The sequence below is a fragment of the Loxodonta africana genome, chromosome 15 (assembly GCF_030014295.1).
Source record: "Loxodonta africana isolate mLoxAfr1 chromosome 15, mLoxAfr1.hap2, whole genome shotgun sequence".
NCBI classification, from domain to species: domain Eukaryota; kingdom Metazoa; phylum Chordata; class Mammalia; order Proboscidea; family Elephantidae; genus Loxodonta; species Loxodonta africana.
This window is the reverse complement of record NC_087356.1, coordinates 7311799-7451663: the sequence shown is the minus strand read 5'-3', so window position 1 is coordinate 7451663 and position 139865 is coordinate 7311799. Positions and strand designations below refer to the sequence as shown.

Here is a 139865-nt window from a genome sequence, read left to right as displayed (position 1 = left end):
AACCAACATCCAACATAATAATTAAATGCAAAACTATAGAGACATGTCCATTTATACCTCTATTATTGAACAAACTTCTAGACAACCTAACAATATATAATTAGACAAGAAAAAAAAACACATTGTAAATAAAGGAAAGAAAAGACAAATTTATTATTATTATGAATTACGATTATGTAGAAAAACTAATATAATGTGCAAAAATACTATTAAAAGTATTAGCAGTTGGACAGTTATAAAATAAAAAAAACAAAAATCAATAGTTCTTCATTAGCCAGGAATAACCTGTTTGAAAAAATTGGAAAAAAAAATCCCAATAACAGAATAGCACAATAACAACAACAAAATATAATTTCTGAGAAGAAACACTTTAAGAAGCTTAGGCCAGGATCTATATTAAAAAAAAAAAAAAACCTATAAAAACTTATTAAGAAATATTAAATTAATTAAGAGACATAACATTTTCCTAGTGAGGCAGACATAATATTGTAAATGAATGTATAAAACGGAGCCCTAGTGGCACAATGGTTAAGAACTCGGCTGCTAACCAAAGGTTGGCGGTTCGAATCTACCAGCCACTCCTTGGAAACTCTTTGGGGCAGTTCTACTCTGTCATGTAGGGTCGCTATGAGTCGGTATCGACTTGGCGGCAATGGGTTTGGCTTTGGTTTAATGTATAAAACAATTCAAATCAGAATACCACTAGAAATTTGTTGAAACTGAAGAATTTAATGAATAAACAGTGAAGTGTTGAAAAAGGTGTAATCATGAGGAGCGACTTGTACTACTAGATGTTAAAACATATTATAAAACAAAAAAATGTGTCTGGATTCTGCAATTGTGGATGATTTTTTTTTTCTTGTGCTTTTTTGCATTTTCAAAAATTTTTGCAAGTATTTATCATCAGAAAAAGATGAAGAAATGTAATCAAAACCAAAAAAACCAAACCCAGCGGAGTCGAGTCGATTCCGACTCATAGCGACCCTATAGGACAGAGTAGAACTGCCCCATAGAGTTTCCGAGGAGCGCCTGGCGGATTCAAACTGCCCACGGTTTGGTTAGTAGCCGTAGCACTTAACCACTATGCCACCAAGGTTTCCGAAGAAATGTAATTTAAAAAAAAAAAAAATTCCAAAGTCTTCCTCCATCTGTCCTCTGCTCAGCTCTCAGACACAGCTCTACCCTCTCCTGGGTCCCTGCACACCCAGCCCAGCGCTCCGACCACGCCTCTGTTCTGTACTCCGGCAAAGCTGCTTTTCCAACAAAATCGACTCATTTCTGGACTCCAGACACTTCATATTTTTGTGCCCCTTTGCTCATGCTCCTGCCACTTGCTTCATTCTTGACCCTCATTCACCTTCATCTAACTCTGCTTGCTGAGGAGTCCTATTTTCCAGAAAGTTCTCCCTGACCTCCTATGCCCCCTCTGCATTGCCCTTCCTGGATCACATTACAAGTAGATGTCAGCAAGAACATCGGTGGTAGAGAACATACTTGCGTTGAAGGTCGTATTTCATGAAGGGAGGGGAGCAGATTTTACTACCATCTGTTAAAATTAAATCTATGTATTTCTTAATCGGATTATTTTCAAGATTTGCATCTTAGTCATGTTTTAATTCTTAGATTTCAAATCAGTTTATTGATCTCAATTTGAAGTATCCTTTAAACACAAACTGATTCTATCTTAGGGAGGTTCGTAGCCTTATTCTTCTGTCAGATTATATTTGTTTGAAAATTGACATAAAGAAATTTAAAATAGGTTTCTTACAGTCTTTTTAAGTGGAGCCTCTCTTGAGATTTCCAAGGCAGGGGGTGCCCCTTAGTGGCCCTCAGTAAATTTTGCTGGTTTCATTGTTCGAAATGCTTTATATTGAAGGTGTGATGTCACCCTGCTCGCCCTGCTTATTTCTAGCATCAGTGGCCCAAACCTTTTTCTCACCCTCCTGATCTTCGAAAGTTGCCCCTTGAACTCCCTCAATGGCTACCTCACGATTCTCCCTTCTCTTCTATAATATCTGCTTGTTGATTTTACTTTTGTTTTCCTTTTTTAAAAAGAAGCATGTTATTAGTGAACTAACAGGTATAAGCCAAGGGAGTGAAACAGTCAACTCTACAGTTTAGGAACAACTAGGAGTAAACAAGTTTGTCTTTTTACTTGTGAATTCACATGCGGTCATGGTGGTCAGGTGGTAAGCAAATTAGGGCTTCCTGGCTAAAAGGAACAAATGCATATTAGCAGCAGAAATTTTTTATATTTCTGCGGTCTATCACAGCATTAGGCAGCTCAGGTCAAACAAAGTAAAAAGAAAGAAAAGCTCACCATTCTCTGATAATTCTAAGCTATGGTTCCAGGTAAAGGAAAAGGCACAACTCTTGCAGCTGTTGGAATCCTTTCAACAGCAACGGGTTTGGTTTTGGGTTTTTTTTTTTTTTTTTTTTTGGTGCCCACAATAAGGTCACTCTCATAAGCTCCCATCCTTTGAAAAACAACAAGAGGAAAACCTGATACACCAAGTCACAACTGTAAGCCCAATCTGATTCAGTATGGGGAGACACTGTCACATAATAAAAAAAAAAAAAATGGTTTATCTAAATCCATCAATGTTTCAAAGACGCTATAGGAGAACCCTCAGCAAAAGGAGGAGAAACGTGGAAAAGAATTTCAAATTCTCATAGAATCCACACTTTCTGGAGCCTTCCAGGCTGGATGCCTGAAACTATTGCCCTGAGATGATCTTTAAAACTTGAACCAAAAATATCCCCTGAAGTCTTCTTTAAATCAAACGATAGTTTAGCTTAAGTAGTAAAGAATGTGGAAACCCTGGTGGTGTAGTGGTTAAGTGCTACGGCTGCTAACCAAAGGGTTGACAGTTCAAATCCGCCAGGCGCTCCTTGAAAACTCTATGGGGCAGTTCTTCTCTGTCCTACAGGGTCGCTATGAGTCAGAATTGACTTGACGGCACTGGATTTGGTTTTTCTTTTTTTTTTTGGAGTAAAGAATGTCTGCCTTGAGCATTGTGCTCTTTTAGGAACTATCTATATGGGAACAAATTGACAACAGCAACTTAAAAGTTTAGATAGAAAGCCTAAGGGGCAGTGAGTTTATGTTAATGGAGAAGAACAACTCAGAAAAGGAGGGTGAGAACGGTTGCATAACTTGAAAAATGTAATCAGTGTCACTGAATTGTACATGTACAAATTGTTGAATCAGTGTAGTTCTGCTGTGTATATTTTCAACAACAACAAAAAGTAAATTATTTTTTAAAATAAATAAATCCATCAACGAGAAATGGATTAAGTGGCCTTTAATCCAAAAAAACCATCCCGTTTCCATCAAGTCAATTCCGACTCATACTGACCCTATAAGACAGAGTAGAATGGCCCCCTATGGTTTCCAAGGAGCAGCTGATGGGTTCCAACAGCCGACCTTTTGGTCAGCAGCCAAGCTCTTAACCACTGCACCACCATTGCTTCAGCCTTTAATCAGGCATTGGGAAAAACCAGAAAAAGAAAGAGACCTCATCTCTTTGTCTGGGTGTGTCAGATAAAAAATCGAAAAGATATAAATGTCCCAGCCACCCCAGTTAGTGCCAAGATGAACCATCCTGAAATCTGGGCATTCCTCTTCAGTGTGAGTAGATAAAAGGTGGAGAGGTATGTGATATGAGTTCTCTCTCATGAACCAAAACCTGACTTGCTGGGCCTCCATTTTGTGGTTCCTTGGCTTACTTCTAAGAGGGAAATGTTGTATCTTGACGCATCACCCAAACAAACCGAATGTTCAGGAGGCAGCCCCATTCCCTGCCTGGGTGTGATGTCCCTCACTAGCTCCCACCTGGGCCAGCAGAGGAGACCTGTTGATGACTAGCCCAGCGTGTCAAGCTGCTGCGTTAGAAGCTGGGATGAGCCCTCACTCCTTCATTTTTATCCCAGGATTGTTGTGCATGGAGGGGAAGGAGCATTAAGGCAGGGGTAGTGTCTGGAGTAAATTTCAATAATAGTCCTATTAACTGGTCTTCCTCGTAGGCGTATGGATATTATTCTATCACTGACAGCATTGTACTTCAGGATAGATCTTGAAACATTCTTTTTGACGATGAACGCAACACCATTCCTCTTTGAGTTGTCATTCCCAGCATAGTAGACTATATGACTGTCCGATTCAAAATGGCCAATACCAGTCCATTTCAGCTCACTAATGCCTAGGATATCGATGTTTATGAGTTCCATTTCATTTTCGACGATTTCCAATTTTCCTAGATTCATACTTCTTACATTCCAGGTTCCGATTATTAATGGATGTGTGCAGCTGTTTCTTCTCATTCGTCTTACATACTTTGGACATGTTGTCAGGAGGGATCGGTCTCTGGAGAAGGACATCATGCTTGGCAGAGTACAGGGTCAGTGGAAAAGAGGAAGACCCTCAACGAGGTGGATTGACACAGTGGCTGCAACAATGTGCTCAAGCATAACAAAGATTGTAAGGATGGCGCAGGACTGGGCAGTGTTTCGTTCTGTTGTGCATAGGGTTGCTATGAGTCGGAACCAACTGGACAGCACCTAACAACAACAACAAGCGTCTGGAGGATTTATCTTACCAATAAATGAAGAAATACTCAGATTTTTCATGCATAGACTCATTTAGTTTATTGCAAGGTAGTCAAGGAACAGCACACAGGTAAGACCTCAAGATATTCATTTAACATTGGAGAGTTAGAACTGACAATTCCAATGTTAGTTTAAATGTTATCATCCAAATCTTTAAACTTCAGGCATTACCTTTAACAAGTAGTCTTGGGGAGGAGAATTGACCACCCTCAAACTCGGAGGAGGTCCCCCATATCTATGGTCTGAGATCACTTATGGCAACAGGGAGCCAGAGACAACTTTGGCTTCTGTCTTCTCCAAAAATGAACAGAAATCCAGAGGTTTATATACCGTGTGTGCTGTCATGGTCAACTGGAATTGGTAGGCTTTATTGGCAATTAAAGGCATTGTTGTCTGACATATTTCTGTTCTGCTAATTTATAGAGATTTCAACTATTGCCAATTAGTGCATGTCATATTTATGTTCTTGTTTACTACATATGTTTCTAGGCCAAGATAATTGATTAAAAACTATGGGAATTATTTAGTGACATATTTATGTTTCTCTAATTTATAGAGATTTGATTCGTGGTACTCTCTGTTATCAGAGTGTAGAAAGTTATTTACAACATGTATTATCCATTTCCAAAGTTAGAATAACTTTCTAACAACTTACAAATGAGAGATTGCATAAATATATGTGTTTATATTTCTAAGTTCAGAAATTCTCTATTTCTAACTTTAAAATATAAGTGACTTATACGTAGGTGTTTAAAAGAATTAAAAACATCATAATGATGCATAAAGCATTATAGAAATATAAATAATAGTGACTTATACACAGGTATTTGAAGCATTATGAAAACATGATAACAAAGTAAAAAGCATTATAGACCCGTGTGTAATAGTGAGGTGATTTGAGAACATTAGAAGAGGCATACAGAACAGGTAGCAAAGTACCTCATTATTAATTCAACTTTAATTTCATTTTACTGACTATAGAAAACATTTATCTAGCCAGATTATGCCAGATAAATACACAAAGCTGGGGTTGATCCATTGCGTAATCTAAACTAAAACCCACTCATCATAGGAGCCTAGTATGATTCTTTCACCTCTTTTCCAAGGGGAGAAACATACATTACCCTGTACAAAAAAATTTCATGGTTGCAATCAATCAGACTTCAAGAAAGTCTGAAGGGAAAGACTAAAATATTCAGAAGACTTATATTTAGAATTCTTTCAATTGCAAAAAACAGAAACCCAACTTAAGCAGATTTAATCTGTGAACTTGAGAATGCCAAGGGAATTCAGGCATGGCAAGATCCAGGGACTCAAACAACATCACAGATCTCTCCCTCTCTCTGTCTTCCTCCCTCTCTCCCTGATTCTGTTTATTGTCATTGGTTTTCATTTTTGCATCATTCTTTCTTGATAGAGAGAAGCAGAAGACTCACCTCACTTATGCCAACTGCATGGACCATAAAATATTATGGGTAACATTGCAAAGAATGGGAACTCCAGAACACTTAATTGTGCCCATGAGGAACCTGCATGGTTTAAAATCAGGACAGGTGTGCATCAGGGTTGTATCCTTTCACCCTTCTAATTCAATCCGTATGCCGAGCAAATAATCCGAGAAGCTGGACTGTATGAAGAAGAACAGGGCATCAGGATTCAAGGAAGACTCATTAACAACCTGCGTTATGCAGATGACCCAACATTGCTTGCTGAAAGCGAAGAGGACTTAAAGCACTTACTGATGAAGATCAAAGACTACAGCTTTCAGCATGGATTATACTTTAACATAAAGAAAACGAAAATCCTCACGAGTGGGCCAATAAGCAACATCATGATAAACAGAGCAAAGATGGGGTTGGCAAGGATTTCATTTTACTTGAATCCACAATCAACACCCATGAAAGCAGCAGTCAAGAAATCAAAAGACACATTACGTTGGGCAAATCTGATGACAAAGTCCCCTATAAAGTGTTAAAAAGCAAAGATGTCACCTTGAAGACTAAGGTGTACCTGACCCAAGCCATGGTGTTTTCAATCACCTCATATGCATGTAAAAGCTGGATGATAAATAAGGAAGACCAAAGAAGAATCAATGCCTTTGAATTATGGTGTTGGCGAAGAATGTTGAATATACCATGGACTGCCAAAAGAACGAACAAATCTGTTTTGGAAGAAGTACATCCAGAATGCTCCTTAAAAGCAAGGATGACGAGACTACATCTCATATACTTTGGACATGTTATCAGGAGGGATCAGTCCCTGGAGAAGGACATCATGCTTGGTAAGGCACAGCGTCAGCAAAAAAGAGGAAGACCCTCAATGAGATGGATTCACACAGTGACTGCAACAGTGGGCTGAAGCATAATGATAGTGAGGATGACACAGGACCGAGCAGTGTTTTATTCTGTAGTGCATGAGGTTGCTATGGGTTGGAACCAACTAGATAGCATCTAACAACAACAACATCCCAATTGAAAATAATCTTGGAGGATTCCAGTTCATGCATTGGGGTAATGTGGCTATTTTGAACTGCAGACAGGACATACTGTATTATGACTGACCTAGCCTGGGTTATGGACCCACAGGAATCATTTAAAGGTAATGAGTTTCTTAAAGAATGAGTAGGAAATGTACTGGGCAGACCCAAACTCTAGCCCATCACAAGCCTGTATAGGAATAAGCTGCAGTAGGAAGAAAACTATCGCTTAGGGACAGTGTAGCATATTGAATTCTGGAGTCAACTACCCCGAAGTTCAAATAATATCATGCATTTGGGGAAAGTTATTTAAACTCCCTGAAACTCAATTTATACATCTGCAAAATATATCTCACCAGGTCACTGCGAAGATCTGTATGGTATCAGGCAGTTCCAATCAACACAGAGGCACCTCGGGAGTAAGGCCCGGAGACATGAAAATCTGTTGTTGATTGCCCTCTGTCTAATCTTGACAAAATTGTAATGTAAGGGACTTACCCCCGTTTTGCAGGTAGGGAAACCAGTGCCCAAAACCAAACCCACTGCCCTTGAGTCAAATTCTGACTCTTAGTGACTTTACAGGACAGAGTAGAACTATCTCGCAGGGTTTCAAAGGTTATAATCTTTATGCAAGCAGACTGCCACGTTCTCCTCCTGTGGAGCAGCTGATGGGTTCAAACTGCTGACCTCTTGGTTACCAGATGAGTGCTTAACCATCGCACCACTAAGACTGCTTACGAGGGCCCGGCTAGGCAACAGTCTTATGGGTTGTTGTAAGGATAACGGGAGATTTCATTTTACGGTTTTCCTACCTTGATGGCATGTCTCTAGAAAAGTCTACAGCAAAAGCTAACTCATCCAATCATATAAGAAACCTAAGGCTGTGTGTTGCGTCTTTCACGGATCATTTTCGTGTTTCTGAGGCAAGAAAGAGGAACGCAGAGCAAGTGTGCCAGTCATTTCTCGTCTGCATGTTCATCAGCATATGTTTTCATTGCTTTCTGTGAAATCAAGGTTACATTTTCTCTTTTTGAGTCCTTTTAGAAATAGCGAAGTCCCTGGGTGGTGCTAACGGTTCACTCACTCAGCTGCTGATGAAAAGGTCGGAGGTTTGAGCCCACACAGAGGCACCTTGGAAGAAAGACCTGATCTACTTTCAGAAAACTCAGCCATCGAAAACCCTGTGGAACACAGTTCTGCTCTGACACCCATGGAGTCACCATGAGTCATGGAGTCACCATGAGTCACAGTCAACTCGATAGTCACACATGTGGTTTTTTCTTTTTCCTTGGGGGCAGGGCGGTGGAGGGGGGAATAGAAGAAAAAAAATACCAGGGCGCCCCTTGCAGGACATTAGGAGTAGTGGAGGTGACGCTTGGTCTGCATCCAGCCTCAGCTGGTTTGTGGATTTGGGAAATCCCCACCTGCTGACCCAGGGCCAGCTCTGCAACAAGAGACCACTGGGGCTTTTAAAGTCTAGCTGTTGTTATTGAGGTTAGACTGAAGACTACTCGATAAAAATATGAGAAGCCAGAGTAGGCCTGACTAAGGAGATGAATTCGATCCCAGTCATCTTGGCCTCCCAGGGTAGTCAGCAGAGGTCATGCAGGATCAGCAGAACCCCGGGAGGCTCAGTTCTGGGCTGGGAGGTGATGCGGGGCAGACAGCAGCCTGGAGGACAAGCCAGTCTTCCAGATCCCTCCAACACCAGGCAAGCAGGTCTCTTCCCCACCCCTTGTGACACCACCACCCCTCCCCAACACGCAACCCAGGGGACCCATCCCCCAAACATGCTTTCTGTGTTCGTTTGATGCTGATTTCCGAGTAACAATGTCCTTGAGTACTGAGGGAAAGCCACACTAAATTCTTTATTCTGCACACTCCAAAATGACCCCCAAAATAGACACTCTGGGTGCAGAGTTTGGCCTTGGATTTAATTTAAACCAACCAACTTGGCAGAGAGCAAAACTCTGTTCCAAACTCCGAAGTGGTCCCCGTTGGCAGCTGGTCCCCACACTCTGAGCTGATCACAGTGGGGGCCGTGATCTGGGGCCTGGAGGTTTGCTGCAGCCTCTTCATTTCTGGAGGTCACGCTCAGGAAAGGGATAGGAATTGGTAGCTCATCCCTGTGTGACTACTGTTACCTTAAAATATAAAATATATCTACTACCAGCTGCCATGGAGTCGTTTCTGACTCATGGAGACCCCATGTGGGTCAGCATGTGTGTCAGGGGAGAACCGTGCTCCACAGGGTTTTCAATGCAACACCAGGCCTTTCTTCCAAGGTGCCTCTGGATGGACTCGAACAGTCAGCATTTCAGTTTGCAATGGAGTGCATTATCCATTTGCAACACCCATAGATCATCTATCTCTATCTCTGTCCATCCATCCGTCCGTCCGTCCGTCCGTCCGTCCGTCCGTCCACCTGTCTGTCCATCCACCCATCTATCTATCTCAAATCAAATTATTTTCTCTTCAGTTATTTTCTGTTGTCTGAATTCTCCCTGCTCTGCATTTCCTCTGCCCCCTTCATTGCATCCCTCCCTTTCCTTGTGGCTACGTCATCCCTCCCTGGATTGTGTGAGCTATGGGGACTGAGACGATACTGTTTTGCTCATTCTTGTATCCACACGGGAGGCTCATTTGCTCATTTGCTGAATGAATGAGAGGTAGAAGACAACAATGAACTAGGACAGGCCAGTTCGAGGCATCTGTCACAGCATCGCTAACTGACCACACGGTGCTCTCTCAACACCTGCTGAAATGCCTCCAGTACAAGACTTCCACCTTCGGTTGGAAGGTGAGGACTGGAGGGGGTGTGGAGGGTGCAGGATTGGTTCTGTGAGATCCCTGGCCACTGTTTCAGAGAGGTGAGGTTTCCAGGAACCCAAGTACAGCATGCCTTTTGGGGTCCCTTGCTCAGGCCATATCCTAGAGAGGCAGGACAGGCACAGCCCCAGGAGTGACATTTGCTCGATGCCGGGCCACCCACACAACTCGGGGGGCTGCATTGGGCAAAGGGCTGAAAGGAGATGAGGCATTGCAGCACCTGAACGGAAACTCCCCCACCTGTTTGCTACTCGTCCTTCAAACCCCAAGCTCCAATTACAGAGAGAAATAAAATCAAGTAAGAATGTCTTTGCCTTGCTTGGAAGCCATGATGCAATTTACGAATAAACTTGGACAGATGAGAGACTGCGAGCCAATCACACTGTCACCCCTGCGTTCACACTCTTCGTTCACTCAGCAAATCTCTGCTGAGGGCCTCATAGGTGCCAGCACTGGGCAGGGGCTCCTCTGCTCAGGAGCAAGAAGATGCTGGGGACACACATACTGGCTATCGTCAGAGCTGAGAGAAACGGACACTTTCTTTTCACAAAGAATAAGATAGAGAGAACCTATCTATCCTTTGTTCATTTGTTCAAAAAAGATTTGTGGGGCAGTGATTAAGCATTTGGCTGCTAATCAAAAAGGTCAGCAGTTCCAGTCTACCAGCTGCTCCTTGGAAACCCTATGGGGCAGTTCTACCCTGTCGTGTAGGGTCTCTATGAGTCTGAATTGGCTCGATGGCAAAGAGCTAGTTTTCTGGTTGCCTTGGTTAGCCTGGAGAAAGCCCTGAGGCTTGTATTGTTGCCTTAAGTAACTTGCTGTACCAGAGCGGTTACTGGGAAAAGGTAGATGTTTCTTTCTTTTTATTTGGAGCCCTGGGCTTTTCCTCACCCCCATGTTATGGCCAATAAAGTTTTTAGGATGCACCCAAATGGATGAAGGCAGCAGCGCAGCCCTAATCTACAGGAGTGTCCCTAGGACCATGACTAAGCGCTGGCTGAGAACACACCTTGTGATGAGTCAGCAGCAGCAGAGCCAGTGAAAGCTGATAAATGCGCGAGACAGCGAAGCCGCCCTGGGCATTTTGTCACCTCATCCCAATCTGAGAACTGCGTTACTGGGTCCTTCGGGACAAAAGCATCCCACTTTCTTACACTCCATCGTCTTGATCATTTTTGAAACTTACATGATTATATAAAACAAGTCATTTCTCATTTTCATTACCAAAACAGGAACTCAAACAAGGACCTGAAATTCTTCGTTGGGCATCTTAGAAAACTGCACTTCCTGGAATCTCCAGTCAAAACTGCTGAGGGTCATGACTGGCACAAGCTTTCTCTGGGGGAAATTTGGAAGTAAGCATCAAATCTCTTAACCTGGAAATGCTATTTCCGGTAAGTTACCCAAGGTGAAGCATTAGATGAGTGCACTTTTTGCCACAGTAACAAGTTGGAAACAACCTAACTGTCCAGACATCCGGATTGGCTAAAGAAATGATCACATACCTCTCCAAAGGAATGTATGCAACCGTTCAAAATGATGTGGGCCTATGTTTACTGTTTTGTAACGATGACCATGATACATTGGTATGTTGATAGGGGGCCACTTTTTGTATTGCAAGATAAAATCTGTATGAATATTACCATATACACCAAAAGGTTAATGCATTTTTTTTTTTTCAATTTTCTGATTTTGTGAATTTTTGCAATGAGAAAACAAGGAAAAAGATGTTCATATTTTGGGGGACAAAAGCATCCTTCCCTAGCTTCATCCTGCTCTTCAGAACACCACATCCTTCTTTTTCGCAGGCAAACCTGCTCAAGTGTTTTGTCTGAAGGTATTTTTAAAATCTTCTTTTAAGCTACTTTATTCATTAACCTCTTTTAGAGAAAATTTCAAATCTATACAAAAATAGAGAAAATAGTACAATGAACCCCCTTGAACCTTGTTCATGGCCAATCTTATTTCATCCTGGGCTCCACCTCTCCCTGCACTGGATTATAAGGAGGTAAATCTTAGACATCACAGTACTTCGCTGGTAGATGTCTCAGTGCATAACCTCTAAGTATACAGGCTCTTCTGGGAACATTCCAATGCTAACATTACCCTACCTACAAATTTAACAGTAATGCTATTACACCCGAACAAAAACCAAACCCATTGCCATCGAGTCAATCTTGACTCATAGCAACCCTACAGGACAGAGTAGAACTGCCCCATAGGGTTTCCAAGGAGTGGCTGGTAGATTTCAACTGCCAACCTTTTAGTTAGCAGCCAAACTCTTAACCACTGGGCCACCAGGGCTCCATGAACTAGCCAGTCAGTGGTAAATTTCCCTATGACTGCTGCTTACAGCTGTGTAACCCTGGGTAGGTTACCTAATCTCTTACATCATTAATTTTTTTGTTTTTAAAATGGAATAAAATATAGGATAATTGAGAGTATTAAATGAGATAATATATGTAAAGAGCCTGACACATTGAAGCATCCTTGACTAGTAGCATTCCTAGATGACATGTAATGTCCATTTGTTCACTCATTAGGCATTTGTATGAGTTAGCCACAGTTTTAGAAATTTCCTGTTCAGGTCCTTTGGCCCTTTTTCTACTGGGCATTAAGGGTATCAACCCTTTATTTGTCATATTTACTGCCCCTATTTTTTCCATTCTGTGTGTTTTAATTTTGTGTATGATTTTTTATGTACGGCCTATGATTTTTATGTAGTAAAATACATCCATCTTTCTTCCCCTATGCTGTGATTCAATATAATATTCATCTACGTTTTCTAGTGTTTTAGTGGTTTCGTTTTATTTAGCTCATGTGAAATTTATTTGACAGTCACTCTTTAAGTGGACTCTGTAATATATTCTTTTGTTACAAAGGCATAAATGTAATCCTTTCTAAATTCATGAGTTTCTATTTTTTCACACTATCAGGTTTTTCTTAAAGTGAAATGATGCTATAATTTAGTTTGTCATATTCATAGTAATACCAAGAATCAGGTTTTGTCTAAAACTTGAAGTGTTTTTCACACACAGCATCTCATCCTTATAATCACCAAGTCTTATTATCACCTGTACTTTAAAGATAGACCGCTATGCCCAGAGGGATTACATACCTTGAACCCAAGTTCTCCGACTCAAAAGCCTCCTCAGACATGATACCATCCTCTCTTTCCTCACCTGCAAAGTAGAAAGCCTTCGACAGCCTGCCTCATACAGCTGTTAATGAACGAGTCCGTGCAAAGCACGTAGAAGACTATCTAGCAAGTTATAAATGCTCCGTTAACATTAGCGTCATTATCGTTAATGCAGTGATAAAAAGAATATGTGCAAAATTATCATTATAGTAACAATTGTAAAAAAATAAAAGCAAAAAACCAAACCCAGTGCCGTCGAGTCGATTCCGACTCGTAGCGGCCTTATAGGACAGAGTAGAACTGCCCCATAGAGTTTCCAAAGAGCACCTGGCAGATTCGAACTGCCTACCCTTTGGTTAGCAGCCGTAGCACTTAACCTCTATGCCACCAGGGTTTCCAATAATTGTAAGGATTATACTTATTATTATAATAATTTTTATATAATAATAATAGGAGCAAATGTTTATTGAGGTCTTAGTAGGTACCAACAAGTATTTTGCTTATGAGTTACCCTACGATGTAGGTACTTTTATTCTCCTGTTTTTACCGTTGAAGACACTGAAGCGCAGAGTTCAAGAGACCGGCCTGAGGGATTAAATACCAAGCAGTTTAGCTCACGTACTCAGTAAGTGGTGGAGTCGTGATTTAAGTTCAGGCAGTCTGACTCCACAGCCAGCTTGGTTGGAACCACTATCCGAGAGTCCTCTCTTGTGGCGACATAAGAAGTGGTGCCTGCTGGTCCCAACTCACACCTCTTGGGCTGCTATCTACAGTCTTAGAAGCCTAAGTGTTAGGAGCACGGTGACAAACTCAGACCATGGCACTAACTCAACCTTCCCTATAGACCAAGAAGCCCTAAATTGGAGACCACTACAGGCACACTGCAAGACTGATGTGTGTGCCTCTGCCTGCCTGCCTGCCTGCCTGCAAAGATCCATCCTCCTTGCCCGCCTGCCCGCCTGCCCGCCTGCCCGCCTGGCCGCCTGCCTGCCTGCCTGCAAAGATCCATCCTCCTTGCCTTGGTGGGTCCCAGCCTCTGGGCTCAGCTGGTGGAGAACCAGCATTGCGAGCACGTCAGGTGAAGAGCATTCCCACAGTCTCCACAAGGGGGCGCAAGGGCACCATGGGGCGGCTTCTGAGATGTTTGCCAAGTGAAGGCGTGATGTTTGGTTTCTCCTGTCTCAGGAGAGGAAATACTTTCCTCTTTCTCAAGCCTCTTTGCCCACGGGGTTGCTTCCTTTTCCTCTTAATGTCCTCCTTTTACACAGGCAAGATATTATGTTCATTTCAAACCTCAATGCCGGGGAGTCTTTGGTCCAGAATTTAGGTAATTGACAGAAGACCTGTAAGTTCATGATAAAGCCTTGTTGATTGAAAAAAGCAGAACACCACGTTTGACTAGGTGACTATCAGGCTGGGAAGCGGGAGCTGTGTTTTCCAAACTGCATTGGAAATCTTGAAGTTTGTCATTAAGACAAGCTAATGGGCTGTGACCAGCATTTTGAAAAACCGAAATAAAACAGAACAAAATGAAATAGAATGAATAAAATAAAAGTTTTTGTTTTTTTCATTTTCTGTACGTGTATATATTTTTTTAAAAAAGGGGTTGTCATCGAGTTGATTCCGACTCATGGCAACCACATGTGTTAAGGAGTAGAACTGCTCCATGGGGTTTTCTTGGCTGTAGTCTTTACGGAAGCAGATCACCAAATCTTTCTCCCAAGGCTCCCACTGGGTGGGTTTGAACTGCCAACCTTTAGGTTAGTACTCGAGTGCAAAGCCTTCGTGCCTCCCAGGGCCCTGTATGTGTGTACGCTGAGCTGCAGTGTAAATGGCATTTCTTCCTGTAGGTTGCAGTTTAAAAAGCATGAATGTACTGGTGGTGGGTGCTAGCACTTCAGCTAAACCTGGGAACCTACGTTCTTCCCTCTGGGCTCCGTCAGGCCGGTGGCTCAGTCTGGGATGGGGAGAGGATGATACCCTGGGCTTGCAGACTGGCCACGCTTTATTGAAAAAGGATTCAGCCCTGCTCAAGCCTCCCTCCTTGTAAATATTTTTATTTTTCGGAATGAGAATAGCTGCAGTGGTAGTGGTGGTTGGTGAGGGGAGGGAGGACAAATAAATCTTGATGATGAAGCAGACAATGGAGGAAAACAGGCAGGAACAAGGGTCAGAGGGGGTGCAAGGTGCACAACACCCATCAGGATGTTCTGCTTTGGTCACCAAGCCTCCCCAAGCTAAGGGGACAACATGCATCAAACAAACAAACCAGCAGATCCAGTGACTTAGGCTGAGAAGAGGCTGTGGCCGTTGAGCGGCAGAGTTCTCACTTTCCATGCAGGAGACCCAGGTTCAACTGACCAGTTCACCTCCTGTGCAGCCACCGGCCGTCTGTCGGTGGGGGCCTACGTGTTGCTATGATGCTGAACAGGTTTCAGGGGGGCTTCAGACTAAGACTAAGAAGAAAGGCTTGGTGAGCTCCTTCCAAAAATCAGCCAGTGAAAACCCTATAGACCTCAACAGTCCAATCTCGTTGTGCATGGAGTTGCCATGAGTTGGGGGCCAACTTGATGGCAGCTAAGAACAGGTGAGAAAAAATATATCTGCCAACTAAGAAAAAAAGCCACCACTCATTATCCCTCTATTTTCATATAACTAGAATCTACAGCTTGTTAAACTCAGGTTTACAGCTGATAACACCAGCAGGGAAGTGGAATTAGGGCTGAAAGTATGATGATAAACTGATTACTTGATTGTGGTGAAAAGACATAGGTTTTTATTTTCTAATTTGCTAAACAATTGTGATTTTCACATGGGCACTGAAAATAAAACTATGATTTATGTTTCTCAATTCAGAATCAAATTTATTTCATGTAATTCCGGTATTTCCAACAGTTGCCATTTAGTTTTTCATTCAGGGAATGTGGGGGAAGGGCATACGTCCCATCAGTCAGCCCCATCCAGGCTCAGGTGTCCATGTAAGGCTCAGCTGACCATTGGGCCATGGTGATCCTCTCCCAGCCTCACTCACCACGGGCCACAGTGACACCCCCCTCCCCGGCCCTCGTCCGCCACGGGCCACGGTGACGACCCCCCCCCCAGCCCTCTCCCGCCATGGGCCACGGTGGTACCCTGGAATCCCATTCTTTGCCCCATCCAGCAGTGGGAAATAGGCTACCTGTAGGAAAAAAAGGAGACATATAGCAAAGAAAGCACGCTCCTGAAATGTGTCATGGTGAAGCAGGTCTCAGCCAAGCAAGAGTTCACACCTGTCTCATTTTGAGTTCAGTCTCTGGAGCCTGAAACAAGGAAAGATGTGTTTTCTGGCCTCCGTGGTGATGGAATATGAGGGTAAATAGGAAGCTCATGATGAGGACACGAAAATCCCCACCCTGTGCTCCAAATCATCTGGTTGTATTTCTCTGTGGGTTGTTTCTATTTTGTTATCCCTTCTGCTTCAATAAAACTGTTTTGGTCTTTGCAGTTGGTTGGAATTAGCCAAGGGTGGTTAGGACGGAGCATCAAAGCCAAGCAATGGCAGCTGCCATTAATAATGGAGCCTTAGACAAAAGGTGAAATTTGGAGAAGAGCCGGGGCTACTGTTCAGATTTTCCCCTCCAAAGTGGACGATCTCTCTTCATGGGCAGACTTGGAGGACTGTTGTGTGGCGTTGAGTCAGTTCCGACTCACAGCTACCCTATAGGACAGAGTAGAACAGCCCCCATAGAGCTTCCTAGGCCAAAATCTTTACAGGAGCAGATCACCAGGTCTTTCTCCCAAGGGGCAGCTGGTGGGTTCAAACTGCTGACCTTTCAGTTAGCTGTTGAGGGTTTAACAATTAGACTCCTTTCTTGAAGGACTAGGGTATAATTTTCTTAAGACAAATGGCAGGATTTCTTGCAAACTATGTGGGCGTGGGAGAGGGGAGGAGGCATGCACAAAGAGCTCCCATTTCTCAGGGGCCCCCGGATAATTCTACTTGACATGCGTGGCTTCCAGCAGCTCTGACCACAGGTTCTACAGCTCCATGAACCAAGGTGACCTCCAGTAGCTTACTCAGACTTTCTGGAATTTGTCATATGCAGAATAGCCTCTATTCTAAGAAGGAAGCCAGAAAGGAATTTTCCATTTTCTTAATTTTCCAAATACAACCCTGGATAAATCAACCAAACAAGCCTGTGTTGGAGGAAAGTTTATAAATCTGAAGCAGGATCTAGAGTTAAGGAAAAGTCAACTGACCATGACACAGCAGGAAGCTCTCTGTGAGTCACTGGGGGTCCTCACAGGACCGGAAGGCACTGAGGAGCTGTGGCCCCTGTTCACCTCCCATATTATTGTTGTGATATTGTAGAGTTTGCCAAGCACTTTCACATATATATCTTCATCTCATTTAATCTTCTGGAAAAAGACCTGACCCTCCTGAGCCCTTTATTTGACATGGCTCAGTCTCCTCAAGGTCTTTTTCAAGGGGAGACCCCCAGTGTTTGAGGGAATAGACCAAAGATTTGTGGCTAACTCAGTTGCTGTAGGAAAGTGAACCAAAAAGTAATCAAGTGGTTTTAGCACCTTTACTTCATCTTCTCTGTAACCGAATCCTTCTCTCACCCCTATTTCCAGGTAGATCAATGTATCTTCAGATTATCCTAGGAGCACTGGGGTCTACTTCCAAGGACTTGAGATAAAATCTCATTACCTCTACTTTGCACCAGGCCAAGCTGGTCAAATATGAGAGAACTAGTGGTGGTTTTCAACTTTCATTTAACATATCATTTTATCCATTGAATATCCATTGAATACCTAAACCTTCTTTCCTTTGCAGATTTGAACATTAGCCCATCAGCTAACAATTGAATATTTTGACGCATTACCTGCCCACCTACACTTCATATGTGGTGCAATGAATTACTCAATATGGCCCTTCTAGTTTTTTTTAGTCATGGTCTTTGTACCTCACACACAATGATTGCGTAAGACTATGCAAATTAAGTATATGGAACCTGTGATGGCTGGGATTATGTGTCAGCTTGGCTAGGCCATGATTCCCAATATTGTATGGTTGTGCTCCATTTTGTGATCTGATGTAATTATCCTAATTACCCTCCATTTTATGTGTTGTAAATCCTAACCTCTATGTGTTAATGAGGCAGGATTGGTATAGGGTGTATCTTGAGTCACAGCCTTGCAGGAGGGCGTGACTCAAGTCCCACCATTACTCAAGTCACTCCCTTCCCTGGGGTGTGGCCTGCATCCAAGGTACATATGTGAGTACTCTTGCGGAGCTCTCTCTCTGCATCTGGATCCTGCATCTGGCTCATCACTGTCTGACCTCCGGGTCTTGGGACTAGAGCCAGTGGCGTGCCATCTGACCTGCCAATTCTGGGATTCACCAGCTTCCTCAGCCCCTTGGGCCAGCGGCCTCTCATGTGACCTGATTCGCCAGCTTCCAAAGCCTTGAGAGCCAACAGCCTGTGGTCTGACCTGCTGATTTGGGTTCGACAGCCTCTGTAGCCACATGGGTCAGGAGAGGCCTATGCCTGATCATGGATTTGGGACTTGCCAGCCTCCACAACCACGTGAGCCATTTATTTAATATGGTTCATGAGTTCTATGAGCTGTTGCAGCAAATTATCAAACCCAAAGACAGGAAGGAGAGTACTGAGGGGTTAGTTGATGTTAGAGATGATGGAGTGGACAGCAGTTTGGAAAAGTTGGACATCTGGGATATCTTTAACCTCTGCCTCGTAGGAACCAGCTTTGTGCTGATCCTTATAAAAGAAATTGTTCATTTACCAGATTAATTCAATTATTTGTATTTTTACTGTGCTATATCTCTATTGGAGCCCTGGTGGCACAGTGGTTAAGAGCTCGGCTGCTAATCAAAAGGTCAACAGTTCAAATCCACCAGCTGCTACTTGGAAACCCTACTAGGCAGCTCTGTGCTGTCCTATAGGGCTGCTATGAGTTGGAATCAACTCGATGGCAATGAGTTTGGTTTTTTGGTTTTAGCATCGCTAATATTTCATTAAACATCCGTTGAAATTAAAGAATGAAAGTATTGAAGCCAGTAATAATAAAATTAGAAAGAAATGGGACTAGTTTTCAAAATGGCAAATATTTAATACGAAGTTCATACTTCTTGAGCTTTAGCAGCTGAGCTAAAAGATTAAAGAACACGTACAAAATGCGGGAAACACACACTTTAAGGAGTGTGCTGTAGATGAACTTGAGGGAGCTCCGTAGCTGGGTGAGAGGAATTTCACCATCCAATAGGGATCTCCCTGTTCTTTGACATGAGTAATTGATGACTTCTAGATCTTAAGGAAAGGGCTACACAAATACTACTTCCACCCTTTCACTCCCACCCCCACCCCAGCAAAGAATGTCCCTGAAGCCCTGCTATAGAAATTTGGGGGCTCCACTAAAAAGGGTTCTGATGGGAACAGTGTTTTGCCAAGTTCCGTTTAAGTAGTCCTGGGATTTAAATAAATGGTAATTAGTGAATGGCCTCCAGTATCTTAATCTTGGTACAACTTGTTTGGAATCATTGTTGCTGAGTGTCTGAGTGAAATTGGATGTGGTCCGATGGGTGGCAGGGCTGGCTCAGGTTGGAGAAGGGATAACATGGCACTGTCTATGCCAGCCCAGTCCTCCAGAGGCTCAAGATAGTGAAAGCATTGTCAATTAGGTCTACACTCTTCAAACACTTCCTTCAAATACTCATGGGAGGAAATAATTCACCTTTGTTTGATACTGGCTGATAGAGTAGGTTCAGCTGAAAGTTATTCCTGGTATCCAGTCATCGTTAGCACACATGTCGCAGGACTGGGATCCGAAAGACATTGACCTCCCCCTTCCCCTCTACAAGCAAGACTAAATAGTAATTAAGGACCACAATGTAAGGGCACATCAGGAGGGGAGCCTTGTGAAAATTCAGGGTGACCGGGAAGGGATCGGATCACTGTGTGAGTGGGAGAGAACACCAGGAAGTAGACAAGACATATGCCCCAAGACAGGATGGCTTGGATAGCCAAGTTTCCACACTATTCGGTCCGTCGCAGACTCTGCAGATGCCAACACGGGACACTCGTGTCCAGAGGCATTCTTTGTGTGACTTGAAAAAGCTACTAGAAAATTTGGGATCCTCTAAAACCATCAGCTGCCTACTACAAAACCTTCAATGTCTATTAAATTTGTCCCCCCAATTAAACCCTTTCCCTAAATATTATGGCCAGAGTTCTTTAAAGAGTGTCCAAGCTGCCCATAAATAACTGTTTATTGTGCCCATACTCTGCTTCACACGTGTCATCTCATGTCTTCTCACCTCACCACTAAGTGAGGAAACAGGCTTGGGGAGGTTGAGTGGCTCTTCAAGCGCCCAATAGTTAGTAGATGGAGGACCTGAGTTTCAACCTCAACTCTCTCTTGCTCTTAAGCACTACACTCACAGCCTCTGGGTCCCCAGACTCTTAAGAGGAGGCACTAAGCAAGAGGTGAAGTTAACTCCAATGCTTCAAGTGGGAGCTGTGTCTCAGAAAAGGTTTTCCTGGGAAAATCTCCAGCAGTTAGGAACCATATACTCAAGAAATGTAAAACTCTTTCAAGAAGTTCTCAATCCTGAATGTTAAATCCCACATGCACTTAAATGCCATTGTTTTGTTCACTGCGGGGCAAAAACGAGACAAAACAAAACAAAAATACGTAAGCTCCTGACAAAGTCTAGAGTTAATCAAGGGTAATCATTCAGAAATCTCAGTTGCTAGATTTTTACAATATTATCCATTTGGTTTCCATCAATGGTTGGTATCACAGGACTAAGAGGGTCAGAATACTTCTTTGTGGGGGAAAGAACCACGGCACAATTGGAAGCCTGGGGTACCTGTCCTGGGTCTGCCACAAATTACTGAGTGTCTAGTCACTTCACTTTTCTGGGCCCCAGTTTCCTCAATGGCAAAGTAGGACAGCTGGAATAGAATCCATGCTTCCCAATCTTTTTCACATCACAGCACACATACAAATAAAGTGCAGTGTGGTGAAAAGACAAGGTCTAAGACTCCAGATGGACCATGAATGAGTATCTCAGGAGTAATTACCTCAGGGATCTGTAACTCACTCATGGCATACCAGCTGGAAAGCTTCAGTCTAGAAGAGTGATGGGTTGGTAAAATACCACTAAAATCCTAAGTCTGTTCTCCCAGATCATTTTTAGGAGAACTCTGAATGACTCACTTACCAATGTGCTTATCTTCGGGCTTCTATGTAGAACCCTGTAAAACCCTGTAAAATTTAGCATTACATCCATAGAAATAGAAACGAAAGGCCGTCTAGGGCAAGAGTCCCTATCCTGGATCTATGTACCTTCTATAGATCCCGTTGATGAGCTTGAAAAGGACTATCCACCTTCACCAAAATTTTGTGAGTGTGTGTATTGCCTAGGAAGATATCCTACACAGTTCATGAAATTATCAAAGGGGCCACAATTAAAAAGGGTAGGACTCAACGGTTGTAAGACAAGCCTAACTAATCTTTTAAAGCACGGCAGCTATATTTTACAAATCCCAAATCAGAACACAAGGTCTGACAACAGGAGAATGTATTCACACCTGAGAACAGAGATACACTGCTCAAATGTATGAAATGGCCTTAGCTTTGAGAAAAGGAGCTCCTTATATATGACATAAAATATATTTTAATTAAACATAAAATAAAATGTACTGAAATAATTTATTAATATTATTGCATTAATAATAAATCTTCACATACTTTTAAACAAAAAGAAACTTAATACACATATTGGAGGGACAGAAGCTTTCTGACTTAAAAAAAAATAATTCAACTAATCAGTTCACCAACAGTGCTCAACCAGTAAACCAGGTGGGGTCAAGCCAATTCCAACTCATGGCGACCCCATGTGTGTCCGAGTAGAACTGTACTCTGTTAGGTTTTCAATGGCTGTGATCTTTCCCAAGTAGATCACCAAGCTTTTCTTCCGTGGCATTGCGGGATGGATTTGGACCATCAATCTTTTGGTTAGTAGCTAAACGCAAACTGAGGACGTCATATGCTTGTGAGAGGTCCTGTTTTTGTTAGTTTGTTTGCTATTTTTCTGACACACATGGGGTTGCCATGAGCCAGAACTGATTTGACACAAGTATATAACACAATCTTCAGGGGCAGACAGCCCAAATGAAATGCATCTTTATACAACTATAAGGCTCCACATGACAGCAAGCTATCCGTCCCTGGGTAATGAACCCCTTGTTGACCTCCCTCTTATACACTGTATAGTTACAGGACATGCATCAGCAGCTGGACTACAGAAAGATGGGGGATACCTTGTGGGTGGCATGTGAAATCGCACTTTTTTCCAAAACTTGGTCTTTGCAGATTGGGATTCCTCCGTGAAGTCCCCACTCCACCGGATGGCCCCGTGCTTCTGTCTGATATACTTAATTGACTCCGGCATGTCTGTGTAGTCCTTGATTTTCTCCAGTTCAATCAGAATGACCTTCATTCCGTCCTGGATGAGGGCATTGTAGACCGTGATTTGTTCTTCTGACATGTTCTTTAACAGGCCAAAGCTCAGAGATTCAGGGACTATAATGATGATCAGCCTCCTGCACAGCTTAATGTTCTCATCAATGACACTGGCCACCGCTGGACATAAAGAAAGAAGAGCCGACGCAGAAGAGCTCATGATTAAAACAGCCCGGGTCTTAATGCTACTAAGAATATTAGAAATGGATGCTGAGGAGAGCATGGGCTTTGCACATGATGTAATCAGGAGTGAATTAGCAACATTCCTAACAAGGCAACCCCTCTGTGGAGGCCTCCTGACTTTCCCCTGCAGAATGACTCTCTTACATTCACAAATCAGGTTTTGTCATAGTTAATTGTTTGCACATCACTTTCCTGGCCTACGCCCTCCACCCACAGACTGTGAGCTGCTCAAAACGAGGATCTTGTTGTGACTAACCTTGCATACCCAGACTAGCCAAAGGTCCTGGCATATATTAGATGATAAACACATTTTAAGAAAACAGATTTAGAAATGATAGGGAAAACGTAGTTGGCGCAAATGTTGTTAATCCTGTATTTTTGTTTTCTACTTATCTTTGTATCTTGTTCAATCACCAGGATTTATAGGACTAAGCATGAAACCATAGAACATACCCTAATGATTCCTTGAGCCCTGGTGGCACAGTGGTTAAGTGTTTGGCTGCTAACCAAAAGGTCGGTGGTTTGAGGCCACCAGCTGCTCTTCAGGAGAAAAATGTGGCAGCCTACTTCCTTAAAGATTACAGCCTTTGAAACCCTATAGGGCAGTTCTCTCTCCGTCCTACAGGGTCTCTATGAGTCAAAATCAACTTGATGGCAATGGGTTTGGTTTTGGTTAATGGTTGCTTGGGGAAGGAAGAGGAGAGTGCTTTAAATGTCCAGCTATGCAGATTTTATTCTGCCTACAGTGATCTCCACAGGGTATAGGACAGACTAACCTCCATGAGAGCAGGGCCCTCTCTGTTTGGCCTATTTTTATATTTCTAGTACCTAAAATGGAGTGCCTGGGTGGTACAAAGGGTTAATGCCCTTGACTGCTAACCGAAGGGGGCCTCAGAAGAAAGCCCTGTTGATCTACCTCTGAAAAATCAGCCACTGAAAACCATATGGAGTACAGTTTTACTCTGACCCACGTGTGGTTGCCATGAGTTGGAATGGACTTGACAGCAACTGGCTTAAGTGGCTAGAACAGTACCCAGCACATAGTAGGTACTCAATAAATATTTGTTGAGTGCGTAAATGAATGTATATCAACATGCTCATGAAACAAGGGCTCTTCCACATGTTTATGACAAGCACTAGATTGACTTCTCACTTCCTCATGGAGGATGATTTCATAACTTGAAAAGGTACGTGTTGTGATACAGCTGCATCACCGCGGACCCGAGCAGCCTAGAAATCCAAAGTACTTACAAACGTTTTAAAGTGACCTCGGAGAGCTACTACCAAATTCTATGAGACAGGCCTGGAAATCTGCTTCTGAAAGGTCACGGCCTCAAAAATCCTATGGAGTAATTCTTCTCTGCACACATGGGATTGGTATAAATCAGAATCGACTCAGCAAACAACAATAACCATAAATGACATAAAGTAGGAATCTCGATTTCCTGGTGACTAGAAAAGGATGTTTATTTCAGATACCAGTCATTTTACTGTGCAGCTTTTGAAGAAAGAGGGCGTGGAGGACACGAGGAAAACTCATTTGTTAGGTGTCTAACATGTGCTAAGCAGCACAAGGGGCCTTTTGCAGGTTTTGCCTCGTTTAAATTGCTCCACCAGATCAGGGAAGCATTCCTACCCCCCATTTCCCAGCGAAGACAACAGTTTCCTATTCAAAGGGTGAAGCAAATAAAGAATCTCTTTTGTATTTAGGTAGGAGGGGGTGGGTGGGATTGAGGTTTATAAAATCAGCTTTAAACATGAGTTGATTTACATATTCAAACCAACTGAAAACTCTCAGCAGTTAGTCTCAGTGACAGGAGGGTAAACAACCACTTGTCTCTTGGCCAAGACTATGCCATTGGCCTCCCATTCACAGGAATGGGTTAGCCTAGTTCTTGCTCCAAAATGAGAGTCACGTTATTTCCACTAGGAATCCCAGACATCATTGTGTTGCAAGAATGAGCCCAAGGAGAGAAGCAGCTTGGCCCTAACCACCTCGGATCAGGGCTGGCCTGGCCAGAAAGGCTATGGTTAAAGACTTCCTGCGGTTTCCAGGTGCAGGCAAACCAAGTTCCCATCATTCGTAAAGTGAAGGATGGGGAGCGCTTTCTTTTCTTTTTATTCAAGTGTTGTTTTTATACCTCCTTAAAACATACCTTGTCCTGGAAGTTCATCTCTCCCGAATATAAATAACTTATATCCACACTGCCTCTCCAGCACCTCTGGCAGGATCTTCAACACCATCATGTCCACTTCCTGCCTCTGGCTTCCACTTTGAGGCTTGGGGTATAAGACATATGCATCATACAGCTTCCCATCTGAAATTGAGACAGACAAGCTCATGGAATTATTCTTACTAAATTCTTATATTGTAACAAAATGAAAACCTGATTTGCTACCATTATGCCCTTTGAGTTCATGACTTTAGCCAGCCCAAGTGGATGACTTGGTGTCAGGCATTTCCACGCTATGGCGTCTCATTCTCACAAACCAACCTGTGAGGGAGCTGACATTATCTTCATTACATAAGAATGAAGCTGAGACTAGAAATATTGACTGATTTCTCCAAGGCCACACAGCCCTAATTCCAACCTGAGTCTCTTGACTCTAAACCCACTGCTCCCTGCAGTATGGCTGAATACAGAATTGAGAGCAGATTTCACCAAAGTTACCTGTCGTAGGTCCTATACAACGAGGACATTCCTAACTGCACCAGGAAAACGGGACCAAATTCCTCCTACTTTGGACCCACCAGTGAATTCTGTCATTGTAATTGTGCAGACTAGCATCACAGAGAGAACAAACATCTGAACAGGCTCCAGAAACCTGGCGTGCAACACTAAGAAGTCAAATGCAACAGCAGATTTCATCATCGGTAGAATGAGCAAGCATTTATTGAGCAATCACAAGGAAAAGTTGCTGTACTTGCCAGTATAAAGATGAACATGACACAAAATCTAATCAGGCAGATCACTCATATCCGTAAAAAAAAAAAAAAAACCAAACCTGTTGCCGGCGAGTCAATTCTGACTCATAGAGACCCCACAGGACAGAGTAAAACTTCCCCACAGGGTTTCCAAGAAGCAGCTGGTGGATTCGAACTGCCAACTTTTTGGTTAACAGCCGTATGCTTAACCACTGAGCCACCAGGACTCCATTCACATATGCAGTAATAAAAAACAACATAAGGCATTATAAAGTCCCTGGGTGACAGAAACTGTGCTCCACTACTAACCTGACGGTTGGTGGTTCAAACCCACCCAAAGGTACTATGAAAAAAGACCTAGTGATTTGCATCCATAAAGATTAAAAAAAAAGATTACAGGCAGGAAAACCCTATGGAGCAGTTCTACTCTGTAACACATTGGGTCACCATGAGTTAGAATCAATTCAACGGCAACAAACAACAACAACAACAAACAATTAAATGAACAGAACAGACAGAAAGGGAGGAAATTCTCTGCAGTCTGAAGTTCTTGGAAAAATTTCAGAAAGGACATGGGTCAGTCCCTGGGTCTTAAAGAGTGAGAAGAGTTTAGAAAAACTGAGTCACTGGGAGTGGAGAGTGAACAGACCGGGAAAGGGCCTGGTGAAAATATGTATCCCCACTCAGAGATCACATGAATGAGTAAGAAACTTAGGTGGGGCCAGAGGATTTGAGTGGGATGGAAGTCTAAGAATGGGTTGAATGGGAAAACAGGGTAACTGTGGGAGTCCCATTTGAAAATATGATTATTAATGGCCAAAGCCATTCAGACAATCAAAGCCAATCTAATGGGAACCTGGAAGGGGAGCTAGCTTTTCTATTTCTTTTCTTAAACTTTTTAGGATAGAAATAAAATTTCCATTTAAGATTTTGTTACTATTTATACTTTTGTTTCTTACTAACAGTGTGGCTGGTGCTTTGTTCGCCTCCTTAATAAATGCGTATGTCCTCACTTCCAAGACCACAGCAAACATCCAGGTCTATCCCCAGCTCTGTTCCAGTCCCAGACATTTATGTCTCTCTTCTCTTGACCTGTTTCTCTTTTTTTCCCACTAGCTCAGATTTATTTGGCTACAAGGTAGAACTTTAAAAAAAAACAAAATTTTTTTTTCTTTTTTTTTTTTTTGCTGAATGTGTTCCAGTCTCCCTATTTTTGTGAGTCATCTGAGGACACAGGTACTCCTTGCTGCCCAAACTCAGGGACAGAAGAGGTGTGGGTGGTAAGAGAGTTCTGCCTTTTAAAAGCTTCAAATACAAAAAATTCCTTGAACTTTTTGGTCATTTTTTGCTTTTTTCCTTACTGACTGAGCATTTAAGAAGGGGCAAAACTTTCTGACTTGTTCTCAAAATGTAGTAGGTTCTCATCACTTTCAAATGACCAATTCATAATTTGTTGTGGTTGCTGTTAGGTGCTGTCAAGTCCATTCTGACTCAGCAACCCTATGCACAAAAGAATGAAACACTGCCTGGTCCTGCGCCATCCTCACAATCCTTGTTATATTGAGGCCATTGTTGCAGCAACTGTGCCAATCCATCTCGTTGACGTTCTTCCTTTTTTTTGCTGACCCTCTACTTTACCAACCATGATGTGCTTCTCCAGGAACTGGTCCTTCCTAATTGCATGTCCAAATTACCTAAGATGAAGTCTCACCATCCTCCCTTCTAAGGAACATTCTGGTTGTACCTCTTCCAAGACGCATTTGTTCATCCTTCTGGCAGTCCACGGTATATCCAATATTATTCGCCAACACCGTAATTCAAAAGTGTCAATTCTTCTTTGGTCTTCCTTGTTCACTGTCCAGCTTTCACATGCATATGAGGCGAGTGAAAACACCATATCTTTGGTCAGGTGCACTTTAGTCCTCAAAGTTACCTCTTTGCTTTTTAATGCTTTAAAGAGGTGTTTTGCAGCAGATTTGCCCAATGCAATGCGTCTTTTGATTTCCTGACTGCTACTTCCATGGGTGTTGATTATGGATCCGATTTAAAATGAAATCCTTGACAACTTCAATATTTTCTCCACTTATCGTGATGTTGCTTGTTGGTCATATTTACTGACCAATAAAGCGGAAGATCAAGCTGGAGGCATTTTGCTTTCTGCTTCAGCTCACTGGTTCTGAAGGGCCCTGTCAGCTAACCACAAGTCAGGTACTTCTGTGTCTCTGCCTCGCACAAAATCAACAATGGAGGACATGGTCATATCCTCAGATTACAGGTAAGGAAGTTGAGAGTGAACAGGGTTGCATGATCTCTCCAAGGTCTCCCAGCTGGTAAGTGCACAGCCTTGACTCAAACCCATGTCTTTTGATTCCAAGTCCACCACTCTCTTCGGTAGTAAAACAAGAACTTAAAACGGGAACTGGGAAGAACAAATCAGAAAGCTTATCCTTGATTGATCCTGTGCAACTGTGGCAGATTGCATTTTCCAAAAATAGCCCCAGCAATACTTCCAGTCACACACACCCTATTTTTATACAAATAAAGTGCCTTCAATATTTTTTTGCCAACTCGCCCCTCCCCCTGCAAGGTATTTTCATACACACTGCTATGCCATTTTTTTTTTGCTGTAAGAAAAAGAAAAAAAAAAGCTTAGCATGCTTAGGAAAATACCTCACAGGGGGAGGACACGATTGGCAAACAATCATAGAAGGCATGCATTATTTGTATAAAAACATAGTACTCTTTTAGAACTTTGCCACTGTACCCCCAGGGAGGTAGAATCTATTTCCCCTCCTCTTAGGTAAGCCTTTGTAGCTGCTTTGACAAATACAATACAGCCTAAACAACACTGGAAATTCAAGGGCTAGGTCATAAAAGTCAATGTGGATTTCACTTGCCTCTCTTGCTCTTGAAACACTCATCCTTGAAAGCCACCACGATGCTGTGAAGTCCAAACTAACACACACGGAGAGTCCACTTGGAGAGGCCCATGCAGAGAGGAGCTGAGGCTACCAGCCATCAGCCAAAATCAACTACCAGTCTTCCAGCTGAGGCTCCAGACATCATGGAGAAGAAACAGGCCATCTCTACCGTACCCTGCCCACATTCCTGACTCACAGAATCACTAAGCAAAATAAATGGTTGTTTTATGCCACTGAGTTTTGGCGTAACTTGTGTCCCAGTCACAGCAACTTAAACAGTAACTGAAGAGAGTACGAACAGCAACAGCTAACAATGGGCTGAACACCTCCTTACTGTTGACTTTGTCAAGCCAATTCCACAAATGTAGAACCACCAGTGAGTGTTCTGAGGAAGTCCTTGGTGCTGGGGGCAGATAGTAATAGCCCGCCTTTATGTAATGCTGAGGTGACGGTTTTCTCAGGTAGTAGTCTGGCTAAACTCCTTTCTTCTCTAAGAAGAGTCAAGCCTACCTTCGATGGTAAAGCCTACACACGTGCCCTTGTTAGCTGTTTGCAAAACATGCTGTCGTTGTTGCCAGGTGCGGTCGAGTTGATTTTGACTCATAGTGACAGCATAGAACACCCCCACAGAGGAGCAGGTCACCGGGTCTCTTTCCCACGGAGCCGCTGGGTCAAGTTTGAACCAACCTTTTGGTTAGCAGCTAAGTGCTTAACCATTGTGCTACCAGGGCTCCTTAGCAAAAATTAGAAAATTTTATTTGCATAAATTCATATTTATGAATGACTGGGTACAGATTACTCATTACTGCCTCTTGAGATTGCTAAATTTTGTCCTGGATCAGTGGAGAACTCAAACAGAATCCATCTCACCCCTGCTTAAGTGCTTTTGCCGAGTTACACGAGGTTTGGTGTGTTGTCCTAACATGAAAAAAGACAGGACGGTGAAGCCTGTGAGAGCTGGAACTCAACAGGACTGCCTTGTGTTTCTGGGACTCCTAAGTTTTCTGCCTTCGACGAGGTGCAGCCTTGGCACTTTTCTGTCACTCTTTATTAGTAGAAAATATCGGAGTTTTCATTCTGACAGGTTTCCACCTTACACAGGTTCCTGCTTTGCAGGTTTTACTGTATAAGCAAAACCGCTTAAAAAACACGCTGCTGCATTTCCCGTGAGAATATTGTTGCGGACAAGATTCATTACGTTACAACCCTTCAAGCAAAGACTCCCAGTTTTCCCTTAGAAATCAGCTCCAGGAAGAGCCATGTTCTCTCATGAGCAATAGAAACCTTTGTGCAGATAGTACACAATGAATCCTCTAATTGCCTTCGCTTTACTGTCTAACGCCAGCTCACCTGTACACAATGAATCCTCTAATTGCCTTCGCTTTAGCTTCTAAAGCCAGCTCACCTGCAAAAACTGTTCCAGATTTGGAATTAACTCTACCCCGCCCCCACCTTTTACCACTCTACCCTTTGCCTTCTTCACTGTACCTGTTGGTTGTTTTTTTCTTTTTTTTATCGTTCTGTTCTGTATGTTTTTTTTTTTGCCAGCCTCCTCACACCTATTTGGAACAAGATGACCAGAAACCACCAGTTACATTAAGTCAGCTCTGACTCGTGGCGCCCCACGTGTATCAGAGTGGAACTGTCCTCCATCGGGTTTTCAACGGCTGATTTTTTGGAAGTAGATTGCCAGGCCTTTCTTCTGAGGTGCCTCTGAGTGGACTGAAACCAACCTTTCAGAGAGCAGCTGAGTGCCTTAACCAACTGCACCATCCAGGCACTCCAGAATAAGGTGAGGCACCTACAAATCTCTTCAGTGGATTTGTAAGCTTATCCTTACATTTTTTATACACATATGCACACCTGGCAGGAGAATTTTTTAAATTTTAAAATAATGTGACTTAATACAGAATAAACAGAACTTGCTGACTTTAGCCAGACCTGTCAGTGACTCAGTAGCCCTTGAGTTATAAACATGTAGCTATTAATAGTGCTATAAAACTTGGCTAATCTAGTTGGAGTAAACAGCTTATCAAAAAGAGAGCACGATACCTCTCTCTGGCTCACTTCTATCTGTCATCTGTTACTCAGTATGTCCACATACAGCTCAGAAAATATCCTGTAGGGAAACAAAGCTGTGAACTGGCCCTGGCACTAAGCTCAGAGTTTCGCTGATCCTCGCCAGCACTCAGCGGGGTATGATAGCATAGTTCTCACAGACTCAGCTGGACAGAGTACAATCCCAAAGTGCACATAGAATTTTCTGAATTTGAGAAGCAAAACAAAACAAAGCGCCAGCTCTAAGTTCTCAACACCACTTCTCAGGCCTCTGCTTCTGCACTGGGGCTGCATCCCATCTGGGAAGAGGACGGGGTTCTCTAAGTTATCTCCTCTGCTCAGCTCCCCTGCTCAGGGTGAGTCACTGTCCTTTTGCTCTTCCTGCCAAATGTGACCTTACTAATAGGCACCTCCAACATACACTATGTGCATAACACCAATAAGTCACGGTTATCGTCACAGGTCCTTGGAGTCACAGTGAGTCAGTGGAGTAAGAAACCCGAAGAAGTTACCAGGAATCCCACTTCTATCGATTCAGCAGTGTGTTAGTCAAAACAGCACGAGTCAGGCCAAGCACATCTTTGTGGCAGAAAAAACAAGTGGTGCTGGACTGAATTTTCTGCTTCTCAAAATCAAAACTAACCCACTGCTGTTGAGTCAATTCTGACTCATGGCGACCCCACGTGATAAGGCAGAACTGCCCCAAGGGCTTTTCTTGGCTATAATATTTATGGAAGCAGATCACCAGGTCTTCCTTCTCCGGCACCACAGGTGCACATGAACTGCCAACCTTTAGGTTAGTAGTTGAGCACAAAGGGTTTGCGACACCCAAGGGCCTTTTCTTCTCAAAACCAGCTGGAATCAAGCAGGCACACCCTGTTTGCACAGACACAAATAAGTCTCAGAATTATACAGAGCCGCCTCTGTAGTGACTGGTGCCAGCGTCGCTCAGGACACAAAAAATAAAACACTCTAATTTGACTATTTTCCACACTAGAAATGCTTCATCTGGAGGCTGCATAGGACATGCAAGGCAAGGTTTCTGCAACTGAATTTTTTGCAACAAAAATGAGTTCACTTCTTTCTATGTAGCTCAAGTATTGCCCGTTCTAAATTCTGAAATTTAACTTAGAAAAAGGTCCAAGTTTGGACATCTATGTTTTACAAAACATGTGAACAACAACTTACACCATGTTTTTATATGCAAAGAAGGCATTTAGGGTAAATAATGGTGTTCTATGCATTAAGCACTCATAAAACTTGCTTGGACAGGCAGTCCCCCCAGGTTCCTGCCCCTGTCAGCAGTGCAAGTCTCTGGACTTGAATGTCATAAATTTATGAGTCTTGACACATGTTAGTTAAAGAGCCCTGGTAGAGAAGAAGCTAAGTGCTTAGGTGCTAACTGAAAGGTGGCTGTTCAAATCCACCCAGTGGCACCATGAGAGAAAACCCTGGTAATCTGCTTCCATAAACATTACAGCCTAGAAAACCCTAAAGGGCTGTTCTACCCTGTCACATGGATCGCTAAGAACAGGAATTGAGTCAACAGCACCTAACAAAAACAACAACACATATCAGCTACACAGACTTCTCACCATCTTGTATTAATTTTTCCATTTAATTGGGGAAATTAAAACAGATTTATTACATTTTTAAGGTCTTAATCAGTTATATCCATTCTCAGAGGAAAAAAAAAATCACAAAGAGTTAATCCACCATGGCAGCAAAACACAAGTGCCACAGAGCAAGCTACGCTCCAGAGCAAAGCAACTTGGTTCAGACCTCCGGAAAAGCGCAGGGTCCCTCCTGCACCACTGGGTCCTGCTCCCTGCCTCCCACATTTTAGCTCACTTACTTCCCAGAGCGCACTGTGAGGCAGGCTTCCATCACCTCTATTCCTTTCATCCCAGCTAAGAAGTAGACGAAGATTAAACACCTTCCCGACATCACACAGTCAGTAAGCGGAGAAACCAAACTCCAACTCAAGTCAGTCTCTCTCCAAGACGTGAATGTTTCAGACTGTAATCTTGTCAGGCACCAAGTGCAGTGCCTGGAAAAGCTGCAGCCCCAGATAGCTCCTCCTCCTCTCCAAAACACAAATTCTGCCCAAGCACCTACTGCTTTGAAAACGTATCATGGGTAGAGAGCACTTGGCTCCAGGAGAAATGTTCTTCTTTTGCCAACATCAGTGGACGTGGGAAACTTTCTAAAAGGCTGCGGTGGGTCCCAGAAGATGATTACCTGCTGCTTAGCAAGTATCCACATGGTCACTAGTACCACCCATCTGTCAGTGCTGTAGCTGTTGTCCTACTGTGGTGGATTGTCCTACTGTGGTGGTTTGCTTGTTGCTATGATGCTGGAAGCTATATTACTGGTATTCCAAATACCAGCAGCATCACCCTCGATGGACAGGTTTCAACAGGGCTTTCCAACTAAAACAGACTAGGAAGAAAGACCTGGTGATCAGCTTCTGAAAAATCTGTCAGTGAAAACTTTATGGATCACAACAGAACGCTGCCCAATTCAGTTGCTTTGGACACGCCATCAGGAAGGATGAATCACTGGAGAAGGACATCATGTTTGGTGACGTGGAGAATCAGCGAGGGTGAGGGAGACTCTCAGAGAGGTTGGATTGAATGGATTGACACAACAGCCACAACAACGAATTGTGAGGAAGATACAGGACCAGGTAATGTTTTGTTCTATTGTAGATAAGGTCACTATGAGTCGCAGTAGACTTGATGGCAGCTAACAATGACAATTTGCAAGTCTTATTTGAGGGAACAAGGCTGAGGAGCATGGATAAATAATTTATCTAAGTGTAAGAAGTTGCTCTAAATTTGCCAGGAACATGAAAAGCAAGCCAGTAAGACATGGCAATGTGTATTTTAAATGGGTATATGAATGAGCGAACACCAATGATGAGGCATTTTTCATGATCACCCACACTTACCATCTATGGCCCCAGTAGAACGGAAGGTGCTTCGATACCAAAGCACAATGTCAATCTTAAAAACGTTGTAGATGCACATGACAGACACAGCCACACCTGTCAAGGCTATGAACCCTCCTATCAAGTAAGCTCGGGAATCTGGAACTAAAATGGCAGCAAAAAAAAAAAAAAAAAAAGAGAGACAGAGTCAATTACATCCTTTACTAATACAGATCGCATTATTAATGCCAAATGGAAATGTGCTGCATGTCAAAGTGCTAAGAAAATCAAACTCATTGCCGCCGAGTCGATTCCAACCCATAGCGACCCTATAGGACTGAGTAGAGCCACCCCATGGAGTTTCCAAGGGGTGGCTGGTGGATTCAAACTGATTAGCAGCTGAGCTCTTAACCACTGTGCCGCCATGGCTTCCAAAGTGCTAAGGACAATGCTTAAATTTTTCTTTAAGAAATACGTAGAACAGTCTGCTCTTGACAAAGAATTTTGGGCAACAAATTCTGAGCCCTTAGGCACCTGGAAGAGGAAAATTGGGAGTCCTAGCTACCCATCCCCATACTCTATCGGTTTGTCGTAATGTGATGGCTTGTGCGTTGCTGTGATGCTAGAAGCTATGCCACTGGTGTTTCAAATACCAGCAGGGTGATCCATGGTGGACAGGTTTTAGCAGAGCTTCCAGAGTAAGACAGAGAAAGAAGGACTTGGAGGTGTACTTCTGAAAAAATTAGCCAGTGAAAACCTGATGGATAGCAATGGAACATCACCCAAAGAATATTGAATATACCATGGACTGCCAGAAGAACAAACAAATGTGTCTTGGAAGAAGTACAGCCAGAATGCTCATCAGAAACAAGGATGTCCAGACTGCGTCTCACATACTTTGGATATGTTATCAGGAGAAACCAGTCCCTGGAGAAGGATATCATGCTTGGGAAAGTAGAGAGTCACCAAAAAAGAGGAAGACCCTCAGCGAGATGGATTGACACAGTGGCTGCAGCAATGGGCTCAAGGATAATAACTATTGTGAGGATGGCGCAGGACTGGGTAGTGTCTCGTTCTGTTGCACATATGGTCGCTAAGAGTCAGAATTGACTCATGGCACCTAACAACAACAAGCTACTGATGGTCCCTGCAGCACTGCTCACAATCACACCAGCACTGCTTTCAAAATACTCATGGCTAGGGCCTCCTTCATCATCAACACTACAATCTCCAGAGGTGGGACCCGAGCACCTTTAATTTGAAAAGTTCCTCCACTGATCCTGCTGCAGGCTCTTGATTAATAACCACTGTTGTAATTTCTGTCTCAGTTACTCAAAGTGGAGTGTCAGGACTGCTGTCAGGAATAAGGAGGATCAGTTGCCTGCCCTAAGGGCCATCTCTGCTGGCTCCATGAGATGGGCCAGGAGCCAGACTCCTGTGTAGTTTTCTCTGTGCCATCAGAGTCCTGGCTTGGTGCCTATCAGAGAGGCATGCTCTTAGAAAGGGTGTTTACATCCCATCCTGCTCCATGAGCACATTACAGAGCAATTACAAGCAGAAGTGGTGGGGCAGGAGACGACCGAGGAGCAAAACCAGTTGGTCTAGAACCAAGTCCCTGAAAACATGCTTCTACACATTTGAGAAGAGGAACACAGCTTTCGGCCTTACCACAACTCCAAACCCCAAAGAATCAGAAAAGAGGAAGAAGGAGAAAGGAATAGAAATCTCTCCCACTCTTCACAACGCACTTCTTACCCCACTTCCTTCTTCAGCTACTTCCTGATTCCTAGTCCCAACTAGACAGTGGAGGGTGTGTGGAGGTATGGGGGCACTTTAATTTTTTTTTTAACATTCATTAAAGAGTTTATTATACGCTTCTCTCCACCACAGCATGTTGTGAACACATGGATGCCAAAGACATGTCCTCATTCACTATTTTGTCCCATTAAGTACACGACACGATAAAGCGTAATACCTAAAAACACATTTGGTGGTCTAAAAATATCAATCCATTAATTAAGTCCCAGCATAGCCAAGTTTCCCTGCTTTGCACACTGGTGCCCAGTCTAATCTGGGACTACTTGTTAGGACCTCTAGCTTCTAACCGTTACACTCATTTGTCCTTCTCTTCCATTCTCTGCTTCTCTCTGCCATTCCCCTGCTCTTGTTAACATTTCTCCTTGCAGTAACGATGCCACCTCTTGCTTTGGGTGTCACCATGACTGGGAGCCTTTAGTGCATACTTTAGGGATCTTAGTACTGTCAACTGTCATGATGGGAAGACCCTTCCCATGATATTTAAGAGATTCAAAAAGCCCCTGGTAAGTAGACAGGAGGGATGGCTTGAAAATTTGTGGGTTGATCATTCATTGTATTCTGGAGTGTTGATACCCTCCGCTCTGCAAAAGAGCTAAAATTGGAAACAGGAAAGTGATACATAAGTTCAAAGGGAGTACAGGCTTTGAGAAGTCACTAGGTGGTGCAAACGCTTAATGCACTCGGCTGCTAACCGAAAGGTTGGAGTTTCGAGTCCACCCAGAGGTATCTCAGAAGAAAGGCCCGATGATCTATTTCTGAAAAATGAGCCACTAAAACCCCAAAGGAGCACAACTCTACTCTGAGACACATGAGGTCGCCATGAGTAGGAGCCAACTCGATAGCAACTGGGCTGGGATATGGACTTTGAAATAGAAATAAATGGGAACATTTCTGTTGGATACACCAGATGCCGTGATGAAGGTCCTTTTAAAGGTGGAATTTGCCATTTGAGGCCATAAGGTTTCCACCAGCCTTAAACTGAGACACTAACTGAGAACAAGTGATTAATAGAAAGTCACAGAATGGTAAGCCAGTCTAAACAACTAGCTAGTGACTCTGCTTCAGACTCATCAAATAAGATCCAAATCTGAAAGTGTCTTCAACAAAAATAACAAAGTCAAGCAGAGAAGCTATAACCTTAGCTCTGCTCCTAATAAACCAACGAGAGGCTTGGAGTCAAGAGGATAATGTGCCTAAGAACTCAGGGCAAACAAAACAAAGTGTGCACGTACAAAAATAAGTTGCATGTGAGCTGTGAGGTAAGTGTTGATGAATTTAGAAAGTGCAGGTTTCTTAACCCCCCTAAAACAAAGGAAAAATATGACCCCTCCCTCCTGGAGGATGAAAAAAAAAAAACAAGAAACCCATTGCGGTCCAGTCAATTCCAACTCACAGCAACCCTACAGGACAGAGTAGAACTGCTCTGTAGGGTTTCCAAGTAGCACCTGGTGGATTCGAACTGCCGACCTTTTGGTTAGCAGCCAAGCTCTTAACCACTGCACCACGAGGGTTTCCATGATTGGCAGGTGTTAACTGATAGCAGCAGCAGTTCCTCTGAGCCTGGAATTTACTTCAGAATCCTTCGGAACAAGGTGTTCCAAGTAGTCAGTACCGATAAGTTAGTACAGGTAGACCCTGACTTAATACTATATGACTGCACTTACGACCGTCTGCTGTTTTGGGGAGTTTTTGGTCCATCTTATCATTAGTAACACATTCCACGTATGATGTTGCAGCGTGTAATTTGCTGCACCTATATTCACAAAGAGACGAAGTCAATGCCTGGCTTCAAGGTATTTAAAGAAAGAATCATGCTGTTGCTTGGAGGAAATGCTGCTGGATTTAAAACCTTTTCTTGTTTACTATTCTGCAAACCCCTGAGCCCTGAGATACAGGTCTACTAAGGGGTAACTCCAAGGCCTGGCTGACGAATGTGTTATCTGAAGACTGGTTTTAAAATGGTTTCATCCCAGAAAGGCATACCAACTGCCTTGAAAAAAGCGTTCCTTTCCAGATTCTGCCGTTACTTGATAATGCCCCAGGACATCTTCCTCACGTACGTGGTCTGACTGCAGATGTGAGAGTGCTCTATCTACTTCCCGACACGACAGCAGTGATTCGGTCTATGGAGCAAGGTGCAATCGCCACCTTCAAGGCATGCTACCTATGGAATTCGTTTGCTCAGGCAATAGCTGCAACAGATGGAGCTATGGTTAACATAACGCAATTTCTGGGAGAATTATAACGTTCTTCGGTGTATCCGGAGCACTGGATCTTCCTGGGAGGAAGTTATGGGAAAATGTATGCAGGGGGTATGGTAAAAATTGCCGAATTATGTGAAGACGCTGCAGGCATTTGACTGGGATAATGTGATGGAAGAGATTGGCGGAAAAAATCGTCCATACGGCAAGAACGCTGAATTTAGAACTTGATATTGCAGATGTGAAACAACTCAGATAGTGAAGAAGGAGAACTGACAGATCGGGACTTAATGGATTTTGAAGACAAAAGACATGCTGAAAAAGAATGAAATACAGAGGAAAAGGAAGGAGAGAAGTTGTCAAAAAATTTCACAGTGAAAGGATTAGCTGAAGTTTTTTCTAAACTAAACCAGGGGCATCAGTTGCTTGAAAACGTGAACCCAAATGCTAAAGTAGATATGCAGACTCAGGAAGCAATGAGATGTTACCACAAAATGTATGAAGAAAAAAAAAAAAGACCACACAGACAACTCAACTAGTTTTCTGACTAGAAACTCCATTCCCATTCCCAGGATAATCTACATGATCCAGAACCTTGCACAAGTGGAGTTATTATTGCACATGACAAAATGCCAATGTCATCCAACTCTTCTTCATCATGGAAGTAAGTTTTTATGGTTTGTATATTTTTATGTATATACATATTAAAATATACCTCTAAGTTTCCATGAAAGTTTTCCAACCCCTAAAGACAAATGGAGATCAAATTGTAAAGTTACTGAGGTACAACCATTTTGGAAAAGGATATGGTGTTTTCTCAGAAAGCTAGAAATAGAAATACCATATGATCCAGCAATCTCACTTCTAGAAATATATCCTAGAGAAATAAGAGATGTCACACGAACAGACATATAGACATCCATGATCATTACAGCATTGTTCACGATAGCAAAAAGATGGAAACAACCTAGATGCCCATCAACAGATGAATGGATAAATAAACCGTGGTACATACACACAATGGAGTACTACAAAATGATAAAGAACAATGATGAATCTGTGAAGCATCTCACAACTTGGATGAATCTTGAGGGCAATATGCTGAGTGAAATAAGTCAATCACAAAAGGACAAATACTGTATGAGACCAGTACTATAAAAACTCATGAAAAGGTTTACACACAAAAAGAAACAATCTTTGATGGTTATGAGGGAGGGAAGTGGTGGGAATGGAAAAACACTAGACAATAGATGAGTGGTAACTTTGGTGAAGGGTAAGACAGTATACAATATTGGGGGCAACAGCACAACTTGTACAAGGGAAGGTCATATAAGCTCCTTTTTATGGAGCTTATATGACCTTCCCTTGTAACATCCAAACTCCCTGAGGGACCGAATTGCTAGGCTGAGGGCTGTGGGGACCATGGTCTCGGGGAACATCTAGCTCAATTGGCATAACAGAGTTTATAAAGAAAATGCTCTACATTCTACTTTGGTGAGTAACATCTGGGGTCTTAAAAGCCTGTGAGTGGCCATCCAAGATACTCCACTGGTCTCATCTCATCGGGAGTAGAGTAGAACGAAGAAAACTAAAGACACAAGGGAAAGATTAGTCCAAAGGATTAATGGACCGAAACTACCACAGCCTCTACCAGACTGAGACCAGGACAACTAGATGGTGCCCAGCTACCACCAGTGACTGCTCTGACAGGTCTCACAATAGAAGGTCCTGGACAGGGCAGGAGAAAAATGTAGAACAAAGTTCTAACTTACAAAAAAGACCAGACTTACTGGCCCGACAGAGGCTGGAGAAACCTTGAGAGTATGGCTTCTGAACACACTTTTAGCTCAGTAATGAAGCCACTTCTGAGGTTCACCTTTCAGCCAAAGATTAGACAGGCCCATAAAACAAAACCAGACTATAACAGGCATACCAGCACAGGGGCAAGGACTAGAAGGCAGGAGGAGACAGGGAAGCTGGTAATAAGGGACCCAAGGTTGAGAAAGAAGAGTGTTGACATGTCATAGGGTTGGTAACCAATGTCGTCAAACAATATGTGTACTATTTAATCAGAAGCTAGTTTGTTCTGTAAACCTTCATCTAAATTACAAGAATAAAAAAAATAAAAAATATAGAGATACTGATAAGAAAAGACAGTAATAATGAAAACTAAAAAAAAAAATGAGGTATTTGATTATGTCAGAACTGACTTACAGTGGAGTTGTCGGAACAGAACCCTGTCATAAATCGAGGACTACCTGTATTGGCAAGGAAATCTATAATGGCTATCTTTAGTTGACAGTTTCTAAACAAAGACCTCAAACTTGTAGCTTGAGGATGATTTAAATTGTAACCACAACTCATGGAATCTCCAAGGCCTCCTACAATCAGCATCCCCTCTTTTCTCAGCGGTCGACTCAGTCACTTCCTCTGGCCTGGACTAAACTGAATTTCTGCTGGAGAGCTATGGGGGATGGGGGAGAGAGGAGAAAGTGCCACTACATGTACGTATAGTGCTGGAAGGTTCTGACCGGCTCTGAGTGGAAAACAATCCTTTCCTCACTGGCCTAGTGAGGTCCTTCCTCTCCTGGGTGTGGCACAATCCTGCATTGGCCTCCTCCAAGTCACCTCCTTGATGAGAATATGGATCTCTTGATTTCTGGCCCATGGAAGACCCACCTCTGTCCCTGATCTGGCTCTCTGTCCTGCATGGCAGGTAAGAGAGACTACTAGGAAATGAGTGTGAAAAGCTAGATCAGGGAGGGCCTTGAATGCCAAGCAAAGAGTTTCTACTTCATTCCAGAGGTGAGGAAGTGGCACTGGATGCCCAGTCAGGGCGTGGCAGAGTTACAGCCTACCTTGGGGAAGACAACTCTACCACAGTAAGCAGAATAGATTGGACCATTGAAAATTCTTAAGGCAAGGAAACCACTTAGAAAAATCATGTCATCAGCCAATTAGAATTTAATAATGGCTGGAGCCAAGACAGTCATAATGAAGATAACTACCTTTTTGTAGAACTTACCAAGTGTCATGCTTTATGCTTGCTTTACAAAATTAATCTCATTTGGTCCTCTCATACACTGCTAGTGGGTGGGGAGTATATATTGGTCCAATCACATTAAAGAACAGTTTGACATCATAAGAAAAATTAAAGATGGACCCTTGTCTGGCAATTCTACCCCCAGAGATATACCATTGAAGAATGCCTCTACATGAGTACCAGAATACACATGCAGGAATTTTCATGGCAGCATAACTTGTCAATAGCCCCATGCTGAGAATAAGTCAAATGATCACATGTCTGTAGTAGAATGGATAAACCATGGCCTAGTTATTCAATGGAATACAATTCAACAGTAAAAATGGGTCAACTACAGCTGCATCCTACGTGACTGAGGCGCCAATGAATCGCCCACAAGTAAGAAAAGAAGCAAGTCATAAAAGAAAACATACTGTATAACTCTCTTTATATAAAGTTCAAAAACAGGTAAAACTGAGGTATATTTTTAGGGACAGATACTTACGTGAAAATGCAAGGAAATGATTAGCCTAAAAGTTGGTAGAGTGGTTATCTACAGAGCGGAAAAGAGGTTATGATCAGAAAGGACATGTGGGGGCTTTTCAGGTCTGGTGATATTCTCGTTCTTGATTTACGGTTGCCAAACAAATGTAGAAGACGCACCTTATTTGCCATATAATTATTTGTTATATGATACCTATATTCTGTATGCCCTTTTCTTTCCTTCCTTCCTTCCTTCCTTCCTTCCTTCCTTCCTTCCTTCCTTCCTTCCTTCCTTCCTTCCTTCCTTCCTTCCTTCCTTCCTTCCTTCCTTCCTTCCTTCCTTCCTTCCTTCCTTCCTTCCTTCCTTCCTTCCTTCCTTCTCTCCCTCCCTCCTATCTATCTATCTATCTATCTATCTATCTATCTATCTATCTATCTATCTATCTATCATCTATCTACCTACCTAACTACTTATCTACCTATCTATCTAAAGGTATGTGTGTTTATGTGTTATATTTTACAATACCCATTATACCCATTGCTATCGAGTCGATTCCAACTCATAGTGACCCTACGAGACAGAGTGGAACGGCTCCATAAGGTTTCCAAGGAGCGGCTGGTGGATTCAAAGTGTCAACCTTTTGGTTAGCAGCCAAATGCTTAACCACTGTGCCACCAGGGCTGTGCCATATTTTATAATAAAAAAGTAGAAAAGATAAATCCCAGTTGATTCCCACAACCCTGGAACCAAAACCAAACTCACTGACGTCAATTCCAACTCATAGTGACCCTAAAGGATAGAGTAGAACTCCCCCATAGCATTTCCCAGGAGCAGCTGGTGGATTGGAACTGCCGACCTTTTGGTTGGCAGCCATAGCTCTTAACCACTGCACCACCAGGCCTCCATGGGAGGAAGGTATTATTATTATCCTTATTTTACAGAGAAGGAAACTTAAGCACAGAGAGGTTAAGTAACAGAGCTGTGTTCACACAGCTCATAAATGGTAGGGCCCAGAGCCTGAACCTGGATCCTGACCCTAAAGTCCTTGCTTGTAACCACTACACCGTCTACCTTGCTAGGGGAAGTAGAAGAGGACAGAGGCAGCAGGCCAACCCTGTGCAGGAAGAGTCTACAGAACGTGGCAACCAACTGGATGTTAGGCGTGAGGGAGAAAGTCTGAGGGATCAAGGTGAGCCCCAGATTTTGAGCCCAAAAAACTTGGAAGATGGGAGTACCACTAAAAAAAGTAAGAAAAATGGAAAGAGAATTAGGAGGTCTCAGGGAATTAATCTGCTTTCAATCTTCAGTCCATGTATCTGCAGTCTAGTGTGGGTTTTTTGTGGGCAGTCAGCAATACAGGGCTGCTCCTTGGGGAGAGAGAATCCAGTTGGAGAGTTGGAATTTGTTTCCACCTGCAAGAGGATGGTAGTTGAAGCCATGAGAGTAAGAGACATCATCGTGGATGAGAAGGCCGAAAAAGAAGCACCGACATTGGCACCTCAGGAATCACCCAGATGTACCAGAGAGAGAGAGAGTATGAGCAAGATTGATTGGGGAACCAGTGATCAAAAGTGACTCTATGACAGAAAAAAGCCATGGAGAAGAGAAAAAATGGGCAGAGGTGGAAGATGCACACAAGGTCCCTTCCACCTGATGCAACCAGAAAGGACTCTGCGTGGGTCCAAGGTGAGGAGAGGAGGTGTGGTACGCTCACTTTTGGTTAAGGCAGTTAAGGACTGTCATGGATTGAATTGTGTCTCCCCAAAATGTGCTGAAACAGGGGCCACCTGCACCTGTGGATGTGATCCTCCTTGGAAACAGGGTTTTTCTTTTGATATGTCAAAATTCTTGAGGTGTCAGTATTGATGCTGCTCTTTCTTCATTCTCGTCCATGATGATGAGAATGAGGTCATATCAGAGTAACCACTTCTGAGTTATTAAAAGGCAGAATAGACACAGGGACACACACAGGGGGAAGACAGACACTGAAGAATGCCAAGAAACTCCGAGGATTGTTGTGTACTAGAAGCTGAATAGACAAAGGACCTCCTCCTTGAGCCACGCCCTGAATTCGAACTTCTAGCCTCCAGAACTGTGAGAAGATAAATTTCTGTTCTTTCAAGCCAATCATTTATGGTATTTTTGTTATAGCAGCACTATGTTAACTAAGAAAGGCACAGACTGGCCTTGGCCTTCAGGCAGTGGAGGTGAGGTGCAGAATATGCTTACCTCAAGATTGCAAGCGGCCGTGTTTTCACCCCTTTTCACTGTTCTTCTAAGAGAGGTGAAGGACACTCACAAGGTCAAGAGCTTGGCAGGGGCAAACGCACATTCACTAGTTTCACACAGCAGTCACGGGACTAGTGTTTTATGCCAAATTCTTGGAAAACATTTCTGGCAGGTTTTTAGCTAGGATTGCATACAAATGTGGGTTTAACTACTCACGAAGGGACAGCGGCAAATTTGAGCCCTCTGCTCTTGCATGTGGTTAACAAAAAAAAAAAAAAAAAGATATTAATAGAATCAAAAAAAGCTGCCTTGGTGAACAATACCTCAGCATTTTGTAAGGTACTTCATACTGTGCCCCGGTATGTTATGAATTTAAAGTTGTTCTCTTAATATTATGATTTCACTTTTCATTACCTATTACGACCTCCAGTGGATAATCAATAAGCCCTGTACAGTTTTAAGAGTACTATTTCTGTACGTGAGTAGAGTTTGAAGCCCTCCTACTCTAAATATCAACGGTTTCCATAGATAACTTTACAAAGTTAGCATCATAAAAAATAAATATGCATTTTATCTGCATATAAAATTATAATAAATGATCTGAAAGCTGAAAATCATCAACGAATGGCTATAATACTTGAGCAATCAGGTTTAATAAAGAAAAAATTTCTCTTTTCTAGACTTTTGGTGCACAAAATGTATATTAATATGGTGTTTTCAAGGCATACTCCAAGCACATTGTAAGACACTGCATCAGCTTTTTGCTAGATTCCATATTTAGCTTCTCTATGTAATACTACCCTATTGCCTCACGTCAAACATTTAACGCCACTTCTCTTTCATAGTGGGGCCTGGTGCCACAGTGGCTAAGTGTTTGGCTGCTAACCAAAAGGTCGACAGTTCGAATCCACCAGCCACTCCTTCCTTGGAAACCTTATGGGGGCAGTTCTACTCTGTCCTATAGGGTTGCTATGGGTCGGAATCAACTGGACAGCAACAGGTTTTTTTTCTCTTTCATATGCATTTCTTCATCATCATTTTGAGCATGCTGAGTCCACTGGGACATTACCTGGGAGCTTTAACACAATGTATGCTGCTGATACTCCGGCATGACACACAAAATGGCGGCCATAATCTTCCATTTTCACTTGGAGGAAGGTTATGTTTACTGTGTACCTATTATATTGCTCAAAAGGCACACATGATCTATAAAAGGAAAGAGCCAGTCATTAGTACATGAATCATATTTACTCAACATACTTTATAATGGTTATTCTGGACAATAAAATTACTTTCTAGAGGACACTTTGGACCATTGTTTTACCATAGAATAGTTCACTGAAGAGGCTAACTGAAGTGTGATGACCGAGTAGTTCCAAATGTGTATTTTCTTCTGGGCAGTGACAAGAAAATGTAGTTCTGTTAACTACAGACAACATCCTCAGCCCTACAGGGCTCTTCCCTATTCCTTTCCACTTATCCTAACTTACCTACACTTCAAGGCCCAACACTAGTTCTTCTGTCCTCTTATTTCATTAGTTTTATTGTTTATACCAGGGAATTAATCAGTAAACCAGTTGCCATCGAGTCAACTCCAACTTATGGTAACCCCATGTGTGTCAGGGTAGAACTGGGCTCGACAGGGTTTCCAATGGCTGGTTTTTCAGAAGTATATCAACAGGTCTTTCTTCCAAGATACCTCTGGGTGGACTTGAACTTCCAACCTTTTGATTAGCAGCCAAGTGCTTAACCATTTGAACTACCCCAGACTCCATACCATTTAATTAGTTAATGATTATGCATTATCTCTCTGATAATGTTTAGTTTGCCCTTTAATCCTTGAATGCCTGTGGCTCATGATATAACTAAATAAGAATGAGGCTGGCTTAAATAGTAGCTGAGAGAAATTGATCATGTTGCTTTAACACCATACTTCACATTTTCCATCATCTCCCTAACTAGGCTGTAAACCGGATTGACAGCAGTGAGCACATCACACTTCTTTGACCAGAGGCTTGGCCGTGCACTCACTGTGAACCAGCAATGAGAAGGTCTTTGAAAGACAAAGCCCAAAGGAGTGATGAGAAGGCAGTGAGAACCATGTTAAAAAAGCAGTAAATGCCAAATTAATTTAGATGGAGAAATCCTTGCTAGCTTTTAGAGACGTCAGAAAAACAAAAGACTTACTCATATCCTTCTCTGATTCGCTTGGACTCACGATAGTAAAGATCCACCAGAGTGTTGTTGACTTTCCAGCAGCGTAGATTGGTGTTCTCCCTGACATCTGTGATGTTGCAATCCACAATAAGGGTGGAGCCTGTAAAAACCAAATCCGTAAATATTAAACGAAAATTTTACAAACAGTGGCCTGGTCAACAAATACATTCCTTGTTTTTTTGAGCCTAGAACGTCTTCTGATTACCAGAAATACCTCCTTGTGTCAATGGTAATCTACTTTATCTCCATCCACCTGACAGAGACCATAAGGAACGAGTGGACTTCCAGGATGTCTATTGTGAAAACCAAACACCAAACTCATTGCCACCAGTTGATTCTGACTCATTACGAGTCTACTGTAAAGAGATATGCCCAATATCACCAGCTTCTGAGGAATGTTTTCCACAACATCATGGGATACTATTCCTACTCTTAGCAACATTAGTGAGGAACTTTTCAGTTCACAGAGCGTTTCACACACATTTTTTCATTTGTCTCCCTATCTTCACAACAGTCTTACAAGGCAGAAAGGAGGACGTGTTATCCCCATTTTACAGATAAGACTGGAGCTCACGTACATTGAGTGACTTGCCAAGATCACACATTAGTTTGAAAAAGAAATGAGACATGAACTCTCGTTTTCTAATTCCAATTCCAGTGAGCTTCCTACCTTCCACTTGTGATCTCATGGTCTTGCCCCTCTGTCTCTTACCCTGCCTCCACTCATGTTCACACATTATATGTGATTAATTTACATTTTGCCCCATAAGCCTAATAATTCCCTCAATTTACCACATGTATAAAAACTACCATACTTCTAAAAAGTCTACTTCAACTTTCAATGAGTGTCCTTTATTCTAGGTGGTATTTTAAATTTACTGTGAAATACAGTGCATGTATACAGTGAAAACTATAGAATATAAATGTAAAGTTGATTATTATACATCAAATATCCATACAACTTTCACCTCCTAAGAAAACAGGAACTGCCAGAGCCTCGTTACCCTCCTACATGCCCTTTCCCTACTACTTAATCACCTACATATATGTCCCAAAACTCTGGCTACTATTACTCAACATTTTGCTTGTAAGGCTCATCCATGCTGTTGCATGTAGTTATACTTCATTCAGACAACAGAATCATTAGAATTTATTTTTCTTGTCTACTGTTTCTATAAGGAGCGCTAGTGGCATTGTGATTGAGACCTCGCCTGGTAACCAAAAGTTCAGCGATTGGAACTCACCAGTGACTCTGAGGGAAAAAGATGTGGCAGTCTGCTTTGGTAAAGATTACAGCCTTGGAAATCCTATGGGGCAGATCTACTTTGTCCTACAGGGTCGCTATGAGCCAGACTCAACTCGATGGCAATGGGTTTCATGGGACTGTTGCTATATATACCTTTGCATAGTTCCCAGTATTTCCTAGTGTGTCTAATGCTTGTATGAACTCTCTTATGCATGTTTACTGGGACACTTGTGCACACATTTCTGATGGGTTGCTGAGTCGGAATCAACTCGATGGCAACAGGTTTGGTTATACATGATGGGTACACATACCTATCTACTAATAAAATTGGTAGAGTTTAGATTATGCATATCTTCTGTTTTAAATTATGATGCCAAATTGTTTTCTAAAGTGGTTATACCAATTTACACTCCCACCAGCAGTCTATGGCAGTTTCTGTTACTTTATATATTCAACAATACTTGCTATTGTCAGTGAATTTTATTTTAGCTTTTCTGGTGAGTGTGTAATAGTATCACATTGGGAATTTAATTTGCATTTCCCTGGATTGCAGTTGGTTGAGCATCTTTTATATTTTTATTGCCCATTTGGGTATCCACTTTTATAAACTTTCTTCTCAGGTTATTTGTCTTTCTATTACATTATCTTCTCCGTATTGATTTGTAGCAGTTCTTCATAGATTCCAGACATGTGAACATGACCTTTGTTCACTTATCGCAAGTGACTTCTCTCACTCTGTGGCTTGTCTTTTCATTATTTCAGTGTTGTCTTTTACTAAACCATGATGCTGTAGTAGCTACTAGTTCAGTTGCTAACCAAAAGGTCAGCAGTTTGAATCTACCAGGTGCTCCTTGGAAACTGTATGGGACAGTTCTACTCTATTCCGTAGAGTCGTTGTGAGTTGGAACGGACTGGACAGCAACATTTTTTTTTTGTTTTTACTAAACAGAAGTTCTGATTTTTAATACAATTTTAATAATTGCAGTCCTGCTTTTATCAATGTATTTCTTTATGACTGGTGCATTGTATGTCCTCTTTAAAAAAAATCTTTCCTTACCCCAAATTATGAAGGTATTTTTCTAGAAGCTTTATTGTTTAGCCTTTCATATTTAGCTTTGCAAAACACTTGAAATTATCTTTATAAATGTTGTGAGAAATTCACCAAGTTTTATTCTGTATTACATCCAGTGCCTGGGATCATTCATTGTAATGATGGCACTTCCTCTACTTCTCTGTTGGGACAATTCTGTCAAAATCCAGTACCATATCCTTGTCTGCATCTACCTCTGGGCCCTCAAATCTGCCCCATTGTCTACTCTTATGCTAATGCTAGGCTGTCTTAATTACTATACCAAAAAAAAAAAAAAAAAAAAACCAAGCCTATTGCCTTCCAGTCGATTCTGACTCATAGTCACCCTACTGGACAGAGTAGAACTGCCCCATAGGGTTTCTAAGGAGTGGCTGGTGGATTCGAACTGGTGAGCTTTTGGTAAATCTCGAAATCTGGAAGCACAAGCCCTCTTATTTAACTCTTCATTCAAAGTGCCTTGAGGGACTCAGGCAGACATGGCTCTAGCGACATGCTTGTCCACTGCCCACTTTTGTCTTTTTGAATACATGCCGAACAAAACTTTCTTTTCACTTTACTATTAAAAAAAAAGTACCTTGACTATTATTGAATCTTTACATTTCCATATAAATGTTACAACTTAAAAAGCTGCAAAAACTAGAATCTGTGGAGATTTGGGCCGAGATTTAATTGAGCCTGTGGATAAGCTTGGGAAGAACTGCAAACTTTACTCTCACGTGTTTTTTACTCCATGAACATCACACAGATTTCAATTTATTGAATCTTTTTTCTTTCAATAATGTTTTAAAATTTTCTGTCCAGATATCTACCAGAAGTTTTTTTAGATATTTGATAGCTTATATTATTATAAACATTACATTAAATTTATTTTCATTTTGTTTGTTGCTGGCTCATACATACGTTCCATTGATTATTGTATATTGACCTTGGGTCCAACACACTTGCTTAGCTCATTTATTACTTTGAATAATATGTGGTTTTTTGGGACTAAGTACACAATCGTATCCCATCCAAAAATACTTAGAATTTTATTGTACCATCTCCAATCTTTTTAACTTTTCATTTTCTTGCCTTATTGAACTACTGAGGGCCTCTAGTCCAATGAAGAACAGAAGTGGTCATAGAAAGAATCCTCGTCTCCTTCTTCAACACAAAGGAAAAGCGTTCAAGATTTCAGTATTGGGATGGCTCTGTAGACTTTTGAAAATAGATATTCTGTATCGGATTAAGGAAGTTCCCTTCCATTCCTAGTTTTCTCAATTTTTTAAAAATAATTAATCCATGGTTCAGTTTCCCCAAAAGCTTTTATTCTCTATCTATTGTGGTAAATGGATGAGTTTTCTCCTTTAGTCTGTTAATGTGAAATAAAAGCACAAATTATCTAGCAAAAGTAACTCTGCATTCCTAGAATAAGTCCAACTTAATCACGATGCATTTTTCTTTATGTATGCTGTTGAAATCAGTTTGCTAGTAATTTGTTTAGAATTTGTCCTATATATTCATGAACAAGGCTTACCTGAAATTTTCCTTTCTAATACTGTCCTTGCTGAGTTTTGGTGTCAAAGTTTTTCTAGGCTAATAAAATGAGTTAAGAACGGTTCCTCTTTTTCTCCTTTCTGGAAAAGTTTGTTTAAAATTGGTGGTGTTTCTTTCTTAAATGATCTGTAAAATGTACCCCTAAAGCCAAGCGGATCCAGAGTTTTGTTTGAGGACGATTTTAAATTACAGGATTTATTTAATAGTTATATGACTCTTATGAATTCAGTATCTTCTTGTCTCATGTTCTATATGTTGATTTTTCTAGGAATTTGTCCATTTTCTTGAAATTTTCAAAATTGTTTGGGGTAAAGCTACTCAGAATATTGTTTTATTATCTGTTTAACACCTATATGACCTATGGTGCTGTCCACCTTTTTTTTCAATTTGTGTCTTCCCTCTTTTCTTGATCAATCATGCCAGGCATTTATCAATTTTATTACATTTTCAAAAAACCAACTTGTGGCTTTGTTAATCTCTATCGTACACTGGTTTTCTATTTCATTGTTTTCTGCTACTACCTTTTTAACTTACTTTATTCAGGTTTGTTTGGCTTCTCAACATCATCATTACCGTGGATTTATCAATTTCTCCCTGTAATTCTGAATTCTGTATGTGTATATATAGATATATTTAGGTATTTATATCTACATCTATGTATCTGTATGTATATACATGTATATATATGTATGCACATATATACATACATATTGTTGTTGTCGTTGTTAGGTTCCATCAAAAAACAAAAAAAAACCCATTGCCGTTGAGTTGATTCTGACTCATAGCGACCCTATAGGTCAGAGTAGAACTGCCCCATAGAGTTTCCAAGGAGCACATGGTGGATTTGAACTGCCGACCTTTTTGTTAGCAGCTGTAGCACTTTAGCACTACACCACCACGGTTTCCAGGTGCCATCAAGTAGGCCCCAAATCACAGCGACGCTATGCACAGAAGAACAAAACACCACCCAGTCCTGCCCCATTCTCACAATTGCTTCCATGTTTGGGATCATTGTTGCAGCCACTGCATCAGTCCATCTCATCGAGGGTCCTCCTCTTTTTCACTGACCCTCTACCTTACCAAGCATGATGTCCTTCTCCAGGGACTGGTCCTTCCTGATGACACGTTCAAAGTACATGAGACGAAGTCTCACCATCCGCCCTTCTAAAGAGCATTTTGGCTATACTTCTTCCAAGACAGATTTCTTCATTCTTCTGGCAGTCCATAATATATTCAATACTCTTCAGTAACACCATAATTCAAAGGCATCAATTCTTCTTCAGTCTTCCTTATTCATTGCCCAGCTTTCACATGCATATGAAGTGATTGAAAATACCATGACTTGGGTCAAGCGCACCTTAGTCTTCAAAGTGACATCTTTGCTTTTTAACACTTGAAAGAGATGTTTTGCAGCAGATTTGCCCAATGCAATACGTCTTTTGATTTCTTGACTGCTGCTTCCATGGGCATTGATTGTGGGTCAAAGTAAAATGAAATCCTTGACAACTTCAATCTTTTCTTCATTTATCATAATGTTGCTTATTGGTCTAGTTGTGAGAATTTTTGTTTTCTTTATGTTGAGATGTAATCCATACTGAAGGCTGTAGTCTTTGAACTTTATCAGTAAGTGCTTCAAGCCTTCTTTACTTTCAGCAAGCAAGGTTGTGTCATCTGTATATTGCAGGTTGTTAATGAGTCTTCCTCCAATCCTGATGCTATTTTTCTTCATTCATACAGTCCAGCTTCTCAGCTTATTTGCTCAGCATACAGACTGAATAAGTATGGTGAATGGATACAACCCTGACGCACACTTTTCCTGGTTTAAACCACGCAGTATCCCCTTGTCTGTTCAAACGACTGCCTCTGCTCTATGTACAAGTTCCACGTGAGCACAATTAAGTGTCTGGAATTCCCATTCTTCACAATGTTACCCATAATTTGTTATAATCCGCACAGTTGAATGCCTTTGCATAGTCAATAAAACACAGGTAAGCATCTTTCTAGTATTCTCTGCCCTCAGTCAAGATCCATCTGACATCAGTAATGATATCTCTGTTTCCACGTCCTCTTCTGAATCCAGCTTGAATTTCTGGTAGTTCCCTGTCAATGTACTACTGCAAACGGTTTTGAATTATCTTCAGCAAAATTTTATTTGCCTGTGATATTAATGATATTGTTTGATAATTTCCACATTCTTTGGATCACCTTGCTTTGGAGTGGGCACAAATATTGATCTCTTCCAGGCGGTTGACCAGGTAGCTGTCTTCCAAATATCTTGGCATAGACGAATGAGGGCTTCCACTGTTGCATTCATTTGTTGAGACATCTCAACTGGCATTCAGTCAGTTCCTGGAGCCTTGATTTTCATCAGTGCCTTCAGTGCAGCTTAGTCTTCCTCCTTCAATACCATCAGTTCATGGTCAAAGATCTGGAGTTAGAAAACCAAAAGGGCAGAACATGCTTGACATTTCTCAAGCTGAAAGAACTGAAGAAAAAATTCAAGATTTGAGTAGAAAGTTTGAAGGATTCTGTAGGCAAAATACCGAATGATACAGGAAGTATCAAAACAAGTTGAAAAAAATATACTAAGTCACCGTACCAAAAAAAATTGGTCAGTAGTCAACCATTTCAGGAGGTAGCATATGATCAAGAACCGATGCTATATATATATATATATATATATACATATACATATATATAATATACACATACAAAAAAAAAAAAACACATACAAGCACCTTTTTTTTAGGCCATGTTATTATGCATCTACAAGTTCAGAATTGAACTTTTTATCATTATGAAGTTTCTGTGATTGCTCTTAGGTTTTTTGCCTTAAAATCTACCTTGATATCAGTATAATTATAACAATATTGGAGTCCCTGGGCAGCACAAATGGTTTAGTGCTTGCTACCAACAGAAGGGTTGGTGATTCGAAGTCATCTAGAGGCACTTCAGAAAAAAGAGCTGGTAATCCAATTCTGAGAGATCACAGCCACTGAAAACCCTATGGAGCACAGGTCTACTCTGAATTTTATGGAATCACCGTAATTGGAAACTGGCTTGACGGCAACTGGTTGGTTTGGTTATAACAGCATTATTTTGTTTAGTGTTTATGTAGTATCATTTTTTACCCTTTTGACTTCAAGCACAGAGGTGTTTTGTTTATTTGCTTTGTTTTAATCCATATGGCAATCTTTCTATTTTGTAATTAATGATATATGTGGGTTTATACCAAACTTTCTATTTGTTGCATCTGTCTTAAGTTTGTCTTTTCTTTCTTGCCATCTTTTGGGTTGATCATTTTTTTGTTACTCAATTTAGTTCTGTATTTTTAAAATTATTGGTCTTTTAAGGTTACCCCTAGATATTAAAATATTTACTCTTAGACTCAGCAAAGTCTGAGTAGTGATATTTTTATCCTCTTCCGTGTATAAGCTTTCTCTTCCTAAATTTTCTCTATTTGGGTTTCTCTACATTTTGAGAATTAGGCTTGCTAGAGGTTTATTTATTTATTTGGTCTCCTTCACTTGACCCTTTTTCTAGGAACCCACTCTGGAACCTATCAATTCTATTTTTTTTTTTCTTTTTTTAAAATTCATTATTTTCTACTTTTATCATTGTTATTTTCTTTGTTGGGGCTGCTCACCAAACAAAAAACAAAAAAACAAATCCATCGCCATTTAGTCAATTCCGACTCATAGCGGCCCTATCGGACAGAGTAGAACTGCCCCATAGGGTTTCCAAGGAACAGCTGGTGGATTCAAACTGCCGACCTTTTGGTTAGGAGCCAAGCTCTTAACCACTGTGCCACCTGGGGTTGTTTAGTTGCTTTCTTTTATACAGTTAATTGGTTTATTTATGTGTTTTAGTTATTTCTACACTTATCAATGGAGCCCTCATGGCACAGTGGTTAAGAACTTGGCTGCTAACCAAAAGGCTGGCAGTTTGAATCCGCCAGCTGATCCTTGGAAACCCTATGGGGCAGTTCTACTCCGTCGTATAGGGTCGCTAAAAGTCAGGATCGACTCACAGGCAATGGGTTTAGACTTGGTTTAATTCTTCTTAATAGTGATGGTATTTAAAAAAGTAAATTTGCTTAGAGTGCAGCATCGATCACATTTCTCGAAATTTGATACACTATAGTTATTTTCACAATATTCTGTAATTATGGCTTTAGTTTAATTTCTGAGGAAGAAGGCAAAAAATTAGAAGATGACTTTGTTGACTAATTTTCGAAATGGGTGGGGTTTTTCACTGTTTTAACCCTTGTTATAAATTTCAAATTTTACTGCATTGTGATAGCACCATGTGGTCTGTACAATTTCCTTTTTAAAGATTTTGAGTTTTTCATATATGTTAATGAGAGATATCTGTGAAATATGTTATTTTTATTATATTGTTCAAATTCTTAGATCCTTATTTGCTTAACTAGTCTGTCACAGCCAAAATATGTTAAAATCTCCCACAGCAACAATTTCTGTCCTTGTATTTCTGAGAGTTTTAGCTTTATATGTTTGAAATATAAAAATTGCTATTTTGGCAAGCATAGTTTTTATTACTATAAAATGACTCTATTTACCACTCAATTTTTTTGCCCTAAAAAACATATTAACAGATATCAGTATTCCCAGCCTGATTTATTTTTGTTAATTTTCTCAGATATGGCTTAGTTATGAATTTATTTTTAATCTTCTAGATCATGTACTTTTAGATATATATCTTTTGAGAGGAATATGTGATTAGATTTTAATATTTGACTCAATCTGAGGATTTGTCTTTTAATGGGGACTTATTTTTTTTTTCCTTCAGAAAGTACTCAACATGTTTTTGTTTTACTAACGATTCCCTTTAAATTTATATATATATATAAATATATATATATATATACACGTATATACTGAGCTTATTTTTCTGTACTTTGGTTACACACACACACAAAAAAAATCCAAAGCCAAATATGTTGTTATCAAGTCAATTCCAACTTATAGAGACACTACAGAATGGAGTAGTACTGCTCCATAGGGTTTCCAAGGAGCAGCTGGTGGATTTGTACTGCCGACCTTTTGGTTAATAGCTGAACTCTTAACCAAAACCAAGGCAATATTTCTTGATTCCTTCCCATGTAAACTAAGGAATATAACATAACTTCCCCTACTCTTTTAATATAGTTTTCAGCATTTGATGACATAATACAGAATTCTCAATCAACATTACTGAGTTGTAGGTTTACATTATGGATCTTCTCTTTCAGAAATTATTTTTTTTACCTTTGCATTGCTTTTACATAAACAAATGTACAATAATCATTTAGACCCAGAGTGCTCACTGCCAGACCTTTGATGCCACAACTCCCCCAGGCTTCAGCTCTCCTGATTTTTTTTAGTGCTTCTCCTGATAACCTTGGGTATGTCCAAAGCTGGAACCTGGATGTGTATGGGATTTGTCTTCAACCTTGAGGTTCAAAAAATGCACTAAAGATATCCAGACATTGTTCTCTGGCCTTAGTGATTTCAATGACTTTACTTACCAAGTTCTACTTCAATTGAATTGTTTCTTGGATAAGTAATTTTAGGAATTCTGTCTCCATATTCAATTTTTTCTGTTAAGAAATTATACCCACATAAAGTTGCATTAGAATCACATATAATACATTCTCAACTTCTTCTATAAAATAACATAAAGAAAGCATAGCACAGAGCAGAAGAACTGCAACAGATGTTGGTCAAGAAGAAACAAGACCCATTGTGTGGCAAAAATTGCACTCCATGAAGGTTTATTTATCAGCCAGAAATCAAATTAATTAAACCTAGAAGCTAAGCTAGCGAGATAGTTCAGTTTTATAATTACATATTTTGTGTAAATATGAATTAATGAGTGTAATAAAATCTCATTATCTAATACTCCAAAGTACACTTCTTTAAGTATTGGCTGTAAGCAAAGTTCTGGGCTAAGTCTTGGGTAAAAAAGAAACAATTTCCCTAATATTTTACCTTCAGTTTCATCCTCCACCTTCCAACTCTGCTTTTCCATATTCTTTGAAATCCTTTCCTCTTCTGTTATTCTTCAAGGATTTCATTCCACTACCACTTTATAACTGTCTTTCTTTTATTGACGTACCTCCACCTTTTAGTCTTTCTCCACTTCTCCTCTATCCCATTTGTCCACCAAAATTTATGAATGGTCTACTTAGTCCTATATTCCTCCTATTGGTGGTGAGGTATGGAAAAGTTATAAGAGGAAAGCTAGAAAAAAAGCAAAAATGCATGCCCTATATGATGGCATTAATATTTGGACATTCTACAAACTATTCAAATTCAGTATGTCCAAAACATAAGTTATCACCACCTACTTTTTTTTACTTAAGGTCACACCGTCCACTAGATCACATACATCTAAAATCTGCAAATCGTTCTAAACAGCTTTTCTCTCCCTCTCTATTTCTACTCGATACACTTTTCCTAGGCAAACTCCTCTCCCACTTCTTCAATGACCATCTAAAGTCCATATAGGCTACTGGCTACTCTACCTACATCTCCACATGGGCTTCTCAAAAGCACTTCGCTCTCAACTTATTCATGACCTAACTCATGATTTCACTCCTAAATCCAGTTTTTCTCCAGAGTTATTTTATTTCATCAAAAGAATCATGATCCATTGGGTTGCATAAGCCAAAAGGTCTAGCTTCCTTGGCATCTCCATATCCCTCACTCTTCACACTCAATCCAACACTAAGACGTCTGGGTTTTACCTCCTAAGATGCCTTGAATCTATTCACCTCTTTCCATCTTCAGTGCCTCCATGTTGCCTGTGCCAACATGAGGTCCCACCTGCACTCCTGCACCTGCCTCCTAACTACCACTCTTGTCTCTGTTCAGATCAGCCTGTGCACCACAGCCAGAATGCTTTTTTTTTAAAGTGAATCACACTACACAGCTCTTCAGCTCTCAACTTCTCTGGACAGCTACCTTTGTTCTTAGAATACACCCAAACTTCCCACTTTGGATTACAGGCCCTTATTTGATCTCAGGAGTCCCTGGGTGATACAGTTCACATGCTCAGTGGTTACCTGAAAGGTTGGAGGTTCCAATTCCCTCAGTGGTGCATCAGAAGGCCTGACAATCTACAACTGAACAATCAGCCATCGAAAACCCTATGAAGCACAGTTCTACTCTGACACACACGATGTCATCATGATTCAGAGTTAATGGCAACTGTTTTGTTTTAATTTGGTCTTGGCCCCTGAACACTTCTCCCAGCTCATCCCTTACCATGTTCTCCCTCACCCACATCACTCCAAAACAACCTTCCTGATTTCTGTTCTTCAGATACCCGGTCCCACTCGTTATAGGTCCTTTGCATCTGCTGCTCCCTCAGTCTGGAAAAATCTCATCCATTTCATCATTTAATTAACCCTTCAGCATGACTATTATCAGGGAGTTTTCCCTGATTCAACAGGTCCTTGTCTGTTTGATCTCATATTTTCCTTTCCTTCATTGCATTAATCTCCTTGGTAATTATAAATTTCATCAGTGGACTATCTGGTTAATCTCTGTATCTCCTCCCACCTCAGACTTCATGCTTTGCATGAGCAGTGATCAGGCACTTTTCCTCACCATCACATTCTCTTGGCCTAGCGTAGGACCTGGCCTTGTGAGCTCAATAGTCACTAAATGACTGCCTGAAGGAAGAAATCCCCCACTGCCTATCAGCAAGTGCAGACTATCAGCAACCTTGTGGGTATTGAAGTAGCCTCTTAACATGTCTCTAAGCCTCAAGACCCCCTTCAACTCCTGCTTCATACCATCTCCTGGCTAATCTCTCCCATCACAAATATAGCCTCATCAGTCTGCACTCGCACCCATTCAAGGGCAGCCCCTTGACCTTGCCGTTTAACTCTATGGCCTCAGCTCCCACCATGCCTCACCTCATACTTATGTTCTAACTGGTTTTAGCTCCAACATGAACCACGATGTCCGTCACTTTCACATTTTGCCTTATACTACTGTTCTGCAGTGTGACCCCCTCCTCACTCTTTTTTTACTTGTGTAAATTTTACTCATCCTTCAAAATTCATCTGAGAAGTTATTTCCCCTTGGAAGCCTTGTCAGACCACCTGCCACCACTATGTTGCTGCTTCTTTTCCTGTCCCCCTGGATACTCTATGAATCTCCGCTAATGTATAATGTTGAAATGATCTGTTAATATCTCTAGCTCCACTACCACCAGGCTGAGAGTGTCTGAAGAGAAGGAATAATTTTTTTGTTACTTTTGAATTCTTAGGTCTAACATAATTTTTGGCATAAAAAAAAAAAAAAAAACCTCTTGCTGTCGAGTCCATTCCAACTCATAGTGACCCTATAGGAAAGAGTAGAACTGCCCCATAGGGTTTCCAAAGAGCAGTTGGTGGATTCAAACTGCCAAACTTTTGGTTAGCAGGTGAGCTCTTAACCACTGCACCGCCAGGGCTCCTTTTGGCATATAAAAAACACACAAAAAAAAACAAACCCGTTGCTGTTGAGTCAATTCCCACTCATAGTGACCCTACAGGACAGAGTAGAACTGCCCCATGGAGTTTCCAAGGAGCAGCTGGTGAATTCGAACTGCTAACCTTTTGGTTAGCAGCCATAGCTGACATGAAATATAGACCATTCAACCCAATGATCTGTTGAAGATTTTTTTTTTTTTTACCTTTGAATCTTTGAAGGAAAAAAAAAAAAAACCATTACAGGATCTATGCAAAACTAAAGCATTCTGGTAGTCAACCATTGTGTTAATAAACAGTTCTGTGCTGGTCTAGGTCAGGCACTGGGCTCGGTGCTGGGAATTCAACTGTGAATAACAAGAGGAAGGTGCCTACTTTCAAACAGATATCAGCTATCATAAAATCTAAGAACATGAAAACCATAAAATCCAACATAATTTTCTTACTTAAAGGGCACTTACCAAAGAAAATTAAAACTGAAGACTACCTAAAAACATTTATAGTCAAATAAGCAATCGCAGGAAAGAATCTCAGGAGCGGTGGGAGGAAGGACTGTGCCTGGGAACAACATGGCTGGGATGCAGGGAACCGCTGGACCTCTCTGGAATAAACGGCCCTGGGGAGCCTCTTCAGGCAGGGAACAAGGAGCCACTCACATGGAACATATCACCCAAGGAAGCCTCATCATTAAGAAATAGCTGAACATTCCCCAGTAATTTAGAGTCTTAAAGAAATTAATAAAAAAAATGATGGTCCAAGTCAAAGAAATATCAAACCTTCAATTCTCTCCATTTAGATTGTTGTTGCTGTGTGCTATCAGGTCGATTCCAACTCACAGCGACCCTGCAGGATAGAGTAGAGTTGCCCCATGGGCTTTCCTAGGCTGTAATCTTCACCGGAGCTGATCACCAGGTGTTTCTCCCACGGAGCCCCCTGACCATTCAATTAGCAGCCAAGCACTTAACCAAGTAACTCTCTACTGAAGAAAGCACAAAAGGTGACCTAGCAGGAATTCATTCCCCAGTATGTTCAGAGGGAAAATTGCTTGCCCGGGCATTGGAAGACCTCAGTTCTAGTCCTCCTTTTATCACTAAGCGGCTTTGTCAGCTTAAATAAGTTGCTCCCCTTCTGGGGCTCTGTATAATTAATGGTTTGGCCTGAATTATTTTTACAGTTTCTTCGAGCCCTGAAGATTCTGTTTTCAAATCTTGAAGTCATATGTTCAAATAAACTGGTCACTCCCAAGAATTCAGTTATCCTGGAACTAAGCCCTCCAACCCTGAACTCTGCAAAGACTGAGTGGAGCGGCCCTCCGAAATATTCACAACAGTAACAGCTGAGCAAAATAACAGTAATGTTAATAATATCTCCCATTCTCTGTACACCTACATTCTGCCAGGCACCGTAGCAGCAGCTCCATATACAGGACTTCACTTAATTTTCACAATGAAAATAAGATGAGAAAAATAAGCTGCTCACGCCCTTCTACCCGCACTCTTCCTGTTCTCTGGTTTTAATAATGACAATTTTGAGAGCCTACTAGCCTTCAGAAAAATTGAGAACCACTTCTGCCCAAAGCCAGCAAGCTCGCACAAAGCAAAAGGAAGTCAAGGCGACAGATCTGGGCATACTTACTGACATCTACACTAATGCTATTTAGAACTGTGTGCTCTTTCCCCCCGTGTGTCAGTCTTGCTTGACATGCATATTTCCCTCTGTCTTCTGCTGAGACGTTTTTCACAAAAAGCTTCATTCCCACAGTATTAAACCGCTCTTCTTTAATCTCTTTACAGTCCTAAATACAAAAATAAACAAATAATTTGACGAGGATTTCTGGGTATCAGTAACATCCTTAGTACCATCCTGCGAACTGTGAGAACATTCAAGAAAACAAGATGGTCCCTAGATCTTACAATTTACCTGGAAGACAATATGTCCAGAAGATTTGACAAAGAATGGCTAGAATGAGTGACATAAATATTATAATCTTATTTAGCACCTTCCTATGGACTGTGAGGAGATACAAAAAAACCATGTGGTCCCTAGGCCTTACAGTCTGCCTGGAAGGCAATATATGGATCCAGAAGATTTGACAAAGAATGGCTAAAATGAAAGGTATAAATATTAAGTCTAATAGGAGTCGCGAAGAAAGAGGCTTATGTAGGCTAGAATTCACAGAGGAGGAGGAATTGGGCTGGGCCTTAAAGAATCCTGGTAGGAGGAGCTGAACAGGCAGGAATGTCATTCACCTACAAAACCAATCACCGGATGGACCACAGTCTAATGGCACCAAACCCGTCTGCCAAGGCTGCAAGCCCAGGTGAATGCTGATTGCTTCCTTGTGTTACAGGACTATGACACCTTGTCCATCTATCAGGGGTTGAACTTTTCAGAGGTCCGATACAGCTTTTCACCAACATTTTATTTGGAGGCCTGAGCAATAGTCAAAGAATGCCAGCTAGGTTTACGGGGAGTAGATGTCATCCAGAGAACAAGCCCCACCATTCCTCCCTGTCGTACGTAAGCTCCTATTCTCACTCTAATCACCGCTCCTTCCATCACAGGGGCCCACTTCTGAACTCTTTCTCAAAACTTTTCCCTTCACTTGAGGAAGCCCCATTCCACAGAGTGCTTGGCTAACTGAGTGCATTGGTGGTGCTGACAGTTAAACACACAGCTCCTAATCAAACGGTTGGCGGTTCAAACCCACCCAGAGGTGCTTCAGAAAAAAGGCCTGCGATCTGCTCCAAAAAGGTCAAAGTCATGCAAACTCTATGGAGCAGTTCTACTCTGCATACGTGGGGCCACCATGATTCAGAATCAACTCCATGGTAAGTGGTTCAGTTTATTCATTGAAACATTCAACTTCCTGTTCTCTGCTAGCCCCTTGTCAGGCAGGGATAGGATGCAGCCCCACACCTCAGGACGTCCGTAACCTAATAGATAAGACAAACATATAAACCCTTGATTAAATACAGATTTAATTGTCCAAGCGTTCGGCTCTCTCCTCAGCGTCACTTACGGTTCACCGGAGCCCAGACATCACTCTACGTCACTGGAAAAATGTGAATGGGTCCGACTTGCAGGGAGAATCTCAACAATGCCGGGATGGACATTTGTTAATTTGCAATGTGAACTGCAACTTTCTAGAAGCCTTATACTCTTTCCTGTAAGCATCCCGCATGGGAAACCAAATTACAATTGGATCTTTGCTTACCGAATAGAATTCTAGTTACTAATAAAAGTCAAATGGCCAAAGACATCAGACTCTGACAACATGATGCCTTCTTTAGGGTAGGGATCTAAAAAAGCTTGGGTTCTTGGGCAATGGAAACCCATTCCCTGAATACGCACAGCCTCTGGGTCTGCTTTTCTATGCTTCCCTTGTTGATCATTCCCCTTTCTGATTCACACATGCTTTCTTTAGGGATCTGCATATATTCAACCATATTAAGGTTTAGCCTGGCTACCCTGGGGGCCATTCTGTCCCTTTACAGTAACGTGGACTGCCTCTACTTTGACCCACTGGAACATCACTATAAAGCTAAACTCTCATCAGGACTTGGTTTTTGTTTAAAAACTCTTGGATGATGTGTTGCTAGCAATATTTAAAATTAAAATATTAATAATAATGTCAGCTAACATCTGGATGCTTTTTATATTCCAGGAACCAGGAAGAACTCTCCTGGCCCACCACACGTGATGGTTCAGAGGCATTTAATACTGAAGAGCATTCTGGCTAAGTCAAAATGTATATAGGAGAGTGATGAAAATAAGTCTGATGAGGCAGTAAAAACCAAAAACCCACTGTCGTCGAGTCAATTCCAACTCATAGTGACGTCATAGGACAGAGTAGAACTGCCCCATAGAGTTTCCAAGGACCGCCTGGCAGATTCGAACTGGCAACCTCTTGGTTAGCAGCCGTAGCACTTAACCACTACGCCACCAGCGTTTCCAAAGAGGCAGTAGAAGACCATAAAATGAAGATGAACTTATAAGGCTTTTTGGAAAAGGGAATATGAAGACCATATTTGCTGCAAAGGACCTCTTTAAAGTGTTGAAGAGCAAAGATGTCACCTTGAAGACTAAGGTGTGCCTGACCCAAGCCATGGTATTTTGAATCGCATCATATGCATGTGAAAGCTGGACAATGAGTAAGGAAGACGGAAGAAGAATTGACTCCTTTGAACTGTGGTGTTGGCGAAGAATATTGAATATACCATGGACTGCCAAAAGAAGGAACTAATCTGTCTTAGAAGAAGTACAACCAGAATACTCTTTAGAAGCAAGGATGATGAGACTGCATCTTACATACTTTGGACATGTTGTCAGGAGGGATCAGTCCCTGGAGAAGGACATCATGCTTGGCAGAGTACAGGGTCAGAGAAAAAGAGGAAGACCCTTAACGAGGTGGATTGACACAGTGGCCGCAACAATGAGCTCAAGCATAACGATTGTGAAGATGGCTCAGGACCAGGCAGTGTTTCGTTCTGTTGTGCATAGGGTCGCTATGAGTCAGAATCGACTCGATGGCACCTAACAACAACATTTGCTTTTTAGAATAATCCCTATAATGACTATGTAGAAATGGATTAAAGGTGGGGTAATCCTAAAGATCAGGAAACAATTTAGAAAGTTATTTCAGTAATCTAACACTAAATAGAGTCTGAAGTAAGGGAATACAATGCAGATAGCAAGAAGGGAGCAGAAACAGTTGTAATCCACAGAATTTAGTGGCAAATTTGGGATAATGAGAAGGAAGGGGAATTCTGTGGTTCTAGCCTGGGTATGCAAGGGCGTTGTTAGATAGTAGAGAGAATGCGAAGAAAACACAGAAGAGTAATAATCAGATTTGGGGCAAGATAAAAAAGTGCTTTAAATACGGTGAATTTGATGAGCTGTGGGAATGGGAACATCTAAGTAGAATGTATACTAGGCTTTTAGACAAATGTATCTGAAGGTTAGGAGAGAGGAGTTGGGAGTCATCTGTGTATGAGTGGTTCTACAAGCCATCCGTCTGAATGTATGCAAAAGCAAGAACAGAAGATGATCATGGCTAAAACCATTGTGGACCCCAAAATCTAAGACCTAAGTATAGAAGAAGAGAATCCAGTGAAGATTACTAAGGAAGGGCCAGAAAAATAAACACAGACCAGGAATAAATACATTTCAGAAGGAAAAGAAGAAGGAGTTTCCAGGTGATGGTGGGTCCAGTCGTGCTGAAGCCACAGGGAGATCAAGATCAGAACTGAAAATGAATCCATGATTTGGCAAATAGAGAGCCAGTAGTAACCTCAGCAAGTACAGATTCGCCACGATGGTGGGGGTGGAAGACCATTGTGTTGTGGAATAACATGGAGTCGAAAACAAAAGTAAATGGTGACATTACTATATTCCCAAGTGCGGGTACTTTGCCACCTAGGAGAACAAACTTTTAATGCCTGAAGTGTCTCCTCCATAATCACTTCAGCTTTGGGGACCGCTTCTACCTCGTTCTGTCTTCAACTCTCTCAGCCACACCCTAGAATTTGTCAATTATCCAGAACTAATATGTGTCTAAATTGCTAAAACCAAATATACATCTTTCTGATTATAATTCTCCATTGTTCCAGCTCTCTCAGTCTTTTATTATAACTAAATAATAATTAGCTAATATTTATTTATTAATTACTTAGTGCATAGATTATTTCATTTAACCTCCAAAAAACCTCTACAAGGCTTTATGTCTCACGATTTAGTTGTAGAAACAAAAAACATTCTAACTATTTTAGGCAGGAAAGGATTTAATATGGAAAATTAGATGCTTGCAAAACCTTTAGAAGGGCTTGGGGCTGACATCTTGGCCAGAAGCACACTGCAGAACTAGCGTGCCTTCATAGCTGCTATCCACACCACCGCCATGAGAGTGGAGAATCAAGACTTTAACAAACACCACCTGCAACTCAGAGACCAGGAGCAGACACTTATGTCTCAAGTTATGTCACATCAACAAAAAAAGTGGAAGGCATATGCGCTGCCTCTCAACTCCCCCAAAGCTAGTGACTAGACCCTGGAATGCTGCTGAAGAAAATTACCATGTCCTCATATGTAGGCTTTCCAGTAGAAAAAGTAGGAAGATCCACCATTCCCGTTTTAGTCTTTCAGTACAGCCAGCTACAGAAGCTAAATCACATATAGAACCTTAGCTGCAAGGAGCCCTGGAAAATGTAGGGTGTGTTTGTTGTTTTGGTTTGTTCTTGTTTTTTTGCTTTATAGCCTCTATAGTATAGAGAGGCTCACTAGCAGACTGGGATGGATAACGACTGTCCACCTGTGAGAGCCATCATATGTTTCTACCCGAACTTTCTATTCACCCAACCCACTTTCTCTCAGTTTCAATCAGTCCCCTTGATCACTCTATTTTCTCCCAATTAGCAGTTTACTTAAAACATCATTTCCTTACTATCCAGCCTGGACTCATGCAATTTATCACTCCCCTTTCAATACCTCAATTCTACAGCCTTTTATCTTTCTAGTATATTCACCCTACAAAACTCCAGTCCTGAATCGATCCTGCCATCCCTCTCCTACATTCCTACAACCAGGTGAGCATCATAAGAGATAATCACATATATATGCTGCTTTTTCAAATTTCCCTATAAGCTCACCGTACAATTAACTGAGAAAATAGGAGCACAGTTCCCTTGTCTTACTCTTTTCTTCCCTTTCTCTCATTCTGTTAGTTCTATTTTATACCCTCTCAAATGCTTCCTCATTGCTTTACTGAATTTCTAAAATTGCCAAAATGCATTTCTATGTACTAGTAACTCTCACGTCACTATTTTCACACCCCTCCGATATATTCACTACAGTATCTCCCCAAAGACTTTTCTAAAATGTAAATTTGATCATGTCATTACCCTGAAGGTGTGACCGGCTACACAAGGCAGCAATCATCTCACTGCGTGTGAAGGCCGAAGCCCCCGCGTTGCTCTGGGCAGGGGCTCTGGGGCTGACTTAGACTCACAGGGTTTTCCAGCCGTGACCATTACAGGGGTAGATTGCCAGGTCTTTCGTCTGCTGAGTCACTGGGTGGGTTTGAACCACCAACCTTCCACTTAGCATTCAGAACACTTAATCATTGCGCCACCAGGTCCTTAGGCGGTTTAAATGATTTGGACTCAATTGCTAACCCAAAGATTGGTGGTTTAAACCCACACAGCAGTATCATGGAAGAATCCTAGTGGTCGTCTTCCATAAAGATTATAGCCAAGAAAACCCTATGGAGCAGTTCTACTCTATAACACATGAGGTCACCACGAGTTAGAATCAACTCACCTGCAACTAACAACATAAAGACTGAACTATAAATTCAGCGCAGTTTCAATCAAGGTCCCAGCAGTCTTTTTGTGAAAATTGAAAAGCTGACTATAAAATTGCACAAACTTTCAATGGAATTGGAATAGCCAAGACAATCTTGAGGGAAAAGAAAAATACTAAAGAACTTATACAAAATGTATAAGCCTATGTAAAGTCATAGCAGTGAAGAGAATTCAGTGCTGATGCAATGATAAACAAACACAACAACGGAATGGTCAGAGAATTCACGCATACAACGCAGTTTGATTTAAGTCAAAAGTGGAGTGCAACACAATGTGGAAAGGAGAGATGAGCTATAAGTTCATACGGAAAAAAATAAAATTTGACACTACATAATACTACACACTTAAAAAAAAATCAGTGGAAATAGAAAAAACAACAAACTTCTAAAAGATTATGTAAGAAAATATCTTGTTTCCTTGAAGTAGGAAAAAGTTCTTAAACATATCACAAAAAGCACAGATCAGAAAGTAAAAAGTTAATACATTAGACTACTTCAAAATTAACCAGTTTGTTCATCAAGCTACTCCATTAAGAGAGTTAAAAGGCAAGCCACAGTCTGTAAGAATATATTTGCAATACATGTAACTGACAAAGGACTCATATCCACATATATAAAGAACTCCTACAAATCAATAAGAAATAAACAAGACCAGAGGCTGACAAACTACCCACGGGTCAATTCCAACCAGCCATCTATTTTGTAAATAAAATTTTATTGAACACAACTGCATCTATTCATTTACATATTGTCTATAGCTGCTTTTCCAATACAAAAATAAAGTTGAACAGTTGCAGCAGAGACCATCTGGTCCATAATGCCTAAAATATTTACTGTCTGGACTTTTACAAAGATTTTAAGAAATCCTGGGCAAGACAACCAAAGAGAAAAGTGGAAGAGATACTTGAACAAGCACACTCCGTTTCAAAAAGAAAAAAAAATTTTTAATTCCAACGGCCAATAAACAAATAAAAGATCAACATTATTATCTATCGGGGGATTTTAATTGAAGTTAAAATGAGATACCTTTATTCAGTCATTCAAATGGCTAAAATTTAAAAAACTGATAATATCATGTGTTGTCAGACATGAGGTGCAAAAATTAGTCACGTACGCTGCTACTGGGACTGTAAATTGTCACTACCACTTCGGAAAATGGTTTGGGATTTTCTAGTCACTTTGAACATTTTCTTATGACCCAACATTTTCACTCCTAAGTAAATGTGCCACAGGGCAGGGAAAACTAATTCCAATAGCCTGTGCTCCTTGATGCCAAGGATTATGTCTTCTACTTCATCACATAACAGTACAGTCAAGAAAACAAAACGTTTTAAGGTGGAAAACACAGGTACAAAAAGGCTAGTATCCCATACCAAAAACCCATTGCCATCAAGTTGATTCTGACTCACAGCGACCCTACAGGATAGAGTAGAAATGCCCCCATGGGGTTTTCAAGGCTGTAAATCTTTACAGAAGCAGACTGCCGCATCTTTTCTCCTGCGGAGCGGCTGGTGAATTTGATCCACCCACCTTTGGGCCACCTTTTGGTTAGCAGCTGAGCACTTTACCCCCTGCACCATGTAGGATGCTAATATTTGCATTAAAAAGAAGGGTTAGAATATACATTTCTATTTGCTTGTATAGCATAAAGGTCTCTGGAAGGATAGCACAAGAAACTAGTAACAGCCACTATATACTGTGGAAGGTGTGATAGGCCTGGAACAAATATGGAACAAGAGTGGGAAGGAGACTTTTCACTGAGTCACTTTTTATACTTTGTGACCATTAAATCCTGTGCCTGTAGTACCTATTCAAACAGCTGTTTAATTCGTTAGAACAACAGAACAGCCAAGGAGAGCTTAGAAAAGAAGGGTGATTGGGGTCAAATAGTGGATCCGAGCAATAAAATACTACAAAACTACAATAACCATAAATAAAAATAAACAAATAATGAGCAGGGTAAAATTACCAAAAGCTACTAGCTAACAAATCTATCTTTGGTACACAAATCTCTTGACCAATTCTACCTTAAAAGATACGACTTAAATTGGGCAGAGGGGGAGTAGGCTTTTAAAGGTGAAAACGAAAACTATCAACAGGAAAATCATTCTTTACCTTATACCACTTTATTAAATCCAAAACACAACTCTTTGGGAAATTCAAGTGACACATAAGACTGTCATCTTTTCCAAAATGTAGTGTTTGTAGATACTCGTCTGATAAATTCGGTAGAACATTTCTGGAAGTACCACACCAGTATTTTCTAAAAGCAGTTAGGTTAACGTGTATTCTGTGACAGCTGTTTATATTCCTATATTAAAAAAAAAAAAATAGACTGAATGCTCATAGACGCTTCAACAATCACAAAACAAAATGATTCAGGTCATCTTCAAATATTTCCAAATCCTTTTCAAGGCATTATGCCTACACACTGCCCTCAAACAAAGGAATACACACCCCATGAATCATTAATCACAAAAAGAAAAATAATATTGATAGGGTGGGGAAACTGGACAGCACCTTAAATAAGTGATTAAAATTAACATCATTAGTGATGGGCCAGTGGACTTCCAGTGCCTCCCTAAGTATTACTCTGAGAAGGACACAAATTGCTTTGTTCAGCATTCCATCCATAAACACACAGCCTGAGCCTAATCATGAAGAAACATCTGACAAACCCAAATGGAGGGATATAATACAAAATAACTGGTCCACACTCCTCGAAAATGTCAATGTCTTGAAAAACAAGAAAAAGACTGAGGAACTGTCTAGATTAAGAGATTAAAGACGTATGACGACAAAATGCAATGCATGACCCTGCACTGGATCTTCTACTGAAAAGGAAAAATGTTCTAAGGGTCAGCACTGAGATGACTGAGATAATTAGCATGTGGACTGTAGATTAGGTTCAAGTATTGTACGAGGGCAAAATTTCCTAATAATTGGATAGCTGTCCTGTGATTATGTAAGAGGGTATTCTTGTTGACAGGAAATATACACTGAAATATAAAGGGGTAAAAAGATATGAGGTATATAACATATGGTTTAAAAATATATATACACACAAGAGTAATGAGGTCAATATGGCAAAAAGTTAAAAGATAATGAATCTGTGTGAAGAGTAGATAGGAGCTATTTATACTATTCATTTGAATTTCATGCAAATTTGAAATTATTTCAAAATAAAATGTAAAAATATGCAGTTTACTGAAAGATCTGTTCCAAGTCATGTCCATTTTTTTTTCCATGAAGGGACAGTATTTTTGCCCAATGTGAACATACACCCAACAATATAGTCTTAACTTTGTTTCTATGAAAGATAATTTTTCCCCATTTCACAGCTCCCAGATACAAATATTTTAAGTCCAGTCTGACATCAGATGAATTTACAATCTCCAACTCTAGTTCATGATTTCTAGCCTAGAGAAAACCTGAGAGTGGGCTGCAACAAGACCCCAGAGTTTCACCTACATGGTGAGTGAAGTTGTGGAAATGGGCCAGGCAAACAGGGGCTAAAGACCACTTTCATTTACGTAACACTGAGTAAGTGATTCATACCTGGAGTATGTCTGATACACGAAAAGAAGGAATTTGGCATAATTTAGAGTGGGACATTGGGCCATCCTGGGACAAAAAAAAGGCCAGAAAATACCAGAGAACCAGAACAAGAGAGGGAGAATGCAACTTTACGGTAGTTTATGGAGTACCTACTCCACACATTCTTATTTAATTTTCAGTTGAACCTTACAAAACCAGTAATACTCCCATTTTACAGATAAGAAAACTGAGACTCAGAAAAGTCAAATAATTTGTCAAGGTCATACCAGTTAGTATCGGAGGGTTACAAAATTGTGGCCCTCAGGCCAAATTTGGTCCACAGATGTGTTTTAATTCAGACTGTGCGAAGCTTTACAATTTGAAAAGTTACACACACACACACACAAAATCTGAATTCCAGATTCTCTTGAAAAATTGGAAGACGGGCTTTGTTGGACAGATGCTTTCTAGTTCTCCACACTCCCCACCAACCTCAACTGTCTCACACTACCTGCATCACTCGTTTACATTACTTCCTAGCATGTTGTTGTTGTTGTGTGCCGATGAGTTGATTCCAACACATAGTGACCCCATAAGACAGAGCAGAACTGCCCCATAGGGTTTCCAAGGAGCGGCTGGTGGATTCGAAATGCCGACTTTTGGTTAGCAGCCTGAACTCTTAACCACTGCACTACCAGGGTTCCTGTAGCATAGGGCCTAGCATAAGTTCTGAAACATACTAGATCCTTAGTAACTGCTGAGTCCCTACCTTAGCATGGAGTCTGGAACATATTGGATGCTTAGTAATTAATTTAAACAGAATCCTTAATGAAAAGGTGCTTAAAGGAGGGTTATTCCTATCAGGATGTGCCACATGTTGCAAAAACGTTTGGCATTCCAAGAAAGACGGCAGCAATAATCCTGGGATAAACAAGCTTTATGAACTGGTCTGACCCACAACACCATTTCAATGGGAAAATACGCATTTCAAGCTCTATGCTCCAAGTAAGGGTATAGGGGCCAAAGTTCATTAGTGGTTACCAGGGGCAGGTGGGGAGGGGAAAGGGAGACTCACTGCTTAGGGGACACTGAGCTTCTACAAAGGGTGATGAGAAAATTTGGAAATGGATAATGATAATGGTTGAGCATTGGGATAAACACAACTAATGCCACTGGATGGTACATGTGAAGAATATTTAAAAGGCAAATGCTGTGCTATATATATTTACCACAATAAAAAATTTAATTCAAAGTAATAATAATAATAAATCTTAGACATGCAAAAAAAAATATTCCTAACAGAGTGCTAGAGAGAGAGAGAGAGAGATCTATTTTAAACAAGGAACTTACTTTATGACACATTGATAGATCCCTGCATCCGCCCACGTCATGGGGAGAAACAAAATCCAGCTCTCGTCCTGGTGAATTCTAGACTGTGTGTTTCTGGACACTGGGATTTTGCTGGAAGGTTTATACCAGGTTATATTTACTTGCTCAGAAGTTAGTGGAGGGTATGTGCAATTAAACGCAAAAGGGTGGTCTACTGAAATAATCTCGTTTTTCACACTACTGTCCTTGCATTCAACTGTGGAAAGAAGGGAAAAACAGGAATAATTAACTAGGAAAGAAAACTCTTGTCTTATTTGCTTCTTATTCATTTTAAACAAATGCTTCTTTGATTTTCTAACCAAATTGAACTTTTATTCAGGAATATTCTTTGCTGGGATTTTCCTAAAAAGAGTGTGCTGAAATTCTTCAAATGTGTCCACAGACAGAATTTACTCAGTTCCTTCCCCACAAACCATCTTCCCCATTTGGGATGACTTCCCCTTTTCTCTTCTCTATAAGACCCTTAAGTCTTCCATCCTCCTAGGACAAACTTCCCTGTTCTGAACCCTTCACGTCTCTCTGTAGCCCAGTTATTTCACTCTTATCCCCAAATGGGTTTTAAACAAAAATTCGGCACTCACTGAGGTTGATTTTTACTAAGTTGCTTAATTTGTTGGGAAAATCTGTTTTGTTGACGCCTCCTTTCCCTTCACCGGAGGTCGTGAAGGACCCTTCAGCATGTAAAATAACCATTTAGCCAGTAGCTGTTGAGTTGACTCCCGCTCATGGCATCCTCTGTGTGTCAGAGTAGAACTGTGCTCCACAGGGTTTTAATGGCTGATTTTTCCAAGCAGATCGCCAAGCCTTTCTTCGGAGGTGCCTGTAGGTGGACTGGAACCTCTCACCTTTTCATTAGCAGCCAAGCACATTAATCCTTTGCACCACCCAGGGCCTCCATGATATAAAATCGACAGTATTATATTCCTGTTAACATTTTAACTTAAGTCTTGACTTGAAAATTTGCCTAACCCTCTCCCCAACGTCATCTCAAAGCTCAAAGGTGAGAGTTGGGGCTGAGTATCAGAGCGCTTGTGGCCCATTCCCTAGAATTCTGTGCAGCCATCCGGGAAAGGTGTAACTTGGGTCTGTCTCGTGCCACCCCCAGGAGGTCCTTACAGGGGGGTGGGGAAAGAAGCCTAGGAGGCAAGTGGCTGAGGGAACTTACCTGCTCTGACAAAAAGCGGAAGGGCGAGGGATACACCGCAGAACAGCAGGCATGGCACCCCCATTCTGGGCTACAAGGAACACAGAAGGGGCGGCGTGGGGAACAGAAACAGCGAGAGCGGGAGCGCGTCCTCCCAGGCGCAAGGAGCCGGCTGCTGCCCCCGGGAATCTCAGACTCCAGCTTAGGGAACCGACTTTCCCTTCTGCCTGCGGGCCCTCCAGCCTTTGGCCCCACATTTCCCCACATGTGCTCCCAGAGACTCCTTCCCCTGCTCCGGCTTTTCAGCGCCCTGATCCCCAGTACCCAGGGAGGGGAGCTCCGTGCGCGGGCAAAGGAGGGATCTGAGGGACAGGAAGACGTGCTGGGGGGAGTCGGAGGTAGCTGTCGGCAAGAGTGAGGTTCCCCGCTGTTATCCCCATCTCCCACCTTCAGTGAGGCAGGATCGGGGGGCCCGGCTCCAGACCCCGCGTGTCCTCAAGCAGCCCCGCAGCCCAGAGTCCCCGTGGGGTGGCCCAGGTCCCCGCCCGTGCGTCGCGCGAAGCCTCGCCAGGGCGGGAACCTGCTTCCCCCAGAGACTTGCTTACCTTCGGGATCGGCCTGGGCCTGGCTGTCTAATCCGAAACCCCAAACACCGGCTCCCTGGGGAGAAGCCAGCATAGCCTACCTGGCAAAGTTCGACAGGGAAAGACGGAAGTAGATGGAGCTCCACCGGGCCCTGGGGGCCCCACACCTGCGCTAAGAGGCGGAGTCGGCCCCCCAGCAGGTCAGGGCAGTGCCCTGGGGACCACCTGCCGTGTTTCCTCTGCACCTTTCCTATTGGTAATGGTTGAACATGATAAACACCCCACCCACACTTGGCTCAGCCACAGATTCCCCAGCCCGGTGTCTACCTGCCTGAAGGGGTTGGAGCCTCTGAGGATTTCACGGAGAGCAGACAACCCCATACAGGTGCTGGCGCCCTGTCCTGGTAGAGCGTTTCCATGTCCCGGTATTTCCTCGCTGCCAGTGGGAGCGTAGGAAGGAGCGAGGCATCGCACTAGGACGTGAGTTAAAGTCTTTTTGCCTACCTTCTGACAAGGCCTTCATCCCAGGAATGGCTGCTTAAATCTGTTCACAGTTGTCACTGTAAATGAATTACTCCATCTTTTCAAGCAAAAAAAAAAATTTTTTTATGAGCAGTTACTACGCAGCCTGCACTGGCCTAAATTGGAACGCCCAAAAAGAGGAATGAGATCCCACGTGGCTTCTGAGGGATGCCATTAACCTGGCTGAGTCATCCACCTTCAACTCTGTACTGCAGGGGTCCCCGAGGCCGTCCTCTGCTACCAGGGCTGTGAGAGCTGCTTCTGTCTAAAATTTCGGAATAGGATGATAGCAACAGGGACAGACATCTATCTTCAAAGGAGGTAGTCCACAGAGCACTGAGATTTAGAAACAGGCATAAAAAGCAACCTCCGTTCAACAGATAGATTCCCGGCCACACTTTCTGCTGCTCTTTGTTGGGTAGAGAGTGTGCGGAGCACCCAGGAGAGAAAGAGAGTAATTGACTTACCAGTAAAACTTCCTGTAACAGGCCAGAGGCCAGCTGTTTGCAAATCACTGCACTCTTAAAAATTACCTTCGAGTCCAAAGTGCTTTTGTTTATGTGTGTTACATCTGTTGGTATTTACTAGATTAGAAATCAAACCAGAACATTTTTTGAACTTTTTATTGTAATTATGGTGATGTGGTATCCTTAAGAGAATATTATTTTATCATTATTTTCTTACTTTAAATAACAATAATAAGCCCATTAATTATCAGTGTAGATAACACACATTTTGTGAAAAATAACTGTACTTTCCAAAGAAAATGGATTGAGAATAATGGTATTGTTCTTCATGTTTGGCCATCTCTTTAACATTTGTCTTAATAAAAGACAGCTGGATTGTCACATCTGCTTCTGCATCCAATTGCTTATGATATAATAGGTCATGCAACCTCTGAAAAACAGCACTGTACACTAATGAGAGAACAAGCATAAAAAAGGCAAATAAGGTCTTAATATTATAAGAGGTTGGGGACCCTCAGGGCTTCCACACTTCTAGAACTCTTTCTTAAGCTCTGAGTGTACATTTTTATATGAGTCAAAATTGACTCCACAGCTATGGGTTTGCTTTTGGTAACATCAGCATAGGTCCCTGGATGGCCCAAGCAGTTTGTGATCAACTGCTAACCTAAAGGTCAGCAGTTTGAAGCCACCCACTGGTGCCCTGAAAGAAAGGCCTGAAGATTTGCTTCCATAAAGATTGCAGCCAAGAAAATCCTAAAGAGCAGTTCTACTCAGTAACAGACGGGGTTGCCACGAGTCAGAATCAACTCTATGACAAGGATTTGGTTTTTGGCAACATCAATGTTACAACGAGGTTCCAATGTACATACACCCTTTGCAAGGTTTACATCTGCACCCAAAAGGGGCTGCCATAAAAAATGTCAAGTGATTCCCATACAAGATTCTCATCATTATGGGAACTGTTGAAAGTTATTTATAATCTCTATACTTTTTTTTTTTTCAGTTTCCCCCTTACGTCCTATCTTGTTTCTATGGCTTGAGGATTGGCATGTGTGCCACATCCAATTGGCATAGTTGCCCCAAAGTTTATGAAGTTAACACAGGGCCATCACAATTCCCCTGGCAATTCCTCTTCTTAAGACATGTGCACTGACATTTTATTTTGCTAGTGGGGCGACAGGAATGAACCTTACACTTCCAGGGATTGTTTTCCAGGCCAAATGCGTTTCCTAGTATGTGGAGAATGAACCACTTGGCACTGAAAGCAGAGCTGATTAGGGGTTGTAGAATTTGCGATTAAAAATAACAGGAAACCCTGACAATTTACTGCTAGTTCTTAATTACCTTGAAAAGTGGGTGAAACTGGATAGCATTGTTTGCTAATGAGAAAGAGGAAGGAAGGAATTCAAATAAAATATATTTATGGATCTTCAGATGGGTACACTCAGATTTGCTTTGTCAGTCATGAGACGTACTACTTTATTGCTAAAAACTCCTGAATTCAATCGTTTTTCCTCTCTGGTGGACATTTAGGTTGTTCCAAATTTCTTTCTTTTCTCTCATAAACAGTGCTACTATGAAGATTCTCGTAATATTCTTTTGTGTGGGATTGGAGAAGTTACCTAATGAGTGCAATTCCAAATTTATTTGGTGGGTGCATATTCAACTGTATTAGAAAATCCCGGATTTTCCTCTACACAATTACCCTATCCTGTAAAGTGGAAAAGTTTCGTTCCTTCATGTCCTCACCAACACTTGAGAATGTCAGACTTCTAAATTCTGTCCATTTTGCTGATCTTATGATGCAAAAGCTATCTTACGTTGTTTTACTTTTCTCTAAGTAAGATGGAGCGTCTTTGCCTGTATTCAACGGCCATTCATGTGTCCTTCCACGTGAAATCCCTTCTCATACATCTTGCCTTTTTTTCCCACTTGGTTGTCTTCCTGTCTCTGACATCTCATATGGTTATCTTCAAGTGAAGGCACAGATTTATCTGCCTGCTCTCTCCCTGACATAGTGTTTAAGTCCTAACAGCACTTAGCTATAACATAGGGATGGTTAGACCTGATTTTCAGGTTTGTGGCACATCTTTTGCAGGGTACTTTACTCATAACTGGTGTTTGATAAATTTGCTCTGGCCGCAGTGTGAAGAACTGGTTATGAGGGGTGGGGTGACAAAAGACGAGACAGAGTCCCAGTTAGGAGGCTACTGGAGTGGTCCAAGGAAGAGGTGATGGTGATGGGGCTAAGTCTAGCCAGAGGAAAGTGAAGGGGAACATACAGAGACCCATTTGGGATCCACCTGAGTATCTCTCCATTCTTTACCAATTTGGTCTATCTTAAACCAAATTCTGAGAATCAAACAATCACCAGGTTGAAGTAAAACTTAAGGCTTGGCTGTCTCTCCAGTTGGGTAATGAGTACCATCCTGAGCACTGTGGTTTTTGTAACAGTCACAGGGGATACTGCGTGGTACAATAATCAACACTTTCAAGCCCTCAAGAGTCAATGATTTTTTTGTATTACACATGCACGTAACACACACACATGTGACCACAATAGTATTCCCACAACCACCCCCCCCCAACACTGGTTAGCTTGTCTCCTAATTCCCATGCACAGTAGTGCCAGATCAGTCAACTAATTTCTTCTTTCGCTTTCCCAGCCAAAATCCTCCAGTAGTCTCCATACGTCCTCCATTTGGAGTAGGAGTCCAAATGGTAATGTCCAACTATTTCAGCTAGGGATTTAAGGCCTGTAATATGGTGTCATGTCTCCTCAACAACTTTCTCATAGCACTATTCTCTATGTCTAGTTTTAAGCTTTTTCTTACTTTGTAATTTTCTTAGTGTCTAGTATGTTAGACACATTGTCAGCACTTTAAAAAATCCAAAAGTGAGCTTGAGAGCAAAAATATTCCTCCTTTATTTTAGAATCTGGGGGAGGACATGAGGTCTGGTTTTAAGGAACAGGAGAATTCAGAAGCAAACCAGTAGAGCGGGGAAGACAGGATTATGGAATATCACACAACAATAAAAAGTACACAAACAGATGGCAGCTGTCCACCGCCTCAAAGGTGAAGGAGAAGCTGGAGTCTGTCTCACTCCAGGCAGGATAAGTGATGTAAAATGGTTAAAGAGGAGGAAAGAAGTGGTAGCCAGGACAGGATTCAAAACATGAGCAAAAGCAGAAGTGGTTCCACCAAGGGGCTGGTAAACACGCGATACACTCTTACTAAGGAAGTCTGAGGAGTGTCACTCTTGAGATATGTTTAATAAAAGGAAAATCAGGGAACTTCCTGAAACTGTACCAGTGTAGCTTTTCCCAAATCCAGAAGCGTGAACTAAATGCCCACTTGAGATCACTTCCAGGTCAAAGGTTCTAAGAAAAACAAGCTTTGTCTAAAATAGATGAATGGATAAACCAAATGTGGTGTATAGATATAAATATATAGACGTGGATGATAGAATTTTATTCCACCATAAAAAGGAATGAAGTTCTAGTACATGCTACAACATAGAAGAACCTGGGGAACATTATCCAAGTGAAATAAGCCAGACACAAAAGGACACCTCTTATATGATCCCATTCACATGAAATATCTATACCAGATACATGCATAGAGACAGAGAGTAGATTAGTGATTACCAAGGCCTGAAGGGAAGGCAGAATGGGGAGCTATTGTTTAATAGGTATACAGTTTCTGCTAGAGGTGATGAAAAGCTTTGGAAATAAAGAGTGATGATAATTGTGCAACCTTGTGAATGTGATAAACACCACTGGATTGTACTCTTGAAAATGGTTAAAAGAGCAAATTTCAAGTTGTGTGTATTTTACCCCAATAGAAAGAAAACAAAACAAAACTCAGAGACTTTCACTCTATGAGTCAATTAATCTCCCAATTGTTGAGCAGGGTACTAGGGAAGACGTGAGGATTGGTGGAATCTGGACTCAGGTGTTAACCGGCTCAACTGGTCTAACAGCGACGAAGGTTAGCAATGGGTGTGTTTAATATTTGGGTCCTCAGATCCAAAGTGAACACACAGGACTTCAGTACTTTAACCAGCCAAGCCTTCTTTAGAAGAAACCTGACCATCGCATAAGATGAGTGTGTTTTTCTTTTTGTTTAAAAATATTTATAGTCCTTTTAAATAGTGTTTGCTATTTTCTGTAACATTTGCGTGCACACACACACACACACATGCACAGGCCTTCATACTGCGGTACTGCGGTTGTAAAAGAAATGTTATCAGACCAAACAATTGTCTTTCCCACTAGTCTGTTTCTGTACATTCTTTTCAGGTATACTCTATTTTTTTCTATTTAGGCCACTAAACATCATTTAAAGTTTGGGGCTGCCAGAGGGTCTAGATGAATATCAGTCATTCCCCTTAAAAAAAAAAAAAAAAGAAAAACAAAACCCCATTGCCATCAAGTTGACTCTGATTCATGGTAACCCCCTTCGGCTTCAGAGTAGAACTACTCCATAGGGTTTTCAAGGCTGTGATCTTTTGGAATTGGACCACCACACCTGTCTCCTGAGGCATTGCTAGATGGATTCCAACCACTAACCTTTCAATTAGTCAACCACTTACCATTTGTGCCACCCAGGGACTTCTGTCACTCTTTTAGTGATAAGTAAATGCTGGGCTAGGTTAAGCAGAGCTCTTAGCCTGCTGTTTTGTGCCTTGTCCTTGATTTGCGTTGGGATTGCTTTGCTTTTTCCCTGAGCATCAATTGTCACTTACTCACTTATCATTTATAACTCCTCTCTATCCATTCTATTTGCAGATTCTAACATGACTTGAGGTAACCAAGTCTTTTCATAGAAGTGGTTAAACACTTGACTGCTAACAGAAAAATCAAGGGTTTCAGCCCACCTTGGGCTCCCCTGTAGAAAAGACCTGGCGATCTGCTCCCATAAAGATTACAGCCTAGGAAACACTATGGGGCAGTTCTGACTCTGTCCTATAGAATCAGTATGAATTGAAATCCACTCGATGGCACACAACAGTAACTACTATTTGCTAGGTATTGTCATTGTCATGGAAACCTTGGTGGCATAGTGGTTAAGAGTTTAGCTGCTATCCAAAAGGTTAGCAGTTCGAATCCACCAAGTGCTCTTTGGAAACCCTATGGGGCAGTTCTACTCTATCCTATAGGTTTGCTATGAGGCAGAGTTGACTCAACAGCAGTGGGTTTTTGGTGCTTTTCATAGCATATTTAGTCTTTTTAATCCTCACACACCTCTGCATTGGGTATTATACCCATTTTATAGATAAGGAAGCTGTAGCTCAAATGATTTGTCTGAGTATCACACCAGGTAGATGGTGGATGTGGGACTGAAGTCTCTCAGACTCTAAACCTGCCCCCCACTTCACTCCTCCTCCCCAGTTCCTGACAGAGCCACATGCTTGCTAGAAATGCTACGATGTAAGAATAAAGAGACACTCACTGGTTTTTGGAGTTTTTTTGGCTTGAGTGAGTAGGCCCTGGGGGCTCTCTAATAACTAAGGGTTGTGAACTTTAAAAGAGCTTGCATTTTGCGCACCCAGTTTGCCAATTTTGTTCACCTCCTATATCAAAGAAGAAAATACATGGAAACCTTTTGTGAAATGTAAACCCACTGCCGTCAAGTCGATTCCGACTCACAGCGACCCTGTAGGAGAGAGTAGAGCTCTCCCATAGGGTTTCCAAGGTTCTAAATCTTTACAGAAGCCGACTGCCACATCTTTCTCCTGAGGAGCGGCTGGTGGGTTTGAACTGCTGACTTTTCAGTTAGTAACAGCGTGTTTTAACCACAGCACCACCAGGGCTCCCTGTAAAATGTACAAGTCTATATAAACATTGCCCTTATCAATTTTTGGACAGGCAAAGGGATAATAATAATAAAAGACATTTCAATCCATTTTAGAAGCAAGCAAACCAAGACAGAGTACCCACCCAGCCCAGTGCCAGTTGAGGCTATAAAATGGGAGTTCATTGCCTGGCCAATGGTTTCTGATGTCCCCACAGAAACTGTGTGGAAGCCTGTCCTCAGATGGGTCAGGCCTGGGAGTGGCATGAAAGCCCTGGAGGGAGTCGGGCAAAGAAACAGATTTCGGATGATGCTATTGGTACTAGGTTTTGGCAATTTTATTGGAAAATAAGTACAGTACATTGATCAACGATATATGCTGTACATGAATCTGTTGTTTTGGTATAGAAAAATATTCGGCATTTGCTGCAGAATTATACAAACGAGTTAAAAAATTACCTTCATCATTACCAGTAGAAACATAATTTATCCAAAATGTTATTAAAAATGGCTCAATAACTTCTCTTTATTGCAAAGGCAAAATAACAAAATAAAATAAAGGCAGGAGACAAAATATCAGTCATGCTAAACTAGCTTTAACCACTGGTAATTAATTAATCCATTGTATTGGCAGGCTTTTTTTAGGTGCTTGAAGCTGACTTTAAAAAATTACTGTCAGAAAGTGCAGTAAAGCCTAATTAATGGGGAGGAGGTGAAAGAAAACACTCTTAGAGAGAGATTTTAGGGGAAACAAAAAGTCAAAGGAAGCTGCCATGGAATGGGGAATGTAGTTTTTCCCTCCGGAGTCCTCCCAGTCCTGAGGCAGGACGGTTGTCCCACTTGCTGGGATCCTTCTCCACCCACACCGATCAGGTGATTTTGGTTCCTCCCTAAACTCCAGGTGGAATGCTACTTGTGATCCTTGTTGCTTTCCAGCCTCCTCATTCTCTGGCCAATTCTGTCTCTAATTCTAAACTGCAGAGCTGGCTTTCTGGGTATTACTCATGCCATTCCATCGTATAGATGACTCACTCAAAATCACCTGCAAAATTATCTTTTGAAAGCACTTCGTAGACATTTTTGGAACGTGACACCTCCTGGTTGGCCTTCAGGCTGCCATTGTGGGTGCCACCAAATGGAAACGAGGCACTTTCTTTGAAAAGGGTCGCTCCAACACAACACCATTACTCAATGCTGTCAAACTGGAGCCCAGATAAGATGGAAAGAGTCAAAGTATTTGAGTTTTTGTCTAGCTCTGATTGCTTTTGAGGAAAAAAAAAATATTCTTCCAAATAATATTTTGTGTTCACCCTTCATATTAGATACTTGTTGTTGTTAGGTGTCGTTGAGTCGGTTCCGACTCACAGTGACCCCATGTACAACAGAATGAAATGTTGCCCAGTCCTGCGCCATCCTCACAATCGTTGCTATATTTGAGCCCATTGTTGCGGCCACTCTGTCAATCCATCTCATTGAGGGTCTTTATTAAGTATTAAAAATATGCAAAACAGAAGGGTCATTCTTGTCCACACGGCTTTTTAAACTGTGCATGAGTGTTTCCGAAACAGTGCAGAAACTTAGCTCTGTGGTTCTCCAGGGTCTCTCTCCAGAGGACTAGCAAATTTTTAAAAATATTTTTCTACAACCTCCGATTTTTTTATTTTCATTTTTATTTTAATAAGAGGTATTTACTTTTAGGGACAGAATATATGAAAATGGAAAAGGGGTTTCATAAAATCTAAACATAATTTTTGAAAATTCCGGCATTCAAAATTTGGAATTAGGTTTCTTAAATAAAAGTACTCCTAGAATTAGCCACCGCCTAAGTGAACTATCGTTTCTCCTCACAAAAGCACCCATGCAGGGATGGGGGCATTTATTGACCTGACATCAAGTATTCAAAGCACTGGACTGGGGCTCAAGCCCTCAGAACAACTGTACTGAGTGCATTTAAAAAAAAAAGGACAGGTCACTTTTTCTCTATATAAAATTAGAATAATTGCAAAAACCAATTAAGGTAATCTGAGAACATCTTATGCAAATATGTCATATGTGCAAATTACTTGTGGAAGGCACCAAGGGGCAAGAGACACACACAGAGGGCCTGGCCCTCAGAGGGCACAGCTTCTGGCTGGAGAAAGAACACTCTTCCACAGGAAGTGATAACAAACAGTAAGTACAATCAGATTGAGAGGAAAAAGCATTTCAGGGTAGGCTCTTGGGGAATACGGAGTAAATTTTGAGTTTCAATAAAATGCTGGTCAGCTGGAGAAAATGGGAGAGGGCGTTCTAGGCAAAGAAAACTGGGTGGAAGGCAGAGTAAACAGATGGGAGAGCTTTTCAGGAGCCCTGGTGGCGCAGTGGTTAAGAGCTCCACTGCTAATCAAAAGGTCAGCAGTTCGAATCCACCAGCCACTCCTTGGAAACCCTATGGGGCAGTTCTCCTCTGTCCTATAGGATGACTATGAGTTGGAATCCATTCAACGGCAATTTTTCCCCCCACCCCAGGCACAAAGGGGCCTGCAGCTGACCTGGGGGTTTGCTCAGCAGGACGGCGAAGGGCAAGGTGTGAGGACAAGCCAAAGCCGCACTGCGGGCAGAGTGGGCTGAAATGCACCTGGGAGAAACTGAGCCCATAAGCAAGGAGCCCCAGGGAGGTTTTGTTTTTAGCAGCAGCAGGATGAGATGAAAGCAGTATTATGAAGGGTTAATCTGTGGGCTGCGTATGTGACAGAGATGACAGAGGGCAGGAGGGGGGAAGAAGGACTCAGCAGCTGTCCTTTCAAAGAGGTAATGAGTCAAATAAACTGCAGATGAATAATGAACAACAAAATGTCCGTCCCAGGGAGGAAAACATGAAGAGGTGAAATGGGTCTCTGCTACCATCGCTTTAAAAATTCTCTCTCCTTTCAAAACCTTGGAATCCTGAAGCAGTCCGTTGTTCACTGAAATGTCAGTTTTAAAGGTCTGTGAAATGATACTGCATCTTTGGAAACTGACCTCTGGCTGTAGACGTGCATGGCAAACGCAAGGCAGGTGTGAAGTTCTCCAAGAGTGACTCCGACTTCCTCTGCGAGCCATCAGTCCCACAGGCCGCCGGCTGCGGCACAGCCCAGGACAGCCACTCTAGGGGGGCTCGCTGTCGCCTTCCCAGAACGGCCCCACGTCCACTCCCTCAGGACACAGACAACTTGACGAAGCCATCTCAGATGACAGAAATTTCGCTGGGCTTTTGTCTAGTCTGCTGTCCCAGGGCCTTCTCTGAGCAGTGCTTTAAGAGAGCGCATTTCTTGCCTTTTCAAAGACCTTCCCAAGCCCTCTACTGTACTCTGTCCTGCCCTGCTGTTGTCACCACGTTCTTCTCTGATAACCATCTGATTCCAGGTGACCTCAGGGATAAAGGACTATATGTGTACTCTTTATGACTGGACATAGCAGGAGACACAGCCCAGCCTGGAACACCTTACGACACGAGTCACCCAAGGAACTCTTTGCTCAAGCTTCTCTATCCTACCCAAGAGGCACGTGGACCTCTCTTTGGAATTTCTCCGTAGTGTTTCGGCTAGCAGCTGAGGACAGTAAGTTCCGTGTGGATGAAGGTACTTTTCGCTGAGCTGGCATGTGGTATCTGACGTTCTTCCAGAACCTTGTCTTTGCAGACTGTGACTTCTCCGTAAAGTCCCCTGACCATCGTATGGCCCTGTGTTTCTGCCTAATGAATTTAATTGATTCTGACATTTTCTCATAGTCTTGGATTTTCTCCAGTTCAAGCAGGATAACTTTAATTCCATCTTGAATGAGAGCACTATACATAGCTATCTGCTCTTCTGATGTACTCCCCAGCCAGCTGAACCCCAGTGCATCTTCGACTAAGATGATCATTACTCTTCTGCTTTTCCTTATGTTTTCACCAACGACCTCAACAATGTCTGAAAATGTGAAGCACAATGACGTAAGTAAAATTCAATTTTTAATCATTCTCTATAGAACCAAAATCCCACTTGGTTCTTCCCATTCCCACCCCCTACGTCTCCTAATGGTCTTTTCTCTTCCCTTATATATAAAATTTAAGGAGTTTTCTCTTTTATAGACCAGCTCAAGAATTCATCCACAGAAGGTGAACATTTCGTTTAGAACTAAGAAGAATGTTCAACACAAATTCAAAAACCTTGTTAGTTTATTTATTTTTTTTTTGTACAACCCCTATTTTGTTGGAGTCCCTAGGTGGCGCAAATGGCTAAGTGCTCAATTACTAGCTGAAAGGTTGATGGTTTGAACCCACGCAGATGCACCTTGGAAGACAGGCCTGGCAATCTGCTTCGGAAAAGTCAACCTTGAAAACCCTACTGGATCAGTTCTACTCTGTAATCATAGGGCTGCAGTGAGTTGGAATCAACTCGATAGCAACTAACAACAACAACAAATTTTATTTTATTAGTTGAAAAGTAACTATTGGGTTTAACTAGTTGTTAAGTTTTTCAAAATTAAATATAAATTAATTAATTATTGCTCCAAGAACATACAGGGGAGTACTTTGTATTTAATAACTGTGAAAATCCTCACTACGCACCCCTAAAGAGGTTCTTAAAGTTAACAGACATGTGCACTTATGCCCTGGTGGCTCAGTGGTTAAGACAGTGGCTGCTAACCAGAAAGTCGGCAGTTTGAATCCACCAGCTGCTCCTTGGAAACCCTATGGGGCAGTTCTACTCTGTCCTGTAGGGTTGCTATGAGTCGGAATCAACTCGACAGCAACGGGTTTACGGGTGCACTTATACCTCAGTCTTCCTAGAAAGATGGAACCCAACTTTAGTCATTAAATTAGTTTTAAGAAATAAACCTTTTATTTTTTTCCATTAAATACATACCTTCCCCAACATAGTCATCCCTTCCATAAATGAACAGATTATAGCCACACTGTTTTTCCAAGACCTCAGGTAAGATTTTAAACACAAAAATATCTGAGTTAGTGGTGGCTCCTTCCTCCAGGGTCTTTGGATACAGTATATAGGCATCATAGATCTTTCCATCTGAAGCTAAAGGGAAAATGTAATATATTTAGAACTAAAAGGAAAAATAAAAGATTTAGCAAAGTCAGTAACGAAAACATGCACTTCAGATTTAAATATTAGTTTTTTGTACTGTGTTATGAATGAAGCCGAAATACCAAAAGCATAATACCTTGTTAAAATGTTCACTTGTTATAAAATTTCTATTTATCGTCTGTTGTTCTTATGTTGTATTGGGTGTCTTCACTTCTCAGTATGTGTATCAGTACATATCTTAGTTATTTAGTGCTACTACAACAGAAGACCACAAATGGGTGGTTTTAACAAACAGAAATTTATTTTCTCACAGCTTAGGAGGCTAGAAGTTTGAATTCAGGGTGCCAGCTCTAGGGGAAGGCTTTCTCATTCTGTCAGCTCTGGAGGAAGGTCTTTGTCTCTGAGCTTCCACTCCTGGGCAATCTTCATATGGCTTGGCATCTCTCTTCCTCCATTGCTACTTCTCTCATGTTTGCTTAATCTCTTTTATATCCAACAGAGACTGACTCAAGAGGTACCCTACACTAATCCTGCCTCATTAACATAGCAAAGACAATCCATCCCCAAATGGGATTATAACCACAGGCGTAGAGGTTAGGATTTACAATACATATTTTGGGGGGGCACATTTCAATCTACAGCAGTATGGAACTGTCCTTATCTCTCTGTTATTGTCTCCTTCCCCAAATGTCTCAACCCTGAATTCTATCTTTTCCTCCTTTTCTTAATCATTCTCTCTAGAACCAAAATCCTACCAGGCTCTTCCCACCTCTGCCCCTATGTCTTGTGATGGCCTTTTCTCTTCCCTTATTTAAGATTTCAGGCATTTTCTCTCTTATAGACCAGGCCCAAATTCATCTACAGAAGCTGAACATTTCATTTAGAACTAAGAAGAATATTCTTATCCTTTTATATATTATTGTGGTGTTAGTTTTTTGCATGGCTTCAAAAACTTTACCAGGTTAATATGCACAAAATGTTCCATGAATCATTATTTGTACAAATTCAAAATGAGCAGTTTTGTACTCATTATGAAACTATAATTATGCGTGAGAATAATATCCTTGTATATGCCACATTTCACCTTAACACTTAAGTAAAAACCCTCTTAGTCATCTTCCCATCGCCTCACTATCCCCTACCTCTAACAAGGAAATAGCACACAGAATGCAAAATCATACCTTTTGAGGGGAAAAAATCATAGCAGGAATCCCTGTACCAAAGCACAATGTCAACCTTGAAGATTTTATAAACGAAAATGGAGCACGTGATCACTATTGTCAGTGTGACAAATACCCCAATCACGTGCTTCTGGCAATCACGGACTACAGGGGAAAACAGAAAAAAAAAAAAAAGGAATTAAGATTTTAAGCATAGCTAATCGACTGTTTCTATCTCAGAAAAACCATATCGGAGTTGGCCTGTGTTCAGAGAGTGTGAGCCCATTCATTACTCCCACTTCATAACAGATACTGACGTATCACGCCATCTAGCATGGCTACCGTATGTAATTAAGGTATGTCCTATTACATTTCCATCTAAATGGCATAATGTACAATGCACAGGAAAATACCACAGACTGTGGATAGGGCACTCTATAGGAAAACCAGGAAGAGTCAAATTCACTCAGAAGCCTGCAAAACTTCCCAGTGGTAGGAGACTCAGGTGGGGAAAGCTGAAGGCCAGGGGAAAGGACATAAGGTGAATCTAGGGATGTCCTGGTGGTGTAGAGGTTAAGTGCTATGGCTGCTAACCAAAAAGGCAGCAGTTCAAATCCACCAGGTACTCCTTAGAAACTCTAAGAGGGCAGCTCTACTCTGTCCTATAGGGTCACTATGAGTTGGAATCGACTTGATGGTAATGGGTTTCTTTTTTTTTTTTACAGATGCCACATAGAATGTTTCAAATTTCGCATTTTCCTGGGCTCTCTAATAATACACCCAGTAGGAAGAGGAGGTGGGAGGGATAAAAAAGGAGGAGGAGAAGAAGAAAGAAAATTAAGAAGGAGGGAAGAAAAGTGTCTTCTAATGTCAGGGACCACATAAGCATGTAGATTAGAAACTTTAAAAGCTCAATTATTTTACTTCTCTGATTTATAATTTTTATCTATCTGGAATTGACTTTGGTATGAAGCAGACACCAAGATATGTACAGTTTTCTAGATCAATTTCCAATTGACCCAGTTGATAGTTAACATTTATGCTCTTAAATTCCTGTAGCTTTATACAAACTTGTCATATTTTGTAGCATAAATCCTCCAGATTTATTGTTCTTATTCAAGATCAGCTTGACTATTCTTGGCCCTTTACATTTCCCTAAGACATTTGCAATAAACTTCACAATTTACAGGCATACCTCCAACCACACACGCACATAAACACACATACACACACCCCTGGTGAGATTTTGATTGAAATTGTTTTGAATCTATTGGGTCATTTGGAGAGATCTGACATATTTATAATATTCTTTCCACTTAAAAACATTTTATATCCTGCCAGCCAGTTAAGATTGTCTCTAACAGATCTCAATAATGTTACTTCAGTTTGTATATAAAAGTCTTAAACAGCTTTTACAAGATTTATTCCTAAGTATTTGATGATTTTTTGATACTACTGTAAATGTTATATCTTAAATGTAATCACTATTTGTTGCTGATGTTTAAACATACATTTATATTCAAATGATCTTACTAAATTCATTTACTAATTCTAATAGTATGTCTGTAGAGTTTTTAAGATTTTCTTCCACGTACACATTCATAAACACCTTACAGTTGACCCTGCCCCCTTATCCACGGGGCATACGGTCCTACACCTCCCATGGATGCCTGAAACCATGGATGGTACTGAACCCTATATATACTATGGCCTTTACATACATACCGATAATAAAGTTTAATTTATAAATTAGGCACAGTAAGAGATTAACAACAATAACCAATAATAAGATAGAACAATTATAACGATATACTGCAATCAAAGTTGTGTGAACGACGTAGCTGGATGGCGTGAGAGTTCACCATGCTATGTACTCACTTAACTTTTTCTTACTTGGTTGATCGCGGGTCACCGAATTCGTGGACAGTGAAAGCTCAAATAAGGAGACACTACCGTATTCTTTAATTCATCTATGAATTATCTTGAAATATTTCACAAATACTTTCAAATACTGTGTTTGACTATACCAATATAATGACAACCAGTAACTTCTGACATGCTGTTTGGAAAATGGATATTTAGGCCTCGCCCTATGCAACCACCCAGTCGTTCATGTAGTTACTTACCTAAAAATATTTATTAGGTACCCACAATGGACCTGGAAACCCTAGTGGCGTAGTGCTTAAGAGTTCTAGCTGCTAACCAAAAGATTGGCAGTTCGAATTCACCAGGCCCTCCTTGGAAACTCTATGGGGCAGCTCTGCTCTGTCCTATAGGGTCTCTATGAGTCGGAAACTACTCGACAGCAAGGGGTTGGTTTGTTTGGTACAACCAAACAGACCTAAATGGCTACTAACTCTGACAATAGAATGATGAGTATGATAAACAGTCTCCACCATCACAGAATTTATAGTGCAGTACAGAAAACTAAGATAGATGCAGAACCCCTAGCCTTGACTGTTTGGGCAGTGGGCTAAGTTAAGGGTAGACGGCAGGACAGAAAAGCTTCCTAGAAAGAGAAATAGCTCAGCTGAATAATGAAAGGATAACAGAGGTGATCCAGGTTAAGAGGAAGTAAAGCATGTTCCAAGCATAGAAAAAAGCACTGCCAACTTCAAGGTCACAGTAAAACAAAACCGCATTTCAAACCAACAGCTTGTCATTTACCTGGATGTATTAATCGCACATAGGCTTCACTTTCACCACGGACGTTCACGGCTCTACAGACGAATGGATAGAGATAAAATCGACTTTCCACTTCTGAAATGTTAAGCATTATGATTGTTGTTTGCCTTTTTATGGTTGGATTTTTCACTCTGTTCAAAAGAGAGAAAATAAATAAGTTGAGTAAATTTCATCAATGACATATAAGAACATACACCTGGTTTACCTCTTCATTTGTAAATATAAATTGTCTCTCAGAAATAACTGCTAGTCCTAATCACAGGCATAGAAATCAGACTGCTGGCAACACCTATGTGAGATTTTATAGCCCCAAGACAATTGCCAGCAACACACTAAGTAGCAGAAAAACCAAACTAAAATTACAAGCTTTCAAGAAAATACACACACACACATATATGGAAAACCTGATGGCGTAGTGGTTAAGAGCTATGTCTGCTAACCAAAAGGTCAGCAGTTTGAATCTACCAGGCGCTCCTTGGAAACTCTATGGGGTCACTATGAGTCAGAATCAACTCAATGGCAATAGGTTTTATATATACATTTATATGTGTGTCTATTTTATAAATGTATATACACACACACACATATATGTATGTACATTTGGACATATGCATTCTGGTCTTCATGGTACAGAGAAGAATATGTTAAACAAGAGTAGTTTGGAACAGGTTATAAAAGGCTTTGCAGTTGATGCTCAGGCATCCAGATTTCGCCGTATCGGGAGGTAACAGGTAGTCACTAGAGACGTTTGAGCAATGGAGTGTCTAATTCCTGACCCCATTTAATGAGTCTTTTCTAAACTACTTAGAAAAAGGAATATAAATAAGAATTCAGGATAATTGCTTCACCAGATCACTTCAAGATACGTAAATAAGCTGAAGAGAGAACCTTCCAAGTGGGCTGGAACTTCCACCACAACGACATGTAGTCTTACCTTAAATGTACACAGTCTCAGAGTAAATCCTGCTTAGCTTAGTGAAAGTTAGGGCCAATCAACTGAAGACGAGCTGTTGCTGTTAGACTGAACCACTAAGGTTAGATAAAGTATGCCACGGAATTTAATATCAAAACGTCTCCATTGCATGACTGGCTCTAAGCATACTCACACGTCATATTCTTCTGCCAACACTGGGTCATCTTCGGCAATTACTGACCCATTCCACTTCCAGTAGACAATACCCATTGCCAGGCCAGTGACACTGCAGATCAATTGTGTCTGGGATCCTGCAAGTCAATGATTTTTTTTAATATTTTACCGTGGTAAAATACACACAACAAAATATTTGTCGTTTTAACCCTTTTAAGTGTACACGTCACTGATATGAATGATATTCACCGTGCTGTGCCAACCACCAGTATTTTCGAAAGGTTTCATCACCCCAAAGGAAAGCTCAGTACCCCCTAAGCAGTAACTCCTCCGTGCTCCCTCTTCTCAACCACTGGTAACCATGAATAAACGTTTCTCTAAGCATCTACCTGTTGTAGGCATTTCGTATAATGAGATCATACAGTTCCCATGGTTTTGTATCTGACTTATCTCATTTAGCACGTTTTCAAGGTTTATCCAGGTCATAGTACTATCAGAGCTTCATTTCTCTTTCTGGCTGAATAATATTCCATGGTAAGGATATACCACATTGTGTTCATCCATTCATCTGTTAAAGGGCACTTGGGTTGTTCCCACTTTTTTGTTCTTGTGAATAGTGCTGCAATGAACATTGGTGTACAAGTATCTGTTTGCATCCCAGCTTTTGAGGCTTTTGGGTATATATCTGGAATCACTGGGTCAGGTGGTTAATTTTTCATTATTACGGTTAATATTCCAATGAATATCCTTGTATGTCAGTATTTGTACGTATCTTGAGGGATTACTCTGACTAAAATCTGGAAGCAGAATTGAGTTAAAGGAGATACGTATTTTAAAAGCAAACCCGCTCTCCTAAGCAAGGCTATGCCAGCCTACATTCCCTCCAGAGGTATATTTTGATGCCATTTTCCGCAAACCCTCCACATACCAGCATTTTTGGCCAGTCATTGCCAACTGAGAGATGAAAAAAATTCCATTTAAATTGTCCACTGCGTTTCTTAAATTCGAGGTGAACTAACGTGTTTTACATAAGCTTAACGCTCACTTGTGTTTCTATTAAGAGCTGTTTATCCAGCCTACTGTCCATTACTTCATTATATTCTCCCCTTAACCTTACTGCTGTACAGGAGCTCTGCGTTCACCCGAGATACTAACTCTTTGATCATACATGAAAAATTCTTAAAATAGAGTTTGTTGCCTTTTTTAATCCTTGTTAATACGGAGATTTTTCAATGGGGATTTTTTTTTTTTTATCAAGTTTATAAATTTTTTATTCTATCTGTCTTCACTAGTTTTTTTCTACTAGCCCTCTCTACCGCCAAGTCAGGAAAATATTCACACACGTTTCTTTTTAGGTGTGTAATGTTTTCATTGTAAATTCTTTAATCTGTCTACCATTAAATTGATATGACATAAGGGGGAGCTTTAACTTAATGTTTTTATCCAAATAGGCAATCAATCATTCCACAACTATTTATTGAATAATAATTCTCCTCACAAGTGGGTGATGCCATGTTTAGCATAAAATAAATTCTTACTTTAGGCTTTCTCAGTACATCTGACTGCATCTCCTGATACCAAGGGTGCCACGCTCTCTTAATTCCTGCAGTTTTTGAATAAATAGTAATATAATTTAGAGCTCTTCTTCCCAAATTACCTTAGTAATCTCATCATTTTATTCTTTCAAGTGAATTTTAGAAGCACTTGTCAATTTTAAGTTTGTTCATATTTTTACTGGGATTCCATTAAATCTAGAAACTAATCTTGAGTGTCAGTATCTTTACAATGGCCAGTTTTTCATGTAGGAAAAGCATACATATCTCTGTTACAATTCTCCTTAAGTTGGTGTTTCTGGTGCTTGTTACCATTTTGGCCCTCTTTGAAATAGCCTTTTCAGACACCTTTTTTTTTTTTCCTAATTGTACTCCTTCTCACGAAATTTTAATACCACAGATACACTGTGTATCTCTTGAGAAGATTTTTCCATTCCCCAAGAACCAATTTCTCACCCTTGCAGACAATATTGCTGCCTTGAGAATACATGCTTTAAATCTCTCAGAAAAAAAACTTTTATTTTTTTTTAACTCCCTTATAAGTCCCAGAGCCCTGGTGTGCGGTGGTTAAGAATTCAGCTGCTAACCAAAAGGTTGGCGGTTTGAATCCACTAGCTGCTCCTTGGAAACCCTACGGGGCAGTTCTACTCTGTCTTATAGGGTTGCCGTGAGTCAGAATCGACTCGACAGCAGGTTCTTATAAATCCCACATATTTTTTCTAAGATATTTTATAGACATTTCTAAGACATTCACTGTTGCGTGTGGTATCTCTTTTCCCTTATCACGTTCCCCAGCTGGTCAGTGCTGAATAAGTCTAACATTGCAAAATATTAATTTTATATACTATCAATTAATAAAATATTAATTCTAATTTTCTCCAATAATTCTCTTGGGATTGCTAGGTAAATAATTACATGATCTTCAAATAATAATATAGTTTTCCACCCTTACTTTAAGCATACTTTTATGGATTGAATTGTGGCCCCCCAAAATATGTCAGTCCTGACCCCAAATAGGGTTTTCTTTGTCACGTTAATGAGGCCATGTCAGTGTAGGGTGTTTCTTAACCCTAATTACTTTTGAGATGTCGAAACAGCAGACAGAAGCTGAGAGAAGCAAGGACAAACAGGTAAAGGTGGATGTCACGTGAAGATCACCAAGGAGCTGAGGGACAGAAGCTGAAAGAGACAAGGATCTTCCCCCAGAGCCCACTGAGAGACAGCCTTCCCCTGGAACTTGTGCCCTGAATGTGGACTTCTAGCCCCTAAACTGTGAGAAAATAAGTTTCTGTTCTTTAAAGCAACCCATTTGTGGTATTTCTGTTACAGCAGCACTAAGAAACTAAGACACGTACCTTGGCTCTTTTTTCTTTTACTACATCGGTGGGCACTTCTAGACCATGTTAAGTAATAATAGTTACGTAGGCACACTTGTCTTGCCCTTGACCTCAATGAGATCTCTATTGTGTTTCACCATGAAGAACGTAAGTGACGACTGGGTTCAGACTGATGTTATTTATTATATTAAGGAAGTATCCCTCAACTCCTATTTTTCTACAGTATTTTATTGGTAATTGGTGTCAAATTTTATCAAACGTCTATTTGACATCATTCAGGATAATTATATGGCAGGGTGGCGTGTGCCTCTGATCTACTGCCAATGTGATACATTAAAATAATTCTTTCCTACTACGAAGCTGGGGCCCTGGTGGTGCAGTGGTTAAGAGCTTGGCTGCTAACCAAAAGGTCAGCGGTTTGAACCCACCAGCCACTCCTCGGAAACCCTATGGAGTGGTTCTACTCTGTCCTATAGGGTAGCTAGGAGTCAGAATCTACTCTGTCCTATAGGGTAGCTAGGAGTCAGAATCTACTCTGTCCTATAGGGTAGCTAGGAGTCGGAATCGACTCAACGGCAGTGGGTTTGCAGGTTTTGAAGCTACTTTTAGATTTGGAGATCAATACAACCTGAGTTTCAGAGCTCTAAATTATATACTCAGTGGAAGCTAAGGCCATAGTGGCAAAAAGTGGTTCTTGGGAGAGGGTAAGAAAATTTTAGCTATTACAGTTGTCTGTGGCTCTCCAAAGGGCCACAGTACATTAAGAGATACATATATTATATATGTGGTATGCAAAATCCAGAGCAAGAGAGAGAGGATTAGGAGAAAATGTAAAAAGTCTCTGAAGGGGAGCAAGAATGAAAAAGGAGGGCAGGGTGGGGCACTGAGAAATACTTCTCTAGATTCCATTTACCCAGATTTAATTCTGAATTTCCACATTTTCATTTCTATCTAAGAATGTCTTTCTATCACCTTCCACCGTGACTAACAACAGCTTGGTCAAGTACAGAATTCTCAGGTCACAAACTCTGACTTTCAAATCGCTGTATAGCTGTCCATCATTGGTACACAGTTGCTGTTACAGAAGAGAATGCCAGGTTTTTAAAACTGACATAGAATCTGCTTTTATGTCCTGACCAGTGTTGTCCGGTAGAACTTTCTGACGTGATGGAAATGTTCTGTATCTGTGCTGTCCAATACAGTAACCACTGAGCCAATACAGTAACTACTGAGCCCTGGAAATACGCCTTCTGTGACTGAGGAGCTAATTTTTTTAAACTAAGTTAAATTAATTAATTGAAATTTACATGTACGTACGTAGGCACACATGACTAGTTGGCTACTGTACTGGACAGTGCAGGTTTGGATGCTTGTAGGATTCTTTCTTTTTTCTTGAGATAAAAATTTTTCACTAATTAGGAAAAGTATTTTTACACAATGATGATCATCTTTTTGGACTGCCACCTTTCCGTTCTGCCTAAAAGCTTAGCTCTGCTAATAAGAAATCCATCCGTGTCTGTCAGGTAAATCATATTTCTCGTTTCTAGGCCCGCTGACCTTTGCCTTTTGACTGGTGTTTTCATGGTTAGTAACTGTCCATAGCAAAGTAGAGTGAACAAATCAGGCATGGCTAGACCTTTGCCATAAGAGGTAAAAAAAATCCACAGAAACATTTTAAGACATAATTTGCGCTCCTTTCCCTCTAATTACAGATCTATTTAGGAAATACCTCAGGCTACATGTGTAGTAAGGGGTCCCTGGGGGGTGCAAAAGGTTAACTAACACTGCTCAGCTGGAGGTTTGAGTCCACCTAGAGGCACCTCGGAAGAAAGGCCTGGTGACCTACTTCCAACAAATCAGCCACTGAGAACCTTACGGAACACAGTTCTCTGACACACACGGGGCCACCATGAGTTGAAGTCGACTCCATGGCAACCACTTTGGGTTTTTTTTTTTTTTTTCCCTTCGGTATTTAAGGTACAGTTTTTATGTTAAGCTGGAGTTCAAAATACTGATTTCAACGCATCCTGAATTTTTTTTGATGGTAGACCACTTACCCAATTCCATTTCCATTGTCTCATTAACTGGACTCTCAATCACAGGCCTTCCGACCACACTTTTCCCTAAAAGAAAAACATTCACAGGGACTTCTAAGTCACTTACAAAAAAAAATCACGAGTAATGGCAAATAGATTCAACGGTCTCTTCCAGACATTCCCTCAAGTGCCCAAAGCACCTGTGGCAGAAGGAAGACAGAAGACAAGAGGCAAAGAAAGGAAGTCAATGCAGAGACCATGATGAACCGTGAATCCCTGCCCCAAAGGAGAAGCCATGAACGGCTGGTGCTACCAAAAAACACACACATCCGGGTTGTACTCAAACCACAACCCAAAACTCTGAGTCTTTAGACAAGTGCCTGTCTTAAAACAAATCAGGAGGAGATAGTGGTGGTGAAAAGACACTGTCCTAGAAGAAGTATCATTAACCAGACCAGCCAGCCAGTGCTAGGCCCGCATTTAAGAATTTCAACAATGATCCAATAGTGAAAGCCACACATTTACTGAAGGATGCCAAGTGTTATGGACTGAATTTTGTCCCCCAAACAAGGTATGTGTTGGAATCCTAACCCTTATACCTGTGGATGTCACCCATTTGGGAACATTTGTTATGTTTATGAGGCTTTATCAGTCTTAAACCTAATCACTGTTGAGATATAAAAAGAGCTGATGTGGCACAGAGACAAGCCAGCCCAAACTGGGAAGACCAAAGCACAAATGAGAATCACCAAGGAACAGAGGAAGGCCAAGGTTACAGAAGCCAAGACAAGGATCTTTCCCAGGGCTGACAGAAAGAGAACCTTGCCCTAGAGCTAGTGCCCTAAATTTGCATTTCTACCCTCCTAAACTGTGAGAAAATAAATTTCTGTTCTTTAAAGCCACCCACCTATGGTCTATCTGTTACAGCAGCACTAAGAAACTATGACGCCAAGCAATTTGGCACAGGGAAATTCCAATTTATTAAAACAGGTATAAACATAGTAATAAGTCCCTAAAATTAATCCGACTTTTATTGACAAGATTGACTTTGAGGGTTGATCCATGGCCAAGAAGGCCCTATATTCTGCCACAGCTCATGTCTGTTTCATTAGCAATGCGTTTAAGGCAAGAATGGAAAAACACTGCGTGCTATTTAAAAAAACAAACTAAACTTGCCATGTGAACTTTGGCATGCCGTTAACCTTATTTTGGATCTCTTTCCACCACAGACAACGAAGACAGTATTAAAATCATGGTGTCTGGGCCTTCCCAGACCTAAGCTGCTAGGGTTGGAGCTGTGACTCACCTACAGGAGTAAATTCTATGACGCGGGTAATAGGATATTGCTTTTCCAAGTGTATATAGGACACACGGCAAGAATATTTCCCTCTATGTTCTTCAGTGACATTTATTATGATGAGTTTATTTCTATCTCCAGCAAAGTTTATATTGTCAAGAACTAAAGGTTTGCAATCCTAGATGAAGAGAAGAAGAATTGAAAACCAATTAATAACTTTCCCCAGTCGTCCAGCCAAAGGAATTCCATTTTTCCACATCAGCAAATGTTATATACAATAAAGTGACTAGAAAGTTTCTTTGCATACAATGAATGCTTAAACACTATTTCTTTTTTGTTTGGTGAAAGTTAATTATGTTCCTAGGTTATTAAATTTTGACGCCTATGAACCTCGAGCTATGAAGACAAGTGAGCACAATTTATTTTGTAAGGAAAACATGTTTCGGGAAATTTTCTTAGCAATAATGTACTTTCTTTCTTCACAGCTTTATTTTGTATGTCTTGAATTCTACAAGGTGATTCCCCATTTAAGCTCCAATGGTCTAGCAGCTGAAAGGTACCAAAACATCGATGTGTTCTATAGTTTTTTTTTTTTTTTAATAGAATGCTAGTCAACTACTTTTGCGGTACTTACATAAACCAGCAAGTTATTTGAGGACTACTTAATGTCATTAACAATACACAACATAACATACTTTTAATAAATATCTCTTAAAGGCCTTAAATGTATAATCAACCTTCTCTTTAAATGTCTTTTACAACTGCTACTATTCTCAGTTGTACCTTACTAAATTAAAAGCAACGGTAAGTTTGTTACAAAACAGTGTCTGTTAAGCTTCATATTAAATGAATGCAGTCTTACAAATCTTTTTAAATTTCCCAGTAAGTTCCACCCCTCAAATGGAAAAAAAATATGCACAATGAAAAAGCGTTCTGCAGATTCGTCCTATTGTCCATGACAGAAAACTCTTTTATTTGCTAGAAAAGTAAAATACCACTTAAAATACAATACGTACCTTATACCACTGTATGTTGGAGAGATCGTTATTTTCATCTTTAAACAAATGTAAATTAGGGCACACCAGTGGTCCGTTTTCCCCAATGGGTAGTTTCTGTGGAAATTTAGCTTGTGTGTTGTAACACAAGTTAGGTTCATTCTCCACAAATTTCACAGTTATTTTATTTTTGAGGCAGTAAGTTGAATTTCTAAAATAAAATAAGAATAGGCCAATTTAGCACTATTAAAGGATATTCATTTTTGCCCTCAGTTACTGGGAGTACCTAGCACACATTTCTGTAAGCTATTGATTCCGTTCTTACCTTACCACACAATAATAATCTCCTGAGTCTTCTACCTGAGCAGGGACAAACCAAAGTCTCTCTTTGAACTGATGAATCCTGGAGTCTCGTTCCCAAGAGACAAGTGTCTTGCTGTCATTTTTATACCAAACCGTAGTGTGTTTCTTTTCATTCCACTTAGAAGGACACAAACGAACAGAAATTTCATTTGCAGATGAAACTGAAACTATCTCAGGTTCATGTTCCTGGCATTTATCTTTAAAAGGGAGAAAGGAAAAGCACTTTCCATAAGAATGCGGTCAATGTTTCTTAATGGAATATCTCAATATAAATACATCAATTATAAACGCATCAATTCGTATTACAGATGAATGCTTTATGGCTTCACAATTAAGAGCATTATCTTCAGAGTCTGGAAGATTTATACTCAGTCTACCTGTGTCACTCACAATCTTTTCATGCAAATAACTCGCACCTTCTAGGTTTGTTTGCCAACCATGCCCTCCCCCCTACCTCTCCCCCCGGCATCCTGCAAGGTATTTTTTCAAGCACCCTGTGCTAATTTTTTTTACAGCAACATGTAAAAAAAAATTGGCATAGCCGCACTGACAAAAATAGCTTGGGGGGGGGGGAGTCGTTGTAAAACAAAGGTAGAGGTGCAAGTTATTTGCGTAGAAATACAGTAGTACCTCTGTGCCCTTGGACAAGTTATTTAACCTTTCTCACCTCCTCTATAGTACTCTAAAAGATGACGATAATATAGGAAGAGAAACTTCCGCTCTGGTACAAGATGGAGTAACAGGGACTACATTTACTGAAACAACTAAAAAAAATGGAAACATCTCACAACATGGATGAATTTGAGGACATTATGCTGAGTGAAATAAGTCAATTACAAAAGGACAAATATTGTGCGAGACCACCATGATAAAAAAACAAGAAAAGGTTTACACATAGGAAAAAAAATCTTTGATGGTTACCAGGGATGGTAGGGAAAGGAAGGAAAAATTACTAACTAGCAGAAGACACGTTGGTGAAGGGAAAGGCAACACACAATACGGGGGAAGTCAACACAACCTGACCAAGGCAAAGGAAGACACTGAGACACCGAGAGGAATGCAAGAATAAAGGGGAACTACAGTAATTGAAAATTTTTTTCTTTTTTTTACAGTAATTGCTATAACACAGACAATCCTGCAACAATAGTATTAACAAGCAATTGTTTATGAATGGATTCATAGGTAGATAGATATTCTAAAGAGGGGTGGGAGGGTGTAAGGGAGCACACCCACCTGCAGATATAGGTTTGGCTGTGAATATTTCCACATACATAACTGTAGGTGCTCCATGTATATTAATATAGACCACAGAGCACACAAGGGCCACAGTCGTGGAAACTCCTTAGATGTAACCAAACACCTCAAGGGATGAAGTTCCCAGGCTCGAAGTGGAAGGACCATCGACTCAGGGAACATCTGCGTCAACTGGTACAACGCAGTTCACAAAGACAACGTTCTGTATTCTACTTTGGTGAGTCATGTCTGAGGTCTTAAAAGTTGAGAGCTGTCATCTAAGATACAATTATTGGTCTCCTCCTGTCCAAAGCAAACGAGGGTGAAGAAAGCCAGAAACTCAAGGGACCAATTAGTCCAAAGGACTAATGGACCACGTGAACGACAGACTATATGACCCCAAGACCAGAAGAACTAGATAGTGCCTGGTTACCACTACTGACTGCTCTGACTGGGGTCACAACAGAAAGTCCCAGACAGAATGGGAGAAAAGTGTAGAACAAAAAATCAAATTCACAGAAATTACTGGCCTGACAGGGACTGGAGGAACTCCTGAGATGACAGCCCCCAAACACCCTTCTGACCCGGAACTGAAGCCATCCCCAAAGAACACCTTTCAAATAATAGGCAGGCCCACAAAAGAAGCAATAACACTCGAGACGAACATGTTCCTTAGAACAATAAATTACACGAGATCAAAAAGACAGCATTTGCCCAAAAGCAAAGACGAGAAGGCAACAGCAACAAGAGTAGTGATAAAAATGGTAAACCTTACGTAAGTCCTCAGGTAGACACATACTCTCCTATTTATCTGGGTTTTGCCTCATCACTCCACGAAAATTGTTCTGATCAAGATCGCTCATGACCTCTAAGTTGCAAAATCAAATAAAGTCTTAGGTACCAGGTCTCAGGGCCTTTGCAACATGCTGCCAGAAATGTTTCCCCACCCGCAACCTGTTATATTGATAGCTCCTTTTTTTCAGGTTTAACTCAAAAGTCAACTTCTCAGTGAGACTTTTTCTGGCCAAAAATTTAACCTCTGCCTACCTAACCACAATCTAACTTGATATCTCCCTTTCCTGCTGTTTTTCCTGCCTACGTGTATCACTACAGTGCAAATATACATGTACTTATCTAATGTGTTGTCTATCTCCCCTACTAGACTATAAACTCCATGCAGACAGCCATGTTTATCTGCATTATTCACTGCCGCTGTATCCCCGGAACCTACTGCCTGACACATGGTAGAGGCTCAATATATTTGTCGTAAAGTAGGAAGGGTGGAAAAGGGAAAAGGAAGAAATAGAAAGAGAAAACTAAGAGCTGTCTCTTGATGGTTTCCAACTGTGGTTCATAAAAAGTACACTTCACACCTCTTTCAAACATATGTGAGAATTTCTTATATCATGCTCTTTAATCAGCAACAAATTGGAAAAAAGACTGGACTAGGAATTTGGAAACCTGGATTTTAGCTCTTGCGCAAGACCTTGAACAAAACTATATGACCTTGGCTCTTAACCTTTGTGGGCCTCAGTTTCCCAATATGTAAACAGAGAGAAAGAGAATTGAAATGCTAAAGGAACCCTGGTGGTGCCAGCAGTTAAGTACTTGGCTGCTAAGCAAAGGGTCGGCAGTCCAAGTCCACCAGCCGCTCCTTGGAAACCCTCTGTCCTTTAGGGTCTCTATGAGTCAGAATTGACTCAATGGCAATTTTTTTTTTTTAAAGGAACTTCCAGAAGTACAGTTGTATGACTACGAGGCTCTGTGTCTTGAATTTCAACAGAAACAGGTAATAAAAATGACTCCGTTAGGTAATAATTGATTGCTTCAGCTGACAAGAACACGAAGAAATGGTGAACTTACCAGCCTCGAGAGAAGAAATCAGGAGAGCTATGAAACAAACAAGCCTGAGTAACACTTTCATATTCTCCTAGGAAAACGGAAGAGTGGGATAAAGACAAAAATAAAAACATTACTATTCCAGCAAATCTCTAAAACCAAATACAATGACTCCCTACCTCCCCCCACCCCATTCCCAAGTCACCTTGATAGAACTGTCTCCCTGCATCATTAATGCGGGAGCCCTGGTGGTGCAGTGGTTAAGAGCTCTGCCGCTAACCAAAAAGGCGGCGATTTGAATCCACCGGCCATTCCTTGGAAGCCCTATGGGACAGTTCTACTCTGTACTATAGGGTCACTATGGGTCGGAATTGACTCGACAGCAATTTTTTTTTTTTTTAGTCATTAATGTGGAGCCCTGGTGGCATACTGGTTAAGAGCTCAGGTTGCTAACCAGAAGGTCTGCAGTTCGAATCCACCAGCCACTCCTTGGAAACCCTATGGGGTAGTTCTACTCTGTACTACAGAGTTGCTATGAGTCGGAATCGACTCGTTGCCAGCTGTTTTTTGTTTGTTTGTTTTATCATTAATGTGCCCACGTTCAGCTCTGGTTGAAAATTGGTGACTTAGGGGACGGGGTGGGAGGAAAAAAATTTTAACAGAATTGGAGACAAACTCTGCAACCTAAGATTTAGAAAACCTCCATCATCTATCCCAACATACACTTCCAGCCTGAAATCCCACTTCAGTTTCCCTAAAAGCTTATCCATGCTACACTCAAAGCAGGCTATCCATTAGGCCCTAGATCACCTTGCCTCTGCTCGTGTGGGTTTGTCCCCCACCTAGAATGACTTGGCTCTCAGGACCCACTTGCAAAAGTCTACCCATACTTCCAGGTCCAACTCAAAGATCATGCCTTCATTTTATTGTGTAAGACATACAAACTTTTCTACAATATGACATAGCTACACAGAAATACACTGGAAAAGACAGAAAGGCACTATCATGTTAAAATTGGGTTGGCTCGTATGATTAGGTGATTTTCTCCCTGTCTGGGGTTTTCTGTGCCTTCTAAAATGTCTATAATGGGCATATATAAATCTTATCACAAAGAAAAAAAAAAACAAACTCCACAGCCCTTCTGTGTGATGTGAAACACCACACCAACACAGCATCAGCCACTATCAGCTGTAGGGCTACGTATTAACCGGAGGTCCCTGTATCTTCTCCTTTTGATTAAATAAAGCTTTACTCACATGGAGTCCCTGGGTGGTACAAACAGTTAATGAGCTTAGCTGTTAACCATAAGGCTGGATGTTCAAGTCCAGCCAGAGGAGCCTCAGAAGGAATGCCTAGTGATCTACTTCTGAAATAATTAGCTACTGAAAACCCTACGGAGCACAGTTGTCCTCTGACACACGAGGTCTCCACGAATCAGAGCCGACTTGACGGCAACTGCTTTTGGTTGTTGTTGTTCACATACGGGGTTGGGGTGGTAACCACAACAAGGCACTTGCCCAACACGGGGAATCTGTAAGGTGCACATGCTCATTGCCTAGCCTACAAAACAAAGTCACTACAATAATGTCAGATGAATGTGTAAGAAAACCCTCAGCCACCTCAGTGCCGCCTACCTTTCTAATCTTCATAAACCCAAATGAAGTGAACGTTCAGTGTAGGCTCTTTCCCTTTCTAAACGAAACTGTTACCTGATCCTGAACGGGTCTCCTACAGTAAGGTACACCAAAAAAAAACCCAAACCCATTGGTGTTGAGTCGATTCCGACTCAGAGCAACCCTATGGACAGAGTAGAACCGCCCCATAGGGCTTCCAAGGAGCAGCTGGTGGATTTGAACTACAGGCCTTTTGGTTAGCAGCCAACCTCTTAACCACTGTGCCACCAGGGCTCCAAATTATGTATAATAAACTCTAATCTCATGTATCCAGGCAACTTTTGCATAAATCCAATTGATGGCCAATGACTACCTCAAACTCAACAGGGCCCAAACCAAACTGGTGCTCTCTCCCGCCGAATTAGCACACACCCTCACCTCCCACTCACTCCCGCTCCCCACTAGGCCCCTACTTGAGCCCACCCCCCAGTCTCCCACCGCCACAATGGGAATGGCACTACTGCAAACCTACCATTCACCCACCCAGCAAGAGACCGAGGATCAATTATCCCGTCACCACCACCCCCACAGCCACTCTCTTGCCCAGCCCTAGCCAGTCTGCTTCCTAAGACCATCAAACAGACCCACTTTGCTCAAGCCCCACGATGGATGCTTCATTAGCAGAAGCAATGACCATCTCCTGCCTTGATTAATAACGGCAGCAGGCTCCTTACTGGCTTCTCTGCCTATAGATTTCCTCCTGTCAAACTAAAGAGCTTACAACTATCAGCCCATCAAACAGTAGTTCACAACATCTTTGTTGGCTCCCCCATGCCCCCAAAATAGACCAAACTCTTCAGCAATGGGTACAGGTTCTCTTTGCTTAGCTCTGACTTATGCCGCCCTCACTTCCCTCAGCATACACCATACTTCAGCCATGACCTTGCCATGTTCTCCAGCCTCTGAGTCTTCACCTTTGCTCTTCTCACTGACTAGTTACCATACCCATCAGGCCTCAGCCCCAGGCCACTCCCCTCCAACCATGCCCAGGAGCATCCCACACTCCTTGCCTGGTTAGATATTCCTTCTCTGTGCCACCCAGCAATCTGTGCTTGCGCCCATCAGAGCACTTTGCACACTTGATTGCAGTTAACAAAGAACAGGAAACTTTCAGAAGGGCAGGAACCTCAACGTGCTTTTCACCGCACGCATAGCATCTGGCACTGCGTTTAGAACATGGAAGCTGTTAAGAATTCTTGTGGAGTGAATGAAAACGTGAACCAGAGACATAGTCATCCTTTCCACCTAACCCCAGAGACAATTTTCAGAAGAGACCATGTCATTTTATGCCTCGAAAAAAAAATCTACACTTTAGTTTTTGTTGTTGTCGTCGTTAGGTGCCATCTAGTCGCTTCCGGTTCATAGCGACCCCACGCACAAGAGAACAAAACACTGCGCGATGCTGCGCCATCCTCACAATCGTTGTTATGCTTGAGCCCATTGATGTGGCCACTGTGTCAATCCATCTCATTGAGAGTCTTCCTCTTTTTCACTGACCCTCTACTTTACCAAGCATGATGTCCTTCTCCAAGGACTGATCCCTCCTGACATGTCCAAAGTTTGTGAGACGAAGTCCTGCCATCCTTGCTTCTAAGGAGCATTCTGGTTGTATTTCTACCAAGACAGATTTGTTCATTCTTCTGGCAGTCCATGGTATATTCAATATTCTTCTCCAACGCCATAATTCAAAGGCATCAATTCTTCTTTGGTTTTCTTTATTCCTTGCCCAGCTTTCGCGTACATATGGGGTGACAGAGAACATCAAGGCTTGGGTCAGGCACACCTTAGCCTTCAAGGTAACATCTTTGCTTTTTAGCGCTTTAAAGAGTTCTCCTACAGCAGTTTTGTCCAATGCAATGCACCGTTTGATTTTAATTTTTATAAGAGATTAAATTTGCCCGTATTCTTATCCATAGGTTATAAGTAAATATGCAAACATAAAAATATGCAAACATAAAATATTTTAACTAAGACATCACAAATTCAGACTCTACTAATGAAATGCAATCCTTTAAATATTAACTGGAAAACAATTTAAGAAGCTGTATTAAAGGATATTTTTTAAATTTACAACGCGCTCTCTAAGTCAATGTGAAAGGCGGGGGAGCCCTTCTAGGCATGCAGACACACCCATTCACACTCTCCTCCCAGTAATAGGACCTTGGTTCCTAAACCCGGCTCAGGTCTTGAAACGTGCCTGGAAGTTGTACAACTGCATTCCTTCAGAACCCTGTAATTCTGACATCGTATAAATGTAAACTGGCCTTTTCTTGAATTAGTCCTGTTTAATGGCATTATTAGCATACTTATCTTTAAATTATATTCAGATTGTTAAATAAGAAGGCGTTGAAACTTTGGCTGGCTTATGTTTTTCTGTGATTGTGTGGAAGTGTGTTTTAAGTCTTCAAAATAAAGAGAAAGGGTTTCAGCGTTCTTGATTACAAGTTCCAGGCCAGCCAATGACCTGCATTAGTTTATCAAAAGCAAAATAAGGGTGTTAGGAAATCAACTGAACACCTGCCAGCTGTTACTTCATTTAGTTACAAGATCTGGCTTGTTTGATTATTAAAAGGTAGAGGAAAAAAAGAGACCTATAAAGTGTTTATCTAGAGGTATCAGCCCAAATTAACTGTGGACAAACAAGGTTTAACTCATTGTATGTCCAAGGACGGTGTGGCTAGCTCATCCAGGATAGAATGATCTTGGACATGACACCTCACTGGACCTCAGTTTGTCATCTGTACAAGATGGGCAATGAGTCAGATGACCGAGATACCCTCCTGCTTTAACACCCCATAAAATCAAAAACAAAAAACAAAAGGGACTGCTAAACCCTAGGGGTCCAGGCTTCACTTCACCTGCCACAGAACTGATCTGGGAAAAAGCAGGGGCGTTTGTGACTCCGTATCAGTCCCCAGGATCCTAAGGCAATGGGGTCAGCTCAGAGCAGTGAGTCGGTAGGGTTACTCGTCAAATTATCTAAGGGAATGGGGACACCGGAAGGGAAGGAGGTGAAGAACAGATTCAAGGCTAAACCAAATATGCTCCTTCCTCCAAAAATGAAGGCAAAGCTCATTACATCCTAAAACAAAACAGAAATCCCAAGAGTGTAGCCAAACCTGATGAGTCTTTAGTGTCAGTAGTTGAAAAGCTGTCCAAGTCAGGAGGTCCTTCAACAAACATTTGTATTCTACTCTATGCCAAGCAATACACTTGTGCCAGAGACAAAAAGTAAATTAAAATAAAAAATGAACCTGGTAATGGAGATGGTCACAATATAGGCATTTAGCCACATGTTATCACCAGATGTGTTCCTCATATTCCATCAGTGGCACAACAAATAAAAGCTCGGGCTCTGTGCCTCAGTTCCCCCACTTGACAAAACGGGGATGATAGTAATAGTATTTTGTCACTGAGCGTTGTTGTAAGGATTGAGCTATCACATACTGGGGGCTTGGAACAATGTCTGAAAAATGGTCATCACTCGATGTTGTTAGCTGCCATCCAGTTAGCTCTGACTCATGGCAACCTCATGTATAACAGAACACAACATTGCCTGGTCCTGCGCCATCCTCACAATCGTTGTTGCTTGAGCCCGGTGTTCCAGCTATTGTGTAATCCATCTCACTGAGGGGTTCCCTCCTTTCCACTGGTCCTCTGCTTAACCAATCATGATGTCCTTTCCTAGCGACTGGTCTTTCCTGGTGACTTTTCCAAAGTAAGCAAGACGAAGTCTGGCCATCCTCATATCTAAGGAGCATTCTGTTTGCATTTCTTTTAAAATTGTAACTTTTAAGTTTAACTCAAATGTTACCCAAACCCAAACCCACTGCCATCGAGTCGATTCTGACTCATAGCGACCCTATAGAACAGAGCAGAACTGCCCGATAGAGTTTCCAAGGAACGCCTGGCGGATTCAAACTGCTGACCTCTTGGTTAGCAGCTGTAGCACTTAACCACTACACCACCAGGGTTTCCACTCAAATGTCAGCTATTATTAAATTACCCCATGTTCTGATGACAAATACAAGTTTTGGTAAAATGTTTCCGATAACCATTCATTTCTTTGTACTTACATTTCTGCATTCGATATTTATATACTGAATATCTACTACATGCCCACTGTCTATACTTGGCCCTGGGAATAAAAATACAAATAACGACCCAGTGCCTGGCTCCAGGAGCTCACGTGCTAGCCAGGAAAAGGGGCACATCGACAGGGTTATACTGTCACGTGGGAATGTCCAAAGGGAGAGATCTGCCGAGAGTATGATGGAAGCTCAAAGGCAGGGGTCCTCACTGGGAGGATGTTTCCAAGATGAGGTGTTACCTGAACCTCATGTGGGCCATGGGATGGTGGTACAGGAGAGGACCACGCAACATCTCGCTTGGTGGGGGCTGAGAGATGAGGCTGGAGAGGCTAGAAGTGCCCAGGACATGAAGGGTCTTGCTGAGGAGTTTGGACTGCAATTTGTAGGTGGCAGAGAACCACTTTGCAGGTTTAAGCCACAGGGTGAGGTATGCTCAGACTTTCATTTTTTTACAGGACTTTTGGCATCTGTGTGGAATATAAACTGGAGACAAGCCGGGAGGCAGGAAGTACAGTTAGGAGGCTGCTGCGGAGGTCCAGATGAGAGGGAATGAGGGGGTGAACCAAACCAGCAATAAACAAATTTAGAACAGAGCATATCTAGGACCACCAGAGGCAAGTGAGAGAACTGGGGGCTGACTAGGACTGGGGTGCAGGCCAGAGGGAGGCACCAACCCTGGCTCGCTGAGAATGGCATGGGGGGAGGGGGAGGCAGGTCCAGGTAAAGAAGTTAGGTTCACTTACCCACGGATGGCCAGGAGAGGCCCCGGGCTGCAGCCTCAGCACCACTGGGCTCCAGGTCTCCCGAGACTAGGTGAGGCAGTGAAGTTGCCAACAAACATCGAGATTTTTGTGTGAATTAAAAGTTAAGCAAAAATGGACAGTAAGGGCTGGAATGTGCTGGAGTTGGGGAGAGATAGGACACTGAATTGGGAGCCACCATCATTCGACTCACCTGAGGGCAGGTGAGGTGACTGTGGTGGTCAGCTGTACGTGTCAACTTGGCCAGACTATGGTGCCCAGCCATTCAGCCCATCATCAGTCTAGATGTTGCTAAAAAGGCGTTTACACGTGATTAACATTTAAAGCAGTTGACCTCCACAAGGAGGGTGGGCCTCAGCCAATCAGGTGAAGGTCTTAAGAGCAAAAACTGAGGTTTCCTGGAGGAGGAGGAGTCTGCTTTAACACTATAAATAGATACTCTGCTGCAGCTTTCAGCCCACCGCCTGACTTGCCAGCCTCCACGATCGATCAAGTGAGCCAATTGCTTCAATCAATCAATCCCTCTCTCCCCTTCCCTGTCTCTCTCTCTCTCCTTTTCTCCCTGTCTCCTTTTCTCACTCTTTCTCTGCCTACCTCTCTCTCTATATATATATCTCCATATATATGTTATCTCTATAGATCCATATGTTAAAAAAGTATCTAAATACATATAAAAAAAAAATACATATATTTAATATAAATCTTTTTGGTTCTCTTTCTCTGGAGAACAGTAAGACAGTGACTCGGGGAAACCAGGCTAGCTGTGGCTGTTACTAGGTTCTGTCGTTGTGGTTGTTAGTTACCGTCGAGTCAATGCCCACCCCTGATGGCCCCGTGGGTGCACAGTAGAACTGCTCCATAGGGTTTCCAAGGGTGTGACCTTTCAGAAGCAGATCGCCTGGCCTGTCTTCCAAGGTGCCTCGAGGTGGGTTCGAACCTTCACTTTTTTCAGCTAAAAGTCCTGAGCTTAAGTGTTTGCACCACCCAGGAACTGCTTAATGGGTTGCCCACCCAGTGCCGTCAAGTCGCCTCTTTAAAAAGCTGGTAAAACCATGGAGGTGTCCCAAAGAAAAATGTACAACAAAATTAAAATAGTTTTGCATACAACGGAGGAATACTCAAAGATCACCTGATGCTGAGAACTGTGGACTCCAGCTGTTTGTGAGAAAAGCCAGGCGTGAGGTGGGGTGAGCCAGTCCTGTTACCTCCGAGAAGCTTTCAGGTACTAAGTAGTCCCGTTTCTTGGCAGGGAGTCACCACCTTTCAAGGGCACATCTACCTGGAAAGGAAGAATGCCCATGAGTATGGATCTGAGGAGAGAAGTCTGCAAGTCTCAAACAGACTGCAATGATCTCAAGAGATACCAGAAAGGCTTTAAACTCTTGTGAAAATGAGTCAGGGGTTTAAAAGTGTGTTCCAGAGTATTTTGATACAGAACTCTCAGAAAATCAAATCACAGGGTTTGGCAATACGCCAAGTTTGACAGCCGTGAAACATTTCCAAAGACACAAACGAATCTGACCTTTTGCTAGACACACAAATACAGAAATGAATGGAACAATCCCTGAGGCTCTCACGGCTGAATGAACGCCCTGGGAAAACAAAAGCTCCGCTCCGGCATTGCCTGAGAGAAACCTAGAAGATGCCAAAGAAAACGAACAGGGCCTTTGAACAAAGGGCCTGCTCAGCCTACTTTCTGAGTCCTCATTCCACATTATATCAAGCATATTAATATACCCACATCCCAAGTTACATAACTCATAAATAACTTCAAAAAAGTTGAGTTGTGATTGACATGCTATTACGTTCTATAGATATTTCACCATTTTCAGCTGGTTTTGCAGGTTTTTTTTTTTTTCCAGTATTTTGCAATCTCGTTTTGTTTTGTGTTTTTCAGATCTCAGACATTTCTTAGACCTTGGAAAATCTTCTAAGGCCAAACCATGAGGTCTTTGAATGCCCAGTGAATTAAAACAGCCTGACTAATTCAATGCTAAACATTTTGCTTAGATAAACTTACTGAATACCAGACAAGTATTCACTTTAAACTGATCAGGAAGCACACACACACACACAAACCAGAACTCATTGCCATCGAGTAGATTCTGACTCACTGCGACCCTATGGGACAGAGCAGAACTGCCCTACCCCATAGGGTTTCCAAGGAGCCACTGGTGGATTCAAACTGCCGACCTTTTGGTTAGCAGCTGAGCCACTGGGCAACCAAGGTTCTGAGACAGCACACAGCGCACACTGAGGTATCAGAGGCACGGTAGCTTATCAATACGAATAGCAATGTAGCATAGCATTGAAGGGAAGACTCCCAGATCGTCCTGTCCCCCGGTCCTAGGACAGACCCTCCAACCCCACAAACGTGCTCCAAAAATGACTGCTGCTGAGGGGAATTACAGAGAGAACGGGACAGAGGGAAAAGGAAAGGCGAGAGGGATGAATTCATTTGGAAGGCCCAGGAAACCTTGGGCGTAGAAGTTGCCTCCCCGCCTCCCGCTAACTACTTCACGCTCCCTCATCCTCTTTTCTTCAGAAACTTCCCGTAAGAGCTTTTCTATTTATCGTCTCCACTTCTGAACCACACTGCAGTCTGGCTTCTGTGTTCACGAAAACCTCTTGCTGCAGAGCTGGTTCCAACTCACAGGGACCCCGCGTGTGTCAGAGTAGAACTGTGCTCCATTGGGTTTTCGATGGCTGATTTTTCGGAGAAGACAGCCAGGTCTTTCTTCCGAGGCACCTGAGTGGACCTGAACCTCCAACCTTTCGTTTAGCAGCCAAGTACGTTATCCGTGTGCACCACTCAGGGACTCCCTCTGCTCACTAAACAAGCAAATAAAAAAACCTACAACAACAGCAGCAATAAAAAAGAAACAGCCTTTGTAGCCAAACTGATGGTAACTCAGGCAACCCCGTGTGTTACAGCAGAACTGCCCCGTGGGGTTTTCTTAGCTGTAATCTTTATGTAAGCAGGTCGCCAGGCCTTTCTTCTGCTGTGCCGCTGAGTGGGTTCAAACTGCCAACTGGCAGCCAAGCAGAGGAGACCAGCCGTTGGGAGCAGCTCTGTGGCATTCAGGCTCCCATTGCGCAGTTGTTCCTTGCCTGGTGGTTTCTTCTGTGACTCCTGGCCAGTATCAATAGCACAGACTACTCTGTCCATACATAGCACTGGCCATGCTGGGATATGAGCACAGCAGTCCCAGAACGTGGCTGGGTGATGCAGCTAGCTATATTAACCTCCAAGGCTGATCTTTGGCCTTCCCCAGCTATATCCCATACTGTGAGGGTCCCTATATGTGCTCTCAGGTGGACACCGCAGCCCACGTGTCCAGTGCCATCCTCCTCACGCGTCCCTGGCCGCCGCGCAGACCGTCTGTGGTACATATACCGGCAGAGCACTCCATGGGAGAACCCCAGAAAGAGGCCACAGAGGCCCTGGAATTGGGGCCCAGGCTGTGTGGGAAATCCAGCGGTACCAGGGACTAGAAGCATGGTCAAGAAGGGGGTAGCTATTGGGCAAGGGTTCCAAACGAGCACCCCCTCTTGGCCCTACAGAGTCCTTGTCACATCAAGGGGTGCCGCTGGAGGAGGCAAGGCAGTGCCGTCTAAGCACAGGGCTGAGGACAGGGGCCGCTCCGGCCTGGTGCTAAGGGGAGTCCTGCAGCATGCCAAACCTATGCAGAACCCCAAGAAGAGAGGACTGCAGGAGGGTGCCTCAAATCCAAAACTTAGAAGGAAATCCTTGCTGCACTTTCCACATTTCTACCTCGTATCAAGTCACGCTTCTGCCTCTGCATTGAGTGTCTCCTAAACGCATCCACGGCATCGTTGACGACAACCTTTCATCCCAAACTGTAGTTACCACGCGTACCTCTGTATGTTCGACAAACAGCCAGGGAGTTAGACACCAAGTCAGCTAGAACGGGCTAGTGGCTGTGGATGCGCCCTGGTCCACGCAAGGAGGAACCCGGGTTCTGCAGCTCGCGAGATGCCGGAGCCCACGTGTTCTATGGATAATGAGTGGAAATCTGCATGGAGAACAGCTCATGGGACTGAAATTCAGAGATAATCACGATCTTCACCTCCTACCCCTTTGTTATAAGCTGTTACACAGTCCCCAACATTCCCAAAGCCAAAATGTTAGTTTACAGACAAGGTACAAAGGAACTTACTTGTAAAGCCACAGAATCACATGTTTGTGGAAAATACTCCAGAATTCTGTGCTCCCTCAAGTCCTTGCTTCTTAAAATAAAAAAAAATAGGATCCGCAAATCCACAAAGGAAAGCTCTAGACAGCCAGGAAGCCCAGGGTTTATCTTTCTGGGGTACCAGATTCATGCAAATTATTTTTACAGTAAAGCAAACATGACTATATTATGTAGTAGAAAGAAAAAATCTCTAAGAGCAGTCTCAGATAAAACACCAAAGAAATATGCTTGAAGGTGAGCTACTCGGGAGCGCTGGGTTGGGCATTCGCCTTTCACTTTCCAAGAGAAGTCCTTCGGCAGGAAAAATTGAGCACTCTAAGGTTCACCGCAATGTGCTCCAAAAGGGGCATAACTTTTTCCATTCCGTAGAGATTAACCACACACACACGCCACTCACAGAAATCATTAAAACCCAGCTGTACGTTAAATACGGCTATCACTGACTTTCTGCCAGAGAAAGATCTACATAGATATGTACAGAAAACCCTGGTGGTGCAGTGGTTAAGAGCTCGGCTGCTAACCAAAAAGGTCGCCAGTTTGAATACACCAGGCACTCCCTGGAAAACCTATGGGGCCGTTCTACTCTTTCCTATAGGGTTGCTATGAGTCGGAATCGACTCGATGGCAACGGGTTTGGTTTTTGGTTTTCGGTATGTATAAGCCCAAACCACCTCCGTGACAGCAGCAATGGAAACTCATTCACCATCTCAGAAACTCCAGAAAACATAGACTTTGGCTATATTGCCCTGAATAGATTAATCTAAAAGCCTGGCTCAAAGTAGACTTATCTAGCTTATTGAACCATATAAATGGGGCAGGTGAAGTCATTCGCATCAAGCAGGCAAAGGGAGAGAGGCGCAGCAGCTGAGAGTGCTAACGTAAACATAACGTAAAAATTGCTGCAGGTTTCAAGGTATTGCTCTATTCAATCTAAATTCTTCAGCTATGACAAGACATGAAGCCACAAGGATGGGGTTTAAGCTGAGGCACATGGGTTTTAAGTCCAAGGGGATACTGAGGCCCAGAAAGAAGTGATTATCATCACAAAGTGGTTACCAGGAATGAGCCTTTGACCTCTAGGTTGGAAGGAGACAGACAGATTTAGACAGAGATCTAGGGAGAAGAGGGAGCAGCCGAGAGTGTTAACTGTTGGCACCACCAAGGGACTCCCTATAACCTATTAAAACCAAGTCTGTCACCCCTCAAGTCAATTCTGACTCAAGGCAACCCCATATGTTACAGGATAGAACTGCTCCATAGAGTTTTCTTGGCTGCACTCTTAATAGAGAAGCCCTGGTGGCACAGTGGTTAAGAGCTCAGCTGCTAACCAAAAGGCTGGCTGTTTGAATCCACCAGCCGTTCCTTGGAAATCCTATGAGGGGCAGTTCTGCTCTTTCGTATAGGGTCGCTCTGAGTTGGAATTGACTGGATAGTACTGAGTTAGTTTTTTTTTGTTGTTTTATAATCTTAATGGAAGCAGGTCGCTAGGTCTTTCTTCTGCGGTTACCAGTGGGTGGGTTTGAACTGCCAACCTTCAGGTGAGTAGTCGAGCACAAACCTTTTGCACCACCTAGGGACCTTTTTTTTTTTTTTTTTTTAGGGACCTTACCAGCTATCGTTGTTTTTGTTGTTGGGTGCCGTCAATCAACTCACAGTGACCCCCGTCATAGAGCAGAACTGCCCCATAAGCTTTTCTTGACTGTCATCTTTACGAAAGCAAATTGCCAGGTTTTTCTCCCACAGAGCTGCTGTGTGGTTCAGACTTCTGGTTAGCCGCCCAGCCCAACCACCAAACCCACTGTCGTGGAATCATGGCAATGCCCTGCCCTATTTCAGGGGCCATGTTTGCATTTGTGTTAATCACCCAGTATCTTCTGATAAAGCTAAAGCAGTCATGTTCACTGGGGCACGTATGGTCCCCGAGGGAGCATTTCACAAATTTGGGGGAAGAAGACTATCTTAGTCATCTAGTGCTGCTGTAACAGAAATGCCACGAGTGGATGGATGGCTTTAACAAAGAGAAATTTACTTTCTCATAGTCTAGTAGGTTAGAAGACCAAATGCAGAGCGTCAGCTCCCAGGGAAGGCTTTCTCTCTCTGTCAGCTCTGGAGGAAGGTCCTTCTCATCAATCTTCCCCTGGACTAGGAGCTTTTCTGCACAGGAACCCTGGGTCCGAAAGACATGCTCTGCTCCAGGTGCTTGATAGTATAAGCTTGCCACTCTCTGCTTGCTTCCCTTTCCTTTTATCTATTATAAGATAAAAGGTGGTACAGACCACACTCCCGGGAAACTCCCTTTACACTAGACCAAGGATGTGACCTGAGCAAGGGTGTTACATTCCACCCTAATCCTCTTTAACCACAGGCAGAGACTACGATTTATAACACAAAGGAAAAATCACAGAATGGAGGACAACCACACAATACTGGGAATCATGGCCTAACCAAGTTGACACATATTTTGGGGGAACACAATTCAATCCATGATGAAGGCACTCTGAGTTATCACAGTGATATATTAAGAGGTGAAGTCCATTTGGTAGTGGACAACTCACAATGTGCAACACATTTCCACCCAGAGAAGACTTGTCCCACATCCTGCCAGACTGCAAGGGTCCCACAGACACTCATGCCCATGAGAAACATATTTATGGTTTTTTAAGCCTAGCACCAACTCCATTTTGCATTTACATAAAAATATATACATTGTTGGCAAAATTTTCATACACACTGAATTTTCTAGGAATGCAACACTCAGTGTTTTATTTCTCCTAAGCACTTCATTTTCATCTCAAAAACACTGACAACTGCACTCCTATGCAGTTGTAAAGTTGACACACACGGGGTCACCAGCGGGGTCACCAGCGACCGGTACCAGCAGGGACCTGAGGAACCCCAACCCCTTTCACCTTCCATGAGCTCACTTCACAGCTGGCCCCTCTCCATCCTCTGCGCGCTGGGCACGGCCAGGAGTCAGCGCAGTGTTTCCTGGGGCCCGGGCAGGCCACCAGAGGGGGAACAAAGCTGACAGAGCAAATCCTTGTCCTGTATCAACAACCCACCTGACAACCTCGAAGAGAGGAAAACGCAAACCAAGCACTCTCTGATAGCAGCAGATGGGTGACATTCAGGGGGCTGGGCCATGGCTGGTGACTCACAGGTGCCCCTAATGACTTCTCTCCTTCAGAACGTAACTGGCAAGTCAACAGTGGATCTGTCAGGTAACAGTAATACGTGAACTCTGCTTTCTCCCTCCTTGGATGCTGCAGAACTCCAAGCTCTGCCACTTTGATTAAGGAGGCGCTCCCTCCACAATGTCTTTGCTCCTAGATGGACACCCATCTCCCACTGGTGCACTCCAGACAGAGGTTTTCCATCTTGTGGTGTCCCAGCAAGCCCACGGCCAAGCCACAGAGCGCATTTCCACTGTTCTTTAGGGAAACACAGAGCTGGACCCGTGTCCCTCATCCTCCCATCCTCTCCCCTGGAGAATCTAAGTGGGGTCCTGTGGGCAGCCACTGTGCCTACACCCTCGCCAAAGGGGCAGATTTCCATGAACAGCCTTATCCAAGAGAGTCCCAGCACCCTAAGCCTTCAGCAAGAGGATGGGGTTTCTGTCTGTTTCATTCACTGCTCCATCCCAGCACTTACAACAGTGCCAGGTACACACCCTGTGCCCTCGAGTCTATTCCGGCTCATAGCAACCCTGTAGGACAGAGTAGAACTGTACCATAGGGTTTCCAAGGCTTCCTTACAGAAGCCAACTGCCACATCTTTCTCCTACAGAGCAGGTGGTGGGTTCGAACCTGGACCTTTTGGTTAGCAGCCCAGCACTTTAATCACTGCAACACCAGGGCTTGTCCTGGTACATTGGAAACTTCAATAAACATTAAATAAGTAGATAAATTGAATATTAAGCAGTGTTTCACCAACAGTGGAAAAACTAGTTAAAAAAAAAAATGCTACGTGTTTTGCAACCAGAAAGAAAATCTAGATGCCACATTGCACCAAATATGGCAGCAGTGGAGCTGATTAAAATCGTGGCGTTTGGTCCTGTCCTGACCAAGAAGGCAGGTCCAACGACCTTTCCTGAACTGAATGGAGGCCACCCAAGTGTGGATAGGTTCAAGCGGAGTGCACACACAGCAGAAAGGTAGCTAGCCAAGTAAGACCAAAAACTAATCAGTGGGTTTCGCACATCCCCGCCCCAATCAAATCTCATCCTAAAGGCTCTACTTAATTTTCTAGCACAAAACTCAATACAGGATATTATTACAGAAAAGCAAATGAAATATTAAAGAGGATATTAAATAAATAAGAAATTATACTGGGTCGAGACAGGAAAAGATGCCCACAGGGACAGCAAACAACCCCAGCACCACCTCTTGCTTTCCTTAGCTCACCAATAGTCACAGAATTCCATGGGTACATTCGCGTTCCAGAAGCTTAGCACTAAGGCAGGGTGACCCAGACATCAGATTCCAAAGATAGACGGACCTCAGCTCACCTTCTCATCACGGTATCAGTGGCCCCAAGACATCCCTTCCCTCTGTTCTTAGGCCTTGCAGCTAAAGCCCAGGGAGCAAGCCCATCTGATGAGCTTCCTGGCACAAGAAAAGACTGGAGAGCTGCCCAGGGCAAGAATCAGCCACCGCACACCCTCCTCAGCAGCCTTCCTCCCTCCCCCTCCCTCCCCGCAGCACCCCAGGAGAAAGCCCTGGTAGGCAGGGACCACTGAGAGCCATCATGTGGTAACGTAGAAGGTGAGAGGTTTGGCGTCCAGGACACCACTCCCTGGATGCGGGTTCTCGGTCATGTCAGTCGGCCCTCTGTAAGTTTCTGCTTCCTGGGCTATAACGACAATGAAAACAGCACCTCTCTCACAAGACTGTAGCAACCCTAGTGGCGCAGTGGTTAAGTTCTGCCCGCTAATCAAAAGGCTAGCGGTTCAAACCCACCAGCTGCTCCTTGGGAGAAAGATGTGGCAATCTGCTTCTGTAAAGATTTACAGCTTTGGAAATGCTATGGGGCAGCTCTACTCTGTCCTATAGGGTGACTACCAGGCAGAATCGACTTGACCCGCAACAGGTTTGGTTTGCTTTGTTCACAAGACTGTAGTGAAGATGAAAGAGCAGTTAAGTGTAAAGGGCCTCCTAAACTGGAAAGTACCAGACGTGCTGGTTGTAAATCGTAAGTGTCTTTTTAATGTCCGCCATCATCCTTTACCTGAAGGGGCGACAAGTCACCGACCCCTCAGCCTCTACGGTGTTCATCCCTTACCTTGTGGATGGGGCTCAGCTCCCTGAATCTAAACCCCTATGAGGACCACCCCTAAACCAACTAAACCTGGTTGGATTAACACGCTGGGGAACAATTTATACAGGGAGCCACAACACCTAAAACCCTAAAAGGGAAACTCCTAGACCGGCTAAGCTTGGCAGGATTAAAACGCCTGGAAGCAATTTACACAACGACACACACACACACAGAGAAACACACATCTGACACAACCTTCCAGAATGATCGGTAAGTTCCTTCCTCCCCAATTATTTTTTTTAACAACCTTTACTCTTTAACAGAAAAAAAAAAAAAAAAGAACGAGAAAACATGAAACTGCCATCGCCTTCGTATAACTCCGATAACCCAAGTGTAATTCAGGAAAGACACTTACCGCCCACTGCCCAGCGGGGAGCCCAGCGCAAACGTCAGCGCCCCGGCCGATCACCCTCCCCGGACCCTACTCCTCGCCCGGCCGCCGCGCCATCCTGTCCCCCGGCTGAGCGAGTCACAGGGGCATTCAGGGACCCGCGGCCCCGGCGGGAACCCGGCCAGCTCGGCCAGTCTGGCCCCGGCCCGGCGGGGAGCCTGGGAGGAGCGAGGGGAGCTCCAGGGCGCCGCGGGGGAGGCCGCTCACATTCCTGCGGCGCAGCCCGGGCCTCGCCGTCCCTGGCCCCGGCCGGTGCGCGCGCTCCGGGCTCGGCTCCGGGACTCGGTGACGAGCGGCGGCGGCGCGTCCCGCTGCGGAACTGCCGGGCGCGGCTCGGGCTCGGGCCCAGACGCCGCGGGGGCGGGGAGCGGCCCGGGAAGGCTCGGCGGGGCCAGGCCCGGGGACCTTCCCCGCCCCACCTCGAGGAGCGCGCGCCGACCCTGGGGAGGCCAGACGGCCCTTCTGGGAACGCCTCCGGCCCCGGTTCCCACGCCCGGCGCCTCTGCCGAGGTCTCCCGCCTGTGCGCGGGGATCGGCGATCGGAGACCGCGCGCCCTCGCCCCCAAACCGCCGCGCAGCTCCTCGAGTTAGTCGGCACAACCCACCGAGAGGCAGCGACCGGGCTCTGCCACCCCACCTGCGGGGCCTCTGGGGGTGAATTCAGTGAACAGAGCTCACGACTCGCAGGGCTTTCGGGCCCCAAGCAAACAGTGATTTTGCAATAGAGCGCAGTTAGTGGTTGAAATCCCGCACGGCCGGTGGAGCCTGATCGCCCTAGGCCGGGCTTTTCCACCGTGGACGATCGTTAGCGTTACCTTAAAGTATTACCGTATTGTTTTTGTATGTCCTGATGAAAAAGCCCGTACATGCCCCTTGCATGTGGTACAGGCACCAGCCTCCCAATCTCGATACCAAACCTCTGGCCAGACTGGGTAGTCTTTCAAGTTTAAAACTCACCTACTCCCACAAGCTTCACTTTGCAAATGAGAATTCACATCTAGAGAAATGCAATGAACGGCCAAAGTCACAGAGCCAACGCCAGGGCTCCCAGCCGGACTACCACGAGCTTGAAGCTTGTCCTTTCTGCTCCACTCCGTGTGACCTGAAGCAAGTGACCACCCCACTCCGTGCGGCCTGGAGCAAGTGGCCAGACCTCCAACTTGTTTGGGGGACTTAATGTGCTGCTCCGTCAAGTGTCTGCCGCCAAGGAGATGCTGAGTAAAAGATTGTTTCCTTCCTTCCAGTGCCGACTCCTGCCTCCATCCCTCCCAGGCTGGGCAGGCAAACCTATCCCTTGATACGGCTCTTCGGAAACTCTTGAGATTTGAAGTAACCCTGGCCTCAGCTGCCACCGATAATTCTGGGATGGAGGAAAACCTAAAGGAGTGAGCAACTGTAACTCGTCAGTCCTAAAACCTGCCTTGTGGCCAGGCATGATGACAATCTCTCAGCTTTGTTGAAACAGTCATTTCTCTATCTTATGTGGTTCCAGGAGGGTGTGTGGTTCCCCTTTCTGGGGAGCAGGCCTAAATCATGGGATTGCGACAGCTCATTACTTGTCCTGGTCTCTTAGTCTCCCTTTACAGAGCAGCGGTTCACACAGCCCTACGACACACTGGAATCGCTGGAGGAGCTTCAGACTCTGGCGTTGCCTGGGTCACACACCAGATAGATGACATCAGGATCTGTGGGGCTGGGGCCCCACATCAAGCTCCCAGATGATCCCAGTGTGCAGCTAGAGTTGTGAAAACTGTTCCTCCAGACTCCCAGAATGAGGCTGTTACTCTGAGTCCTCCACCTGAAGGGCTAACTCAGCAGGTGTGTCCAGGTGGCAGTCGATGAAAAGCTGAAACAGGTGTGCCCCACTTGGCCCTGTAGAACTAGTCCGAAACTCAAAAAAACTAAACCCATTGCCATCAAGTCGATTCCAACTCATGGCAACCTCGTGTGTTAAAGAGTAGAACTGCTTCACAGGGTTTTCTTGGCTGCAACCTTGATAGAAGCAGATGACCATGTCTTTCTTCTTCGGCGCCATTGTGTGGATTTGAACTGCCGACCTTTCAGTTAGTAGTCAAGCATAAACCACTTGCACCGCCCAGGACCTAGAACTGGCTTAGGCAAGCCACGTGTTGGTGAACCTAAACGGGTCTTGCTATTTATATAATGACGATTTTTAGGTACTCTGACGGTATTTGGGTAAAAGTAGAAAGTGAAAATTCATCTGTGCAGTAATGTAGAAATAAAAATTATACTCTACTTTTTTTTTTTTTTTTAATTTGACCCTCCCACTCACCCAACTCCAGCTAGCCTGCTAGCCACACAGGCCCATAGACCTAGGTGGGACTCTCAAACATCCACTGATTATAGGAGAGGGTTTGTGGGCCCTCTTCCTTCTCACCGTTGTTCTGTCTGGGACCGTGAAGTCACCTCCTCCCCACTCAGCCTGGGCTGACCACTTTCCTTGACTCTCTCTTCCTTTTGTTCTCTTTCCTTGGATAATTTGTGCACCCACCTGCCTCATTTCACCTCCTGGGCTGGAAGCTCCCATACAGTGGAGACTGTCACCCCAGTATCACTCTTTGCTCTGGTCCCAGCACCAACACAAATGCCCTAAACCTGGCCTGCATGCTTCAGTGTAAAACTAACTGCTTAATGAACAGGATGCAATCCAGTCACTTAATTCTCTGAAGAAAAAAAAAAAAGGCTTAAAAGAAAGAGAATATCCTTACCCTCTGGATACCTCCCTCCTGGAAACACTTACCATTTGGGAGACTTTACAGTCTACCCCCAAGTCGCCTTCATTAAGAGGAACTTGGTTCCCTGATGATTGTCAGTCTATCCCCGCCCTTCAAGCTGTTCAGGTTACAGGACACTTCTGCTAAAGATTTATTTGGGAAGGAGTATCTAGTAATGCATATGAAACCAAGTCACATGATCAGTACGTCATGAGCTGATGACTGGAGAAAGAAAACCTTTCCCATGGTTTTTATATGGCAGGGCAGCGTTTTTAGTATTGTCCATTGTGAACATGAACGAGGCTGAGACACTTGAAAGAGAAAGTATTTTTGTGTGTTTGTTTCTTTGAATTTCAAAGGCCAAAGTACTAGAGAACTTAGAACACAGAATTTATATCATAAACCACTGAGAACAGAAGAATGAACAGTAATGTTAAGACTGTGTTTTCCTACCCAAAAGGAGCAGAGTTGACCAACAGGCAGGACGTTCTTTGAGAGGTGACCAAGTGCCCCGACTTCCTACCACCACCAACTCTCTGGTGAAGGAGAGGGATGGGGAACCCTGGAAGAGGGGGAGCAGAGCTTGGCTTCCCAGGGTGTAGCCCCGGACACCACCAGCCTCGTTGCAAAGCCCCATGTTCAGCGTGGCCCAAGCCAAGGATCAGCCCTGGCCACAGAGCTACCTAAGTGCTGGGCCTGAGGATAGACTGCCTTACAAGGTCCAGCACCTTCCAGAGTGTTCAGGTAAAGCAGCTAAGAGTCCCGAAGCCTTGGAAAGGGGCTGTCAAGTGGCTGAGAGGGCCAAAAAACGTGGAAGAGGCTTCGCATTTGAGTAAGGCAGGACAAGCATTATGTCAAGAGAGGATGGCCTATGGACCAGAATCACTTTCCAGATGCCAGGGTAACTCTTACGCAACTCCCTTCCCTTCACCCCTACACCCAAGAACTCAGATTACCCTCCAGTGAAAAGAAGGGATTTGGAGGGGAAATAATTCGTTATAGACTGTGCCGTTACCCAAACAGGCTGAGTCTTGAACCACTGGAGACTAAACAACTCTGAACTGGCAAAAAAAAAACTTTTTTTCTGCCACCAAATGGAAATGACAATTCATGGCTTAAGTTGACCTTAATGTTAGAGAAATATAGAAAATTGCACCTTTTTGTACGTAGCAGTTCTGTGACTCTTCATTTTGCTACTCCTATTTTTGCTATTTATAAGGCTGCCAGTAACCTCTTGCAAAACCACAACAGCTGTAATTAGATTAAAAAACCGCTGTCCTAGATGGACTTCCTCCCACAGCCTAGTTTTTTTTCTTCACTCACACATTTTCCACCTAACCAACCAAACCAAACCCAGTGCCGTCGAGTCGATTCCGACTCATAGCGACCCTATAGGACAGAGTAGAACTGCCCCATAGAGTTTCCAAGGAGCACCTGGCGGAGTCGAACTGCAGACCCTTTGGTTAGCAGCCCTAGCTCTTAGCCACTACACCACCAGGGTTTCCATTTTCCATCTACTGACCTTCAAATGACCACTTTTTTATCTATGTTTCTCAGTGCCACCACTGGAACCTCTTACTTTTAATTGGCTCAGCACTCACACTGTCCCTAAGCAGTTGCGTGTGGGTCTCTACGATCATCTTTCCATTCAAATTCCTCTGACTTAGCAAGAGCCTTACTAATCAGAAGAATCCCCAGGTGGTATAAAAGATTAACACGTTCTGCTGGCTAACCAAAAGGTCGGAGGTTCCAGTTCACTCAGAAGCATCACGCGAGGAAGGTTTGGAGATCTATTTTTACTGTTACTCAATGATTTTCTGAAAACTCAGTCACTGAGAACCCTAGGGAGCACAGTTCGACTCTGAGACATACGGAGTCACCATGAGTCGGAATCAACTCTTTAGCAATTGGTTTTACTGGTTACCAATCAGAAAGCCACATCTGAAAGAGATGAGAGCTGATGAGAAATTGTATGTAACATGTATGGCAAGACAGGCACAGGTAATAAACCATTTCATATGTACCTTCTTTAAGGATGAGGAAGAAAAAATGGACATATCAGGCAGCCCTGTCAAGTTTTCGTCCTAATCGCAGCTTTAAACTTGCTCATAGGGGTGATGACTGAAAGAGGCTTCCTGCACCTGGCTTTACCCAGGTTAGCACAGAAAGAGCACAGCAAGTTCCAGAGGCCTGTGATAGGCTTGGTAACCTCCAAGTACTGACGTACCTAACAACCTGCTCAGTGACCTCTTTCATTTATGCAGGCTGTCTTATTTGATGATTGCTTCAACAGTTGAAACCAGTAACTGAACCCAGAAATCAGTCCTTGCCAACTTCCCCCACATCGTCCGAGAAATACTTGTCAGAACTTTTGTGCTCAGTTTTATGCTTCACATGTAACAAAAGTGCCACCTTTCTTAAGCTCATTTTTAAATTTAATACTCTTTCCTTTGTAATTACATGGGAACCCATCGTCCTTGGCTTTCCGCAAGTTTCTGTAATTGGCCTCTAAATTTCGTCACTTTTTCTTTTCCACAAACACCTTGAAAAATCTAGACTTCCTTGTGTGGTTTGTACCCTACCTTTGATCTTTCCTGAATATAGCTGCCAATTTATCTTCTTTAAATGGTTTCCTTTTAATATGACCACTGCCATAGATTCAAAATGGCTGAAAGTTGTTGGCTCTCCCTTTAGTTGAGAAGTGAAGTCTTATTTTCCTCGGAATCTAGGGTGGCCTCAGTGATTTGCTCAACTAAGAGAATGAGATGGAAGTGACATTCTGGGCCTTCTGAAGCTACACCACAAAAAGCCCGTCAGCTTTTTCTTAGACCTCTTGGAACACTCACTCTTTGTTACTGGAGTCGCCACGTAAGAAGCCTAACTCTCCTGAGGCTACCATGCTGTCAGAAAGCCCAAGCCACATGGAGGCCACATGGAGGTGCTCCAGACCACAGCCTCATTTGAGAGCCAGACTCAACTGCCAGCTATGGGAGTGAGCCATCTAAGATATTTAGCCCTGTCGAACCTAACCAGCCACTATCTGACTATACCCATATGAGATGACCCAAGTGAGAACCACCCAGTTGAGCACCATCAACCCACAGAACCATGAGAGATGATAAATTGTTGTTTTAAGCCACCGAGCTTGAGGGTAGTGTATAACACAATAATAGCTAAGCAAAAAACAATGACCATACTCAAGAAGGTAAAATGGTTCTCCATTGCCCAGCCTATACCATATAAAGTCAACCTAGCATGCATGGTCTACTGGATTTAAAGCACCTATCCCCCTTTTCCAGCATCACTTCTAAACATTTCCCAGCTACTGAGGACTTCCTTAATATTATGATTATGATATTTCACCTGGAAACAAACACCAAATGAAAGTTATAAGATGCTCAAATAAGTTTAGTTTTGAATATACTATTTCAAGTAAAAGAAGTAGCTATAATCTTATACTGCCAAGTAAATGTTAACTGCAAGAATTGTTTTATTGGCTAGTATTGTTATTCACTCCTTGGTGGTGCAAAGAGTTAACACACTTGGTTGCTAACAGAAAGGCCGGAGGTTTGAGTCCACCCAGAGGTGCCTGGGGAGAAAGGCCTGGCAATCTACCGCCGAAAAATTAGCCATTCAAAACCCAGTAGCGCACAGCTCTACCTTGACACACATGGGATTTGTCATGAGTCAGAATAAACTCAACAGCGACTTATTTTTTTATTGTTATCCAATGATTTCCTAAGTGCAGCCCATTAGAAGTAAAGCTCCAAGTGTACTTGGAAGAGTAAGGAGCAGGCCACTACTTCTGCCAAGAGAGGCAAAAGAAAATCCTGCTTAGGAGTACTACATTTGCTTAATCATTTCTCTAATGCTCAATACCCAATTAAACCTCTCTTCTTTCCTCAGAATAAACAATTTGGCAACATCTCAGCAGCAGATTAATTGCTTCCCAATAATAGCCGTCGTAACCGCCTTGAGGGATGATGGAGCTGGGGAAGTTCTCTGTCTCGGGTCCCTGAGTTAGAAGAGGCCACAGTAGCATTAATAACTGCTTTGCCTCTTGCATCCTCGTAAGTCAATCACTGTCCTAAGAGCATGGATGGTGACTGCTGACTGATCCTGCTCTGGGACAGCAGGACCTGTCAAAGAGCTCCACTTACAGTATTGACTGTTAGGTCTTGAGCACCATCAACTTACAGTATACACTATTGGGTCCTGAGTCCTCTTGATAGTGACAGCAGTAGAAGGCTGTTACCTCAATTCCTCAGTAACGACATAAAAGACTCAGGATCCAAACTGGACGAGACTTTGGGAAGGAGACCAGAGGACCCCCTGAATGTGACTTATCCGTGGGCCCTCAGGAGGTGGGTCCAAGGATTCCCTCTCTTATTCCTCTAGATCTGTGCTAATAGATGTAGCCTCTAGCAATATGTGACTATTTAAATCAGTTAAAATTTAGACGAAATTAAAAATTCGGTTTCTCAGTGGCACTAGCCACATTTCAAGAGCTCAGTAGCCACATGTCACTAGCGGTTGCCAATTTGGACAGCACAGATATACAATATTTCCATCATTTCAAAAATTTCTATTGGGCATCGTTGCTGAAAAGTCTAGATAATTCAGGGCCTCTGGACAAGGGTATTTCTCCGGAAAACAAGACTTCACCCAAAAAAGACACCTGCTCATTTTAAAGCTATACTTGAGCAATAATCTTCTTCATACCTTCCCCTTTCCTTTCAATCTCATTACTCAGCTAAATCCTGCCTGTTTCAAGGAAGCTGAATAGCGTCATCAGCCACTGCTGACACATTTCCTCTATATACGATGAACTCAATTTGTATATTATACTACTTTCGATTCATTAATATGATGCATATCTTGTCTCATAAAAATAATATAAGATCTTTTAGGGGGAAGGGAAAAATATCTCCATCCCAGGTCCCAAAATACTCATGTACAGAAGTAGCCAACAGACCACAGCTGAGGAGGAAGGTGTGGAGGGATTCTTTATTGTAACAATCACTTACAAACAGTGGTTTCTAGCAGAGGCAACACTGTTGATTCCAGCTTCACTTATGTGATGGTTAATGTTATGTGTCAACATGGCTAGGCCATGAATCTCAGTGGTTTGGTGGATAGTATGTAATCATCCTCCATTTTGTGATCTGATGTGAGCAGCCATCAATTGGAAGGGAACTTCTTTGGGAGTGTTTCCTGTATCTAATGTATAGATGTTCTGGCAAAACTCACACTCTCTCCTGCAGTTACCTCATGGTCTGACCTTTGGTTTTGAAGAAGCCTTCCACCAGTCACCTGACCTGCGGGTTGTGGATTTGCCAGCCCCCGCAGCCCCACGAGCCAGCAGCCTGCTGCCTGACCTGAAAATTTTGGGTTCTTCAGTCCCTGCAAACCCACAAAGAGGAGAAGCCTGTAGCCTGCCACCTGACTCACAGATTTGGGACTTGCCAGCCCCCACAACTGTGTCACCCATTTCCTTGAAGTAAATCTCTCTCTATATATTTAGGTATATGTGTCACTGGTTCTGCTCCTCTAGAGAGCCCAGCCTAAAACAGAGTAATAAAATCTGCAACAAAATATTTGTTGTTGTTTCTGTTGTGTGCCATTGAGTCAATTCCTATTCATAGCAACCCCATGTGACCAAGTAGAACTGCCCCCATGGGGTTTCTAAGGATGCAGTCTTTACGGAAGTAGACTGCCACATCTTTCCCTGGTAGAGCGGTTAGTAGGTTCAAACCATTGACCTTTCAGTTAGCAGTCAAGCACTTAACTATCGTACCGCCGGGACACCTTGTAACAAAATATTTATTATCTTTCAATTAAAAGAAAGATCAGAGCTTTGATATATATTTACGTTAACAAATGAAATTGTGAAATCTTATGCTCTAGATTTTTGTCATTCCTTTTTGTTTCTTCTCTAAGAAGAAATAATTGATGGTGCTTCACCCTGTTGCTTTGGCATGTTTGCTGTGTGCATGTCCAGTAACTTCGTGATTTCCCAGCTAAATCTGGACACAAAAACAATGACACAGAGAAACAGTCTTTAAGAGAGCAAGTGCCTAAGAAGAAGTGTACATAAGCACCCCGGAGCTGGATTTTCCTGAGAGCATAAGAAGCAGATCCCAGAGCGTAAAATTTTGAATGCAGAGGAAAGCCACAAATTTATTAGGATGAGAGCTTATCCCCCCACCAAGTTTTCTGAGGAAAACGAGAGAATCTGAGGAAAAAGAACAGAATATGATGATGGCCAAGGAGGTATTAAAGGCCCCTGGGTGGTACAGATCGTTTGCATTTGGCTACTAACCAACATGCTGGAGCTTTGAACCCACCCAGAGGCACTGCAGAAGAAAGGTCTAGCAATCTACTGCTGTAAGGTTATGGCCATTGAAAGCCTTATGGCGCAGCTCTGCTCTGAAACACATAGGGTCACCATGAGTTGGAATCAACTCACTGGCAACAAGGAGAAGGGATTGAATGCTTCCAGGAGTTTTTTTTTTTTTTTTTTTTAATATTCCATAGTTACAGTCGTTTTTTTAAAAAAAGATTCCATAGGATTTTCTACATAGATCATCACATTGTCTGCAAATAAGGACAGTTTTACTTCTTTTCTAGCCTGGGTGTCTTTTAGTTCTTTTTCATCCCTTTTTCACCTTCTAGATCCTTTAGTATAATGCTGAATTGCAGAAGAGAAAGCAGACATCCTTGCCTTGTTCCCAACTTTAGGGGCGGGGAGAAGCGTACAGTCTTAAGTCACTATTAAGTATGACGTTGACTGCGGGGTTTTCATAGATGCCTTTTATCATGTTGAGAATATGCACAACTATTCCCAGTTTGCTGAGAGAACTGAAGAAAAAATTCAAGCCTCGAGTTGCAATAGTGAAGGATTCTATGAGGAAAATATTAAAAGACACAGGAGACATCAAAAGATGGAAGGAATACACAGAGTCGTTATACCAAAAAGAATTATTTGATGTTCAACCATTTCAAGAGGTGGCATATGATCAGGAACTGATGGTACTAAAAGAAGAAGTCCAAGCCGCTCTGAAGGCATTGGCAAAAAACAAGGCTCCAGGAATTGAGGGAATATCAATTGAGATGTTTCAACAAACAGATGCAGTGCTGGAGGTGCTCACTCATCTATGCCAAGAAATATGGAAGACAGCTTCCTGGCCAACTGACTGGAAGAGATCCATATTTATGCCAATTCCCAAGAAAGGTGATCCAACCAAATGTGGAAATTATAGAACATTGTCATTAATATCACACACAAGCAAAATTTTGCTGACGATCATTCAAAAGTGGCTGCAGCAGTATATTGACAGGGAACTGCCAGAAATTCAGGCTGGTTTCAGAAGAGGACGTGGAACCAGGGATGTATGTCACTGATGATGTCAGGTGGATCCTGGCTGAAAGCAGAGAATACCAGAAGAATGTTTACCTGTGTTTTATTGACTATGCAAAGGCATTCGACTGTGTGGATCGTAAAAATTATGGATAACATCGCAAAGAATGGGAATTTCAGAACACTTAATTGTGCTCGTAAGAAGCCTTTACATAGATCAAGAGGCAGTTGTTCGGACAGAACAAGCGGATACTGATTGGTTTAAAGTCAGGAAAGGTGTGCGTCAGGGTTGTATCCTTTCACCATACCTATTCAATCTGTATGCTAAGCAAATAATGCAAGAAGCTGGACTATATGAAGAAGAATGGGGCGTCAGGATTGGAGGAAGACTCATTAACAACCTGCATTATGCAGATGGCACAATCTTGTTTGCTGAAAGTGAAAAGGATTTGAAGCACTTACTAATGGAGATTAAAGACTACAGCCTTTGCACCTCAACATAAAGGAAACAAAAATCCTTACAACTGGACCAATAAGCAACATCATGATAAACAGAGAAAAGATGGAAGTTGTCAAGGATTTCATTTTACTTGGATCCACAATCAACAGCCATGGAAGCAGCAGTCAAGAAATCAAATGACGCATTGCATTGGGTAAATCTGCTGCAAAGGAACTCTTTAAAGTGTTGAAGAGCAAAGATGTCACCTTGAAGACTAAGGTGTACCTGACCCAAGCCATGGTATTTTCAATCGCATCATATGCATGTGAAACCTGGACAATGAATAAGGAAAACTGAAGAAGAATTGATGGCTTTGAATTGTGGTGTTGGCAAAGAATATTGAATATACCATGGACTGCCAGAAGAATGAATAAATCTGTCTTGGGAGAAGTACAACCAGAATGCAAGGATGGAAAGACGGCTTCTTACACACTTTGCACATGTTGTCAGGAGGGATCAGTGCCTGGAGAAGTGCATCATGCTTGGGTCAGCAGAAAAGAGGAAGACCCTTAATGAGGTGGATTGACCCAGTGGCTGCAACAATGAGCTCAAGCATAACAATGATTGTAAGGATGGCACAGGACAGGGTAGTGTTTCATTGTGTTGTACATAGGGTGGCTATGAGTTGGAACCAACTGGACGGCACCTAACAAGAGCAACAGTCTTATTAACATGATGGATTTCATTTACTGATTTTCTAATGTTAAACCAACTTTGCATTCCTGATATAAACTCCACTGGGTCATGATGTGAAACCCTGGTGGTGTAGTGGTTAAGTGCTACAGCTAACAAAAAGGTAGGCAGTTCGAATTCACCAGGTGCTCCTTGAAAACTCTATGGGGCAGTTCTACTCTGTTCTGTAGGGTTGCTATGAGTCAGAATCAACTTGACAGCAAAGTTTTGTTTTTTTTTTTTCTCATGGTCATAATGATGGCCTTTTTAAAATATATTGTTGAATTCAATTTATAAAATTTTGTTTAGAGGTTTTATATCTATGTTCATGATGAATGTTTGGTCTCTGGTATTTTCTTCTTGTAATGTCTTTGGGTAATACTTTCCTCATACCAAACCAAAAACCAAACTCAGTGCCGTCAAGTCGGTTCCGACTCACAGTGACCCTATAGAGTTGGGAAAATACTCGTGAGTTGGGAAGTAGTCTCTCCTTTTCAATTTTCTAGAAAAGTTTGTGTAGAGTTGATCTTATTTCTTTGTCAAACATTTCATAGAATCCACTAGGGAAGCCATCGGAGATGGAGCTGAGAGTCTGGGGGGAGTGAAGCAACCTCATATCACAGGAAACAGCACCAGAGGAGAGAGAGCTATAAAGAGGGAGAACTTCAAAGATTGCAGAATCCCCTAACAATTCAGCAGATCTCCTAAGTGGTCTCTCTTTGCAGCCTGTCTTGGTCTCTTAGTGCTGCTGTAACAGAAATAACACAAGTGGGTGGTCTTAAAGAACAAAAATTTATTTCTCACAGTTCAGGAAGCCAAGTGTCCAAATCCAGGGTGTGACTCTAGGGGAAGGTCCTGCTTTGCCTATCTCAGTTTCTGTTGTTGTTATTAGGTGCTGTAGAGTAGGTTCTGTCTCATAGTGACCCTATGTACCACAGAGCAAAACACTGCCCGGTCCTCCATCATGCTCACAGTCATTGTTATACCTGAGCCCATTGTTGCAGCCAATGGGGGTTTGAGGGTCTTCCTCTTTTTTGCTGACCCTTTACCAAACTTGATATCCTTCTCCAGGGACTGATCCCTCCTGACAACATGTCCAAAGTATGTAAGACATAGTCTCACCATCCTTGCTTCTAAGGAGCATTCTGGTTATACTTCTTCCAAGACAGATTTGTTCTTTTGGCAGTCCATGGTGTATTCAATATTCTTTGTCAACACCACAATTCAAAGGTGTCGATTCTTCGGTCTTCCTTATTCATTGTCCAGCTTTCACATTCATATGATGCTATTGAAGATACCATGGCTTGGGTCAGGCTCACCTTAGTCTTCAGGGTGACATCTTTGCTTTTCAGTGTCTAGTAGCTAGAAATCCTTGGAGTTCCTGGGCTTGTAGATTCATCTACCTCCATTGTCATCAGATAGCATCTTTTTTTCCCATATTTGATTGCTTGTCTCTGTGTCTAATCTGCTCTTTTTACAACTCAAATGTAATTAGGTTTTAGGACACACCCTGCACTGATATGGCCTCATCAACATAACAAAGAAAACTCTGTTCCCAAATGGGATTATGTCCACTGGTATAGGGGTTAGGATTCCAACACATATTTTGGGGTGGACATGATTCAATCCATAGATGTCACTTTAAGGACTAGTGTGTGCCTGACCCAAACCATGGTGCTTTCAATTGCCTTGTATGCGTATGAAAGCTGGACAATGAATAAGGAAGACCAAAGAAGAATTGATGCTTTTGAATTATGGTGTTGGCAAAGAATATTGAATATACAATGGGCTACCAGTAGAAAAAACAAATCTGTCTTGGAAGAAGTACAATAGAATGTTCTTTAGAAGCAAGAGTGGTGAGGCTTTGTCTCATGTACTTTGGACATGTTATCAGGAGGGACCAGTCCTTGGAGAAGGGCATCATGCTTGGTAAAGTCTGCAAAAAAGAGGAAGATCCTCAATGAGATGAATTGACACAGTGGCTACAACAAAGGGCTCAAACATAACAAAGATTGTGAGGATGGTGCGGGATGGGGTGGTGTTTCATTCTGTTGTACTTGGGGTCACTATGAGTCAGAACTGACTCGAAAGCACCTAACAACAGCAGTTCAAGCCATAACACAGCTCTCTCCTCTTCAGTACCCTTTTCTGTGAACTGTACCTGCCGTTGTCTCCTCAGGTTCACACTTCAGTCTCCTCAACTCAGGGAGTCATCTGAACTCCACCTGGCTTCCCATTCCTTGTGCCTGGAACTCTCAAGTCAGTGAACGGGAGCAATCCGCGGGCTCACCTCATGTGTTTCTTGTCTCACAGGGATCACTGTCCCTCACTGCCTGGTGCCACTGTCTTAAAGCCCTCATTTCATATATTTTATCTAGTGTTCTGGTTGTTTATTATGAGGGGTAAATCCAAACCATGTTACTCAGTCTTGTTGAGCAGAGCAGGTAACGAAATTTCTGAAGTTCACAAATATGCCAGTCTGCCATGAACAGGCCAGAAAATCTTTATACATGTCAAAACAAATCTTTAATTTTGGTTGGAAAAGTCTTTGAAATATAAAGCATAAAACAGCCATGTACCCATCACCCAGAATTAATAAATGTTAACAAAGATCAAGACTTTTGAGCAAGGAAGAAAACTGTGAATGATGTCAGGTTAAAGGCAGCGTGGCAGCTGTGGGGTCCTGGGGACAGAGAGACCAGTTACAAGGCAAAAGCCTGGACTGAAAACTCCCAAGGTTGAGCAGCTGGAAGTAGAAAGGAAAGAGCAACTGGGAAAGAAGAAAAGAAGGAAGGAAGGAAAGAGAACAGATGAAAAGAGGAAGGGAAGAAGGGAGAAAGGAATGAGGGAGAGAAGGAAGGAAGACACATGGAGTTCAAAAAGTCTAATCCTCTATCTAAAGGGCTGCCAAACCCCAGAATTTTTAAGGAACAATTATTAGTAATTGTGGATTGGTTGAACATAGGCATCAGAAGGGAGAAGTTGGAAGGGATTCAGAGAATGTACAAGAAAAAAATCATTAAAAAGAAAAAAAATATTCTACATTAGTGGTTCTCAAAGTTCCCTCAGACCCTTTCAGAAAATCTGTAAGATCAAAACGGCTTCATACTAACACAAAGATGTTACGCATCTGTTCACACTCATTCTCTCACAAGTGTTCAGTCGAGTTTTCCAGAGGTACATGATGTTGCAAAGACTGAACGCAGAAGCAGATATGAGAATTAACTGTCCTCCCTTGAGCTAAACATTAAAGAGATTTGTGGAAAAAGGTAAATGATGCAAATAGGGGCCATTTGCTATCTTTTTTAAAAATGTAATTACTTTTATAAAAGATATTATTTAGGTTAACAGGTAAATGAAATTATTGTTGATATTTTTAAATGATTAATAAATAACTCTTTTCTAAATTTCTCAGTTTTAATTTTTTTTATGGTAAACATAGAGTTAATCCATATAAGACAAGCACTCTTTAAGGTCCTCAATTTTTCAGAGTGCGAAGGGGTCCTTAGGCTAAATGTTTGAGAACTGCTCTTCTGCATAACCCTATATAGACCACCCTGAAGCTCATGTAAGTATCTTTTCTGCTGGCAAGAACAAAAGGTCAGCCAAGCCCTGGATACAGATAACTTCTCAGGAGTCAGAAGACAGTGTTGTTTCACCTGTTGCCCAGACCTTAAGATGATGATACTTTCACAGAACAGCAGCCCCTATAAGCCTGGCCCATAAGGAAACTGTGCCCTAACTTACTGAGATTTTAACAGCTCTTTTAAGTAGCACCATGAATTGCCCCAAAGAGTATGTGAGACTCCAGTGTGATCTCCAATTTACTTTCGTACGTATTTCCTAAACGTTCTTCTTCTTTTTTTAATAATTTTTATTGTGCACTAAGTGAAAGTTTACAAATCAAGTCAGCCTCTCACATAAAAACTTATGTATACCTTGCTACACACTCCCAATTACTCTCCCCCTAATGAGACAACCCGCTATCTCCCTCCACTCTCTCTTTTCCTGTCCATTGCGCCAGCTTCTAACCCCCTCTATCCTCTCATCTACCCTCCAGGCAGGAGATGCCAACATAGTCTCAAGTGTCCACCTGATCCAAGAAGCTTACTCCTCACCAGCATCCCTCTCCAACCCATTGTCCAGTCCAATCCATGTCTGAAAAGTTGGCTTCGGGAATGGTTCCTGTCCTCGGCCAACAGGAGGTCTGGGGGCCATGGGCACCGGGGTCCTTCCAGTTTCAGTCATACCATTAAGTCTGGTCTTTTTATGAGAATTTGGGGTCTGCATCCCACTTGCTTTCCTGCTCCTTCAGGGGTTCTCTGTTGTGTTCCCTGTCAGGGCAGTCATCAGTTGTAGCCAGCCACCATCTAGTTCTTCTGATCTCCGGATGAAGTAGTCTCTGGTTCATGTGGCCCTTTCTGTCTCTTGGGCTCATAATTAATTACCTTGTGTCCTTGGTTTTCTTCATTCTCCTTTGATCCAGGTGGGTCGAGGCCAATTGATGAATCTTAGATGGCTGTTTGCTAGCGTTTAAGACCCCAGACACCACTCTTCAAAGTGGGATGCAGAATGTTTTCTTAATAGATTTTATTATGCCAATTGACTTAGGTGTCGCCTGAAACCATGGTCCCCAATCCCCTGCCCCTGCTACACTGGACTTCGAAGCATTCAGTTTATTCAGGAAACTTCTTTGCTTTTGGTTTAGTCTGGTTGTGCTGACCTCCCCTGTATTGTGTGTTGTCTTTCCCTTCACCTAAAGTATTTCTTATCTACTATCTAATTAATGAATACCACCTCCCACCCTCCCTCCCTCCCCCTTCTCGTAACCACAAAAGAATGTTTTCTTCTCAGTTTAAACTATTTCTCAAGTTCTTAAAATAGTGGTCTTATACAATATTTGTCCTTTTGCAACTGGCTAATTTCACTCAGCATAATGCCTTCCAGGTTCCTCCATGTTATGAAATGTTTCACAGATTCCTCACTGTTCTTTATCGATGCGTAGTATTCTATTGTGTGAATATACCGTAATTTATCCATTCATCCGTTGATGGGCACCTTGGTTGCTTCCATCTTTTTGCTATTGTAAACAGTGCTGCAATAAACATGGGTGTGCATATGTCTGTCTGCATAAAGGCTCTTATTTCTCTAGGGTATATTCCTAGGAGTGGGATTTCTGGATAGTATGGTACTTCTATTTCTAACTTATTAAGTAAGTGCTAAATTGATTTCCAAAGTGGTTGTACCATTTGACATTCCCACCAGCAGTGTAGGAGTGTTCCAATCTCTCCGCAGCCTCTCCAACATTTATTATTTGTGTTTTTTGGATTAATGCCAGCCTTGTTGCATGTGAGATGGAATCTCATTGTAGGTTCGATCTGCATTTCTCTAATGGCTAATGATCGTGAACATTTCTTCATGTATCTGTTAGGTAACTGAATGTCTTCTTTCGTGAAGTGTTTGTTCATATCTTTTGCCCATCTTTAAATTGGGTTATTTGTCTTTTTATAGTTGAGTTTTTGCAGTATCATGTGGATTTTAGAGATCAGGCACTGATTGGAAATGTCACAGATAAAAACTTTTTCCCAGTCTGTGGGTAGTCTTTTTACTCTTTCGGTGAAGTCTTTGGATGAGCGTAAGTGTTTGATTTTTAGGAGCTCCCAGTTATCTACTTTTACTTCTGCATTCTTAATAATGTTTTGTATACCATTTATGCCATGCATTAGGTCTCCTAATGTTGTCCCTATTTTTTCTTCCATGATCTTTATCATTTTAGATTTTATATTTAGGTCTTTGATCCATTTTGAGTTAGTTTTTGTGCATGGAGTGAGGTATGGGTCTTGTTTCATTTTTTTGCAGATGGATATCCAGTTATGTCAGCACCATTTGTTAAAAAGACTGTCTTTTCCCCATTTTACTGTTTTGGGGCCTTTGTCAAATATCAACTGCTCATATGTGGATGGATTTATGTCCGAATTCTCAATTCTGTCCCATTGGTCTATGTATCTGTTGTTGTACCAGTACCAGGCTGTTTTGACTACTGTGGCGGTATAATAGGTTCTAAAATCAGGTAAAGTAAGGCCTCCCACTTTGTTCTTCTTTTTCAGTAATGCCTTACTTATCCAGGGCCTCTTTCCCTTCCATATGAAATTGGTGATTTGTTTCTCCATCTCAATAAAGAACGTCGTTGGGTTTTGGATCAGAATTGCATTAAATGTATAGATCGCTTTTGGTAGAATAGACATTTTTATAATATTAAGTCTTCCTATCCATGAGCAAGATACGTTTTTCCACTTACGCAAGTCTCTTTTGGTTTCTTGCAGAAGTGTACTGTAGTTTTCTCTGTATAAGTCTTTTACATCTCTGGTAGGATTTATTCCTAAGTATTTTATCTTCTTGGGGGCTACTGTAAATGGCATTGATTTGGTGATTTCCTCTTAGATTTTTTTTTGTTGGTGTAGAGGAATCCAACTGATTTTTGCAGGTTTATCTTGTACCCTGATACTCTGCTGAACTCTTCTATTAGTTTTCTGGAGGATTCCTTAGGGTTTTCTGTGTATAAGATCATGTCATCTGCAAATAGAGATACTTTGACTTCTTCCTTACCAATCTGGATACCCTTTATTTCTTTATCTAGCCTAATTGCTCTGGCTAGGACCTCCAACACAATGTTGAATAAGAGTGGTGATACAGGGCATCCTTGTCTGGTTCCCGATTTCAGTGGGAATGTTGTCAGGCTCTCTCCATTTAGGGTGATGTTGGCTGTTGGCTTTGTATAAATGCCCTTTATTATGTTGAGAAATTTTCCTTTTATTCCTATTTTGCTGAGAGTTTTTATCATGAATGAGTGTTGAACTTTGTCAATTGCTTTTTCTGCATCAGTTGATAAAATTATGTGATTCTTTTGTTTTATTTATGTGGTGGATTACATTAATTGTTTTTCTAATGTTGAACCATCCCTGCTTATCTGTTATGAATCCCACTTGGTCACGGTGAATTGTTTTTTTGGTTTTGGTGTTGAATTCTATTGGCTAGAATTTTGTTGCGGATTTTTGCATCTATGTTCATGAGGGATATAAGCCTATAATTTTCTTTTCTTGTGGTACCTTTATCTGGTTTTGGTATCAGGGATATGGTGGCCTCATAGAATGAGTTTGGTAGTATTCTGTCCTTTTCTATGTTCTGAAATACCTTTAGTAGTAGTGCTGTTAATCTTCTCTGAAAGTTTGGTAGAACTCTGCAGTGAAGCCGTCTGGACCAGGGCTTTTTTTTGTTGGGAGTTTTTTGATTACCTTTTCAATCTCTTCTTTTGTGTTGGGTCTATTTAGTTGTTCTACCTCTGTTCGTGTTAGTTTAGGTAGGTAGTGTGTTGCTAGGAATTCATCCATTTCTTCTAGGTTTTCAAATTTGTTTCAGTATAGTTTTTCATAGTAATCTGATATGATTCTCTTAATTTCAGCTGGGTCTGTTGTAATATCACCCATCTTATTTCTTATTCAGGTTATTTGCTTCCTTTCCTGTTTTTCTTTTGTCACTTTGGCCAGTGGTTTATCAATTTTGTTGATTTTTTCAAAAAACCAACTTTTGGTCTTGTTAATTCTTTCAATTGTTTTTCTGTTTTCTATTTCATTTCATTTAGTTCAGCTCTAATTTTTATTGTTTGTTTTTTTCTGGTGCCTGTGGGTTTCCTTTGTTGCTGTCTTCCTCTTTGTCCAAGTTGTAGGGATAATTCTTTGATTTTGGCCCTTTCTTCTTTTTGCATGTGTGCACTTATTGGTATAGATTGGCCTCTGAGCACCGCTTTTGCTGTGTCCCAAAAGTTCTGATAGGAAGTGTTTTCATTCTCATTGGATTCTATGAATTTCTTTATTCCATCCTTAATGTCTTCTATAATCCAGTCTTTTTTGAGCAGGGTATTGTTCCATTTCCAAGTGTTTGATTTCTTTTCTCTGCTTTTCCTGTTATTGACTTCCACTTTTATGGCCTTATGGTCAGAGAAGGTGCTTTGTAATATTTCAGTGTTTTGGATTCTGCTAAGGCTTGCTTTATGACCTAATATATGGTCTATTCTAGAGAATGTTCCGTGTGCACTAGAAAAGAAAGTATACTTGCTTGCTGTTGGGTGGAGTGTTCTGTATATGTCTGTGAGGTCAAGTTGGTTGATTGTGGCATTTAGATCTTCCCTATCTTATTGAGCTTCTTTCTGGATGTCCTGTCCTTCACCAAAAGTGGTGTGTTGAAGTCTCCTACTATTATTGTGTAACTGTCTATCTCACTTTTCAATGCTGATAGAGTTCATTTTATGTATGTTGCAGCCCTGTCATTGGGTGCATAAATATTTAATATGGTTATATCTTCTTGGTGTATTGTCCCTTTAATCATTATATAGTGTCCTTCCTTATCCTTTCTGATGGATTTAACTTTAAAGTCTATTTTATCAGAAATTAATATAGCCACTGCTGCTCTTTTTTGATTTTTGTTTGCTTGATATATTTGTTTCCATCCTTTGAGTTTTAGTTTGTTTGTGTCTCTAAGTCTAAGGTGTGTCTCTTCTAGGCAGCATATAGAAGGATCTTGTTTTTTAATCCATTCTGCCACTCTCTCTTTATTGCTGCATTTAGTCCATTTACATTCAGGGTAATTATGGATAGGTATGAATTTAGTGCTATCATTTTGATGTCTTTTGTTTTTGGTGTTGTTGACAGTTTCTTTTTCCCACTTAATTTTATGTACTGAGTACAGTATATATTGTCCTTTCCCCATATTTGTTGTCATTGATTTTTTTCTGCTGGGTCTCTATTTTTTTCTTGTATTTTATTTTGATGAGTAGGATAGTTTGCCTCCTTTGTGGTCACCTTATTATTTACCCCTATTTTTCTAAATTTAAAACTAACTTTTATTTCTTCATATCGCCATATCTTCCTCTCCATATGGAAGGTATATGATTACATTTCTTATTCTTTCTTTATTATTCTAATGTTGTCTTCTTCTGGATGATCTGCCCAGTGTTCTAGTCTTGGACTGATACCTGATATTATTGATTTTCTAACCAAGGATCTCCCATAGTATTTCTTGTAGTTTTGGTTTGGTTTTTACAAATTCCCTAAACTTTTGTTTATCTGGAAATGTCTTAATTTCACCTTCATATTTAAGAGACAGTTTTGTTGGATATATGATTCTTGGCAGGCAATTTTCTTCCTTCAATTTTTTAAATATGTCATCCTATTGTCTTCTTGCCTGCATGGTTTCTGCTGAGTAGTCCAAGCTTATTCTTCTTGGCTCTCCTTTGTAGGTGACTTTTTGTGTATCCCTTGCTGCTCTTAAAATTCTGCTTTTATCTTTGGTTTTCGCAAGTTTGATTATAATATGTCTTGATGACTTTCTTTTAAGATCTACCTTATGTGGAGTTCGATAAGCATCTTGGATAGATATCTTCTCATCTTTCATGATATCAGGGAAGTTTTCTGCCAACAAATCTTCAGCAATTCTCTCTGTACTTTCTGTTATCCCTCCCTGTTCTGGTACTCCAATTACTTGCAAGTTATTTCTCTTGATATAGTCCCACATGATTCTTAAAGTTTCTTCATTTTTTTTAATTCTTTTATCTGATTTTTCTTCAAATATATTAATGCCAACTGATTTATCTTCGATTTCAGAAATTCTAGCTTCTCCTTGATCAATTCTGCTCCTGTGACTTTCTGTTGAGTTGTGTACTTCTGTAATTTTATTGTTAATCTTCTGAATTTCTGATTGCTGCCTGTCTATAGATTTTTCCAGCTTATTAAACTTTTCATTATGTTCCTGAATAATCTTTCTAACTTCTTCAATTGCTTTATCTGTGTGTTCCTTGGCTTGTTCTGTGTATTGCCTCATTTCTTTCCTGATGTCTTGGAGGGTTCTGTATATTAAACTTTTGTATTCTGGCTCTGGTAATTCCAGGAATGCACTTTCATCTAGAAGATCCGTGGATTCTTTGTTTTGAGAGCTTGCTGAGGTGATCACGGTCTGTTCTTTATGTGACTTAATATTGACTATTGTCTCCGAGTCATCAATAAGTTATTGTATTAGGTTATGCTTGCTTACTGTGTGGTAGCTTCTTGCTTTGTTTTGTTTTGCTGTACCCCTATGGGTTGCTTGAGTGAGCTAGCTTGATTATTTTTACCTTTGGAGCTCTAACATCCTGTCCCCAGATGGCCTGAGCTGTTATCAGGTTTCTCAGCCTAAGAGTCCATTCAGTTTTCTTGTATGAATTCAGCTCAGGTTTCCAGGTAGCTGATCATCAAGTGTGTGGTACAGGCTCTGTTCTATAGTCTTGGAGGGGCAGGGGTGATTGGCATATGTCCCGGTATCGGATTGCAGCAAGGGGTCACGCTCTGAACAAGGCAGGGGGCTGAGAACCAACCCCCAAGTGTCTCTGAGGAAAGCACATCCCTGTTCTCTAGAGTGTGCAGGTGGGTGGGTTCTGCAGTTGGACCATGGGCATCCAAAGTTTTTGGTTGTAAGAACTGGGAGGTACCAGTTATCTTTGGACCCCTGTTATGGGTGGCTTGGTGACCTGAGTAGAGCTACCAGTGCTTAGGTCCCTGATGTGGGTAGGTGAGTACCTTGTTTAATAGGCAAAGCAATGACAAACATCAAACACCCACCTCTCCACCGCACAGCTGAAATGGTTGGAGTCTGCCAACAAGGGCCTATTCTCCCAAAATAGGCCCACACAAGTCCAAGCAGAAGGGAAAGGTGCTCAAAGTCCATGGACAGTTTATGCCTGGACAGGAAGGAGCTGCTTTCTGGCCAACAGATTTGGAAAAGATCCATATTTATGCCTATTCCCAAGAAAGGTGATCCAACCAAATGTGGAAGTTACAGAACAATATCATTAATATCACATGCAACAAAATTTTGCTGAAGATCATTCAAAAACGGCCGCAGCAGTGTATTGACAGGGAACTGCCAGAGATTCAGGCTGGTTTCAGAAGAGGATGTGGAACCAGGAATATCATTGCTGATGTCAGATGGATCCTGGCTGAAAGCAGAGAATACCAGAAGGATGTTTACCTGTGTTTTATTGACTATGCAAAGGCATTCGACTGTGTGGATCATAACAAACTATGGATAACACTGCGAAGAATGGGAATTCCAGAACACTTAATTGTGCTCATGAGGAACATTTACATAGATCGAGAGGCAGTCGCTCAGACAGAACGAGGGGATACTGATTGGTTTAAAGTCAGGAAAGGTGTGCGTCAGGGTTGTATTCTTTCACCATACCTATTTAATCTGTATGCTGAGCAAATAATCTGAGAAGCCAGACTACATGAAGAAGAACGGGGCATCAGGATTGGAGGAAGACTCATTAACAACCTGCCTTATGCAGATGACACAACCTTGCTTGCTGAAAGTGAAGAAGACTTGAAGCACTTACTAATGAAGATCAAAGACCACAGCCTTCAGTATGGATTACACCTCAACATAAAGAAAACAAAATTCCTCACAACTGGACCAATGAACAACATCTTGATAAACAGAGAAAAGATTGAAGTTGTCAAGGATTTCATTTTACTTGGATCCACAATCAGCAGCTATGGAAGCAGCAGTCAAGAAATCAAAAGATGCATTGCATTGGGTAAATCTGCTGCAAAGGACCTCTTTAAAGTGTTGACGAGCAAAGATGTCACCCTGAAGACTAGGGTACACCTGACCCAAGCCATGGTATTTTCAATCTCATCATATGCATGTGAAAGCTGGACAATGAATAAGGCAGACCGAGGAAGAGTTGACGCCTTTGAATCGTGGTGTTGGTGAAGAATATTGAATATACCATGGACTGCCAAAAGAACAAACAAATCTGTCTTAGAAGAAGTGCGGCCAGAATGCTCCTTAGGGGCAAGGATGGTAAGACTGCATCTTACTTACTTTGGACATGTTGTCAAGAGGGGTCAGTCCCTGGAGAAGGTCATCGTGCTTGGCAGAGTACAGGGTCAGCGGAAAAGAGGAAGACCCTCAACGAGGTGGATTGACACAGTGGCTGCAACAATGAGCTCAAGCATAACAATTTTAAGGATGGCTCATGACCGGGCAGTGTTTCGTTCTGTTGTGGATAGGGTTGCTATGAGTCGGAACCGACTGGACGGCACCTAACAACAACAACAGGAGCGTCTTCTGTCCTGAGCTCGCCCAGTTAGTGGAGCTAGCAGATTAACTTTTCCCCCAAATGCAAATTTTTTCCCTCCCCAAGGCCAGGAGGATGGCTCTAGGTGCTCAACTGCGCCTATCTCAGGCCCAGGGAATCCAGCCTCTGAAGCCAGTTTGCCGTTGGGGGGGCATGTTAAGATATATGCAAGTACTTAGCTTTTGCAGAGAGCACGGTTCTTCTCAGATTCTGGAGGTGTGAGTAGGCTAAGTGGCTGGCTGCTTCTCCCTGCAGAAACTGCGGCCGAATGCTGGTAAAGCCCGCCGCTGCCGCTCTGGGGATGCTGCCTGAGGGCTCCCAGCGATTCAGGTCTGGTAACTCCTCTCTGCTTCTGAACGATGTCTTCTTGCCTCTGCCCCTCAGTTCATTTTCTAAGCTTGCCTTTGAAGCTCCCAGCTTGTCACACATATACTCATTTCACTTGTTTTTTCAGGTCTTTGTTGTAAAGAGGGTTCGCCGGAAGCTTCTGTCTATTCCACCATCTTGGCTCCGCCTCTAAACGTTCTTCTGACTCACACCCTCTAACAGATAACTTATGTAAGAAGGAAATGCATAAATATCAAACATCTACATGTGTCCAACAACGAGCTGGACGCTT

General features: G+C 42.1%; 2 protein-coding genes across 6 annotated transcripts; both read right to left on the bottom strand.

Annotated features, from left to right (window-relative positions):
• Nucleotides 1-21087: 21087 nt before the first annotated feature.
• On the bottom strand, nt 21088-78920 carry IL1RL2 (interleukin 1 receptor like 2). The gene is made up of 10 exons (XM_064268567.1): nt 71383-78920; nt 70179-70413; nt 67407-67602; nt 59570-59726; nt 54977-55054; nt 45548-45677; nt 44430-44566; nt 33628-33771; nt 24926-25087; nt 21088-22706 (listed from the first exon to the last, which is right to left on the bottom strand). The coding sequence occupies exons 1-10, from the start codon at nt 71444-71446 to the stop codon at nt 22282-22284; spliced, it is 1728 nt and encodes a 575-aa protein (XP_064124637.1). The 5' UTR covers nt 71447-78920; the 3' UTR covers nt 21088-22281.
• A 126-nt stretch (nt 78921-79046) lies between these two features.
• On the bottom strand, nt 79047-118696 carry IL1R1 (interleukin 1 receptor type 1). 5 transcript variants are annotated; one of them, XM_023552602.2, is made up of 14 exons: nt 118573-118696; nt 107017-107166; nt 106081-106178; nt 105870-105935; nt 99387-99453; nt 96253-96487; nt 95949-96138; nt 94942-95110; nt 93657-93722; nt 88729-88846; nt 87605-87753; nt 84959-85102; nt 83601-83768; nt 79047-82661 (listed from the first exon to the last, which is right to left on the bottom strand). In XM_023552602.2, exons 3-14 carry the CDS (start codon nt 106150-106152, stop codon nt 82243-82245), a joined length of 1863 nt encoding a protein of 620 aa, XP_023408370.1. In that variant the 5' UTR covers nt 106153-106178; nt 107017-107166; nt 118573-118696; the 3' UTR covers nt 79047-82242. The 5 variants fall into 5 exon arrangements, with proteins under 5 accessions (XP_023408370.1, XP_010591870.1, XP_010591869.1 ...); XM_010593568.3 differs by lacking the exon at nt 118573-118696 and adding an exon at nt 116769-118514; XM_010593567.3 differs by lacking the exon at nt 118573-118696 and adding an exon at nt 115776-115941.
• Between the last annotated feature and the right edge of the window lie 21169 nt (nt 118697-139865).

Coding starts and splice junctions, on each gene's coding strand:
- IL1RL2 (XM_064268567.1), bottom strand. CDS start 71,446: ATGGGGGTGCCATGCCTGCTGTTCTGCGGTGTATCCCTCGCCCTTCCG. Junction 55,055..59,569: donor AAATAGCATTAGTGTAGATG/TCAGTAAGTATG, acceptor GGTATAATTTCT/TAACAGAAAAAATTGAATAT. Junction 33,772..44,429: donor CATTGTGTTAAAGCTCCCAG/GTAATGTCCCAG, acceptor CTGCCATTTTAG/TTCCAGATTCCCGAGCTTAC.
- IL1R1 (XM_023552602.2), bottom strand. CDS start 106,152: ATGGCTGGGCACCATAGTCTGGCCAAGTTGACACGTACAGCTGACCAC. Junction 95,111..95,948: donor CCAACATACAGTGGTATAAG/GTACGTATTGTA, acceptor CTCTTCATCTAG/GATTGCAAACCTTTAGTTCT. Junction 85,103..87,604: donor TGTGCGATTAATACATCCAG/GTAAATGACAAG, acceptor TTTCCCCTGTAG/TCCGTGATTGCCAGAAGCAC.